This window comes from Ceratotherium simum, chromosome 5 (assembly GCF_057802395.1).
Source record: "Ceratotherium simum simum isolate JZ-2026a chromosome 5, ASM5780239v1, whole genome shotgun sequence".
NCBI lineage: Eukaryota > Metazoa > Chordata > Mammalia > Perissodactyla > Rhinocerotidae > Ceratotherium > Ceratotherium simum.
Window position 1 is genome coordinate 9,095,128 of NC_141904.1, and position 144,179 is coordinate 9,239,306.

At 35.6% G+C, this 144,179-nt stretch overlaps 2 long non-coding RNA genes across 5 annotated transcripts in view; one reads left to right on the plus strand and one right to left on the minus strand.

Moving 5' to 3' along the window:
• Window positions 1–3,055, plus strand: part of LOC147916958 (uncharacterized) — a 6,023-nt gene extending 2,968 nt beyond the window's left edge. Inside the window, exons 2-3 of the long non-coding RNA XR_015552347.1 lie at window positions 2,036–2,094; window positions 2,990–3,055. This is a non-coding gene — a long non-coding RNA (uncharacterized LOC147916958). The remainder of the gene's footprint in view (window positions 1–2,035; window positions 2,095–2,989) is intronic.
• A 31,038-nt stretch (window positions 3,056–34,093) lies between these two features.
• Window positions 34,094–111,637, minus strand: LOC147916959 (uncharacterized). 4 transcript variants are annotated; one of them, XR_015552145.1, is made up of 7 exons: window positions 111,478–111,637; window positions 109,580–109,765; window positions 79,982–80,121; window positions 77,570–77,968; window positions 70,694–70,742; window positions 48,807–48,986; window positions 34,094–34,762 (listed from the first exon to the last, which is right to left on the minus strand). It is a non-coding gene; the product is annotated as an uncharacterized LOC147916959 (long non-coding RNA). The 4 variants fall into 4 exon arrangements; XR_015552147.1 differs by lacking the exon at window positions 34,094–34,762 and adding an exon at window positions 45,875–46,067; XR_015552146.1 differs by lacking the exon at window positions 109,580–109,765.
• Between the last annotated feature and the right edge of the window lie 32,542 nt (window positions 111,638–144,179).

Sequence of the window (144,179 nt, forward strand, 5' to 3'; positions counted from 1 at the left end):
TATTACTTTTTTTTATGACTGCTTGATATATTGGCATGCATTATTTTAATGGTAGTTTTGCATTCCAGTTTGATTTTGTTTCATACAAGTAGTGTATTAAATTTTCAGATCAAATCTTAAGGATGAAACTCTATTTTAAATTACTTTTAGGGCCGGCCCTGTGGCTTAGTGGTTAAGTGCGCGAGCTTGGCAACTGGCGCCCGGGTTGGGATCCCCGGCGCGCACCAACACGCACCGCTTCTCCAGCCATGCTGAGGCCGCGTCCCACATACAGCAACTAAAAGGATGCGCAACTATGACATACAACTGTCTACTGGGGCTTTGGGGAAAAAAAAGGAGGAGGGTTGGCAATAGATATTAGCTCAGAGCCAGTCTTCCTCAGCAAAAAGAGGAGGATTAGCATGGATGTTAGCTCAGGGCTGATCTTCCTCACAAAAAATAAATAAATTTAATAAATAAATAAATAAATTACTTTTGTTACTGATACTGTGTCACTACACCACTGTTGTGTTATTTCTGTCTTTGGATTTTCATGATGATACTCTATTTTCTGTCTTTTGGTGTAGGGATAAGTATTGCTTTCTTAGTCTATTCCGCTAATTTGGAAGCTATTCGGTTTTAATCAAGTAGTGAAGTTATGTTTTTCACATCAAGAAAATATCAAAACAGATAATAAACATGTAAATTTCATATTTAGCCAATATTTTCTTTCCTTCCTTCCCAATTGTTATAGAGGTTTCTTTGTATTACATACATATTATTATATGATTAATTTTTATATTAGTTTCCATTTTGAACTCAGTTGTGAATCATATATTTTTTCTGTTAAACTTCAAATGCATTAAACTGAGTTAATCATCAGTCCTTGCAATGCGTCTCTCTTATTTCATTATTTTCCTTTTGCTCCCTATTATCATGTACCTCCATAGTTACTCACTTGTATTTGAAATATATTTTTGATATGTATGTATCTGGTAAAATATCAATTTAGGATAGAAGTGTTCTTAACTTGCAAAATAAGTAAATTTTTATTTTTTAACTTTTTTACTCAACTAGGTGTTTTTGTTCCACTCTTTTTTCTTGCTCTGTTCCTGTCTTCTTTTAGATTAATTGACTATATTATAGAATTTCATTTTAAATTACCTGTTGTTATTTTAGCTCTAACTCATATTTATTCAATTATTTATTTAGTGGTTGATCAGTATTCATCCTTAACTTTATACAGTCTACTTAGCTTTAATATACACACATTATAAATCAATATAATGTTATAATTTTTGCTTCAAAGTCATATGTAGTTCAAAGATATTGAGAAGAGAAAAATATATTTTATAGTTTCCCTCATGTTTATATTTCCAAGCACTCTTCGTTCCTTCATGAAAATGTGATTCATCACCCAGTATTATTTCCTTTCAGTCTGAAGGCCATCCTCAGCTTATCCAGCAGTGTAGCTTTTTGTCTGATGAGACAATCTTTTTCTGAAAATTACCTTTATTTCTGTTTCATTCAGCACTTCAAAGATGTTGTTGCAGCCCTCCACCCTTCACTGTTTCTGGCGAGATGGCAGTAGTCATTTAAATAAATACTCCTTTGTATGTAATATATTCTTTTCTTTAATTGCTTTCAAGAGTTTCTCTATATCCTTAGTTTCTTATCCGTTTCTATATGATGGATATAGATGTGGTTTTCTTCGTATTCTTCTTGTGTGCAGGCACAATGAATTATAGAAGTCTATAAACTTTTGTCTTTCACAAAATATTTGATATTTTAAATGATTATTCCTTCAAATATTTTCCTGACTCATTTTAACTCTTACTTCCTTCACTGTCTCCAATTACACGTTATGTTGTAACTTTTGACATTATTCCACAGGTCCCCGAGGTTTTATTCACTGTTTTTAATTTTTTTTTTTTTTGTCTGTCACAGTTGACAATTTCTATTGATCTATCTTCAAAATCACTGACTCTTTATTTTGGAATCACCAATACTCTGTTAAGCTCTTCCGGTGATTATTTATTTATTTTTTGCATTTCAGATATTGTGCTTCTCGACTCTGCAATTTACGTTTGGTATTTTTTGCAGTTTATTTCTCTGGTGAGTTTCCCATTGTTTAAATTTATTATGAACGTAATTTCCTTTATATCCTTTAGTGTAGTTGAGTTGTACTAGCTGCTTTAAAAACATTGTCTTCTAATTTCAACACCAGGATGATCTCAGAGTCAGTCTCAATTGACTGCCTTTTATCTTGACTATCAATCTCATTTTCCTATTTCTTTGTATTCCTAGTTATTTTGGATTAGATCTTTAACATTATAAATGATATATTGCAGAAACCCTGGATTCAGATTAAGTTATATTCCTTCCAAGAGCATTAGTCTTTTTGTTTTAGTAGTCAGTTAACATGGCTAATCTTATATTCCAGACTCTGAGTCTCAGTTCAGTTCCTTCAGCCTTAGCTCAGCTCCTCACATCTACCACATTCATTCTTAGTGGAGAGTCAGGCAGAGATTTAAGCAGCTTCTAAACAGAACATAGGACTATTTCTTGATGGTGTTCTCCTAGCTGGGATTTCCTCCCTCTCTTTCCAGTTGTATGGTCCCCCCAACTGGTTCTTTAAGCCAGTAAAACTGCAGGTGTTCTCTCCATGATTTTGCCACTTTTGCCTGCCTTTAAGCCAAAGAATGGGAAACTTGTCCAGTGCTGTTTCCTCCTTCCAAGTGTCAACTCCTTCTAGTATCTGCTAGCTATTTTGCACTTTCTAGTGACTTCAGATAGATTTATTTTCTCTGGAGTTTATAGTTGTTGTCCATGGGAAGGCTGGTTGATAAGAACTACTCAGTCATGCCTGGTGATGGAACTTCTTGATTTATCCATGTCTGTTTTGGGGATCTGTCCATATTGCTGTATGTGTATCTAATATTTTCCTTTTAAGCTCTGCATAGTGTTTCATAGCACGCATTTACCATTCTTTATTTATTTATTCCTCTAGGATTGAACCTCTACAGTGTCTGCAATTCTCTGGTCCACAAACAATTTGTCTAATAAAATATATTTATAGGTATCATATATGTCTCTATGTATTTCATTAGAAAAATATATTTTATACTCTATATAATTATATATATACATAAATTATATATAATTTTGAGCAACTAGACTATAGTTACTAGATCATACATATTTCACTAAATATTTCCAGATTGCTTTCAGGAATCTATAGTAATTTTACATGACCACAAGCAGTACTATGAATTCTCACTTATCAAAATCATTGCTATGTTTCTAATTTTTGCTCATCTTCTGGTTGTAAAGTGTAATCTCTTTGTTGTGATTTGCATTCTCCATTTGATTAGTAATTTTGAACATCTCTTCATATATATGTGTTACCCATTCAATTTGGCTTTCTATGAATTGTTTCTTTGTATGTTTACACACTTTTAATTGTTTCCTGTTTTTTGCTTTTGTTAATGTTGATTTTCAAGAGTTCCTTTTATGTAATTACGTGTTCAGAAATTACACAATATTTTCTCTCTGTCTGTCGTCTCTCTGGTAACCACATCCATGGTGTCCTTTACTGAAAAGAAATTCTTAATTTTGAAGCCTTAATATGCTCTTTTTTAAAAAATGTACTTTAAAAGTTTTATTTAAGAAAGTCATCTCCAGTTCTATTACAAAAAACATGACATAGTTTCACATTTTGGTCTTAAATATATCTGGAATTCAATTTGTATGGGCCATACTATTGTCAACATGGATTTCTTTTTTCAGCTTTATCAAACTCTGTATATGCCTGGATCTATTGCTTAGCTCTCTATTCTTTATTAATAGTCTATTTGTTCTCCATGGGGACTGTTTTGCATTTCTGCAGCATGTTTCAGTGTCTACAGTGATCCTTCTCTTTAATTCTTCTTCAAAGTTGACTTCTGTATTGGCCTATATTATTCCATAAATTTTAGAATAAGCATCCCAAGTTCCTTAACCAATTCATCCAAATATTTATTATGATTGTATTTAATTTGTAAATTAATTAATGGAGAATTGATCTTTTTATAATTTCAGTTATTCCATTCATAAAAACCATACAATTCTTTAAATATTCAGAACCTCTTTTCTGCCATTTTGTCATTAAAATTTTTCTTCATGATGGTCTTATAATTTGCTTTAAAATTACTAGATAATGTGTAATTTCAGTTTCTATGGTATATATTTTCTATTTACCATAGCTTTAGTTTTATTTCTGTCATAAATATTTAATCTAGTAAGTAGTACAATACTGAATTATTTTATTAATTCTTACAATTCATTATTATTGGGTTTCTAATTATAACAGTTTTATCTCAACCCTTTCATTCTCATGTCACATTTCTTTTCTTATCTATCTACAGAGTTGTTTTGCTTACTATCATTCATAAAACTAAGCAAATAATCTTTAACAAATATATTTAAATTTTATTTATAATTCTTTTAGACCAATTTTCTTAGAAAAATATGGGCTCTTTTAAAAGAATTTCTCTTATCACCAAAAATGAATTAAAAACTGAAAATTAAGTTTTCCCTTTTAGATGTCTGATGAAGAAAACTCCAAAATTACTACAATATCCATGATAAATCATCATAATTAAGAATATAAAGAGTGTGGAGAAAATTAGGCATGCAAAATCACATACCTATTTTGTTCTCATGAGTCAAACTTCAAAACCACAGAATTTATAAGAACGTTTTCAAAATAATCCTTTGTGATTTTGACTCTATGTAGGCTAAAAATTTTAACAAAAATCTTGGCAAAGTAATTACCAAATGATTGCCAAACATCGTCATTTGAAAATGACAAATTTCAAGCTTTTCCCAAATTATAAACCTTAGGTACAAAGTTTTTTCCTTACAATATGTTATGAAACACTTCTCCTTGAATTCTATTCTGTTGTTGCCTAATAATTTAGTGTTGTTATCAAGAATTTCCCTCTGTATTTTTAAAATCAGAAATTTGGAAATGAAGACATAACCAGAAGCCTCTTTCAACTTTGGCAATACAGTGGAATAATGATGATTTCAAATATTCTCACTTAAGAAATTTCTGCATCTCCCACAGCTAATGATATTTAGAAATATTTATAGAATGAAAAATCAGTAAAGTGAAATTAAATTGCACTGATAGTGAAAACAAATATGATGAAGGCTCTAAGTGATTTAAATGAATCACATAGCATATTTTGCTTTCACTCTTCAGTTGTATGGTTAGAATTTGAGGAGCCACAGTATGATGCAACGGAATTACTATCCATAAGCAGAAAGATAATGGGCGACTTTCATCATTCCTCTTCAGTCAAAGACAGACAATGATACAGAAAGGATTTTGGAACTGCTTTTTCATACACTCAGAGAAAACATTAAAAAAATTTTGCATTTAAGATAATACATCATAAAATGTTGCTTAAGCACAAGAAGGCCTTAACACCATACTTTGTCTATTACTAACACATACCTACTTAACAAATATGACTAACAATCATAGTTGTTTATAGAGAAAGTGGTTCAAATCCAAGGTTAAAGAACATTTTTTAAAGTAATTCCGTAAAGTTCCAAGGACACGCAGAAATATTAGAAAATAAATATATCTACATATATCAGCAATATAAATATATATACAAATGTATATGCATTTAATTTCTAATGTTTGTGGCTATAAACATATATACACATACATGAATACAAATCTATAAATACTGTAATCCGATATATTTAATATATGTGTGCATATATATATGCACATATATATAAGCAGGCAAAAACATACACACACACGTATGTCTGTGAGGGCAATAATCTTAAGAATGCTTTAGAAGTAGTTATAAATTATCTTGTTTAAGCATATCTGTTTATTTTAGTAATACATTATCACCCTTCATTTAAATACACCTTTTTTGTCTTAATATCTGATTTTTTAATATCCTCCTTTGAAACTATTTGTTCTACATCATTTTTTACTTACCACATCAATGTGACTTTCAATAGCATTCAGTATGATGAACATGGCTGTGAAAGTATAAATGCTGAACTTAATTTTTATATTTATAGATATATAAAATATATTTATGCTACTATATCTGAGTCTACCAGTTGGTGTTTTGAAAGTAAAATTCATGTTATTATCAGGTAGGTGCATGACTGTTTGCCATATATTTTCTATTAATTCCTTGGGTATTTTCAAAAAACATCTCTCTTTATTCATTAACTTTTTTCTTTTCCTGAGGTAACAGAAAAATAAAACATCTTTTAGAGTCACTATAATGATTATTGTACATTAGCAACTTTAAATCGACAAAATATATGATTTACTCTACTACAATATATGATTTATTTCCTGAGTTAAAGTTCTTATTATTTTTTATCTCACTTTATCAACTTGATATCTCATTGATATCACCTTAGTCAAATAATAGAATGCCATATTGATTGAACCTCAATGACTTTTCTTTCTTTATCCTCATATTTATGTTGTCAAAATATAATTAATCATTATCACTCAGAATTATCACCAGTCTTCAGACATATGTATTCCCTCTTAGTACCTATTTCAATATTTTTTCCCTTCCCAGAGTAGTGTAATCACAAACTTCTCTGGGAAAATTACCTTATAAACATATCTACTTTTATTTTAGCATCATAAAAAATAACTGAATTCATAACTAATCACAATGATCTATTTAGTTGTGCCCAAGATACTCATCTAAGGCGAGCCTATTCAGCCTCTGTGGGCACCCAGGCATTTCCCCTGGCTCTGAGTAAATGTAAAACCTAAGCCTTAAAATGCTGAAAAGAGCAAGTTTTCTGTTTAAAGTAAAATTCCAAAGAAATCTTTCTTAACCTTCCCCCAAAAAAGAAAATATTAGGGTGTTTTTGATTATTTTGCAAAAGCCTACTTATTAAGAAGGAAATTAGAAAATAGGCTTTGATTCCTATTTTAAATCAATGGGATAATCAACATAATAATATTTGCAAGATCCTCACAACTGAATAGTTTTTCAGTTATCATATAATGTATAATTTAGTTGTATTATACAATGGAATCTTTATTTCCACTCCTAGTATCACAACTTCTATAGAAAATCCTATAACTTAAATACAAAAAAGGCAAGTTATTTAATATATTTTGAGTTTATTTGTACACTGTGTGTTTGTACACTGAGGCCATGACCTTGGTCTTCTTTCTTTCCATCTATCAACTTCAAGTAATATACAATATCTAGAGAACTCTAAAAAGAGTATTCTAATATTTTTAATAAATTTCTGCTGAGAAAATAATAGCTTTTGACTCAAGAAGGAAAATTTAACAAAATACTTATATAATAATAAATAATAATTTCTTATACTTCATCATAAAGTCCCACAAAATATCTTCTTTGATCTCCACCTCAGTCCTCTGTGGTAAGATGATATACAAGTGTGTAATTTACTAGGTTAACACACAGAGATTCTGAGCCCAGGAATAGCGGGCTTGCTGAGATCCTGTTCTTCTGAACACTGCTAGCATGTTCCAAGAGGCTTACCTGCTGCTAGAGAAAGAGATGTGATTTCAAAATATACTCAAGGAAGTTACTTCAGTTACTTCACGCTGCCCCCTACAGATTTTCATCCTGAAGGTTTGGGAATGTCTTCCAAGAGTAGTGACAGCTTTGCTAACATAGATGAAGATGAAAGCTTTATTCTTTAATCCATTCAGAAAATCGTATTTCTGCAGAGTTGTGTAGGACGAGTCATCTAATCCACGCCCCCACCTCCAGGTGAGATGATGCTATGACTGGTCTTGTTTCCATCACCAGAAGAACGCATGCGTAATGAGATACCATATGTGTAGGCATTTGGGTTAGATGAGGCTTACTTTAATGGGCTCCAGAGAGCTCAACAAGAGTTCTGAAAACTTTTAGAAAAGGAATTGGTATGTCTAAGACAGAATAGAGTTCAATTTTTTTTTTTTTTTGTGGGGAAGATTAGCCCTGAGCTAACCGATGCCAATCCTCCTTTTGTTGTCAAGGAAGATTGGCCCTGGGCTAACATCTGTGCCCATCTTCCTCTACTTTATATGGGATGCCACCACAGCATGGCTTGACAAGTGGTGCACCGGTGCCTGCCCAAGATCCAAACGCGCAAACCTCAGGCAGCTGAAGCGGAGCATGTGCACTTAACCACTATGCCGCTGGGCCAGCCCCTAGAGTTCAATTTTTTTAAGTCAACAATTCTAGAGCATTAAAAACGAACAAACTAAAAATGTAAACAGTCGTCCTGGAGCTCAGATTAACCCTATATACTTTATACTCTTTCTAGTAATTAAGATGAATTTGCACTAATTTGCCTATTAGCACAGCCTTGGTCCCATTTGTTTTCAATTTAGCTGTCTGGGTTAGGAATCTGTGGTATCCTTGGTCTAATTGTTTTTTTTTTTTTTTATGTGATCAATTTAAAATTATAACAAAATATTTGTGACAATGAGTAATAGATGAATCATTCTATCCAGATCTCTGCTCTACTGTCATATTTTCAGAACCATTCATTCTAAATTAATATACCCTTTCACTCTTCAGCTCCATATAATTTTATTTAGTTCAAAGCACTTATCAGATATTATATACTTAATTTTTTTTTTTGGATAACATCTGTCTTCTCTACTAGAATGTAAATCCCATATGGACAATAACTTTGCCTGTTTTATTTGCTACTGTATTAGGAGCCCTTAAAGAGACACTGGTGAGAGAGTAGGAATTCAATAAATGTAGAATGAATAAATAAATAGAAATTTAGTTCTCTTCACATCTCTCTCTTTATGCAACCCCTTTATCAAACCAATGTTAACTATTTGGTGTGAACCCTGCTGCGGTTTCCTCCTTTGAATATATTTGCTGTTGGTTTATTTGTTTTTAATAGCATCATTCTACTACCTGCTTATTTCAATGTGGACATCCATTTAGTTAAATATATTCACCTTTATATTGGTATTTCTACGGGATAGACCTGCTAGATGACATTTCTGGACCAATGTGAAAGCTTAATTTGAATACATATTGAGAGATTACTTTTAAAAATGTGGCAATTCATATTTCCTAGAGAAATTTATGAGAATTAAGATTTCACTACACTCTCTAGGCCATGGTTCTTTAAAATTATCTGCCTAACCGATACATGATGAAGGTATGACAACAGGTTGTAAATGCCAATTCCCTGTCTACTGGTGAGAATAACATATTTACATGCGATCATTGGATAATTGCCAAAGTTATTTATCTCACACAGGGGGAGGAGCTATAACCTTGGTCCAATCATCACCTACTTAAACTCAAAGATTATATAAGGCTCATTAGTAAACCCTAGAAGGTTCTAATATGGCGGGCTTCCTGAGAAGGAAAAATGAATTACGTTGAAATGAATACATATTAAAATTAGAAATAATTTTCTCATGTAAAATTGGAAGGTAAATAGGTATGACTACATGAATATAATTATAATATGTTCTGCAATAAAGATTTTACATATGCATTTTCTTACTTGGATGAGTTAAAAATTAGTATTTACTTCCCATCCAGCATTATACTTTCAACTAACGTAAAATAGATGAGGAAAAGTATTAAATCCAACAGTGTTTTCAGTAGCTGATATAATCACAAGGTCATTTCCTGATTGATTAGTTGTTTTTGAAAACTTATGAAAGTAGGCTTATCAAATCCCTTTTCTGTTTTCTCTTTCTTAAGAATTTTTAAAATGCTTCAGCCTGATGAAAACGCTTTCCCTCACTTCAGTCAAGAGAAACTGCACTTTCATAAGAGTAGTGATTATATCTTACCTCCTAAATTGAGATATTTTTCTTTTTATCATTAACCTAATATATTGCAGTTTTTCCTTATAATAGTCTCATTCACAAATGCTTTAACCGTTCTTGACTTTTCAACTATAGTGGCTGCCAGGTGTTTCACATTTCAGATAATTTCGATAATACCTTTTGAGATAATTTTCAATCTATATCTTATTAGTTTTAGGAGTTTAGAATTAATTTCCTCTTTTTCCTTTTTCTGTGGTACTCTCATTGAACAATAATTTTCTTTAAGGTTTTCTAGGATGTGAAAGGCCACAAATATGTATTCCAGATTTGTCAGTCAGTTTTGTAAGTGGGGTCCTTGAGCAAGTAAACTAATCTCTGCGTTTCCATTTTCCACACTTAAAAAGCGCACAATGAGGTGCTACGTGATGATAAGGTGCTGTGCGATGATATACAAGTAGCTGGCACATTGCAAATGCTTTTCTGTGTAATTTGACTCCTTTAGTTTTCCTTTTCTGAGTGGATTTAACTAATTGATTATTGTAACAATTTTTAACTAATATTTTTGTTTTAAGAATATTTAAATCGTGTCATATTGTTCAGTTATTTCTCTTTACTATGATTATCTCTTTTAGCATGTTTGGATACTACTTATAAAAGTGTAAAACTGGTTTATTGTAATGCACTACTACTAAGGGCCTAAATATATGCTATTTTCCTTTCTAGGCGGATGCTCTACTGGAGAACTGTAGACAAGCCATATTCATACTTAACAGGCTTCAGTTCATTGACTTGAAGGCATTAGATCAGGTTCAACAGAGAATACATCAAAATGTATCTCTGGAAAATTTTTAATATTTATTTGACTCAATCATTTTGGAATGACTGTGTGTTAATATCACGGGCAGTGGTTATATTGATACTTGAAATCTTCAGTTCTGGATAAAATTCCTCACGCTAATATTACAGTGTTTCCCAGGCCTTTCACGTCAAGTCTACACTTCACCTGATTTTCAAGGGCCTACGATACCTGGTCACCATGTCCAGTCATTTGTTTCTCCCTCCTTTATCCCCACACCTAAGTATATATATGACTGAATCTCTCCCTCTCTTCTTCTGCTCGTGTTGTTTCTCCTGAAATGCAGATTACTCCACCTAATTTCCAAACCCTGAGAAATTTTCAAGGCTCAGTCTCTAACGTGCAGGTACCAAACTCTCATGTCCTTGCCTGGCCTACCATTGGAAGATTGTCTGTTGATAAATAACATTTTTTTCTTTTTACTCATGTCCTGTTATGAATTGGAACTTAACTGGTTTCCTGTGGGTATCCCATTTCTTGAGATTGTAAATTGTAGGGAGGGGAAACTGGGCAGGAACCAGGTTAGCAGCGTCCCTGATATCCGGCTGAAAGGAAACAACCTACGCCTCTGAGTCATTTAATTGCTCCTGCTCAATTGCTAGACTCGACACCTTAAAACTGTTTTGAAAAGTATTCTGGGGAAAGTATTATAAAAATACATTATTCGATGCAATTAAGTTAGATAAACCCAGAAGCAGGAACAATAAGGTGACCATTAATGGAGTTTGGACTATGCAGAAAACCAACATAAGCAATAGAAAAACCATTTTACTTAATTGCTTCTGGTAATAATAATAAATATTTTGAAAACTTAAAAAAAGTGGAATGCTCACCCTCACACACTCTTATTTTACTGCAAAATAAGAATTAGAGGATTCTCTGAATAAAACACTTTAAATTGCTTAAGAGAAATTGAGCAAACACATCCAGACATTTATTAAATGTATAATTATGCAAAATTCTCTCCAATTATAGTAAATGAAGTATTTCATTTTCTTTATACTCTAAAAGTTTACGATCTAATTGGTAAGTCTGGCATACACAAAAATGCTATGAAAATACCTTATATAAATGTGAATACTAAACTGAAAATTAAATTAATGGTAACATTTTTGTATTACATAATATTTTTAAATTAGAACTAATTTGCATAAGACAGAGTACAGGGTAGTAATACAGAAAAGATAGAGGTAAAATACACTACTTTTCAAAAAATGTTTGCTTTGTTTTTAAAACACAGGAAAATAATTGTTCTTGCTAAAAAATATATACTCTTGGTTCACTGTTTCTTTAGAATGTTGTATCCTATCTTTCATTATTGACTTCGTCATTGAGTAGTTCCTCTCTTCCACCCTCCCGTCCTCCCTGTCCCTCCGACGTTTTTTTGTATAGTTTGAATTCCTTATGTTTTTCTTGGTATTTCTTCTTGTTATTTGCTTGTTTAATTCTGCTTATGCTTATGTGGGGAATTATAACAGAATTCCTATTTGCACTGCTATAGAATGAATGAATTCTTCTAGACTTCCTTCCCTCATTGGTCTTCTCTCTGCTGGGTAAAGTGCACTACCCACTTCCCTAGGACAAAATATTCAAGGAGGTATTGGAGAAGACGGTGGGGATAAGTAGGGTAGTCTGGAGCTGACGCTTTTTGGCAAACTGAGCTTTGGACACTTTAGCAAAAAATTTTTTGTGTGAGGAAGATTAGCCCTGAGCTATCATCTGACGTCAAGCTTCCTCTTTTTTGCTGAGGAAGACTGGCCCTGGGCTAACATCCGTGCCCATATTCCTCTACTTTATATCGGATGCCGCCCCAGCATGGCTTGACAAGCGGTGCATCTGTGCACGCCAGGGATCCGAACCTGCGAACCCCGGACCGCGGCAGCAGAGCGCTCGCACTTAACCGCTGTGCCACCGTGACAGCCCCGCAAAATTTTATTAAACACCTTGTAAAAGAATCATGAAGGAATAGCATTCATACAGGTAGGATATCCACAAAATGCTGCTCTGTTTATATAGTTTGAGTCATGAGGCATTTTCTCCCTTCTTATTTGTCTGGTGCCCATATATATGTATATAGCCTTGTAGAATACATACTGAGAAGTATGGGGGAATATGTGTGTGTATATATATACGCTTTTATATATATATAAACATTATATATATATATATATATATATATATATATATAGCATATTTTTGCTCATTTCTTGTTGGAATAGGGAAAGGAGATTTTTCTGACTTGACTTCAGTCAACTATTTTTATCTAGAAGACAACTGAAGCTTTTCCAACTGCCAGATTCTAGCTATTGGCAACACAAAATTAAATCCTATCAGAAAAAAATAAGTATGTGGAATTTCTTTTTCTATGATTCTGTTTGTTGATATGATTTAGAGTCATCTGCTAGAGCTAATAGATTTAAAACGGCACAATTCTAATATAGAATAGATTTTTAAACAAATTGTTATGTAAACAAATTTTAGCTAGAATATTTGATATTCCAACAGTATGATAACAATCTAAATAGTTTAGATCCTGTATCTGAAAATAATAATAAGAAAACGTCTGTGCACTTTATACACATTACTTTAGTGGCAATCTTAATTTATAGTTTTTGTTAAAATTGCTTTGTTTCAATTATTATAGTTGGAAATATGGCTGGATCTCCATGAGCTGAGAGGAATCAAATGATCTGTAACTCACGTTTCTAATTGGTGGTAAGGTAGTGGTATTAGGTACTGGATATTCCAGATTTTCTATATTCAGAGTAGGTTTCAATTTGTCTACATTAAATTTCCCAATAATTTCCATTTTCCTCCAAAACATATGCATGGTTACACTCAGTTCAAAGCTATAATTAGCAACAATAAATGAGATTTTAGAAATACAAAGATTACTTGCAGTACAAACTGTCTCCAATATAATTATAGTTTAGTGTTTTGGTCACTAGTGTATCAAAAAAAAAAAATTTTGTAGCAAATCATAACATTTACTCATTTTAGCTAGAGCTGAACCATAGAATCAGATTTCCAGCTTCTAAATGAGAGGAACTTCCAGGAGAATAAAGCATATTGATTTATCATCGAAAATCCTCATTATTTTAATCACTGACATGTGACCGGTTTAGAAGTCTGGCCATGGCTTCAATCTGGTACAAATGTTGTTGATTAGATGCAAAGCAATGCCAGTTAAATAGAGCGGCAAGTTTTCGGCACTTCTCTCTGCTTCCCAGTACGTATTGTATAAGGCCCCACAGCTCCAATACGGCAATAATGCCACGGCATAATGACGATTTGAGTGAAGACACTCACTCTCACACTCAGGCTTAATTTACTGCTTGAGTCAGAATTAGTCCTTTTAGAATGTCTAGAACAGCAGGTTTCCACTAACACGTATAGGAATGAGTTTTATTTTTAAAGTCAATGCTTCTCAGCAAGCGATATGTTTTTCTAAAGATTCACAACTGGAAGCATTGTCCTGTGGATAAATCCTTCACACCTTGCTTTTGTATTAACTCACAAGTAAACTGAAGTGTTAGGTGCTAAAATAATAGGATTTTTTTCAAAATTTGCAACTATACAGTCATGCCCCAGATAACGACATTTAGCTCAAAGACAGAGAGTGGTCCCATAAGATTGGTACCATAGAGCCTAGGTGTGCAGTAGGCTATACTATCTAGGTTTGTGTAAGTACAATCTACGATGTTCGCACGAGGACGAAATTGCCTAACGACGCAGTTCTCAGAACGTATTCTTGTTAAGTGCCCCGTGACTGTACATTGAAAAGATCCTCTTAAAAAATAAGAATGCAAACTATGCTAACAAAATGAATAATTGGCTTGTTTTCCTGCTAGAGACAGCTTAAATATTTACTGATCCAATTAAGAGTGGAAACTCTTTAGTTGTACTGCATAAAGTTGTTGCATATATTCAGTGGATAGTAATAGACATTACCTTTTATAAATAATAGTCAGGACTTGTCCTTGCGGGAAAGTTTTCCATTATTAAACTTTCCATGCTTAAAAATTTCTCTCTGGCTTGATAATGGCGTATATCAAATTGCTAATGGAAGAAAGTTTTCATACAGTATACACACACACATGTACACACATACACACACACCACTATACAAACACATGTAACAACTGAAATGTAGAGATGAGTTAATCAACTCTGCAGTTCATGACAAGTTTCATTGCTCTGTGCTAGGAAAAATCTTGGTCCTATTTTGATTTTTCTTTATCATCACCAATTCATATTCTTATTCCCTTCATCTCTATATGCACCCACTTTAATCAGATTAATAAATGTCAGTGATTATGCATGTGTTATTGTAAACTACATAGGGCTGGTTTGGGTGCATGTATTTAATGTATATAAATTGTGGGGGTTTTCTTCAAGATCATCTTCTGTTTCTTAGCTTTTACAACACAATATTATATTCTAAAGATCTATCCATTTTGGTACAGCTCAAGGATAATACACTATATACTTAACAATTTATGGCATGGGCACCAAATAATCAAAATTGACAGTGGCAGTAAACAACAGGTGAAGCCGTCTATTTGGTGCCTACTGGCTGGATAGCAGGTATGTTGAATGAGCATCGTGTAGGTTCAATAAGGACTACCATGTTTCCTTACTAAGAAAGCTGGTGTTATATGCTGCAACTATCTTGACTCAATTTATAAATTATCTGTTCACTGTCTTAATGAACCCGTTGGTGAATAGAATTTCTTAATGGTTCTTAGTGATTCCTTACTATTTGTATTTTTGTGTCTCATTTAGAAAACCTTTTCCAACCCTGAGGTCAGAAACACAGGTCCCTTATTTTCCTCAAAAAAATTAGTAATTTTGCGTTTCATATTTAAAATGTAATTGATTATAAATTGATGTGTATGTATGGTGTGAGAAAAGGGTCTGATTCCAGTATTTTTTTCATCATTCATTGTAAAGTAAAAACTCACCTCAATGATCTTCGACGCTAGTTCTGCAATAAATACCAGTTCCCTTTATACGTTCCATCATCATGTTCTTCGAGAGGGAGCACGGCTGACATCTCACCGTGGGCATGATGCTGCTTGTTGTTGTTGCTGAAGCCATTGCTATTTAAGAGTAAGAATTCCATGTGGAAGTAAAAGTTCTCTCTATTCATAATTTGCTGAGAATTGTGGTTTTACCTTGACTGTTGAATTCAATCATATGTTTTTCCATCTCTATTGACATGATCACAGAAATTTTACCTTTAATGTCCTAATAAAGTGAACTTTATTGAATGCTTTTCTAATGTTAAACCAACCTCCATCTCTGGGAACAAACTCAATCCCAAGTTATCAAAATCCATTATCTCTTTTTCTATATTGCTGGACTAGTTTCCCTAATTTTGTGTTTAGTATTTTTCATCAATATAAATTAAGGAGATTTGCTTTTCAGGTGCAATCCTTATCAAATCTGGGTATCAAGTTTATAAGTTTATGTAAACTCCATAAAATGAGTTTTAGAAAATATTTTTTCTTTATTTTATACCCTGGATTAGTTTGGAGATCATTGGGATTATATTTTTGCTTCAGAATTTTATTGATCACGCTGGGGAAATGATCTAACTTGCAGTTTCCATGGTAAGGAGTTTAGAATACCTTAGATATTCTCACTTTACTGTTCCAGTTTCTTAATTAAACTTCCCTTCACACATTACATTTTCTTGCTGTGATTCTCTCTGGATAATTTTTCAATTCTATCTTCCATTTGATCATACTTGTGTTATATTTTCCTAGTCTGCTACTTAACCTCATTCCTTTAACATTTGATTTCAAACATTTTACTATCTTAACTCCTAGATTTTCTCCCAATTCTATTGTCTCTTTTTCATATTTTATGTCCCTATTGCATTTTTGAAATATCTTAGAAAGAATATATTTTGTTATATTCTGGTTCTGGTAATTGCAATATATAAAGATTTTACAAATCCACATCTGCTATCTTTTGCTTTTGAAGTTACTTGTTGGGAAGTAAAAAGAATATTTCCAGGTTTCTGTGCAGTTACAGGCTTTCTGGGCACAGAAAACTGGAACTTAGGTCATAGAACAATCCTTGGAAGTTAAAAGATGACTGAACAGATAGAGATCTCCAGAAAGATTTGCCTTGCCGAAGGTTTGTGTTTATACTTAAAAGGAGGATGGAACCCAGAGCCAATCGTTAACATACAGAGGATCTGTTTATATCAGGAAGATTCCTATTCTCTCCCTCTCTTAGTTGATAAGGAGGGCAGCTAGCCTTTATAAACTCCCAGATTCATAATTTGAGGAACCCTTTCTTATACCATCTTCTGTGCTGTGTCTTCAAGGTATAACCATCTGCCTCTCATCACGGCCCTGAGAGGAGAAAACGGGGAGTGAGCAATCTATGTTTTTATTGTTGCAAGCAATAATAGTTTGCCTTGATTCAGAAATCTTGTTTTTGCTTTTAAAATAAAAATAAATAAAACTTACTAATGACTTTTGGGATATTTTTACCGTGAGCTGCTAATTCTTGAAAATCTGTCAGTACAAATTCTTTGAGGCTTGAGTAAAGGTAAATTTCTACACATAAAATTTGTTTTTCCTTTTTACATATTCTCAAAGAATTGCTTCTGGTAGTGTAACTGTAGGCAAATGTTTAAACTTTCTCTGTTTCAGTTTTCTCAGCTGTCAAATTGAAATAAAAACATTTATATGATTTTTGCAAAAATAATAAAAGATAATATTAAAGATATAAATACAGTGCCTAAAAAATAATCCGTGATCTACTAATATGAGTTATTATAAATATTCTGCTATATTAAAATTTTATCAGCTAACTTTAAAACATCTAATTATGAGGACTATTTGGAAATGTTTACCAAATGTTTCAAATTATCTTCGTATCATTAAAAGTAAGAACAAGAAGATAATTAATTGTGACCTACCATTCACAAAACATTATTCAAGTTGCTAGGGATAACAAAAATATAAAATTAATCCTCACCCTGCATTATTCTGCAATCTAGATGGGAGGTAGGGAATATGCGTGTAAAGAGAATAAGCAACAATCTCAATAAATTATGGTACCTACCATGTTAAGAGAGATGTTATGAGGACTACAACTTTTCAGAGGAACAAGAAATGACTATCGACTGGAGTTGTTGAGGAAGGCTTTAAGGAGGATTTAGACTCTCAGAAACATTATTGTCGTACAGTTCTTACACTATTTGTAAAATAGTGTAATATTATTTGAAGGTAGAATGGGATAACTTAAAGGTAACTCTTCAATCTCTAGAGCAACCATTAAGATATAATAGTTATAGCTAAAATTTAATATAGGAGAAAAAGTGGAATGCCAAAAAAATACACAATACTGAAAAGAAGGCAAAAAAGAGGAGAGAAACAACAAACAAGTAGGATAAATATAAAACAAGTAGTAATGGCAGATGTATAGCCAACCATACCCACAATTGCATTGAATATAAAAGGTCTTAGTAACTCAAAGTCAGATATTATTAAACGGAATAATAAAACATTACTCAACTATATGTTGTTTAAACACACATATACGTACCCTTTACATATAAAAATGGACTTAAAATGAATTTCCAAGAACTTTGTGAAGAAATTTTAAACTCCAACAAAGGACACCAAAACACATAACCAAGTAGGAAGGCATACCGTGTTCTTAGAGAGAAAAGCTCAATATCAAAAAGGTCTCAGTCCTCATTAAATAGAGAAATTTAATTCTAACCCAGGTTGAGCGTAACTTTCCTGTGGAAATGGCTTTAATGTTTGAAGGACATAAAGAAGACTTTAGTTAATAAAAAGTATATCTGTTAAGAACCTCGAAGAGTCTGGGATTTTATGCTTCTTGCAAACTGACAAGTTAGCTCACCAGAGCTTCAATATGCTGGCAGAAGACACAAGAATCCTGGGGCAGAAACAAAGGACATTATCACACATAGTGATAGCAGTTTCTAGTTGTTTCTTTGTACCAGTTGTTTAAGCTCTGGTGCTCAGAGGGTGACATATGAGGGCCAGAAGACAAATGCATAAACAGCTGGTTTCAATACAGAAGAGAAATTCTGGCTTAAGGAAACAGGAATATTTTATAATGGGCATTAAACCCACCTATCCTTCCCTCTGGAGGGAAAAATTATCTTTATTTAACTGAGTGGCAAGCATGCCTACCCTTTCCTTCATAGAACCCTGTCTCCATCTTCCAAGCCTGTTCTATATAAACATCCAGAACGTATGGGCTATCTTTTACTCATATTTTAAACTTTTTTATTTTGAAGTAATTTCAAACTTACAGAAAACATTTACCAATTGTCAGATTCTTAGATTTACCTTTTCTCTTTCTCTTTCTCTCTGTCTCCCACCCTCTGCCCTTCTCCCTGGCCCTCTGTCTCTCTATCTCTGTTTCTTTTGTAACCATTTGAAGGTAACTTACAGACATAATGCTGTATTATCTCTTAATGCCTCAGCGTATATTTCTCAAAAATCACTGTATAACCATCAAATTCCAGGAATTAAATTAATGTTTATGCAATACTACCTTCTAATCCACAGACTCTATTTAATTCACCAAACATTACAATAAAGTATTTTATGGACCCGGGACCCAAACCAGTATCACACAAGACGTTTTGTTGTCCTGGTTCTATAATCTACTTCAAAACATGTACTGGATGTGACCATATTTCACAACATGACTCCCATTCTAGCACTCCGATCCTTGCACCATCATTTTCCTGTAATTTTTCTTTTTAATTTTAAATAGTTTGATTTCTGACACATAGAGGAAATTCCTAAAATAATATTTGTACTGAAATCTTTATAGAAATTTTAAGAGTTCTTATTTCTCTTGAGTTACTTTAATGTCACATAAATATTTTATACAATAATGTTACTGGTACATGCGCCAAAGAAGAATTGCTCATACTCTGGATCCACGCAAACACAAATAATGCCCTTTTAAATCTCCCCTAAAAAGACGCAGCAGAATATATTAGCACTGTTTAATAAAATTCGTTACTGAATGACTTTTACCTATGAAGTTTCAAAAGATTTGAATTATATCCAATATTAAATTATAGGTATAATAAAAATGAGAATTATACAGCCTTGCTGAGATAGCATCTGAAAAAGGCCACTTCTTAAATATACAATATTGTTTTTCATTTTGTAATAAAACACCACCCTATAATTTACCCATAATATAGCACATAGAGGAAAAGGAAATCTCTAACATGAAGATAAAAGGCAAAGTAAATGTGATTTAAATTGTTTGTAACATTCATAAGTTAAGTGAGTGTAAAATTCCCTTCACAAGTGGTTAAGAGCAACTGCTCTAAAATCCAGGGTAATATTAAAATAATTGTTCTTTGACACTTTCCCAGGATCACAGGAAAAATATACACACAAATAAAAATGAAAGATTTCTTTTTCTTGTAAGCATGTAAGTATAATATTTGGGGAAATTGAAGCAAATTCAATTTTTAGTGAAGCTTGGGGAAAATGAAGTGTCATTTAGATATTTCAAGACACCATTGGGAACATAGATTATTCTCTCTCAGGGACATGAAGCAGACTGAAAGAAATAATACTATGGTATGTTCTCAAGATGAACAGAGCAAAATGGAAACAGATATCTTCTCCTAAGACACTCCTCAGTTTTCCAACAATAGAGATGTTTTTATTCACAACTATATTCCCAAGGTGATTATGAGGCTTTAGGGGACAGGGAAGGTGTGGATTTTACCTTGTGACCTCAAAGGGCAAAAATGAAGCCTTGCTTTATAGGATAGACTATATTTAGTGACCTGACATCTTGAGCCCTTGAACTGATGTCCTGGAAAAATTAGAGCTCTAAAGTCATATTTAAGAGGCCAGGAAACACCTGGTTTCTGTAAGGCCAAAGCACACAACCTGTACAAGCTTCAGGTTCCTTAACTCTGAGGAACAATTTTGTGAGATACTTTAAATGATTAAATGAAATGATCCACGTAGAAATACTCTTAAAGTATTTATGATAATGTATGCTATTATGATTGCTCAAAATTACTTAGTGGTACCTAATTTTTTCAATAAATCCACACAGAGAAAACCTTCAAATATGGTGGAAATCTATAGTTATGAATGGGGAGAATATTGAAACAATGTACAGGAAAAAAAGTTGTCTCAATAATGAGAGATATGATAAATGGTTAGATAGATGAAAGAAAGAAATGCAGATGGATGGACAGAAAGGAGGGAGGAGTGAGATAGAGAGACAGAATAATCTGGAAGCATAAAGATGTTAAACAAATACTACATATTTAGAGTCCTATTTAGTTAAAGAAATTGGCAGTCAATACATTTCCACTATGCCCTCTAAAACCTACATCTATGTAATCTCCTACATGACAATTATACCAATCATTTTATTTTATTTATTTATTTATTTGGTGAGGAAGATCAGCCTTGAGCTAACATCTATTGCCAAGCCTCCTCCTTTTTTTCCCCTTTTTCTCCGCAAAGCCCCAGCAGATAGTTGTATGTCATAGTTGCACATCCTTCCAGTTGCTGTATGTGGGACGCCGTCTCGGGATCCGAACCCGGGCCGCCAGTAGCAGAGCGTGCCCACTTAACCGCTAAGCCACGGGGCCGGCCCCAACAATCATTTTAAAATAGAGAAATGTATGTGTCTGTGCCTGTGATCGTGTGTGTGTGTGTGTGTGTGTGTGTTTGCGCGCGTGTGTGCGCTTATATATCTTTCAGCTGTTTACCTGAAGCTTGGCATGGTGCCGTGCACCCAGTAGGGGCTCAAGAAATGCTTTTTGAGAAAATGTTAGGAAAATTCCCAAACAAATTTAATCTTTTTACTAAAATTTCCATCTTCCTTTCCCTTATGGCCTTCCTGGGAACATATTCCTTTACTGAGGAAAGAAACTTTCTCACATTTCCTAATACCCTACCTTTAACTTGATACTTTCAACCCTATGTAAAAATCAACTCTACTTTGTAGCAGATGATATGGAAAAAACAGGAAGTCCCACCATATCATATACCCAATCTGTTGTCATCATCCTCTGACCCTTTTATCACTGACGAACGCTACGCTGAAACCTTTCCCTCTACTCCAAGCATGCTCATAGCCTTTCAGAATGAACACACCACCCAGGATCAGACCCTCGAATTCTATCATTTCTCCAACCCCATGCCTGCTATACTTGTGGACTCATCCTGGCAAACATCATCATCCATTAGTTATCTACCTCTCTAATTTTATTCACCAGAATTGAACTCTGATCATGACCTCCCGTATTTTATTTTTCATTTTTTCAGTTTGCATTTCAATTTCACTTAGATATTTATTCTATGTTATTGCTTTTCCCCCCTAGTATATCAGCCCCTCCTGATCTCTGGTTAATCTCATACTAGCTCAGGTCCCATGGTTGGTTGTCAAATTGCTCTATCATAACCATCCTTTACTCTCTTATACGTCTATCCTTCAACCCGTCTATTTGCCAACATTTCAATTGTAAAACAATTTTACCATCTCTTCAATCAAACATTTTACATTCTCCACCCCCAATTTTATCCTTCTAAAGCTAGAACTGCTCTGGTTCTTTTGAAATATCACCAAGATATACTTCACCTTTGTGGTTTTTCTCATGGGTTCCACTTTTCTTAGCATACAGTTCCTACGCATTTTACCTCAATAAGTCCTGCTCATTTCTTCAGACTCAATCCAGCGTTCACATTGTCTAGAAAGTCTCCCATGATCATCTCTAGATGGAAAGCCTCTCTATCTATTCTCTCATAAATGTTTTTATTATGCGCTATCTTATACGGGTTCCCACAGAAGCAGACACTCAGACAAGGATTCAAGGGCAGATTGTTTCTTTGGCAGGCAATCTCAGGAAACATTGGTAGCAGACTGGGGTAGTGCGACAGAGAAGAAAAGGAGTCAGTAAAGGTCTATTATTTTAAAAGTTATCACTGTAGGCGACTGAAGCTTAACTCCACTTGGGAAGCCTGAGAGTCAACGCAGAACATGCCTATAGGGTTACCCACCTGCCATCAGTTATTGGCAGAGTGCTGCTGGGGGGAAACTGTTAATTCCCTGGCACTTCTGACCTGCCCTCCTCCAGGTGGAATAGGCTCCAGCAGCCAGAGAGACATATTCAGGAACAAATTGGAAGTAGCTAGTGGAAACCAGGCTGTCATGCAAGGACATTGTAGGCTCCAAAGGAAATATGAGTAAGGCACTGACATGTCTGCTACATGTATTTGCCATGATATATTATAATTATTTTTTGTGCACATCTCCTAATAGATTATGAAGTTCATTGAAGGAATGCATGTCTGTGTGTGTATATCTTTACCTTCTTATCACCTAGTTAGGTAGTTATGAAATAAATATTTTTCACACCATTAAAAAACAAATGTTCAACTCTTCAGGGCCTGCTAATGACTTTAGTACCAACAATACATTGGTTACATTGGGTCCTTATCCTAGAACTATTATTAATGAGAAACATCATTATATAATAAACACAAATATACCTAAGTAACAGTACAAAAATGACTTTTGGAGACATTGGGAAATTCACTCTTATATTTCAACAGGAAAAACGTGTAAGACTTTGGTACTTTTTATATTTTAAAAAGGATAAGATCTGATTATCCCTGAAACTTGTTTCCTTTTACTGGCTATTTCAAATGACTGATCAAGAATCACATGACCCTGTGCTGCACAATGTAGAATAGTTTATAGTTAAAGCAGATCCATCCTATATTATTTCAATGTCTAAAGACTATGGAGAAAGAAGCATGGAAATGTTTTTCTATTCAAATAAATGAAGAAAGAGTGTATTCTAACATAGATGTTGGTACGTTATATATTACAATTAAAATGAAAGGATGTCTTATTTTCAGAATGTAACTTTGGATCTCTTTAACAGCCAGAGTAAGGAGACCAAGGAAAAGTGTCCACGTGGAGCTCCAACAGTTAGGAGAAATGAGATTACCTCTACTGAGTTTGTCATGATCCATGTAGAGAGTCAGAAATATTACCTCACCATCATATCATTTAACAAAGTTTAGAACTTTTTACATTTATGTCAATTTTTAAAATAGGAGAAAAATGCTTCTATTCTAGTTTCTGGAGATTTCTGACATCCTGTCAGTCAGTTTGACATTTATGCAGCAAACCCTGGTCTCTAGTTCAGCAAAATACAATGCAAATCATAGAAAAAGAGTTTTTAGAATAAGTGAATGTATTGGGGGTGGGTGAGCAAAACGCCAAAGTGGCTTAGCTCTGTTGCGTGCATTAATTCATTTGCACCTATAAAAGTAAATGTATGCTGATTTAGTCTGGGACTGAAAGTACCTTGCATTTTGGACTGTTAGCTTATATTGGATCAGTGAATTATTTAAACAAATGAGTGAGGTGTCAAAATAAGCTACTAAAGAATGCCAGATGGCCCTGACTCATCTTCTTCTAGTTAATGCCTGTCAGTAACAAGAAAGATGATTTGAATAAAATAAATTATTCCCACTAAAAAGAAAACTGATCCAACATGAAAAATAAACATGGATTCAGTGTTTATTATGCCCAAACAGATTTCCTGGCAAAGAAACAATAATTTTATTCATGTACATAACCACGGCAGTAAGAGAGACATATGTTCTTATTTAGATGTGTTGGTGGAAGTTTTGCATTAAAATGTCTCTTTCATTAACACTGAATGTTAAAATATCCAAAAGAGAGGTTTGCTTTTTTTTTTTAATAAGAAATTTTATAAGATATCAAGTGAAAATCGTGATAGATTCCTAAAATCTCAGTTGGGTCCATTATTCCAGCTTGTGTCAATGCCATGAATACCTTAATAAAAGGCAGGGCAATAAAAATTATTCCTGACATAGCAAAATATGCTTCAAACAAGAGTGCCTTCATGGGTGTACAAGCAAGTGAAAAGTTGCTTATAGTGTTTAGAAACAATCTTTCCACTAAACTTCTAGCTCAAAAATTTAGTTTTTCAGATGGTGTGAATGTCCCTTTCTATTTCTATAGAAGGCAGTTCTGCAGAGTATGATATAAAGATCTCTCGAATAGGATGGATGAGACACGGCTTCTAGGCCTCACTTTGCAAGAGAAACTATATATCATTGGGCAAGACTTTAAATGTTCTGAAGTCTTTCTTTTAAGAAAATATATGATAATAATTTTGTCATATCTAAATCATTGGTTTGTTCTTATAATTAAATAAAGTGATTAATATGAAAGCACTTTGTATTTTAAACAAAGAATATGCAGTTTTTTAATGCAGACATTTTATAACCTCTGTTGAAGTACATGAAAAGAGAGCTGAATAATACATACCACATTCATTTATGGAATGACTAAATATTGTGAAGATGTCAGTTCTCCTAATGCTAAGCTATACATTCAAGGAAATCCCACGTTTAACTCATTTTTCTTTTTTGAGGAATCTGACAATCTTTCCAAAAATTGTTTCAAAGGCTAAAGATCCACTAACAGCTAAATCATTTTAAAGAAGAGGGTGCACCCTATGAGATATTCCTAGATCACTGGAACAGAAGAGAGAGTTCAAAAATAGACCTATCTATACACAGGAACTTTGACATGATAAAGGTGACTGTATAAGTCAATGGTACATGGTTTGGGGAAAACCGGCGAAGAAAAAGAAAGCTGAATTCCAGCTGATATATCCCTGATACATTAAAGACCTAAATGTAAGCAGCAAAACCATAAAGTCAAAGAATAAAATTAAGGCCAATATCATTGTGCGTTAGGGTGGGAAAAGAGTCTTTGAAAGGACGCTAAAAGCACTCACCATAAGGCAAAACACTGATGGACTTGACTACATCTGTTGAGAGTTTAGCTAAGCTACTCCATGGTATTGCTGCTTCAGTGTCCATTTTGTTTGCCCAAGCAGCCTGCAGAGACCTTAAAGTGACACTAGCCCCATCATACAAATTATGCCCAGATAGCCCACAAAGTCACAAACAAATGGAAGTGCCTGATATGATTTCTCCAACAGCCCTTTTGGTCAACAGCCTCTGTTGCCTCCCAGTGCCTTCCCCTAATGTGTCCCTTAGATGAGGTGCTGTGGGGCTTAACAAAACCCCTCACTTTTGGTTTGGTTTGGATTGACCAATCTGGCTTGAGCTCAGGAACCCCAAAGCACTCTACCCATGGACCCTAATGAAGACATGTGCCCCAGGTCCTGCCTCTCTCTGTCAGCCCTCTGCTGGACCTCCCCATGTGGCCCCTTGAGCTGTGCCATGTACTTCCCCCAGGACCTGTGAGCAATAGACTTCTCTATTTCAATGTCTCGTGCGGTCTGTTGTCGAACTGTGGCCCACTTCATCTACCACCCCCAGCTCCACTCAATAAGTATTAATTTGACAAATTCATAACAACATCAATTTTTTATTTAATGAAAGATACAACAGATGCAGGTAACAGATCTGATGGCAGTCTGGTAGAAGATATTTAAGATACTAAAACTAATAGAGCATTTATATCTAGAACACATAAGAAACTTCTGCAAATTAACAAGAACACGATAAGAAACTGATTTAAAATAGCAAAGGAATATAACTGGAATTTTCACAGAGGAGATAGCCCAAATTATTGTTCAACCTCATTAGAAATTAACAAAAATAAGATAAACTAAATTATCAATTAAACTAAATTAAAACTACAATAATATACTTGTATATACCTATTGGCATGCTGCAAAAAGTAAGAATGATAGCTAATAACAAGGTTGTTAAGGATGAGAGGGGACAGCCACTCATATCATACATTGTTGGTGCAAGTGAAACGTGTAGTCATTTGGGGGAAAATTACTCCTGATTATACTCTGTAACTCTGTAATCCAAGCTATATAACAGCATAAAACCAAGTGTAATATGGCGGGTAAAGTTATCTCTGAAGTCAGATGATTTGGGTTTACTCTTCACAGTCACTTACTACTGAGCAATTTACTTAAACTTTCTGTTCCTCAGTTTCTTCTTTTGAAAAATTAGAATAGGCATAGTATTTGTCTCATAAAATTATTTTAAGGATGAGGTGAGTTTATAGATGTAATAAATTTAGAATATATAACACTTTAAAACTACAAAAGGAAATATGAACTAGGAAACATTTATGATTATGTCCATTAGGCAACGGTTTGTCAGAGCAGGAAGTTGGAAGCATCCTAGGTATCCATCACTAGGGGAACAAAAAAGTAATATATGGCTGGTACATAGTACAAAATATCAGGCAGTTGGTAAGATTAATTTTCTTGAGCAACAAGAGTATATTTTAAATATTTAGAGCAGATTTATTTGAATTAAAAAATATACCAGACTTCCTGTTTCAAGTCAGACATGTAAAAACTTTAGAAATCATCATTCTTATCCCCAAAACAAGAAAAAAGTTGAACTGAAAATCAATAATTCTTCTTAGATCCATTAGAGAATTGAGGTCTTAAGGCAAATCTCTGTCCCCAAAACCAAAAACCATAGCATCCCAGGATCGGAAGTCTTCCATTGCAGTCAGTACTGGTAGGACAATTATACAAAATATATAAATAACTCTTAAAGCTCAAAAATAAGTAGATAACCCAATTAGAAAGTGGACAAAAGATCTGAACAAAAACTTCACCAAAGAAGATACACAAAAGGCAAATAAACATATAAAAAGATGCTTAACATCATATGTCTTTAGAGAACTGCAAATTAAAATAACATTGAGATACCACTACACACTTCCTAGAATGGCCAAAATCCAGAACACTGACAACACCAAGTGCTGGTGAGGATGTGGAGCAACAGTAACTCTCATTCATTGCTGATGGGAATGCAAAATGGTACAGCTACTCTGGAAGACCTCGTGGCAATTTCTTATAAAACTAAACATACTCTTATCATTTACTATTTACTATTTACCCAAGGAGTAGAAAACATGTCCGCACTAAAACCTACACATGAATGTTTACAGCAGATTTTTTCATAATTGCCAAAACTTGGTAGCAACCGAGATGTCCTTAATAGTTGCATGCGTAAACAAACTGTGATACATCCAGATAATGGAATATTATTCAGCTATAAAAAGAAATGAGATATCAAGCCAATAAAACACATGGAAGAACCTTAAATGCATATTACTAAGTGAAAGAAGCAGGTCCAAGAAAGCTACAAACAGTATGATTTAAACAATATAACAGTCTGGGAAAGGCAACTGCAAGACAGTAAAAAGTTTAATGACTAGTACCAATCTCTCTCAAACTATTCCAAAATATGGAAGAGGTAACACTTCCAAACTCATTTTATGATAACAAAACTAGACAAAGATACCACAAGAAAAGACAATTACAAGCCAATATCCCTATTGAACATAGACGTAAAAATCCTCAAGAAAATATTAGCAAACCAAATTCAACAATACATTAAAAGGACCATACGCCATGATCAAGTGGGATTTATTCCAAGGACGCAAGAAGGATTCAATATCCACAAATCAATCAATATGATATTCCACACTAACAAAATGAAGGATAAAAATCATATGATCATCTCAATAGATGCAGAAAAAACATTTGACGATATTCAACATCCATTTATGATAAAAACTCACAACAAAGTAAGTATAGAGGGAACATACCTCAACATAATAAAGGCCATATATGACAAACCCACAGCCAACATCATACTCAACTGTCAAAAGCTGAAAGCTTTTCCTCTAAGATCAGGAACAAGACAAGGATGCCCACTCTTGCCACTTTTATTCAACATGGTATTGGAAGTCCTAGACAGAGCAATTAGGCAAGAAAAAGAAAAAGTATCCAACTTAAAAAGGAAGAAGTAAAACTGTCACTATTTGCAGATGACATGATATTATACAGAGAAAACCCTAAAGACTCTGTGAAAGATGACACTAGTGAAACCATATTAAAATAAAGCCAGAGAAGCCGTTTCAAGGGAATTGCCTTGCACATCTTGTTAGCTTCCAAACTGGACCAAACCACCAACATTACAAGAAATCAGTAAGAACAACAATATCATTTGCAAGACTAATGAAACTAGGATTTGCTGATGACTAAATCATTAAACAATCAATGAAGTACAAATCTAGCCTTTTGCTTGATGACCAAATCTCAAGCCAACCTATGAAATCTAGCTTTATCTCATCTAGCACCAATGAATTCATCTTTAATAGAACTTACCTCATCTTCCTCCCTTTTTCCTGTAAAAACCCTGAGTCCCTCTCCTGTAGAGGGGACACTATTTGGGTTTATACCTGAATCTGTGATTGCAATTCTTTGATCCCAATTAAATGCCTTGCCTCTCAAACTGGTTTCAGTTTCTGTAGGTTGACAACTCCACCAAAAATCTTAGAACTAATAAATGAATTCAGTAAAGTTGTTGGATACAAAATCAATATAGAGAAATCTGTTATATTCCTACACACTAATAGTGAGCTATCAGAAAGAGAAATTAAGAAAACAATTCCATTTACAATTGCATCAAAAAGAATAAAATACCTAGGAATAAATTTAACCAAGAAGGGGAAAAACCTGTTCACTGAAAACTAGAAGACATCAATGAAAAAAATTGAAGAAGACATAAATAAATGGAAAGATATTCCATGCTCATGGATTGGAAGAATTAATATTGTTAAATGCCCAAGCTACCCAAAACAACCTACAGATTCAATGCAATCCCTATCAAAATTCCAATGGCGTTTTTCACAGAAATAGAACAAACAATCCCAAATTTTGTATGGAACCACAAAAGACCTCAAATAGTCGAAGCAATTTTGAGACAGAAGAACAAAGCTGGAGGCATTGCACTCCATGATTTCAGACTATATTACAAAGCTATGGTAATCAAAAAAGTATGATATTGGCATAAAAACAGACACTCAGATCAATGAAACAGAACAGAGAGACCAGAAATAAATGCATGCATATGTAGTCAATTAATTTATGACAAAGGAGCCAAAAGTACACAATTGGAAAGGACAATCTCTTCAATAAATTGTTTTGGAAAAACTGAACATCCACACACAGAAGAATGAACTGGACTGCTATCTTACACCATACGCAAAAGTTAACTCCAAATATATTAAGGAATTGAACATAAGACCTGAAACCATAAAACTCTTAGAAGAAAACATAGGTGGTAAGCTACTTGACAGTGGTCTTGGTGATGATATTTTGGATTTGACACCAAAAGCAAATGCAACAAAAGCAAAAATAAACAAATGGGACTACATCAAACTAAAATCTTCTGCACGGCAAAGGAAACCATCAACAAAATGAAAAGGCAACCTACTGAATGGGAGAAAATATTTGCAAATCATATACCTGATATAGGGTTAATATCCAAAATATATAAAGAACTCATACTACTCAACAGCAAAAAACAAAACATTCCTATTAAAAAATGGGCAGAGGATCTGAAGATGCATTTTTCCAAAGAAGACATACAGATGGCCAACAGGTACGTGAAAAGATGCTCAAGATCATTAATCATCAGGGAAATGCAAATCAAAATCACAACTAGGTATCACTTCACACATGTCAAATTGGCTATTATCAAACAGACAAGAGATAACAAATATAGGCAAGGAAGTGGATAAAAGGGAACCCTTTCACACTGATGGTGGAAATGTAAATTGGTGCAGCCACTATGAAAAACAGTAGGGATGTCCCCCAAAATATTAAAAATAGAACTACCATATAATCTGGCAATTCTACTTCTGGGTATTTACCACAAGAAAACAAAAAAGCTAACTCAAAAAGATATATGCATCTCTATGTTCATTGCAGCACTATTTATAATAGCCAAGAAATGGAAGTAACCTAAAAGTCCATTGATAGATAAATGGATAAAGAAGATATGATATATATATATACAATGGAATATTACTCAGCCATAAAGAAGAATGGGATCTTGCCATTTGTGACAACATGGAGAGAACTTGAGGGATTATACTAAGTGAAATAAGTCAGACAGAGAAAGACAAATACCATATGATTTCCCTCATATTTGGAACCTAAAAAACAAATTAACAAACAAAACTGAACAGAAATAGACTCATAGATACAGAGAACAAACTGGTGGTTCACAGAGGGGAGGGGCATGGGGTGATGGGCAAAATAGGTGAAGTGGATTAAGAGGTACAAACTTCCATTCATAAAATAAACATGTCACAGGGTTGTAATATACAGCATAGGGAATATAATCAATAATATTGTAATAACTTTGTATGGTGACAGATGGTAACTAGACATATCGTGATCATTTCATAATATATAACAATATCGAATCACTATATTGTACACCTGACACTAATATAATATTGTATGTCAATTATACTTCAATAAGAAAAAAAAATCGAACCAAGGGAAAAAAATGTTCTCAACACAAGAAAAAAAAATTCTGTAACTACATGGTGATGAATGTTAACTAGACGACTTGTGGCAATTATTTCATAATATATACAAATATCGAATCATTATGTTATACACCTGAAACTAATATAATGCTGTATGTCAATTGTACCTTAATAAAAAAACAAAAAGATCAGTGGTTGCCAGGTTGTTGAGGGGAAAAGGGGAAGGATGACTAGGAGGAGCACAGAGGATTTTTAGGGAAGTGAAACTATTCCACATGATAGTGCTATGGTGTATACCTAATATTATGCATTTGTTAAAACTCATAGAACTGTACATCCCAAAGAGTAAATCCTAAAGTAAATCATGGACTTCCATTAATAATAATGTGTCAATATTAGTTCCTCGATTGTAATAAATGTACCACACTAATGCAAGATATTAATAATGGGAGAAACTGGGAGCAGGTATGTGTAAATTCTGTACTTTGTGGTCAATTTTTCTGTAAAAGTAAAACAGCTCTAAAAAATAAAGTGTATTAATTTAAAAAAATACCGATGAAGCAACACTTATACTACATAAAGATATACAGTAGTCCCCCCTTATCCACAGTTTTGCTTTCCATGGTTTCAGTTACCCACAGTCAACTGTGGTCTGAAAATATTAAATGAAAAATTCCAGAAGTAAACAATTTCTAAGTTTTAAATTGCATGCCATTCTGAGCAGAGTGATGAAATCTTGCGCCATCCTGCCCAGTCCTGCCCAGCATGTGAATCAACCATTTGTTCAGTATATGCACACTGTGTATGCCACTCTCCCATTAGTCAATTAGTAGCCATCTTGGTTATCAGATTGATTGTACTTGTGTTCAAGTAACCCTTATTTTACCTAATAATGGCCCCAAAGTGCAAGAGTAGTGATGCTGGCAATTTGGATAAGCCAAAGAGAAGCCGTAAAGTGCTTCCTTTAAGTGAAAAGGTGAAAGTTCTGGACTTAATAAGTAAACAAAAAAAAAAATAATCGTATGCTGAGGTTGCTAAGATCTATGGTAACATTTATTACAGTATATTGTTATAATTGTTCTATTTTATTAGTAGTTATCTAGACTGGCTAGGAAGGAAACAGGAGTCAGGGACAAAGATCAGAAAGAAGATAATTAGAAGAGCTTTAGTGACAAAAACTAGTACAATTAACTGAGGAGTATATTAATAATATATTACCCTAAGAACTCACAAAACAAAAAGCACTAAGGAATTACTTTTGTACTTGTAGTATTGACAACTTGAGCATCAATCTTTTAAAAGAAAATTAACTATAGGATGGAAAGTGCTTAGTGATAAAGAACAAGACAAGAAGGTAGAGTGGGGCAGAAGGAGGAAATAGGCCAAGAGCTCCTCTATCTCTAAGGAAGGGCTTTATCTTTAATAAATTTAACTAATTTGCTGATATAGCTAAGCTAGTAAGAGCATTACTGGCTTCAGAAACTGACTGAGCAGTGGAATGGGTATGACACAACATTGCCAGTGGTTATCGCACTTGCAATTTCCTTTAAGTCACTTCAGGATTGATGGTGTGATACAACGCATGTCAGTTGTTTCATGTTTGACTTCTAGAGAGAATCAGCTGCTGTAATCAAGAATGCATAGTCCAGGAATGCTCGGCTGCCGTTATAGCAAGAATACACTTTCCAGGGAGGTCATTCAATATTGCATAGGGGAAGGTCATGCTCCAGAGGTGGCTTATGCAAGCCTTTCTGAAATCTCTATCTTGATCAACAACTGATACTATGAATATTAGCATATAATGATAAAAGTGACTCAATTATCATGATTAATGTAGGAAATGAGCTCTCAGCAAAATTAAAGGTGTTCAATACATGTGGATTAGCTGAAGTAATTTAGAGACTATCTCCACCTTTAATTAACTATGTAGAAGTACCCTACCGTTCTCCTTGTGGTTAACTTCATCCCCAGATCTTCCGGCATTACGGTGTTGTGTTGCACTAAGTCCTGGAATTGGTTTTCATTTCTGATTACAGGCCGCTGATGAAAAGCAGAGGATTGTGACTCTGGAATGTATGTGTCTGCCTTATAAAGGTATGATCAGAGCACCTGAAAGGACAGAGAGCTGGAACTTTTCTGTCACCAGGACAGGTGTATGAACGGCTTTGTGCCTGCTTTGCTCATAGATATTTGTTCAGTAAAAAGCTGTATGTGTGACAGAATTTGACCGGAGGCTTTGTTCATCACAACCTCACAGAGATTGTGGGGGCATATCAAATTGAGAGGGTTTAAGTGGACCACCGGGGTAAAATACCCCACAACAGCAAGTTTAATGTGAACTTAGTGATTTTTGGATTTAGCAACAGGAAAGGATGAGTGATGTGGTAAAAGGAGTTTCAGAGTTGTGGGGAGTTGAAAGCAAATGTAAGAAGGTGGCAACAGAAAACTGGTTATCTTGCAGGAGGTATAATGCAGGGAGTAGGTTTGTCCATCCTGGGTGTTCACTCTGTATTGCCTAGATAAAGAGCTGCCTGGAACACAGGGCTTCCTCCTACCTTTCTCCCAGTGGGAGAGGCTGTGTCCAAACTCAGCTTATCATAGAAGTAGTGATTCTCTACCCGAGACAGGGGAAGTCCCACATGCCCTCAAGGACTCCAGGTGCTGAGCAGCTGACATTCCCACACAACTCCTATTAATAGCCTAGCATCCAAATCTACATTTTCTGGTGCCAACGGTTTCTTTCTAAACTGACAAAGTATTTACTCCTATGTGATAAAGATCAAGGCAGGCCGAAACACACCTTCAACTGGTATTATGGGACAATGAGAGATCTATGCTTTCTCTTCTTGCAAACAGTGCAAAATTTTGCTTTCAAAATAAAAGCTATACTTCACCCCAGATCATGTTGTAGAATAGTCCCAGCAATCTAATGCTGAATGGGTGACAATGGGGAATGTTGAGGAAAATGTGTGTGAGAGTGTTATGAGCAGCATAAGATGAAAATTGAGTCAAAAGAGCTTTTATAGTTGAGAGTAGTTTATTACTTGTTTTATAGAATAATATAGACATGAAAATATTTGCATGCTAATGGGAGGTGACAGAGAGAGTGGAAGATATTGAAGATCATAAGAGGTAGAGCATAATCAACAGAGCAAAATCCCTAGAAAGACAGAAGGCACACTAACCGGGGCACAAGGCAGAAGATCCTCAGGGGTCATGTGGACAGACCTCCTACCGCATCAAGAGGTGAGACCAGCTACCGACACTGGTGCTTTGTAAGACTTCTTTATCTTCAATTCTCATACATTCTCAGACAATTTCTAGTGTTCTCTCTAATTGGGCCAGATCAGGCCATGTAATTCCCCCAGACCTAATTTTTGTGGTCAAGGAAAATGCCCCTCACGGCTTAACCTAGGCTTGATTTCCATATCTATCCCTAAAGCAATCCTGGTCTGGCAAGGGAAATGAAAGCACACTTGCATTAGTTAGGGCAACACTAGCTGCTATAACAAACACAGTTCACAACCAAATAGACATTCATTTCTAGGTACCAAAGAGTCCAAAATGAGTCCTCCATATGGTTGGGTTTCTTTCCTCTGAGTAATGATTTAAGGATTGTAGCACTTTTTATCTTGTGGCTCCAATATCTTCAAGAGATGGCTTGTAAGATTGCCTTGCACATATGAATCAAACTGGTGGAAAGAGAAAGAAAAATCAAAAACTGTAACAAGAGACAAAAAAGGTCATTATGTAAAGACATACAGATTAATTCATCAAAAGGATACAATTATCATTATATATGCACCAAACATCAGAGCACCAAAATATATAAAGCAAATATAACAGATCTGAAGGGAGAAATAGACTAAAATACAATAATAGTAGGGGACTTCAATACCCCATTTTCAACAATGGATAGATCTTCCAGACAATAAATCAATAAAGAGACATTAAACTTGAACTATGCTTTACACCAAATGGACTTAGCAGTGGTTCAACATAGGCAAATCAATAAATGTGATACACCATATTAACAGAATGAAAGACTAAAATTAATGATCATCCCAATAGATGTAGAAAAAAGCATTTGACAAAATTCAACATCTTTTCATGATAAAAACTCCTAACGAATTGGGTGTAGAAGGAACATACATCAAAATAATAAAGGTTGTATATAATGAGCCTACACTAACATCATGCTCAATGGCGAAAGGTGGAAAGTTTTACTACTAAGATGAGGAAAATGACAAGGGTGCCCACTCTCACCACCTTTATTCAACATACTACTGGATGTCCTAGCCAGAGAAATTAGGCAAGAAAAAGAAATAAAAGTCATCCAAATCAGAAAGGAAGGATTAAAATTGTCTCTGTTTGCAGATGATATGATCTTATATATAGAAAAATTCCATATACAATCACTAAAAAAATAATAAAATACTTGAGAATAAATTTAACCAAGAGGTGAAAGATCTATAAACTGGAAACTATGAGACATTAATGAAAGAAATCAAAAAAGACACAAATGAATGGAAAGACACCCCATATTCAAGGATTGGAAGAATTAATATTGTTAAAATGCCTGTACTACCCAAAGCCACTTATAGATTCAATGCAATCCCTACCAAGATTCCAATGGCATTGTTTACAGAAGTAGAAAAAAGAATCCTAAAATTTATATGGAACCACAAAATACCCCAAATAACCAAAGCAATCCCGAGAAAGAGCAGAGTGGGAAGCATCACACTTCCTGATTTCTAGCTATATTATAAAGCTATAGTAATCAAAACAGTATGGTGCTGGCATAAAAACAGATACATAGACTATTGGAACAGAATTGAGACCCCAGAAATTAACCCACATATATCTGGTCAACTAATATTTGACAAGGGAGACAAGAATACTCAATAGAGAAAAGACTACTCAATAAATGGTGCTGGGAAAATTGGATATTCCATGTAAAAGAATGAAACTAGATCCCTATCTTACACCACTCACAAAAATTAACTCAAAATGGATTAAAGACGTAAATGTAAGACCAAAAACTATAAAACTTCTAGAAGAAAACCTAGGAAGAAAGCTCCTTGGCATGGATCTTGGAAATGATTTTTAAAAAATATTTTTATACCTTAGATAGTTGTTAATCCTGAGTTGAGTAGGCTATTGCAGTAAATAGCTAAATTATTAAATCATGGATTCTTTTATGGATTTCCCTATCTTTCATGTGGAGGACATGAACAATTTAAACATGTAGCCTCAGTGAGAAGACACTTGGACTTGAACCTCAGTGTCATAGACTGGAGATATTTAAAAATGAGAAATAAAAAAACAGCTATAATCATCATCATCCTCCTCCTCCTCCTCATTATTATTAATAGGAAAGAATATTCCTGACTACTTTTAGCCTTGAAGAAAATATTCCTTCTACCTAACCCTAAAAAGCCTGTAGAATTCCTATCACCACAAGCCACTGACACAGCACTTTTCAAAAGGTTTCTAAAAAATGCAGTCTAATTCATAAAATTTACATCTACAATAAACTTGTGTTACACAGACTTTTACAAATTGAATTCTGGAATAATATGGCTAGAACAATATAAAAAGCAGCAAAGGGTTACTTTTGAGCAATTGCAAACATAAGTGTTGATGATTACAATGAGCACATCAGCCTTGATGTCAAGAATCAACCAACCCACTATGAGTAGACTGGCAAAATGTGGATGGCAATTGCTGGTGACCCAGAATTGAGAAAATAAAAGAGAAACAGAGCATGAATGAACAAGAAAACATTTTAGCAGCATCTGGTTAAAGGTTTGAAAATATTCCATGAATAGAAATTCATAGTTTCCGTGAGACCCAACTTTTATTTATCCTAAACATTTATCATAGCATGTATTTATATTTCCTTCCGTCTCTATCAAAATTAGCTGAACAATATAGCCTTACTAATTTGACTCCTAGAATTGCTGAAAAATTGTTATATATATTGTATTTTTTAATGTTCAATTATATTTTAATACAAATTCTCACATCATAAATTCTTTCTAATATTTAATATTGGTTTTCCTTTTCTGAGGAATTGAAACTTTTTTTCAGATAATGCCAGGTTCCTTCTTCACCCTGAGTTCTACAAAATGTGCAGAATCAAATATAATATATGGCACTTTATTTTTTTTCTTCAAATACATTTTTGTCTTTTCCAGTATTTTGTGTTTCCCCCTTTCTATTTTCAAAGGGGTTAATTTCCTCATTCTATTTTTTTATGTAAGCAACAAATAAATACCCTTCTACTAAGGTTAACTAGTAATTTGTACGCATTTAATTTATTATTGTTCAGTTTTTAAAAATAAATCTCTTTGTTTTTCTTCTGAAATCCTCCATTCAATCTTTCCCGTTTCAGTTAATGGGAATTCCATCCTACTAGTTACTTAAGTCAATAACCTTGCAGTTAGCCTTGACTTTTCCTTCTCATACTTTCTACAAAATCCAACAAATCTCGTAAGTTGTACCTTCAAAATATATCCAGTATCAAAATATATTCAGAATCTAAACATACCCTCCTTTACCACTCATCACCAACCCACCATCCTCTCCTTGGAACACGCAAAAGTCTCCTAAATGGTCTCTCTCTTTCAAACTCTTGGCCTCTATAGTCTATTAACAATAGGGTCTATTCTCAACATGAAAACCACAGTGATCCTGTTAAAAACTCTGATCATATTCCTCCTCTGCTCAAAACCCTTCAATGGCTTCCCATCTCAGTAAAAGTGAATGTCAGTATGCTTACAACAAATGGATTACAAGACCCTACAATGCCTGGCCCTCTTTTAAGCTCTCTGACTTCACCAACCATTCTCATGTTGCCATTCTGCCTCTAGGCTCACTGGATTCCTTGCTGCTCCTTGAACAAGGCATATCTGTTATATTTCCTTATCTTTTTGAGAAATGGACATACAATTGTGCAAAGTGGTTGTAAATTTCAACCTCTCATCAGCAGTATTTAAGGGTTTCAGTACCTTCACATCCTCACCCACATTTAGTATACCAGTCTTTTTAATTTCAACCATTCTAATAGGTATGAACTAGTATATTATTATGGTTTAATTTGGCTTTCCCTAATGGTTAATGTTAATGATGTCAGTCACCTTTTTTTATTTGCTTCACTGCTATCTATATATCATCTTTGGTGAAGTCTCTGTTCAAATATTTTGTCCATTTTTAATTGGTTGCTTTTTGTGTTTTAAAAGCTCTTCATATATTAGAGATACATGCTTTTTATCAGATATATGATTTGCAAATACTTTCTAGTCATTTGTGAAAAAAGACAGTCTTACTTTGTTCCAATCTGGATGGCTTTTATTTATTTTTTTCTTGCCTAATTGCACTTGCTGAGAGTCTTTGAGAGAAATGGATATTAGATTTTGTCACATGATTTTTCTGAGTCAATATGATAACTGTCCTTCATTGATGTTAATTGTCTTGAAAAACACTGGGTTTTTTTTTTCCTTGTTATTTGTTTGCTTGTTCAGGCAGGAGGGAAAATCTGGTCCTTGTTACTCCATCTTTCCTAGAAGGATACATCTTGTCTAATCTTTTTAATAACCTAAAAAATTCTGTGTCAGTTTTCTGCACAAAACCCTCTAATAACTTGTCATTGGTCTCAGAATAAATTTCAAACACCTCATCACAGCCTACAAGGCCCTGAATAGATAGTACATACCTACTTCTTCAACTTTATCTCTGCCTATCTTCTAGATCATTCTTTCTGGTCATTTTGTCTTCTTTCTGTCTCTGGGAGACACCAAAGCCTTTAAAGTGTTAACAGTTTTCAAATTTGTTCCCTCTGCCTAGAGAGTCTGGCTCTAAATTCTTTGTATGACCCCTAACTCTAATCCTTCAAGTTTAGCTCAAATGCCATCTCCTTTTAAGTGGCTCTTCTGAGTCACTATATCACATTACTCTGTATTTTTTTTTTCCTAATACTGTTTATCAGTATTTGAAGCTAACTTTTTTATTTGATTTATTAATTTTTGGTAAATTTCCTATGGAATTTAAACCTTAAGGGCAGGGGTCTTGTCCTGTGCACATCTATAAGCCTAGCACAAACAACCGTGCAGAGCACCTGCAAGAAGGTGAACAAATATTTATTAAATACATAACACAGAACCAATTTTTTTTTTGAGGACGATTGGCCCTAAGCTAACATCTGTTGACAATATTCCTCCTTTGTTCCTTTTTTCTCCCCAAAACCCCAGTAGATAGTTCTATGTCATAGTTGTACATCCTTCTAGGTTGCTGTATGTGGGACACTGCCTCAGCATGGCTTGATAAGCGGTGCGTAGGTCCGCACCCAGGATCCGAACCTGTGAACCCCGGGCCACCGAAGTGGAGCGCAGACCTTAACTGCTACACCACCAGGTTGGCCCCGTGAACCAATATTTTTAATTAGAGTCCTGAAGCTGATTACTTCCATATTTTAACATCACTCTAGTGAGAAACTTAATTATTCTATTATTTCATATATTATTTGTAAATAGTCTGCCTCTCTGAAAGTCTATAGACTATAGCTCTTCTGAGGAGATACATATATTTATTCTTTCATCAGTTTCTTAATATTCATTCAATATTATGTCATATGTATTGTCTTAGAAAGAACACAGGCACTGGGGCCAGACACCTTCCCCATTTCCTAGATGTGTATTCTTTGCATAAGTTAGTTGACATTTTGGCACCCCATTTTCCCAGTTTATTACAGAGGAGTAATAATACATCACCTACCAGAGTTGTCGTAAAATTAATTGAGATTTTATACATAAGAGACCTAGCACATAAGGGTGTAGAATTTGTTCTTAATTTGTCTTTTATTTTAATCTAATTTACAGATTTTATTTGTTTTATCTTAGGGCTGGTGTGATTATTCAGACAGGTTTAGCTTAGTCTCTGCATAGAAAAGCAAATAGGAACAACAAACTACAGTATAGAAAAGAGTTGTGGAGAGAATGGAGAGAAGGGCAGCTATCATAGGCAAAACTGTCACTATTAATTCAATAATTTGGCATGAGATATGAGTGTAGAAAATTGTGTTTGCATTCATAAAGCTTGTGTGATAATAATTATAAACACAAGGAATATCTGAGTTTAGACGAAGATACTTGATTCATGAAGATTAGTACTCAAATGATGCCAGCAAGGAAATATTCATTCAATATGAAAAGAGGAACTACGAATTGATTGTAGAACTAAGTGTAAATAGAAATCTATACCTATTTCCTCCAGAGTTAGGACACAGAATTGCATTCTAGGCTATAAACAGAGCAAGCCACCACTTCAAACTCTTAGCATCTACAGTGCCTCACGCCTATGTTTTTTTTAAAGCTGATTCTGGTTGGGGATTATCGACTTTTACTACAAGAATAGCCATAATAACAAGTTAATGTGATATTTTCCATGACACTCCAGGCCTTTGCACATCTCTTAGACATTTAATTACATATTACCAATGAGCGATGCATGTTCTGGAGTTACCTGGACAAATCTGGAAGAAAAAAGAGACTAATGTGCTCTGTCCCTACAGTGAAATGCTGGGAGCTCTTTGTTTTTTTTTTTAATTTATTTTTTATTTTTATTGAGCAAGACTGGCCCTGAGCTAATATCTGTTGCCAATCCTCCTCTTTTTCCTTTTTCTCCCCGAAGCCCCAGTACATAGTTGTATATCCTAGTTGTAGGTCCTTCTAGTTCCTCTATGCAGGATGCCACCTCAGCATGGCTTGATGAGTGGTGGGTAGGTCTACTCCCAGGATCCAAACTAGCAAACCCTGGGCCATCAAAGCAGAACGCGTGAACTTAACTGCTGGCCCCCACTAACGTCTTTTTTATAGAATCACCTCTACTGAATTTATATGAAGTATTCAATTGACATTTCATAATTCCAGACCCAAATACTTGTATAGAAGATTAATTTATTATTAATTAATTAATTAATTTGTTTTGTGAGGAAGAGTAGCCCTGAGCTAACATCCGTTGCCAAACCTCCTCTTTTTGCTGAGGAAACATCCATGCCCATATTCCTCTACTTTATATGAGATGCCACCACACTACGGCTTGATAAGCAATGCATGGGTCCACGAAGGAGATCCGAACCTGTGAACCCCCAGCCACCGAAGCAGAGTGTGTGAACTTAACCTCTATGCCACTGGGCCAGATGGTATTATTAATTTATATTTTTAAATGATATCTAAGTTACTTTATCTAGACTTTGGATGAAAGGCCATAGTGCTGGGTATGATGCCTCACACATAAAAAATATGCACTGAATGAACCAAGATAAACAAGTGCAATCAGGTACATAGAAGGCTTCATTTAATGCAGAGGGCTTATTCTAAAATGTAATTCATGTCATGATTTATTTATTGGTTTTGGTGATTTTTTTTGTAGATAGTATATGCCTTATCTTTATTTATTTATTTATTTATTTATTTATTTTTATAATTTTATTTATTTTCCCCCCAAAGTCCCAGTAGATAGTTGTATGTCATAGCTGCACATCCTTCTAGTTGCTGTATGTGGGACGCGGCCTCAGCATGGCCGGGGAAGCGGTGCGTCAGTGCGCGCCCGGGATCCGAACCTGGGCCGCCAGCAGCGGAGCATGCGCAATTAACCGCTAAGCCACGGGGCGGCCCTGCCTTATCTTTATTTATGCTTTTCCCTTAAATTTTTCTATTTCATTTTAATTAGTACCTCTCAATCAAATAGTGTTTTCTAGACACACAAGAACAATTTGTATTTTAAAAGCAAGCTATAGATAATATATTTTAAAATAAAAAATAAGCATTTAATAATTCAAATGACCACAATCTCATTTATTATCCATGTTTGTATTTTTGTGTGTGTGTGTGAGGAAGATTAGCCCTGAGCTAACATCTGTACATCTGTTGCCAATCCTCCTCTTTTTGCTGAGGAAGATTGGCGCTGGGCTAACATCCGTGCCCATCTTCCTCTACTTTATGTGGGAAGCCACCACAGCATGGCTTAACAATTGGTGTGTAGGTCTGCGCCTGGGATCCAGGCCTGTGAACCCCAGGCCAAGCAAACTTAACTAATACACTACCGGGCTGGCCCCCATGTTTGTATTTTTATTTATAGCTTTTCTGTTTATCAAATTATCAAATCTATAAATATTTAGAAGGTAAGACTGTCCTGACTATAGATACGATAAATGTTCCCGGCATCATTCACTCACTCACTAGGAATTAATATTAAAAATCAATATTAACTTATATATATATATTCTCTTTTGGAATTAAATAACATTTTTACTACTTTTATATTTTATTTGCTGTTTTCTATATAAATAAAAACTTTCCCAGTTGGAGCAGATGAAGCACTTTAAGTGCTCAAGGGAAAGGATGTTTAGCATATTGCTAGGAGAACACATTCACATCCTCCATAATAACAGCAGTAATTACGTGCTTCCTGGTGCAGGGCAGCAGAAACACTGCCAGTTATGTCTCAGCAAGCCACAGAATTAACTCATACAATCTTGATTATCTATTTCAAGCAGCTCATCTGCCAAGCTGACCTATACTGTAATCAGACTAAATTGTATGCTTTTGCTACATTTGCATTTTATTTCCAATTTTCATACATACACTTATTCATTCTCTGAAATAGCCTTGCTGTAAGTAAGACTCAGTAAATGAATTTTCTCCCTTCAATTTCCAGTTCAATAAAAAAAGCATAAAATTTCTGAAAGTTAAAACCCTCAGTGTATTTAATATATTTCATGTTTTTTTAGATTCCAGTGAAATATCATATCTTCATAATATACTTCCTAGAGTAAATACAGAGTCATCTAAACTATTCCCTTAGCATTTACATCGTTTCATGGAACCAGTACATTTTTCCCAATTGAGGTCAAGTTCTCAAATTCTTTTTAATAATACATTTAATGTTAGAAAGTACTCCATTTAGAATTTTGAGGCATTAAATGTCCTTTCAACACATGGGTAAAGCTGTTGTCTTGGAGGCATAACATTCTCATTTCACTTCAAGAAAGTATTCAAACCCTCTTTATCTTACTGCCTTTATTTGTAAAATGAACATAATATTTCCTTCTCACGGTTGTTAAAGGTGATAATTTGATAAACGTATGTGAAGCACTTAGCACAGTGTCTAGCAATATGTAGGTCATCAATAAATGGCCATTACTACAATCCGTTTTTTTTTCTGTTAAGAAACATAATACATATTTTATCTCTCCAACTCTTATCAGCTAGTGGATGTAAAATAAAATCTTGTCCTTTGAAAGTTTGTGTGTATGAGTATGCATGTGTGAAAATTATGTGTATGTGTGGAATTTCATAATAAAAGTTTACTGCTTATTCATAGCCATATATGTCCTATAACTGACATGGTGTTGAGTTTTTTTAAGTATATCCTTTAAAATTTGTAAGTTTTTAGAACAGCTCTGGCTTTCATGCTTGAAATAAGCCTCCTCACTGTTGCTGACTTGAATCACTCTAAATAGCAAAGGAGGCTCTCTTACTAGGGAGGCTAATAGAATGGCAGAAATGTTTCTTTTGATCCTGTGATCAGGTCCTTTGAGGTGAAATGCCCTAAATAAATAATATGGCTGCACCGGAGATTGTGTTTTTACCCTCAACGTGTTGTTGCAGAGGCTGCTTGTTGCCTACCTCAGTATTTGTTCTTCTTTCTGGTGTTAGAATATCCGGTTTTTAGCTTTAACTGAAAATCCTAGCTTTCTTTCAAGTTAGGGTGGCCTGGTTACTAAGTTCTTGCCGTTGGCGTGTTAATGAATGTGGTATGTACAGCTTCTAGGAGATCTCACAAAAGATCTTTTCACCGTTCCCCCTCTTCTTACTCCCTCTCACCTGGAAGGAAGAACTGAGGAATGGAGCTTCCTCTACCGTCTTGGACTTTGAACCATTATGCTTCGGAGATCAGAACAGAGATGAAAGAAGCAAAAAAACAAAGAAGACTACCAAATTCCTGGGTCTTGTAGAACTACCATATACTCTTAGTTTACTTCTACCTTGACTTCTCTTTTGTCACTCAAAAACAAGCTTTCTTCTTGCTTGAGCACCCCTACGTTGAGTTTTCCACAGCATGGAGGCAAACTTGACATACTTTCTATTACAAAGTATCTTTATTTTTCTGTAACTTGTTTTCCCCAGGGAATTCCAATGACTTTTTCATTTCAATTCCATAGTATTCATTTTACTATTGGATGGGCAAGTTCTAAAACTTGTTTCTACTATAAATTTTTCATAAGAGGATACAACTTACTTTTTTGGTAAGTTGTAAAATAAACAATATTTTAACTCAGTGTTGAAAAACTTGAAGGCATCCCTTTCCTACCAGAATCTGATTATTGATACATCACTACTGATAATTAATGGTAGAAAATTAAATTTTACTCTTGCCATATTCTCTACAAAACAGTGAGTTGTTTATCTTATATTATTGATATACTTATTGATAGTTTTCAAAAATATTTTAAACATTATTACTTGGTTGCATTTGTTGGATACCAGAAATATAGAACTTTAGATTACTTGGTATGGTTTCAAACATAGAAAAAGATAAAGGAATAACACATACTTTAATTTTTTCATTCCCTGTTATTTTTATTTAATTATTTTATAGTGTAGCTATGGATAGGATTAACATCAGATTAAAAATTGCAAAAGAGGGGCCAGCCCAGTGGTGTAGTGGTTAAGTTTGCGCGCTCTGCTTTGGTGGCCTGGGGTTCGTGGGTTTGGATCCTGGGCTCAGACTTATGCACCGCTTATCAAGCCATGCTGTGGCAGGCATCCCACATATAAAGTAGAGGAAGGTGAGTATGGATGTTGGCCCAGGGCCAATCTTCCTCAACAAAAAGAGGAGGATTGGCAATAGATGTTAGCTTAGGGCTAATCCTCCTCACAAAAAACAAAAAAGAAAAGAAAAACCTACAAAAGAAGAAACCAAAGCCGTAGAAATCTAAACTATTCAAAATGAAACACAGAGACAAAAAGACTGAAACAAATTGAACTTAACAATAGTGAGCTGTGAGAAAAATTAAAGTAGGTAAATCTATGTATAATTGGAGTCCCCAAAGGAGAAGAGAGAAAGCAGGGACAAAAATTTGAAGAAATAATGGCCATAATTTTCCAAATTTGATGAAAAATTTAAAATTACATTTATGAAGCTTAAGAAACATGACAAAAAAAATACATTAAGACACATCATAATCAGACTTAGAAGCACTGATAAAGAAGACATCTTAAAAGAAGCCGGAGGAAAAAAGCACATTACATGTGGAAGAAAAAAGGGTGAGAATGACAGCATACACTTTATCAGAAACAGTGCAACCAAAAATAAATTGGAGTGGCATGTGAAAAGCCCCAGAAAAACAAACAAAGAAACAAAATCAGTTAACATAGTACACTATAGCAAGTGTGAAAACTATATCTCTCTTAAAGAATTGAACTTGTAATTAAAAATACCTTAAGAAAAAAACACTCCAGAACCAGATGACTTTAATAGTAGTATTTTGATAGGCTGTTTCTAAAATTCATTGGTAAATGAAACTCACTAGAATAGTGAAGGAACAGTGAGGACATTTTACAAATTTGTAGTAACTCCAAACTGAAAACAACTCAAGTATCCATCATCTGGTGAACAGATAAACAAATTTTGGTATACACATGAAATGGAATACTACTCAGTGATATAAAGGAACAAACTATTGATATGAACAACAACATAGGTGAATCTCAAAATAATCATGCTGAAGAAGAAAAAGATAGGCACAGAATAATTTAATTTATATGAACTTCTAGAAAATTCAAACTAATGTATAGTGACAGAAAACAGCTGAATCATTTCCTGGGTCAGATGTGGGGACGTGGAAGACAGGGGTTCTAAAGGGGCATGAGTCACTTTTTTGGTTGATGAATCTGTTCACTATCTTGATTTCAAGGATGATTTCACGAGTACCTGCGGATCAAGTTGCACACTTTAAATATGTATTATATGTCAATCATAGCTCAATTTACTGCGAAAAGTAATTATTCATTAGTGCATCCCTCTATTCCAGTAACATTGATGATCATATGATGACATTCATTACATAAAAATAAATACACTGTTTGTGAAAAATATCTAATGTTTTACCTCCATCTAAAATTGTTCCTCTTCTGCATTTTTTAGGCTTTGAGAGAGTACTAGTTATTCTTTTAACTTAGGACTAGTACCCTCTCATGACAACAGCAATTAATTCTCTGCTATTTCTCCAATCCTTTTATATTTTATAGGGAGGGGGAAAGGCAACAATATAAACTCTGTTATTCTGTCATTTTTCCAGATGTTTAATACTCTGATCAGTGTTTTCACTATATTGAAAAAAGAAAATTCTGAGAATCCAACAGTACGCAAAACCTGTGTGAAACCCAAGCTCTAATGTTCATGTAAAGCTATCACATGGAGAGACCACGGCCACTTTCAGACCTGTATTGTGGAGGTACCCACATGTGTCCTGTCAGGTAAAAATTCCATGTTATGCATAAGAGTTACTGGCTAAGAGAAAGCCATCTGCTAGCAAGGCAGTTTGTACTGATTATCTCATGTAATCCTTATGGCAATACTATGAAATAGGAATTCTTTTTCCTAATTTATAGATTATAACATTTAATTAACTTGCCCGGTTTGAAACCACTTACCTACATCATATAGCCTTTAAGGAAAAAAAAAATCTTTCTGTGGAAGAAACAAGGCTAGGAAGTTGGTAAGGGAGATTTTAGTAGAATTATGCCTCCAGTAGTCACTTGGAACACGGACTAAAATCATGGAAAATGCCAAAACTGTGGACTAACTGTGTAGCCTGTGGAAGGTAACGCTACCTCTTTGGAACCCTGTTTCATCATTGAAAAGTGCAAGAACAGGCTAAAAGATCCCACATTTTCTTTTAGTTCTAGAATTACATGATTCTGTGAGTGAGGAACAAAGTGGACATTGGGCATGGTCGTGAAATACAATGAAACATAGACAGTCTATGTAGGGAAGATGTGCTGTCTCAGTCAAAGCAAAAACTTAAGCCTCCTGAATGAGTGAACTGACAAATGCTTGATCTCTGCTCTACAATGAGGACTCCATTAGAAGGCACTAATATCTCCTGGGCTTGTCTTCTGTGAGTCAATGATTGCGCTGTAGGAGTTTTTCCTCAATCATATTACACGTTATTAAGTTATTCATTAAGGGATATAATTATTCACACAAAAATGGGTTCACTTTGTAGCAGCTTTTAAATGTACTTTATAGTATAATTTATTTTTAATTAGAGGTCATCTGTTATAACTCTGTTAATACATTAGCACTTTATGGATGGAAATTGGCTCTAAATTAGCAGTCTACAAGCCTAGAATCCTCTTCACCATAATATAATCTACTGTAAATATATTTAACAAAAATTGAACATAGTTGTTGGGTAAAAAGAACATTTATATTCCTACTTCACAGACCATCATTTGTGAACAATTCATATTTTCTTTATAAAATAAAAAGATAAATTACTTTGTTTCTGTAATCTAAATATATAGTCAGAATTACACTACTATGGGCCGGCCCCGTGGCTTAGTGGTTAAGTGTGCATGCTCCGCTACTGGCGGCCCAGGTTCTGACTCCTGGCTCGCACCGACGCACCGCTTCTCTGGTCATGCTGAGGCTGCGTCCCACATACAGCAACTAGCAGGATGTGCAACTATGACATACAACTATCTACAGGGGCTTTGGGGAAAAAAAAGCAGGAGGATTGGCAATAGATGTTAGCTCAGAGCCGGTCTTCCTCAGCAAAAAGAGGAGGATTAGCATGGATGTTAGCTCAGGGCTATCTTCCTTACAAAAAAAAAAAAAAATTACACTACTAATAAATATTTTTGCTACAATTTTGTTATAAAGAAGTTAATTAAAACTGATATTGAATTTAATTATGCACTTTTATTGCATTTAACTATAAGGGAGTTCTCTTGAAAAAATATTTAAATTTCATCATGAAATTTGAAAGGTTTTTAAAAAATTGCCAAAAAATCCTTTAATACTTTCCTGGGCAGCATGGCTCAGTGACTCACAGAGATTGAAATTTGGAATTCTAATCTCAGCTTTTAATTCACCTACTGGGTGATGCTGGGCAAGGCACTTAATCTCTCTGATCCTTCATCTGTAAAATTGGATTAGTGGGAACAAGACAGTAAAGACCTGTAAATAAATATAAGTAGCTATTAGAGAATGAATTCCAACCTTTACTCCATAAAAATCAAAAGATCGAATTGCTATTGTTTAGCATGAAACATCAACCCTGAAGCAAGTAGTTAATAGAAGTATTATGAGTCATGGATCCTTTGTGAGACTTGGAAACTCATTAATCTGATGCAAAGCTGATGAATTAAATAAAAAATTGCATTGATTAAAAACAGATCATAAAGATCAAGTTGAATTCAATATTAAGACAGAATATAAGTTCCCAAAACGTCAAGAACATTGCAATCCATAATCCATATCAGTGCTTATGCTGATTGCTATAGATATGGTTTGATGCGTCTTGCAATTAGCTGGGTTGAGACAGGATAATTAAGTACATGTAATACATGGGGCCATTAGCAATATACGCCAACATTAGGGAAAAATGAATTTTAATACCTTTGCCTCCACAAAATAAGCTAATAAGGGAAAAATATCCATTACCTCAGGACCACCGTTCCTGATGAGGGTTCCAGTGCAGGTATGGTGAGAGTCTGGGGGAAAGAGAGGTGTAGCCCAGGGTGCTTCTCAATAAAAAGGCGTGGCGCGTCCCCTGGTCATAAGCTTCTTCTCATTCGTCGCAGGTTGTGTTGGTTGTGAAGAATCCGGAATCTGAATTAGGTACTTTTTAGTGAGTTTCAAAATATGAAAAAAATTGTCCCAGAAGAGAAAATGACTATGTTTTCTTAGTGGTTTAATTCATGACTTCTTATTTATTACTATTAGTATGTAGCATTATAATGTACTCATAAAACACAAGAAAACCACAGTATTTAGTTGTAAAAAGCTGACTGCAAGCAGAATAGGAGGAGCAGTCCATCAGTGCCTTCTTCCTGTCTGTACTCTTTTCCAAAATTTTTCAGTAAGATATTGACCTATACCAGAAAAAACCTCTCTTCCCATAACTAAACATGTCAGGATTTGCACTGGTGACAAATCCAACATTTTCTCAGTTTGCAAGTGGTAAAATACCTAACTCTCCATATTTGCCTATTATTCCCTACAACACATGCCTTGATCTGCTCATTTTGTAAGGGATAGGTTTTAGCTACACTGTTGCTGGTTATGAGTTAACAAGTGAGAGAGACAGCATGCACGGATCAGTAAAATTCCATCACGATGTGAGCTTCTGGCATGAACATCCAAACAGAATTTCTCTATTGCCATCCTCAGCAATAGATATCGTGAAGCATGTCATCTCAAAGAGTATTTATATCCTCTTTATTAGATTTCCCTTGAATTCTAGACATTTAAGGGAATTCAAAATTATTAACCAAATTAAGAATGTCAGTTGAGATTATTTCTCCAATGAGTAAAAAATAAGAAACTACTTCTGCAATATAAAATAAACCAAAACAAAACATTATTTCATCTCAAATTCCATATAAGAAAGTTGTGAAGTACAATTTTTGATACAACAGATACTATTTTCTTTCTTGTATTGTGTTTTAGGTTATAAAAATATGTTCATACTACTCATATCTTTGTATCTTACATGTTTTGCTTTGTATTTATTAAACTTCTATGTATTTTCTTCCACAGATATTTTTACTTGATATTTAGAAAAGCACACTTTTGTCATTAATCAAAATGGTAGCTAAAAATATCATAAACATACAGCTTACTGATAAGTGAGTCTTAAAAAATTATCCTCCCCTGAAATTATAATCACCATATTGATATACTTCAGTTTTAAAATCACTTTAAAAATCTGAAATATCATAACTTCTCTGATATACTTGCTAAAGAAAAAAATCAGCATAAACTTGGTTTCAGCAAAACTTAATTATTTTCTTGATATTAATACACATCTGTGTACTTTCTTTCAAAAGTAGCTTAAAATTCAACGTTTCTGTGGATAAGAAGTTAATGATAAAATTAGCCTAGTGAATTATTTAAAGCAAGCCATAAACCCAATAAACACTAAACTATATCTATTAGATGACGTAGAAAGAGATATGGGCTTTGGAGTAGCATAGAAGTGGGTTCAATCCTCAGCCCCTCCCTGACTCTTTATTTCCTTATTAGTAAAGTAGGACATAATGCTTAACCTTCAGGGTTTTTGTGAAAATTAGAGATAAAAATATAAATCATCTAGCCCAAAATTGGTCACGTAGAGGGAGCTGAATAGATAGTAACTCATGTTCTTACAATTAATACATAACTAGATGCTCATTTAATGAGTTGCTTAAGTTCTTTGGTGGGCTGCCAAGGCAGAGAGGAAGTGTACACAGGCAGGTGTGCACTTTCGATGCCTCTAGGGGGTCAAGACACAGGTAGTTAACTAAGAAGATTCTGAGAGAACCTAGGACCGAAGCCCATTCTCAAGGGCAGCCTGGTTGTTGCTATTTTCCCACCATATGGAGAAAGTCTTCAATGAAAGAGAATGAAGCCACCGTGCAGAAAAAAGCAGATGCCTCTGTGTGTGCGTGTGTGCGTGTGTGTGTGTGTGTGTGAGAATGAAGGAGAAAAACGTCAATTATCCTGAGTGTTTGAGTCACTTTCAGATTTATTTCTGTACTTCTCACAGTTTAATAATTTTTCATCTCCAACAATCTGTGAGCCAATAAAAGCCTCAATTTTTAACCTAATTTGAGGAATTTGAGTTTGCGCCACTTGCAAAGAAAAAAAATTAAATTTTTCCGTTTTGTCTACAACATACAAACTCGGAGAAAACCTACACTTAAAGTACTGACTCAGTTTTTACCAGGTGTCTGAGATAGGGAAGGTCACAACCTCTTGAAATCTCATGTTCTGCATCTATAAATTGGGAATAATTATATCTGCCTTACAGCACTGTGCGTTGTCAAAATTAGGCACTTTTATTGTCATGATTTCTACTAATAGTAACATTTACTCACTTTTCCTTAGTTACTCACGTGCAAGTAGTCAGGAAACTATTGTTTTTATGTGGGGAAAAGACGGCAAATACTGACTTAAAAAAGCAAAACCCACTGAACTAACTCAAGGTTATGACTCCTCAAGGTTATTTTCCCCTTAAAATAATATAAAATGTTTCCTTCTGGTTTATCAGGGGTTTTTTCTCCTTTAATATTCTTGAGTTTTCTTATTGGAATGAATGAATATCTAAACTTGTCAGTAATTCAAGATGAAATTAGATTATTTTATAACACAGTATCACTTTTCCATGTAAACACACAAACCAAACTCTGGATTCATTTAGGTATTTCTATTGTCTCTCAAAATAAGTATAGAATATTTTCAGCCCTCCTTTCCTAATGTAATCCCGATAGTTGGTGGCTACCAGGTAATTAGTAGGAAGCTATTCTATGTAGGATATCAAAAAAGAAACACATATTTGACAGCTTGAATTTTCCAGTTCAGCTACTAATTAAAAAAAAAAAAGAAAAAGAAAATCTCAGCATTTCTTTGAGAATAAATGTCACTTTGTAATATCTGTACAATGTGCAAGATAAATATAGTCATTCCTAGTACCAAAAATGAAATATAGGGTGACATATGCACTGTATAACCTCACCATCATCTACTTACTTAAGGATTAAGATTTTATGATAATATGGCTATTCTGAAAACAGAGTTTGGTGCAGGGAAAAGGTAGTGAATCATGATGCCAACCCCTAGTGGTAACTTTGTAATTAGCAACTTCTAAAAGATAGGAGCTGTCACTTTACTTATTTGGACATGATTTTCCTGATCTTTAAACCAAGGATTTTTGGGGAAATTATTTTTAGTATCCCTTTAAGCAATACATTTTTAGAATCATAATTTTAGTTATCTTGATTACATTATACAAGATGTACATGTTTCCAAATATCAAATAGAACAAAATATAGTTAGCACAACTTTCAGAGCATAATATAATCTTTCAAGAGTCAGAACTCCCCAGGGGGTTTAGCCGTTATTCTAAAGAGCATTCTGAAGATCACTGATCATAAGACTATGGAAAAGGACAAGCATGTATACAAAGGGTAAAGACCAAGATAGAGTTCGCTTCTGAGAATTGAGAAAATGCAATTAATGAGGGAGGGGTTTAGAAGGTGGTTTCACTTTATCTGGCATAGTTTAAATTTTAAGCTTTGCGGTGGCTACTGTAGTCTTCATTATACTGCTAGTTACCCGTTTTATGTGCCTGAAATATTCGATAATATTAGAAAAATAATTTAATAATAGTTATATTTGTTAGATATTAAGTTGGTAAGATATAAAACATATGTAAGTATAAATACATATACACATATATACTAATGACTAATAAAAACATACAATGGGAATTGTTTCACTTTAAAATATAAACAATATCTAAGAATGACACTAGAGTATGTACACCTATATGAAGAAAACAACACTGAGCCAAATGCATGAAATACAAAATATACCAATGAAGAGATGTGACTGAGATGAGAACATTCAATACTGTAAAGGTATCATTATCTGAAAATTGTTTTCCATATTAATACACTTATAACTCAAACCACAAGGGAATTTTATTAAACAAAAATTATTTAAAATTCACCTAATGATAAAACAAGAAAATCTGAAAAAATAGAAGCTGTGAACAGGTTTCCACTCTGTATACGGTGTGAGATTAGCCAGACAGCATAACAGCATAGAATAGAAAACTCAGTAATAAATTCAAATATATTTAAAAATTTACTACTTATAAAATGGTACAAGGACAAACTTTTTATCTATTCAGAAAATAAAATAAAGTTTAATCCCCTATCTCCCAACATGCATGATATTAAATGTTAATGTGTAATAAACTAATAATTACCTCAGGAGTCTATTGATTATTAATTCTTCTTCTAACAATTTATGAGCAAAATACAGAAAGTTTTGTGGCATATTTATAGAAAATTAATGCTACTAATTGATAAATAATACAAAAATTAATTGAAGAATTACAAATCACTCAAATATGTGAAAAATTGTTCAATCTAATTTTCACAAGCATATTATATATGAGATCTTTTTCCTTACATCAAATAGAAAAGAATCAACATTGAATTTTTTATGGATGTAAATGAATTCTCTATTAGGTATTTACTGGTGGCAACTTAATCAATAAAGCATTGCTTAAGGAATGTTTTACTCAAAACTGTTTATATCCTAGAAATACAATCTTAGGAAATTTTCTTAAGGTAAATTCAGATTTGTCACAAAGATTTACCGAAAAGGATAATGATCGTTGAATCATTATGAAATAAGACAAAAATTTACAAAGGTGTACACTGAAGAAATACTTTTTCTCCCCCACACATCCCGTTTGTCTCCTTAAGAGGCTACTACTTATTTACTTTTTGTCTGTCACTTAAGATATTATCTGCCTACCTATCTTACAGCATATTTTCTATTCTTACAAATAAGATCATATCATTTATACTGTATTGCAATTTTTACATATCACATACACAATCAAAATTTACTTCAATAATCCTAATGATTTTATAAAATCTCACTGTTGATTTAACAACTCCCAATGGCATGCATTTTGAAGTTTCCAGTTTGATGATGTTATAAGCAATGCTTCAATTACTTTCTTGAGGATATACCTATATGAAATGTTTTCAAACACTTATTATATATTATACTTCAGAGTGCATACGAAAAATCACAATTGATAATTTTGAATTATTAGCCACTTGTAGTGTTTTTCCCATTTCCATTCCTGAACTCACCTTGAAAATAATGTCATTATTACTTAGTAAATGGAATAATATTTTGTTTACAGTAAGATAAAAACTTAATTTTAATAAGGTTACCTTAAAGACTAATGGATGAGAAAAAAATTTTCCTTAAATTATTATTATATCATCGAATCCACATTCTAAATATGAATATAAGCAAATCATTCACAAGCTTTTTAAGTCAATTACTATTAGTTATTATTTATGTATTATATATAGCATACCTCACAATCAAACAAAACACTCTAATATACTGTGACACGTCCCAGCACAAATGTACAAATTCCAGAACAAATACTTGAACCGGAATACAGGTATACTAATTCCTAGGCCAGGGTTTACACTGCGTTATCTCTTCAATGCTTTTCTTCCTGTACTCATCAAGGTTTCTTGCATTGGAGAGCAGTGTCCAGATTCCCCTGCAGGTGAAATCAGTAAGTAGATATCCAGGACAGTGGCGCTCGGTTGTAGCTCTTGGGCCAACAGTATCAGCATCACCTGGGCACTTGGTAGAAATGTAAATGTTTGGGCCCCAGTCCAGACCTACTGAATCTGAACTCTGGGGGTGGGGTCCAGCAATCTGCTTCTGAACAAATCCTCCAGGTGATTCTGATGCACACTTTAGTTTGAGAGCCAATGGGTATCAAGGCATTGTTGGCCAAAAAACCTCCAGATCTGGCAAAAAGTGCTTGTGAATGCTCAGCTGCTAGGTCAACCTCCAGACCTCAGTATCCTCACAAATAGGAAGGACATGGCTTCCACCAGAGCAGCAAGGAGAACCTCACCAACCTCCGGTCAGGAACGACCACAGACAAAAATAGAGAAGGAAGATATCTCTCTCAGGATTAAAACAAACAAAAAAACAAAAAACAAAAAATAAAATAAAACAACAAATGAGTCAGCCAAATCGACTGACAAGGAATGCACTCCGTTGCTAGAAAAGTGAGTCAACAAGAACTTCACATGTTTAGTGACACATTTCCCCTAAATCCAACAATTTTGAGAGACAATATTTGGAAGCAATATAATAAACTAAGTGGTTTTTTAGAAATTTTTTCTTAAGTTACACAAATGAGTTTCCTTGATTTGTAAAGTCCTATAAAACGAATAGTATTGTCATTTCCTGTGCTGTCTGATATGATAGCCGTTGGCCACATTTAAATTTTTAAATTACTTAAAATTAAATAAAATTAAAAATTTAGTTTCTCACTTGCAGTGGCAACATTCCAAGTACTTAATAGCCATATGTGGCTAGTGGATACCATATTGGACAATCCATGCATGGAACATTTCCATCATCACTGAAAATTTTGCTGAATAACACTGATTCAGACAAATAAATGTCATGATTCATACTTGGTGTAAATGCTTCAGATGATAGGCACTTTGTTCATTTATTTATTTCTTGGCCTAATTATTCAATTAGTTATTTCTACTCTGCTTTATCCCATAAATAATTTAATGCAACACAGATAAAATATGAATAAGCACCTGAAGTAAGTGATGAAAAGACCATGTAATTGCAAAAAAGATAAGAAAATAAATGATGAAGTTATTAGATAACATGCCTCCTGTACATTTTCTTCAGGTAAAATAAGAATTTATGATTTCCAGCAGCTACTTCAAGGAGAAGGCAGAAAAAAAATGTTAAAAGATTTGGGAAGCTCCCAAAAGAGAAATTAATAAGTACTTCATGCCCCTAGCAGAAGCACAGTTATTCAAGTCTGAGACCTACCAGATATTTATTTTGTGGTTTCTCATAAAAAGAACATGTATTAAGTAGAAAAAGATGGTCTTACTATCAGCTATATATTAGAATGATGAATTTCATCAAACTATTTCATATAATGTCCTTCCATGGAATCATACCAATGCTCATTTAGGATGATAAATCCCATGGGATAACAAATTAATGGTAGCACTTAGCAAACTGATGGAGGGTCTAAATTCAGAGAACTATTTTAGAATAACTAGTCTTATAGAGCTTCTTTATGTTATTTGATGCACATATGGTTTCGAAAATCTTATTATAGATATGGTTACTCTGCTCAAAAATGAATATTCATATAAATTTGCATACAATCTAGGGGTTTCATATAACTTATACTTATGTGTTGAAAACTCCAAGTGTTTATTACTTAAGTAATGGGGGCCAGTAAGAATTATATGTTGTTTAGGATATATTCCACAAAGATTAATTCACTTAATATTATGATACATCAATTTATCAATGATCTCAAGATCATGTTCTTTGAAAAGGCCCAGAACATTGCATTCCTATTTGGTTAAAAATGAGGTTATATGCTTTACATGTCAACCAGGAGAGATGTTGTGTTGACCTCTTGTTTTGAAACTTGATGAGATTGAAAAATCTATGTACCTGGACAGAAAATCAGCCACCCTCTCAATATAAACAAGCTGAGGAAGCCATCATGGACTGGGACCTTTGCAAACACTCAACAAATACTTGTTTAGTAGCATCAGTGACATCACTAGCAACCAGTGGTCTGGTTGACAACTAGCGTTTAAAGATAATTGATTGATGGTCCAATGTCAGGCTGGAAGGAGGTGACAGGGCATGCCAAAGAACTCTGATTTGGCCCTGTCTTTTTCAATGGAAAATAATTTCAACACATTCGCAGATGACACAAATATAGGAGAGATAGTGGCTAAGTGGCTGACAAAATCTGAATTTTTAAAAAATTGTATAAGATAAAAACATTCAAATATGATAATATGTTAATATTTAATATATATAAAGGTGTTAATATGTATCTAGATATTAAACTTAATTAACTAAATGCATAAGGGAGAACTGTTGTCTTTATAGCAACTCCTGTATGGATTTTGAATGAATGCAAATTCATTATGAGCCATAAATGACATGTGCTGCTACAAAGTCTAATAGCGTTTTTTGCTATAGTAATAGAAGTCTAATGTAAAGTTCACAGAGGTAGTGAGAAATTACCACTGGGGGTTTGCACTGATATTTTGTTTGGTTCTGAGCAGCACATTTTAAAACAAACACTGACAAGTTATTATGTCTGAAAACATATGCTAAGATTGATGAAAATTCTGTGAACTGTGTTATCAGAGTAGCACTTGAAATAACAATGAGATTGAGATCATAATCAGAACTGCTGGAGGACATTCAATCCGGCAAGCTAGGCATGTGATTTGGGAATGGTGAAATGCAAAGTAAAGACCCAGGGTCAGTCAGGTAAGTAGTCCTCACAGTAGAAGGCCATCATCATAGAGAAGGGCAATTGTCTTCAAGCTAAGGATAGAGGAATGTCAAGAAAAGGCAAGATCCCATTCCTATAGAGATGTGTCTTCAGAATGGGCAGTAGTTTTCTGAGGCAGATGCTCAGGCAAACAAGGACTGTGGAACAAATTGGATATTTAAGACTAGGTCGAAGCCTACAATTTTTAACTGAGGTGCCAAGACAGAGGTAGACTAATACTATCAAAGATAAATACATGAACAACTTAAATTATTTCTGTTTAAGTTTAGATAATGATTTATGTCTGTTATACTAATTGACAACTGAACCACAATTCTACCCTCCTGCATCCTCGGCACAAATTGCTATATATTCATGACATGCTTACTGACTGAAGAGGCACATGGCCTCAATACCACTTTTATTTTTAAAACAGGACTTCAGGTCAACACCACATTCAGAAGAATTAGCAGGCAAGATGAAAGATTGGGACTGGGTAGATTTGGATCAAAGAAGGCTGCAAAGATTGGAAACAAGATAGAGCGTGAACAGGTAGAAAATCCACGTCACATATTCCCATTCTTGAGGGGAGCTTTCACCTGGCATCCATAAAAATGAGAGTCAGAGTAAATATGATGGTTAAGAGCCTGGACTCTGGAACCAGTTTGAATCCTGGCGCCATCAGTCACTACCTGTATTAACTTAGCAAGTTCTGCAGCCTCTCTATACCATTGATTATCTGTAAAACAACCCAGGGAACTTGTGAGAAGTAATGAGTTTACACATTTGAATCAGTGATAGCAGTACCAAGCACAAAGTAAAAGCTCTAGCAATATCAGCTATTATCATTATAAATGTTTAAGTATAATTTTAAAACAGTCTCATGCAAGGCGAGGTAGTGAAGTCTCATAGCCTATGTATGGAGTGAGATTGAGCTGGATTTGAATTCTGGCTCTGCCACATACTAGTGGAGTGATTTTAGCTAATTTAAGCATAGTCTCCTCACTTATAGAGGGGAAATAATACTACCTACCTCTTAATTTATTGTGAGGTTTAAGCACAACAAACACACACACATCCATACATAAAGAATTTAGAATACAGAATTTGAAACAGAGCAGAATCTTGAAAAATGAAAGGGAGGGGCTGGCCCCATGGCTTAGTGGTTAAGCGCGCGCACTCCGCTACTGGCGGCCGGGTTCGGATCCCGGTGCGCACCGACGCACTGCTTCTCCGACCATGCTGAGGCCGCGTCCCACATACAGCAACTAGAAGGATGTGCAACTATGACATACAACTATCTACTGGGGCTATGGGGAAAAAAAGGAGGAGGATTGGCAGTAGATGTTAGCTCAGAGCCAGTCTTCCTCAGCAAAAAGAGGAGGATTAGCACAGATGTTAGCTCAAGGCTGATCTTCCCCACAAAAAAAAAAAAAAAAAATGAAAGGGAGGATCATTGCTGTTAATACGAGTTATGAACTTCAGTCAGCCCTCTGTTTCATTGTTACAGAATGAATCAACTATCATATTTGTAAAATAAAGTAAAAATCAAGTTTCATGTGAAATGAACTTCATTTCAAGTTGAATTCCTTGCCACATTTGCGAGGATATAAAATTTCTGACTTTGTCAACAGTAATTTTCACGTACTTTGCCTTCCTTTCCAGAAAGAAGAAAGGCAAGTCCAAACAATGGTAACATGAAAAATAGATATATATATTTAGTGACAATCAGCGATAATTGCACTTCAAAATATCCAAACAGCAATTTTAAAGAAATAACTGTAGGAGGTTTATTATTATTATTTAGGAATATCTCCTCAAACTTATCTAAAATCTTTGGCTTTTTAAAATTTTCCACTGTAATATCCAAAGCTAAAAATAAGTGAATAATGCAAGATCAAAGGAGTGCTTTTAATTGCAATGCTTTGACTTTAATAACTTGAAGCACGGAATTTAATAACCCTGCACGCTGGAGGAGTCTATCAAAATGTCAATGAAATGCCTATTAAAACAGAGATAAACAAAGCACAGATACCACACCATGCGTAGCCCGATCTTGATAAGTGGTAATAAAATTTAACTGGGTGCATTTATATTGAATTTTATCTAAAAATCTCAATGACTTTTAGAAATGTTAATTTAGTCCCAGGTCATTATTTTCAGGATGCTTGGAAAGAATCAGGGTACTTTTTATTCTAAAACAGAAGCTCAGAGCAAAAAAAAAAAAAATCTGCTTATACATCAAACACATTGGCTGGAAAAAAAATAAAGGCTAGACAAATAAACCCAGAAATTATCAAAGGGAAAAATAGAATTTTGCCTGGACATTTGTGGAACAGGTCCTGAAATGTACACCAATCTGCTTAGAAGTTTGATATATTATTTTACTTATAATAGCTATGAAATAATTGAAAAAAAGGTTGTGACTCACGTGAGATACGATCTTGAGGACTGTATAGCCCCTTTGAGACCCTTTGGAACAAAAGCTGGATGACTTACATATAAAAAATGCAAGGATTTGCTCCAAAAGTGTTGTGACATAGAGTTTGCTCTATCGTTTTCCTTTTCTGTAACTCTTCCTCCTCTATCTCCAAATACACTCTTCAGAAGTTCTTACCGCCCAACACACTCTCTCCTGTACAAAGTTCCCAGCTGCCCTCAGCAAGCACAGCTAGATGGTGATATGGAGGGAATGTGGTGTAAGTAATGGAACCATGACCTGGTTTTCAGAAAACTTGGGTTTTTATCATGCGTTTTTATTATTGTGGGTAACTTTGGGCAAATCTCTTAACTTCAGTTAATTTTGTGAAATAAAGAGCTTGGGTTAAATTTTTTCTGAATTTAGCCCAATTCTTGGTATTTCAATAAGCTGATATTAATGCACATAAATATGCAAATGCCTACCACACTGACTTCAAGATCATTCAAGAAAAAGTTGCGTGATTTTCAGAGTGTAAAATATTAGTGTGACAAATTTTAACCAGTAAAGAGACAGTTTCTTTTTTATGGAGGAAAAAATATTTTCTTATATTCCTTACATAACACCTACACAATAATTATGTGCATATCCGTCTCCACTTTTCTATTTATATTAGCCAGGATAGGTTGTTACGCTGCTATAAGATTTGGGCCCAGTAGCTTCAAAAAAATAAGGTTTATTTCTTATTTACCCTACATGCCTAGCGTGGGTTGACAGTGGGGTCCTCAGCTCATTGCTATAACTCACAAAATCAGGCTGTTTGGAGGCTTCGTTCTGACACATACTTCACAATTCTGTAGTGTGAGAGGAGAGGGCAAGAAAATTGACCATCAAAAATGAAATCCCTGGTTCAGAAGTGACACACATTTCCTCTCCTCACACATCACTGGCCAGAAATAATCACATGGCTATGTACAACCTCAGTGGATGGGAAAGTGTATTCTTAACACTCAATAGTGGCTGAAATCAGCAAGTTGACTATCTACATAAAATGTATCCAATTGTGCATCAATCTAGCCATCTCTCTTTGCACAGCGCATTGCATTGGATATCTTTTTCTTTGAATATCTATGGCAATTTTGATAGTATTCTCTAAACCTAGACTCAATCAACACTTGAGAGACTGAAACATCAAAATGCATTACAGGGATCGTTGAACAAAGGAGAGTTTTGAATATGAAGCTGGTGTTTCATTTTGGAAACATCAGAACTTGCCAGCAGAGTAAGGACCCTGGAGTACTATAACTCATATCCATGCCCTAGAATTTCATGCCTATTGAACCAGAACTCAACAATAAAAAGAGATCTAATTGCTCACACTAGAGATGTTTTCTAATTCTTTAAGATCAATCATTCACGAGCTGAGATTTCTTTAAACACAACCTCGGCATGAAAGAGTCCATGGTACTTCCTAAACAGAAGATGCTATATTTCAAAAACAGAGATTGAAATGGGACACTCTCTCCCTCTTCAAAGTTAACTTACAAATAAAATAGAAAGAAAGTTCATGCTTCTACTTTGTAATTATATTTCACATTCATCAGATTAAATCTGAAGAGGTTATTAAAAATTGTGCTTCCTTTTCTCATTTAAATATTATTTTAAGGCAGATTATAATGAACAGACATTCATTTTATACAGTATGGCTGAGTCATAGCTACAAAGCAAACCCATGGCCTTGCTACCACAGTTTTAAACACCAGGACATTCAGATGTCATTTATTTTGCCACAATAGCAACCCACACTAAACATGTTACCCTGAGAGAAGAAACTCTCATAATACTTCAGGGGATCTGTAAGGCTTCACAACATAAATTGAAACATTTCAGAAATATAAAGAAAATGTTTAAAAGAGTCATCTCTTGCTTTCAATATTTATTTTAGTTAGGTGAAAAACTCCTACTTTATAGACATGTTTTGTTATAAAATTTTATTTATAGATCTGTTAGTTGAGATTCTAAACATGTTTTCTCAAAGGTGCAATACAATGTTATGTCTATTAGTTGCTTTCCACAAAATTCCATTTAACCCATGTTGTTTCTGAGCTAAATTACTGATATAGATCCTCTGAATCCTGGATCTAATATAATACTTACCAAAAGATGCATGAGGGAGAAAAGAGAGAAATGGAGTCTCTTAACTATAGAAATAAGAAATGTTTGTCTTTAGCCTCTTCCTACATAATTTCTTCTGCCCCTCTCCAACCTCCATGTACTCCTAGCCCCTGCCCCAGCCACTCATGTCATACCCCTGTATCACCTTAGTCTTCCAGAATAGATCATGGTGTTTCAGAATTAGTACATTAAACAGAAATATGAAAGTTAATCCAGATAACTTTCCACATTTCTGCTGATCTTAGATTTTATAGAGATAAAAATATATTGAAAATAATTTGTATTAACATATTTATGACCAATAAATATAACATCTCAACAAAAGGCTTTATAAGCAGTTCTAAAATGAGAATTCCAGGCTGTGTTAGAGACAAATTTGTGTTAATAGCTTTACCACATATGGCATTTTTTGGAGTCTGTACTTTCCCTCAGTTCTACTAATTCATCAGAGTTTTTAATAGCTTTATTGCTTCATCTACATATTAATCTATAGATTCTCTAAAAGCAGTATGCATTTCATAGTTATAAATTTATTTTGAGAGTTACATTTATAGCCTATATATAACATAATTTAATAATCTAGAAGTAAAGCATTGTTTTGATGAATACCTCCCAAAATTATAATTAGATGTGTATGGATTCATATAAATTTCAACATTCAATTTATTTTTATGATTTATTTTGTATTCAGATTGACATAGATAATTAAATCAAATGGCAAAATGTTATTTTTTTAAGATTTCATTTTGTATACTCAAGAAACTCTCTAATTAAAATCATTCATACACTTGATAAAAAATAGGAAATTTGAATTTACAAATTGAACCATGCAAAAGATCTAATAGTGTCTACAAATCCATGTCATATTTAAATTTTCATAACAGAAGTACCTCAAATTTCCAATAAGTACTAAAAATCTATGTAGTGTGATATAATGGGGTGACATGTATTGCACCTTTCTGCTGAGCAATAAGCCAGGACATGAGTATGTGTCCAGCACAGGCTCCCAAACAAAATGAGATTAAAAGACAAAAATCTGAGAAAAGATATTAACAACACATATAGACGACAAGGGATTAGTCTTCAAAATTAATAAAGGACTATAAATAAATAAAGGACAATAAGAAAAAAATACAAAGAAGTACTATGAACCAATATAGAAAAATCAAATACCATAGGGAATGCTAGATAATTATCTTAGTTTTTACAATAGCCTGGGAACTTCCTTAGACTTTGAACCTTAAAAATGAAATCACTTCCCCCATTACTTTAGTCTATTCCCATTTGGCAAGCATTGTTTTTCCACAAAGGAGAGTTCCCAGGTAGCGTCCTGATCTCTCAGGCCTGAGCGCTGCTCACTGTCTGATGCACTAATGTAGACAGTAAATGTCATGGGTGTAAGATTGAAGAAGCAGGAGTAGGGAGGGAGAGTTTTCACATCCCACGGCAGGTCTGACATGTGCAAAGGAGCAGGAGGGAAGGAGGGGTGGGTAGGAAGCCTCTCAGACTGTAGCACAGTACTAAGAAAGCACTGGCTAGATCAGCAGGGCATCCTCTAGTCAAAGCCCCCTGTGGCAGGACTCCTGCATCCCACAGAAATGGGTCTCCACAGTGGAGCTGGGAGCTACCCAGGAAAGTGTGGCCTTGGGTGATCATGATGGCAGATCAAAGGAGGTGGCAGGGGTTGCTGTCAGCAGACTGTGCTCCCTGGAGCAGGAAATCTGAAGAGTACATTTTCAAGGTTGCCACAACCTGTATCATGAGTTAATGATTATCAATAAGCTGAATATGTATCTAAAATAACTACCGGGCCGCCCCGTGGCTTAGGGGTTAGGTGCACGCGCTCCGCTGCTGGCGGCCCAGGTTCAGATCCCAGGCGTGCACCGACGCACTGCTTCTCCGGCCATGCTGAGGCTGCGTCCCACATACAGCAACTAGAAGGATGTGCAACTATGACATACAACTATCTACTGGGGCTTTTGGGGGAAAAAATAAATAAATAAATAAAATCTTTAAAATAACTACCTGAGCTGTTTTATTCAATTGACTATTAACATACAATTCTTTTATGATGTTTTTGATGAAGGGAAGATATATTTGTTACAGAACTGGATGATTATTTTAAATAAGGAAAATAGAATAAATAAAATAAATCACAAGTAACATAACAATTCCAAATAAAATTTAAAGTTTCTGACAAATTAGAAAATGAAATATAATCCAGTTAAAATTCAAGGACGTGATATTGCAGAGGGCGGGGCAAGAACTTGCCATAGGATAGACAAGGATTAGTCAGAATTTTAAAATGTCTTTGTGATTTGTCAGAATTATAGCATAATCAGGACCATGGGGAAATTTAAAATGGTATTTAAGGAAGTTTATTCTATGTAGACATATTTCAATGGGTAACAATAAAGATCTTGACTTAATTATAAATCACAAATTATTAAAATATGAAGCAGTAAATCAAGCCTGCTTTCTCCAAGTCAAACTCACAGGAGGATATTTAAGATTCTTGTTCAGCAAACCTTAACAGGAGCATTATGTTTGAGTTTCTGAAGTTTTAGAGATGGAAGGAGGATTAGCAGTTGCCTTAGGCACTCCAGGTTTGTGTGGAAGTGTTCAAGCCTCTTCTCCAACCTATTTTTCCCAGATAAGTTATGTTTCAGCACTAGGAGTCTTTTGAAAACCACCAAAGTCGTTTGGAAACAGAATTGGCAATGACTGAATAAATGAATATAATAGGAAAGTAACAAGAAAATGTTACCATAGAAATATAGGCCAAGACACTCTTTACTGCATCCAAAGTCTTTAACTGCCTGAAAACATAGTAAACATACCCTCAAGTACCAAAGTCTTCATCCCTTTAATAATATTTTTCCCATAAACAGTGGCATCCCAAGGAGGACTTAGGCCATAATTTGGCCAACTATCACAGATTGGGTTCCTGGAAAGCGCATTCGGCAACAAAGATTAACACACAGGAAGTTTATGAGGGCATGCTCTTCTTATCAACATTTATGAGAGAGTAGGGAAATAAAAATGATTGGGCACAGAGAGAAGTTGGGCTTCAATGCATTCTCTAACAAAGTTCTTAGCCACAGCCTCAGGGAAATTGAGTCAATAGGGCACTTCAGAGTTACCCTGTGTGGGGCAAAGGGTCTGCCTTATTATTCCCACAGTGCCAATCATTTATTGGATGTGGGCTGCCTCGGGAAGGGCTCATACCCTTGTGCAAAGCCACTCACTTCAGCCAAGGCTCAACATCATACGTCATCAGGGAAATGCAAATTAAAACAACAATGAGATACAACTATATGTCTATTAGACTGGCCAAAACCCAAAACATGACAACATCAAATGCTGACAAGGATGTGGAGCAACAGGAACTCTCAATCAACTCTGGAGGAAATGCAAAATCATACAGTCACTTTGGAAGACAGTTTGGCAGTTTCTTACAAAACTTTTTTAGTTTTACCATACGATTACTCTTTTACTTTTACTGTATGATTCAGCAGTTGAGCTCCTTGCTATGTACGCAAATGAGTTAAAAACTTATGTCCACACAAATACCTACACACAGATGTTTATAGCAGCTTTATTCATAATTGCCAAAACTTGGAAGCAATCAAGATGTCCTTCAGTTGGTAAATGAATAAATAAACTATGGTACATCCAGAGAGTAGAATATTATTCATTGTTAAAAAGAAATGAGTTATCAAGTCATGAAAAAGCATGGAGGAAACTTAAAGGCATATACGTAAGTGAAAGACATCAATCTGATAAGACTACTGTATGATTCTAACTATACAACATTCTGGAAAAGGCAAAACTATGGAAGGAGTAAAAGGATCAGTGGTTGACAGGAGTTAGGGGGAGGGAGGGATGAACAGGTAGGAGACAGAGGATTTTTAGGGCAGTGAAACTATTCATTGTAGTAGAACACTATAATGGAAGATGCATGTCATTATACATATGTCAAAACCCGTAAAATGTACAACACCAAGAATGAACCCTAATATAACCTATGGACTTTGGGTGGTAATGATGTGTCAATGTAGTTTCATTGATTGTAACAAATGTGTCATTATGGTACAGGATGTTGATAGCAGGGGAGGCTGTGTGTATGCAGGGGCAAGGTGCATGTGGAAAATCTCTGCACCTTCTGCTCAATTTTGCTGTGAACATAAAATTGCTCTAAAAAATAAAATCTGTTTTAAAAAAAGAAAAAGAAATACACAGAAGCAGATGGAGTATTCTTTAGGTGGAGGTCAGAGGTAGGGGAGGGGTGGTCATTCAGGAAGTCCGGCTATTGTCTAGTCAGATCCACACCAGACGATATTTATTTTGGTGAAATGATCTTTTTCTAGGATCTATTTCTCAGATTTATAGTCCGAAACTCAATCTTATCTCTGTCCAGAATTAATGGAATGTTATAAATCATTTATGAGCCTGATATACAGATATCTGTAAATGGATATTTCATGAAGACCAAAATCTTGCATTGATCTGAAGAGGGCATTGTCTACATGTAGGCAAATTGTCCAAGAAGTCAATTTATCCAAACAATTCTTGATGATCATGGATTCAAACAAAAAAAAGTGGAATGATTTCTATGCTCTTCCTCACAATGTGAAACACTAAGGCAATACATGCTCATGTTTGCTGGACAGGATATCTACATACTGTCTGGACAGGTGCTGGTAGGGCTTTCTTTGGTGATGTCATGTCTTCCATTCTTCTAAGGCTGACCTGCCAGACTTCCAAATGACTCTATGTTGCAGTTCCCACGTTAACATCTGCAATCAATTTACTGTAAAGCATTTTATAAGACTAGACCATTCTGTCTATTCCATTTCTGATCAATTACATGCTGAGATTTTACATTTTATTTGTCTTGGTAAGAATAGTTCACTCCTGAGAGAACTTTGTTACTGCCTGCATGTATCACATATGCTTCTTAACATACCAGATATTTATGCTGTTATACATATGTATGTATAGGTATATATATATATATATATATATATATATATATATATATATATATATATATATGTATGTATGTATGTGTGTACACACATGCACACACATATACATACCTAGTGGCTTTTAGTTACCTCATCATGGTAATTGATTAGTATGTTCCATGGAAGAATAATAAATGTGGATGAAGCAAGGTAGTTTTATTTGATCATTGTTTTGATTACCAGGTCTGTTCACTAATTCAATGTATTTTTATTGAGCACTTACTCAGTGTCCAAAACTTTGCTAGGCCCTAGGGAAAAAACAGTGATCCATGAGTGATGTGATTTCCCATAGAGAGCACTTCCTGGTGAGCTGTTTATCATTAATTCTGTTACAGAAGGATATCAACTGTGTATGACAGTTTCTTCTTCTTTATAAAAACAAGCTAGTTTCACTCAGGCTTTATTAGCTATTTTTAATTGATTTTTTAACTATCTAAATAATTTGCCCTGGGGCATCAAGAGCAGGATCCATCTCTTTCAACTTCATTTATTTCAAAGATGAATAATTATATATGTTAGCTTAATTGGTGCTTTAATTTGTGTTATAATTTTAATTTAGTTCTTATAGGTGGAGCAAATTAATTAGTATTTATGTCAAGAAGTCTAGCCTGTTCTTTTTCTACTTTACTTGTCAAAACAAAAAGGATTCTAGTCATACTCATAACTGGTCTAATAGATGATTTTCCTGTCACTCTGTCTGTATCTTAACTATTTGTCTGCAACACAACTTATTACTTGGTACTGTGTAAGATATAAGATTTTATGATAAAATTTTAAAATTCAAAATACTATACTATTAGGATCTTTGATCTGAGGACATTGCTTAGCCTTATATAAGTTATGTGAGCTTTAACTAAATCATGGCCATTATTACATGGTCCAAATTGTGTACTTGAAATATTAGCAAGAGACTAAAGAATTATTGGAAAATATTCACGGACTTAAGTCAGCATTTACCATTCAGTATATCAGTTGGGACACCACTAAGCAGATTTATGCAATAACAGATTATTTGTCAGACAAATTTAGAAAATCTTGTGTTCACCTAAAGTGAACAGATTTCTTTGCTGAACAATTTCTCTGAAATTTTATTATGCTAATGTGCAATTTAAATTTTTTAGACAAGACTTTAATCCATAGCTTTTCTCTATTATTATTATTCTTTTTTCCCAAGATGTTAATAAAAGCCATGGGATGCATTTTAGAAGCAAAATTCTTTAAATAAAGCCTAACAATGTAATACATTTAATTTGTTCTGGCTTACACTTACAACACTTTCAAAATTAAAAATCTGACTCCATAATTATATTTAAATAATGGAAGATATAGGTATGAAGTTTGTTTCTAACTTATTGTTCTCATTATTTTGGACACAATCAAGATAAAATTGGGTTTAGCACCAAGGAGAGAATCCATGGTGTATATGTATATGGTGTTTTATGTATAATCAAGAACCATGAAAAATATCTGGGCTACCTCAGGTTTGAGAAAAGAAACAAACAAAAAACCAAGTGTGAATAAATCGAAAGAGAGCAGAAGTATAGAAATAAGTAAAGTTAGGGAGGAAATGGTTACAATGAGTATGTGTGGCAAAATCAATGGGAAAGAGGCAAAAGCATATAAAAAATCCTGGATATAATAGATAGTAAATAAATAGAAATGATTGGGGTATGGAGAGACAGGGACTGAATTTTGTCAATGCTGAGAGCTGAGTGCTACAGGTAAGATTGGTGATCTAATGCAAACAATTAACTAAACAACTAAATCTTTGTGACCATCCAGGTTTTACGGTGATAATTGTTGCAGGGTGTAAAAAGAGCTCCAGTAAAACTTGAATTTCTTTACCATCTCAAAATATACAAAAAAAATTTTAAATTATAATAAATTTCAATAAGATGCAGTAGGCAATCATTTCCTGAAAAATGTTCCCCTTGTTGTGGAATTATTGAAATATTTATCAAGTTGGAAGTTATAGTTATTTGCATATATGAACATGCTTAATTGCATTTGCATATGTGTCATTATAATTATTCAACTTGCATATAAATTGAATGATTGGATTATATTATTTGAACACTTCAGAGGAATTGCAAAATTATTGCATCATTTTGCAAAAAGACACATTTTAACACTCAAATACATGACTAAACGTTCTTTTAAATTTTATTTTATTATGAAATATATCATACACACTAACCTGTGTATTTAGGGAACATTTTGGGTTTAAAAGAAGAATAATAAAATAAACACACAGATTGGAAATTGAAATGTTTCTAGTAGTTTTTTTTTTGGTGAGGAAGATTGGCCCTGAGCTAACATCTGTTGCCAATCCTCCTCTTTTTGCTGAGGAAGATTGCCTCTCAGCTAACAGCTGTGCCCATCCTCCTCTGTTTTGTATGTGGGATGCCACCCCAGCATGGCTTAATGAGCGGTGTGTCAGTCTGTGCCCAGGATTTGAACCTGCGAACCCTGGGCCACCGAAGCGGAGCGAGCAAAGTTAATCACTATGCCACCGGGCTGGCCCTGTTAACTGTATTTTTGATGAGCTCAGAGTAGCTTTATCCAACTTCATGCCTATTCTTCCCCAAAATGCCAACCACTAACTTGATTTTCTTATCCATTATAATTGTAAAAGAATTACACAGAGAGGAAAGTGAATAGAACAAAAATGCAAATCTCAATAATTTATCACAAAGCAAAACCCATGTCACCTCCAACCAAGAAAAGAAAATATTATGAGCACCATCAAAGCCCATCTTGCAGTGGGGGGTGTGGTGGCTACTCAATCATTGCACCCCCCCCCCCACCAAAGTTAACAGCATGCTGACATTTATGGTAATGATGTCCACGCATTTCACTAGAGTTTTACCATCTCAACAGGCATCCGTTAAGACTTTTGTTCAGTTTTGGTGACTTTTGAACTTCATCTAAATGGAATCAACATAATATATGCTCTTTTGGGCCTGGATTTTTTGGTTCAATATTATCCTCCTTAAACTGATCCGTATTATTGTGTGTAGCTGTATTTCGTTCATTGCAGTAGAGAATGCCCCTGTATCATTGTATCACACTGTATCCATTCTAAGTGTACATTTGGAATGTTACAAGTTTTGGCTTATTACTAAGTGACTCAGATATGGCTATTCTTGTACAAATTATTTAGTGTACATAGGTAATAGTTTTTTTGTCTATATCTAGGTGTGAAGTTGCAAGGTCACATCGCATATGTATCAGTATTAGCAGATAGTAGAAATCTGCTTTTGAAAGTAGTTGCACAAATTATCTCTAACCAGGGAAAAGAGCCATCAGGAGCATGAGATTTCCTACCCACATCCTCACTAACACTTGGTGTTTTCAAATTATTTTTAAATTTAATAAACCTTGTGGTAATATGGTAATATGTCAAGTTTTAAATTATATTTTTCATTTAAAATTTTTTTACTGTGGTTTATTTAAAGTGAAAATTTTAAATGTCCTATGCAACAAATAGGTATACAGCTCAATAAATTTTCACAAACTAACACACCTATGAAAACAAAAGTCTGATCACGGAACAGAATATTACCAACATCCCAAAAGCAGTCTGTATCCCTTCCAGTCATTCCCACGGGTAACAGTTATATGGATATCTAACTCTGCAGGTTAACTTTGCCTGAAGGCACCCATGTTTCACTTCTCCCTGTATCCATGCTCTTACCTGGTAATTTTTTAGTGCCCTTCCACTCTAACTCTGGCTTGACTATGAGACCACTATGGGATGGTAGCAAAAATGATTTAAGCAGAGACTTGAATGCACTTGCCTGATTGTGCTTACCTTTGTTTTTGCTCTCAGCCATTGACATGAGAATCATCCACAGGTTAACCTGCAGGAGAATGAGAAGCACATGAAGGGCAGAGTCACTCAGTGTTCTCAGCTGAGGCCATCTATTTCACTGACATCTGGCCTCACTTTGTTACTTCCTTTCTTCTACTATTTTTGAGTTTCATTTGTCTTCTTTTTCAAGGTTCTCGAAGTGGATGCTTACATCAATGTTTTTCAGACATTCTTCTTCACTAATGTATGCACTTTAGGGAGCAAATCTTTCTCTAAATACTGCTGAGGTGCATCCCTCAAGTGTTGACATATCATAACTTAATATTAATTAACTCAAAATGGGTTTTCATTTCCCTCGTGACATTTTTCTTTACCCATAAGTTATTTAGAAATGTATTCCTTAATTTCCCATCAGTTAGGAGCTTTCTATTTGTCATTTTATTATTGATTGTACCTTATTCCACTCTAGTCAAAGAAAATACTTTGGATAATTTAAGTTTAATGGAATTAAGATGAGGTTTATTTTATGACTGTCTATATAGGACAATTTTTTTTAAGCTTTGCATTTATCTGAAAAAAATATTATATTCTATCATTGTTCAAAACAATGTTTTATAATTTCTAGTAGATTGCTTTATTAAGTGATATTTTTCATAAAATCTGTCTATTCCATTTAATTTTTTTCTGCTTGTCATTTATTGAGTGAAATATACTAATGTTTCTTCCTATGATTATGGATCTTTTTATTTTACATTTCAGTTCAGTAAATTTTTACTTTACATTTTGAATGTATATTATTGTATGCATACATAGTTAAAACTGTGATATTATCCCAGTAAATTGATCTTATTTCATTGACATTAATTCAAATGTTCTTTTATGTGTCTCTATTAACTATTTTTGCCTTAAACTTTATCATTAGCATAGTTACACCAGATGGGTTTATCTACATTTTCTACATTTTTGAATCCATTTTGTGTCTACTGTACTCTTAAATTTTTTAATTGGGGAATGTACATTTAATGAAATCATAAGCATATGGTGGAATTTCACATTTCTTTTTTTTTTTTTTTGGTGAGAAAGATCGGCCCTGAGCTAACATCCATGCCAATCCTCCTCTTTTTGCTGAGGAAGACTGGCCCTGGGCTAACATCTGTGCCATCTTCCTCTACTTTATATGGGATGCCGCCACAGCATGGCCTGACAAGTGGTGCATCAGTGCACGCCCAGGATCCAAACCCAGGCCACCAGCAGGGGAGCACTCACACTTAACTGCTACGCCATGAGAGCGGTCCCTGGAATTTCACATTTCTGAATCCAAGAATTAAGATATAGTCCTTTGTCTTGCTGGGGAATGAAATGAGTGAACATAATAGAGGTTTTTTTCAGATGGAAGCACCAAATTTCCAGTTAAGATATTACAGAGCTCTCTTCCCCTGGCACACCCATCACAGAAGTGCGGAGTTAGAGCCTCCATAAGCCTCGATCTTTAGGGGAGGACGATGTAGCTCAGAACCTCCAACCCAACAAGCCATGAGGGGCAGGTACCATGAGCAGGAAGTGATTATTTCTTCTTTTAAATCCCTCAGATTTTGAGTAATTTGAGCCTAGCCTACTTTTAGTCATACAGAAAGTTTTTAATTATGGATTCAGTTATAGAATTATTCGTATTTTCTTTTTTATCTTATGTCAGTTTTTGTTGTTTTATTTTTCTAGGGTCTTTCCCTTCTATTTTTAAAAAATTTTTGGCACAAAACTATTTAGAATATACTCTCATGATTTTTGTAATATTATCTGTAGTGATGACCCTTTTGTATTCATGACAATGTTTCTATGTTTTCTCTTTTTTTCTAATTGATCAGTCTTGCAAGGTATTGTCCAAGTTAATTCTCTCTGTTGTTTGTGATATACATCATTAATTTCTGCTGTTATATTTAATATTTCCTTCAATTTACATTCTCTGGGTTTAGACTTTTTCTTTGATAACTGCTTGAAGTAACTCATTGATTTTACAGCCTTTCTCTTTTTCTAATATGTGCATTTATAATGGTATATTTTCTTTGAATATGATCTTATCTGTGTGCTGGATATGGATATTGTCATTATGCTTCAGTCCGATATATTTTCTAATTTCAATATAGATTTCCTTTCTGATGCATATTTGTAGAAGTATTTATCTTGATATCCAAATTTCTAAACATGAAGGTGCTTTTTATTCTTGTTATTGTTTTCCTACTAGATTTCATTGTGATCAGAGGACATAATATAGACGATTGCAATCCTTTGAGATTTGGAATCTCCCGTGAGAAATCACAGCTCAAAGTATGCTCTTGTGGGATTTTATGCCTAAATTCGTGCTACTTTTGAGGTCTAAGACACCCTGAATGGAGAATTTGATTTAAACTGGCTCGACGTTGGTAGTGCCCCTGCACGTCTGGCAGAAACAGATGTGGATCCTCTCTGGTGATAAAGTAGTCCCAATGAAAATATTTCAAGGAAAATGAGCAGACAACAGACAACCTAACAAATTATTTGGAAAAACTAGGTACCTGGGGTAAGACACAGCAGCAGATATAATAAAAAGCAGAAACAGACCCTCTAAGACATCATATTCTATAATTTTCAGATGCGCAATATCAAATAACTGTGTTGATGTGTTCAAAGCAATGAACAAAAACTTTAAAAAATAGGACAAAAGAGTATAAATAAATGTGAAATCTTTAAAAAATTTTTAGAATAACCAAAGCTGAACAAAATTTAATAAACTGTAATATAGACCTCAGTAAATTCATTCATAATCCAGTTCAGAGAGACAAATAGAAAAGGAGAGGATAGAGGACACGAAGGATAGCGTGGGAAGATCTAAAGTACGTCTACTTACATCTAGAGAGATAAAATAGAATATAGAAGGGGCAACGTGTGAAGATTTAATAAAGACAATAAGCATCAAATCAAATTTGTGGCTAAAACAGGCTCAAATTAAAAAAATACTGGACAATATAAATAAGGGTTGATTACAATTCCTCATTTTGAGCAGGGGAAGACTATAGAATGTATGTTAAAATAACTAGAGTTCTACTAAAAGTTTAGACAGAGAGTATATTACATTCAAACGACCAGAAGGTAGAGAAAAGCCAATTTATTTAACACAGAAAGAAAAGACATGACTAGCGCTCAAGAAGTGACTAACCATCAAGAAATGTGATCAGCATATGAAAATGCCCCACAAGGAAAGTCTCAGGATTAGATAAGTTTACCAGTGTACTCCAACAAAGACCCTATAAAGTCTTCCTAATATTAAATTTAAAAAAGAGAGAGAAATCCTCAAAACCATTAGATGAGGCTTGCATGACTGTAGCACCAAAACCCAGACAACCCCAATGACACGACTGAGTACAGATCCAAAAATAATGAATCAATTATTGGCAAATCAAACTTGAAATTTTTTATTAACGGCTGTGTTATGATTAACTTAAATCCCAAATTTGGAAGTATGGATAATGTCAAAAAACCTAACAGTGTAATTCAATGTATTAATTATCTGAAGGGGAAAAATCATACGAGTATCTAATAGCTGAAGGAAAAGTTTTTATAAGGATTAAAATCTTTTGATTATATTAATTAAAAAGAAAACACTTCTCAGAGTATAATAGAAGAAACTTCCTTAACTTAGTAGTGATTGTATGCCAAAATCCTAAAGCAAATATAATTATTGAAGAAACTTTAGGTGATTGTCTTTTGAAACTGAATAAGAAAGGATGACAACTATTACCCTACTATTTAACAGAGTCCTGGCATACCTGGCAAATAGATGCAAGAAACAAAAATAAAAAAGGTGTAATCATTATAATTTAAGAAATAAGGCTATCATTATTTAATATAATTACTAATGTGGAGAAAAACAAAAAAATAACAAATTATTTGATATCATACAAAGTTGTCAATTACAAACATTTCTGTATATCAATGATATCTATCTAGATAATGTAATAAAACATAAGATATCATTCACATACGAGCAAAACTTAAGAAAGTGTTTAGACATGAACTAACATCACGTTAAGTCCACTCTGGAATGAAAAAAAAGAAGAATTTTAAAGACTAATTAAAAGACAAAGTCATTTATCTAAATTAAAATAATAATATTCTATACTCTTTGATAGGGTATTTTAGAATTATAAAGATAAAATTAGCCAATAAAGTATTTTTTTATGAGTCCATTCATACAATTTAGAATGGCTAAAACAAAGAGGAAAAAGAAAGAAAGATTAACAATACCAAGTATTGCTGAGAATGCAGAACATATGGAATCCTCATAAACTCTTATAAAGCTATAATATATTTACCCTATTACCCAGAAATTTTACTCCTATGTATTTAACCAAGAAAATACTTGAATAAGAATGTTTTTAATATTCTTTCTCCATAATAGCCCCAAACTGAAACAACCCAAATATCTTTTAAAAGGAAAGTGGATGAACAAATGTTTATGTATTTTTATAATAAAATATTACTCTGCTTTAGAAAGGAACACACTGTTGATAAGCGTAATGACATGCGTGAATCTTAAGAGCTCTATGTGGACACAAATTAAGTGCATAGTTCTTTAAATGAAATATTAGGACATGCAAACTAATCGATGCTGTTAGAAATCAGAACAGAAGTTGCCTGTTTTCCTCTGGGAGGGGACCGGCTAGCTCACAAAGACTGACTGAGAAAGGACACAGATGAATCTTTTGTATTGATGGAAATATTTTATATTTTGATAGAGGAATATTTACAAGGGTATATGCATTTGTCAAAACTCACTGAACTGTACACTTAAGAATTTTCCATTTCACTCTTTTAAATTATACCTTAATTCAAAAATACTTGCATTTAAAACGTTGTAGGAACATACACAAATAAAGGCATACATTAAACTCGTTAGAATGGTTTACTATGGACATTCAGTGGAAAGGAAATGGAGAATAAAGAGAAAATCAATGGAAGGAAGGAAAGAAAAAGAAAAACGAGAGAAGGTACAGAATAGTAACAGTGATGATAATATGTTATTTAATGAATATGATTCTGAAACCTAAAATACCTGACGTCCCAAAAAAGGAATGAAAAAGAAAAGGATATTTTCTGGGAGTCAATATTTCATGGATATTTTCACATATCTGCAAGGCCAGGGCTTTCTGATCAAAATTACTGGCAAGTGGTGTTAAAGGATGATTGAATGATAATCATGTCTTGAAAGTTGGAGATGGTGAATTTCTCAGGAGAGATTTTCAGATTCATCATCTCTAGAGCCATTTACACTCCAGAAGGTAATGGACTTAGAAAACTAGATATTTTGTTGTTGTCATTGTTTTTCATTAGAACAATAAAGTCTCTCTGCTTCTCTAGAAAGGTGGACAGGCAGCTGTGCAGGCTGCTCAATACAAGCTTTGGGGTTCACAATTCTGAGGTTCCTCTCCTGTAGTACAGATCTCCCGGGACGTGTAGAGTAACAGCTGTCATTTTGACACTAGAAATGAGACATGGAAAACTAATGCCAAGATATTCTGAAAGTAAATAAACAAATAAGTGTGTGTGTGCGTATTCATCATATATTAGGAATGTCGGAAAGCAAATTATGTAAGTATTAGAAAAAAGAGCAGAACAACGTTAAAAAGTAGATGAATTTTCTCCCTAAACAAACTATAGTTGTGGACCAGCAGCGTCTCCATCACCTGGGAGCTTGTTAAAAATGCAGAATCACAGGTTACTCTCTGGACACTAAAGCCATATCTGCAGGATATCCATGTTATTTGTATGTACACTAAAGTCTGAGAGGCATAAAATTAGAGAAGAAACTAGACCCAGGTGAAAAATATTAAAGTAAAAAAAATAGATACAACCAACAAACTAAATTGGAGGAAAATTGTATCCCATGGGTATTTAATGCAAAATGAGAGATCTCAGAAAGCAAACTGGAATTAATGCTTTAAGAGAAATTCAGATCAAGGATCGTATTGAAAGTTGCCCCCTGGAAGCTGGAGATAAAGAGTTGATAATAAGACTAATGTGGAATCCTTCTCTTGACGAATAGAGCCACATGGTACCTGCAGGTATTAGAGATTCAACCAGAAAGGTCTAATAAAATACATCAGGAATTCATCATTTTTAAGTAGACTCAGTGACTACAGGAGGAAAAGTGGTGTTGACAGTTCCTTTGAGAGAGCAGGTGTATAAAGTTTTATGGTATTTGTAATTTTAAAAAAATACTTCATAAAGTACTTAGCTATTGTACTTTAGCTATAGCTAATGTACAAGCTAAAGTACTTCACTTGATAAAGCATTAGTGAGATACACTAATGGAGTACCAGGCAGGATTATAATTAGTTGACTTCAGACTTGCTTAGTTACTAGACTGATGTCTGGAAGATATGCTCTCAATGGAGGTCAAAGTGGGTGATATTTGTTCAAAAAGTTGATGCTTTAAAGAGCCATAATTAACTTAGCTCTTATCTTTCATTGCAGTGTATGCCACAAAACAAAATATAGAGTAATATATTAAGAAACTAAATGTATGATGAAGAATAAAAGCATTCAGAAATTTAGGTTTTATGAAGGTGCTCAATAATAAAATATTTTATAATAAAAATAGAAACATAGACGATATTGTCATCATCATCATCATCATCATTAACCCCAGGATGCACATTTAGCAGGATTCTCCCTGGTACACACTTGTCTACCTTCCATGAAATAAAGTATCACATCAGGACTCTCCTCACGTGCACTCTTTCCCCCCAGCTCTGTATCCCCAGCCCTATCAGTTTCCTGTGGCTGCCGTGACAAGCTATCACAAACTTGGTGACTTAAAACAACAGGAGTTTATTCTCTCACCATTCTGGAGCCCAGAATTCCAAAATCAAGGTCTCAGCAGAGCTGCATTCCCTCTGGAGGCTCTAGGAAAGAGCCCTCCCTCTCCTCTTCCGCCTTCCGATGGCTGTCGGCGTTCCTTGGCTTCCCTGGCTTGTAGTCGCACTACTCCATTCTGTCTCCGTCTTCGCACTGCCTTCTCTGTGTGTCTTCTCCTTTTCTGTCTTGTACAAGGACACTTGTCATTGGATTTAAGGCACACCTGGCTAATCCAGGATGATCTCAAGATCTTTAATTACATTTGCAAAGACCTTTTTTCAAAAAAAGGTAACATTCACAGGTTCTGGGGATTAGGACATGGACGTATCTTTTTGGAGACCTCCATTTAATCCATTACATCACCTTTCTTCCATGCATTGAATTCTATATAGGGATGGAGAAGTACAGGGAGTTAGGAAAACCTTAAAATAAAATAGAAAGTGCCTTTCTTTTATCTATTAACTCAGCATCAGTAGACATACAATGAAGGATGAACCAATAAATCATCTCAAAATATTACTACATAGTATACCATTTACAATTAGTCTGTGTCCTTCTATGCAGTCCCCATACCCATCAGTTTACTGATCTTCCAGACTGGCAGGGCTTCTCTGATTCATGAGACAGAGTGTCAGGAGAGCATGATTTTTTTGAAAATTAACTGTCAACTATAAATTAGGAAAAATTGCTCCCAGATTCTTAAAAGACATTGTCTATGACTCTGAGTTTTGAGTTGTGAGTTTTTATCTTTGATACTTCCTTCATTGGTACTTTAGTGGAAAATTACAAGCCACACCAGGAGCTGTCAGCTAAAAGCTGCTTTAAATGAGATAACTGAATCAAACTTTCATAACTAGAAAAATGGGTGATTTTTAGTTATTATTATTGCTTTCTTTTATATCGTTAGTAATTTTGGATAACGAATGCATTATTGATGAATTCAGAAAAAGTAATAATTAACAATGAAAAGAAACCAGAAAAATTTAAGCAACTCTTTGAGGTTAGTTTCTCTGCCTTTTTATAAGTTTAAATGCAAAATTTAAATTATTCTAGTTTTTTTTTCCTACAGGAGATCATAAATATACAATAGTGTTCTTATTTCATTAAGCAATTTTCCTAGAAACCATGAATTATATCTAAATATAAATGCATCAACAGTGCAAGAGTTTGATTCAGTTATCATTAAACATTTGTCTACTTTCCAGTACAGCCTGTGTAATTTCTTTGCCGTGAAGTACAATGCTTAACAAAGTAAAACAGACCACATTTTTCTTTTCTTTTCTAATTTGGAAATATACATGGTTAATGTCCCTGGGTTTTGAATACATTCATCTTGTTCTAATGCTTTCTCTAGGTCATAAAGTTGATTAAGATAGATCATACTATCAAAAGAAAGCAGGCATATAGTCATGCAGAATTAAATACTGCCCATCTTTAATGCTTTGATACCATTTTATATCTACATCTTTATTAATATTTTAGACATATTATACTGAAAATGCAATTGCATATCCCAATATATCAAGTTTATGATCAGCCCAGCTCTATCAAACTGTTTCTATGGTTGATGGTATTAGATATTCATTCTGTGTTTCCAAACTGCCTAAGAGAGGACTATTAAGTAAATAATATAGTTTTCCAAAATTATTTTTGTGCACATTTAGAGCATAATCTGAAATCGTTCTTTGAGACTTTACTTATTATATTATTCACGGCTGCCATGGGAGTGTTTCTGATAGCTATTATGCCACCATAAAAATACAAAGAGAATTTGACTCAAACTGCATACAAATGAATTAAGCTACCTGATTTATTTCCACAGAAGAAAAAAGAAAAAGTAGTTTAGGTTGTAGTGTCTCACTACTGACAATACACACCAACAAAGTCTTAATATATCGTGAGTAAACAAGAGAAGAAAATGACGTTTCCACAAAATGCATGGCTTCAGAGACGCCAAGAGAAGATCCAAGCACACGAGGAGATTCCTGAGAAAGTGCAGAGGGTACCATAAATTCGATCCTCATTGTTCCCCATAGCACACATCACCACAGTTTGACATTCCCAGTTCTGCTGCCTCATCACCACTGACTGGGAAGCCAGGTCTCTCTGGCCATCAATGGGTCCCTGGGAGCAAGTTAGGTACTTTGAGTTTCTAATATTATACAATTCAAGAAATGAAACTCTCAGGTCATTAAACAGCCAGTGCATCCCTGAGCAGTCTCAAACTTACTCCCCAAAGAGTCTTTGATGTTCTGGAAAAGTCTAGCCTAATATTCATCAAATACCATGAACTATCTTAACTTTTGCTATGTGTCATAAAGACTTCATTAAAGGATATTAATACTGCCTTTGCTGTCACCAAGCTTTAAGCAATGAAATGGCTTTATGAGTACATACCTTTCTATTCCAAAATCTCAGCCCCTCTTCTGCTTCTCCCTCGTTATGTCACCTCTGCACTTCCAAGTTGTCCATATCATTGTGCAAGGTTGATCAGGCTGTGCCTTTACAAGATCACACTGTAGATGGGCCTCTGAGAGCTAAAGTCAATCTGAGAAGCTTAGTAAGGGATTACAACAGCCTGGAATAAATGCATGTGTTATATATGCCAAAAACATATGCATATCAAAAGAATTTCTGACGGTATATATTAATATATATTATTAATAATATATGTGTTATTTTAAAATTTTGTGTCTACATTATGAAAACATGCTTATAATGTTAATCTTTACTGAATATATGGTCCCATGTCACTCAGTAATATCAACTGATTTTTTTTTTTTTTGGGTGAGGAAGATTGGCCCTGAGCTAACATCCATGCCCATTGTCCTCCATTTTATATGTGGGATGCTTGCCACAGCATGGCGTGATAAGTGGTGTGTATGTCTGTGCCCAGGATCTGAACTTGTGAACCCCGGGCCACTGAAGCGGAGCACACAAACTTAACCACTACACCACCAGGCTGGCCTCTTGACTGATTTTTTTTGATAAATGAATAAAATATTGCATACCAAATATGTGTTTCAACATACGGTAAATTCTGACGGAAATGTAAAGGAAGTCATGAAAAATTTCCTCCCCTCAAGAAGCTGGAGAATGCATTTTAGAAGTGGTCTTGACCTCCTATTTCACTGGAATTGGCTTAAAATATCACCAAGCTTCCTGTTTTACAGCTAATTATTACATTTAAAAGAGACGGCACACACAGGCTAAGTCACTGTTTTAGTCTGAGTAAGAAAACTGTTTGGAGGGGTCCCCTTAACATCCCAGTGGCGTAACAACCACAGTTTGATGTGATGGATGGCAGCCTCTGCTCCATCATCTTCTGGGGCCCCTGGTCCTTCTGTCTTGAGCTTTTCACCCTCCTTTAGCTCTTTGCAATCCTTTGCCTCTTCTCATGGTGACGCAGGCTAAATGTTTGATTACTGTCCTTGACATCTCTCTGGTTTTTATTTCCCTCATTCATCTGTTGTTTTCTTTTTATGGGAACCATTCAAGGACAATCTGCACGTTTTGACCCTCTCAAGCCTTCTTACCTCAACAGCAGTTCATTTCATAGTAATGGTGAAACTTTTATTTTAAATATGAAATTATATTTTAATTTTATATAAACACATTATTCTAAAAATTTTAGTACAATGACCTTGCAAATCTCGTCTGGTATATATTTTGATGTGTTTATTTTTTGAGTTTACATCACCTCCAGTATTTTATACATAGATTCTTTTCCAGGTTCTACCTTTCTACAAAATCAAAAATATTTTCAAAGTGATTTTTAATTTTTTTTTGAATAGGCTATACACTTAAATGGTCAAGAACAAAAAAATACTTAAAGAGTACACAGTCAAAAGGTTTCCTCTCCTCTCTGTCCCTTACTCACCCATTTCTAACCCCAATCATTTGCTGGAGACATAAGAATCACTGTTATTTTCTTATCTGTGGTTCCTCTTTCTTTAAGCACAAGCAAACAAATATAAATATATATTCATATTTCCCCTAATTTACACAAAATTTAGTATATTATATACATTGTAATGTGTTTTTATTCACTAACCATCTATCTCAGAAGTATTTCCATATTAGTACATACAGAGTTGCCTCGTTCTTTTGACAGCCGTATGGCATTCCACTGAAGGGTGTACCTTCCTTTTTAAGGAGTTCCTGATTGATGGGCATTTAGAATGCTTCCAATCTTTTGCTATTATATACAATTCTGGATATCTTTCTTCAAGCACACAATTTTATTTATTATCCTCAAGCAGGATAAATATCTGGATTTCTATGGGTAGGTACATCATTATTTTGCTAGACAATACCTAATTTCTCTGTGGAGAGGTTGTATTAATTTACACTCCCTCCAGTAACATGAGAATTCCTGATTCCTGTCAACCTCATGAACAGAGGGTGCTATTAAACTTTTGGACTTGTCAAATCATCAAGGTGGAAAAGAGTATCTTCGTATGCCTCCCTCATTACAAATGCAGTGGCCCATCTTCAAATGTAGTGTTAGAGCTGTTTGTATTTTCTTTTCTGAGAGTTATGCATGCACATCCTTTGTCCATTTTTTCTGTTGTGTCAAATGGTAACAAATGGTTACCATTTGTTATGGACTGAATGTTTGTGTCTTTCCAAAATTCATATGTTGAAGCTCAAAGCCCTAAACCGCATTGTTATGGTATTTGGAGATGGGGCCTTTGGGAGGTAAGTAGAGGTAGATGAGGTCATGAGGGTGGGGCCTTCGTGATGAGATTAATGCCCTTATCAGAAAGACGTGAGAGAGCTGGCTCCCCCTCTCTATGCCCATCACCAAGAAAAGGTCATGTGACCACAGAGGGAAAGTGGCCATCTGCCAGCCAGGAAGAGAACTCTCACCAGAAACTGAACCCTCTGGATCTTGATTTTGGACTCCTCAGCCTCTAGAACTGTGAGAAAATAAATTTCTGTTGTTTAGGCAACCAGTCTATGATATTTTGTTATGGTAGCCGGAGCTGACTAACACAGATTTTGGTACTGAGAAGTGGAGTGCTACTGTAATAAATATCTAAAAAATTGAAGGCCGTTTTGGAATTGGGTGATGGGAGAGGCTGAAAGAGTGTTGAGGAGCATGCTAGAAATATGAAAGTTAAAGACAATTCTGGTGAAGACTCAGAAAGAAAAGAGGAGAGCTGGACAGAAAGCTTCCATTTTCTTGGAGAATACATTAATACTCATGAATAAAATGTTGGTAGAAATATGGCCATTCTGGTTTGGTCCCAGATAAAAATGAGGAACATGTCATTGGAAACTAGAGGAAAGACAAAGCTTGCTATAAAGTGGCAAAGAACTTGGCTGAATTGTGTTCATGTTCTATCGTTTTGTGGAAGGTAGAACTTGCAAACAATGAAATTGGACATTTAGCTGAGGAGATTTCTAGGCAAAGTGTTGAGAGAGTGGCTTGGTTCCTCCTGACTGCTTATGGTAAAATGCAAGAAGAGAGAAATGAACTGAAGAAGGAGCTGTTAAGCAAAAAGGAAGCAGCACTGAAAGATCTGGAAAATTCGCAGCTTGTTTGAATTGCAAAAAATAAGAAAACATGTTCAGAAAAGAGGACTAAGTGTGTGGCTGGGCTATAGATTGATTAAGAGATTATGAGTTTATACAAGTAGAAACATTGCCAGTTTGAAGTGAAGCAGATGGAGATGATGGCTCTCAAAATGAAAGATGACTGTTGGACTTCTTAGATCTTACAGGACCTGATCATAGAGCTATTTAACTGCAAAAATGCATTATTCTTAAAGACAAGGGAAGAATGAGCCCAAAAGTGATTCAGAGATCATCAGGGCTGCCCGCTCAGTTTCAAAGTGTGGGTGGGCTTCACCTCGGTTTCAAAACACCAGAAGGGGCTGCCTGGAGCCTTGGGGGCAGGGCGCCCTCCCAACAAAGCTGCAGAGGCCACCCCACTGCCCCACTGGGTCCAGAAGGCAGAGCATAAAACCAGAGTATTATTCTTGAGCCTTAAGATCGAATGCAATTTGCCTTGCTACGTTTTGGGCTTGCTTGGGATCCATCAACCCTTCCTTCTTTCCTATTTTTCCCTTTTAGAATGAGAATGTCTATTATATGCCTGTCCCAGCATTGTGTTTTAGCAGCATATAACCTGTCTGCTGCCACAGGTTTGCAGCTGGAGAGGAATTTTGCCTCAGGATGAATCATAGCTTGAATCTCACCCGTATCTGATTTAGATGATGTTTAGAAGAGATTTTGAACTTGAGACTTTAGTGTTGATGCTATAATGAGTTAAGACTTTGGGGGCTGTTGGGATGGAATGAATCTATTTTGCATATGAGAAGGACATGAATCTGGGGGAGACGGGGCAGCCCAAGCTAACTAATATACCACTCTCTGGAAGTTGTTTGTACATTAAAATATTAGTCCTTCATCTACGACACATTATAAACATATCATTTTCTTTTTGTTTTGCTCATGATGTTTTCTTTTTATTTGCATTTAATCTTTGTATGTGCAGAGTGTTGATGCTTATAATTGAATTTGTTAATCTTTCTTCAATGGCTTCAGGATTTTGAGTCATAGTTAGAAAAGTCTTCCCTCTTCAAAATTTATAAAGAAATTCATCCATTTATTTACCTAATTTTTTATTAAGTGATATATCAAATGTACACTTTAACCTATTTAAAATTCATCCTGATGTAAGTTATAAGGTGTATATCTAAAGTTATTTATATTTGTTAGATGCTGACCCGTTGCCTCATTATGTCATAGTCTGTTTTTTGCCTACTTGTTTGAGACAGTCTGTCTTCATTAACTATAATAATGTTAACTTTAATGTTAACATCACTAACATTTAATAATTTGCATTTGTATCTGGTCCTTTTTCTGGATCTTTTATTCTATTCATTTGGTCTATATGACTATTCATGCATTAGGACCATACTGATTAATTACTAAGGTTTCAAAATTGTTTAATACTTAGTAATTTTAATCCCCATTCATTTCTCTTCTTTTTCCAACTTCTCCTTGCTATTCTTGGTGGTTGACTTTCCATAAATTCTCTCAGATAAAACTATATAGTTACATAAAAATAATATTTTATTAAAATTTATTTAATTTTACAACATTTTAGAGACAGACATCTTTATGATAAGAATTTTCTTATCTAAGTACACGATAGATCTATCCATTTGTTGAAAACTTCTTTGAAGACCAAGTGTTTTGAAAAACAGAAATTGATGTTAATTTAGTCTTCCAGTTTGAATCTTTGGGAAACCATCTGATAACATAGTAACAATATTAGGAATAAAATAATTAAATCATAATCACCACCAACTCATGAATTTGAAAATATTGAAGTAGCATATATTTTCATATTTCTAGCTCTCTGACTTGATTTTAGAGCTATGTATGAAGTCTTTAATAAGTAATATAAGGCTGTGTGTATGTGTGTGCATCTGTGTGTATCTGTATGTGAGTGAGAGAGACGAAATTCTTTCATTGCTAAATTGAGTTCACCTGGATCTCTGCTTTGTCTTAATTCTTCTCGCATAGAATATTATCCACCAAAGCATACTTGGTTCTTCCTCTGAGCTGTATAAATATCTGTGAAACATACATCTTGTACTTTTCAAGATAGTCTTGATTTTAAAATAGTCTGTCTTATCATTGAACAGGTTTTCAGACATGTACTTCATATTCTATACAAAAATATAGTTTCTGTATTTTTAAATCCTGTAGGACAATTAAAATTGGTTCTAACACTGTAGGCATAACTGATGAGGGTCTTTAAGTACTTTTATTTAAGAGAAAATATCAGTGTGCTCAAATTACAAATCCAATATTATCAGCACAAAAAACTCTTTACTTTCTTTTACTGATATTTGTAGCTTTTACTTTATCAGTCCACTTGTTCAGCAATGTTTGAGGGGTTTCCAATGGCATATTGTTATTACTTTTCCTCAGAAAAATAGAAAGGGAAGCCTAGAGTTTGTTCCACTTTAGAATATTGTTCTAAGGAAATAGATTGGTGACAGTTTTATACTGATGACCAAGGTTTGGCTGCCAAATTAATTTGATGCTTACACTAAGATGCTAGGAGAATGCAAAATGTCACATAATGATTGGCAGTTGGCTCCAGTCCTCTGTCTAATCAACATTCTCAAGAGAAGATAAACAGGTTAAAGTTTCTCCCTTATTGTGGGGAGGGAATCTGTTAGGAGGTGAATGCCTCGTGGTCATTTAGGACTTCTTGGTTCAGAGTTCATTTACCTGTGTGCAGTATAATATTCTTACCTTTTGTGACAATCAAAAATGACTAAAAAATGTTATTTGTTATTAATTTTCTCAATAGTGTAATTCCAATTTTACCTGATTGAATTTGTGGACCCCACTTATTGTGTTTTAATGGGCACTTACTGGATTAATTAAATCTTGTCTCTATCTCCTTCTAACAACCAAACAAAATACCACTTGGAAATTAACACAGAACACTGCTCTGTAAGCTGTTGTTTCTGATGGAATAATCACAGGAGAAAAGCTTTCTTGTCCATAGAAGCATAGTGTGGAAGGAAGGGGAATGCTGTAGGACAACTGAGGGCTGATTATTGGGTGGAGATGGTGCCCCAGGACTTTTGTAGGGACACAGTACAGCCAACCAAGGTCCAGTACCAACAATTATCACATCATTCATCATCAACCACTTCCATCCTGAGTGACCCTGAGGACATCCCCGCCTCCGGGATTACAAGTGAGAAAAAAGTGGAGAATGGAATATCAAACCTCATCTTTACCTTCCCACATCAATGTCATGCTCACTTTCACCATATGAATCTCTTCCATAATTTTATCATATTGCTTTTGTCACCTAAAATGCCCTCCCTCTTGTCTTTCCTTTTTTTAAGTCCCTGGTAATGAGTGGTCTTAATTGGACTATAGGAATGGATTAGGGAGTTTTAAATATTTTTTCTAAATCTTGATCTTCCTTTTACAATGATTTACCAGTCATATATTTGCTTCTTTTACTTGAGGAAGCCACAGAGGCAGGGAGTTTTAGTTGCTTCCTACAATCTACCCTTCCATCTTGGTTACTGAACCCTCAGTATAATCCTCTTCCCAGACCATTCCATCATTTCTGCCTTTTCTCAAGCTTTCCTTTTTCTCTTTTCACAATAAAACTTAAAGCAGTCAGAGAGCTGAGGTCACAGGGCAATCACTAATTAGAAACCAAAGGAAAGACAAGGAGACAGGAACTTGAGTCCTCACTTGTCTGGGGAAGACACTTGATGATGCCATGCAAACTGGTAAGAATAATTTAGCTAAGATTTTTAGCAAATTGTTAATGGCCACATGCGGGCTAGCTTGAAAATGTAAAACAATTAAGAATTGCAAATACAAGGGAGTCGGCAGCCCCTTATAGGTTCTTCTCCCAAACCTCACTAACTGCTCATACAAGGACTGTGGGAAAAGAAAGACTAGAGAAAACTTCCTGGTCACGCAGGGTTGGGGCAGAGGACAACAGCCACTGTGGAAAAGGCACAAAAACCTCATCTGGATGTTTCTCCCTTATTTCTCCTACTGAACAAAAGCCTTAAGCCTCTGGACAGAGGGCGGAAAACTCTATCACCCTCAGGGCATAGTGTGAATTGCTCTTATGGGAAGGAAAGAGAAAAAGAAGTTTTCTCTGTGGGATTTCCAAGAAAATATCCTGGGACTATTATAGACTCCTTAGCATGAGAGGGTGACAAGATCTCTGAGAGGGTCCCTCCTGTGAGACCCAGCAACACGGCACCTTCCTAAGATGGAGCAGAACAAGAACAAGAGATAACACCCCTTCCCAGCCCTCTGCCCCACCCCAGCACAGCAAGTGTTGAGAAACAAGTGCCACCAGTTTATTCCTGGTGCCAAACAGGAGTGTGGAACGCCAACCTCTCTGAGGTGCAGGCACAAAGACAAGACCTAAAACTGAGAGTGAAGCAGATATTGAGGAAAAACTCTCCAGCAAACCAGCTCACACACTAATGCTATTTGAGGAACTTCAAATATGTGGTCTAAGGGAAATTAAACACAGCAATGACAAAACCTAAAGCCAGGTCAATTCCTAACGAGACTGACTCAACCCCTCACATTGAAGCCAAGCAAAAGAAGAGATGTGCCCATTTTCAGGTATAAATAATATAGACCTCAGTCTCTACCATACTACATAACATGTCTAGGTTTTAACCAAAAATTATGAGATACAAAAAGAATCACTAAGAGATAAAATAATCAATAGAATGAGGTTCAGATATAATTCGTGATTATAGCTATCAAATAGAGAATTTAAAATAATTATAACTAATATGTTAAAGTATAAGGGGAAAAGGTCAACACTATGCATAAACAGATGGGGAATTTCAGCTGAGAGATAGAAACTCAAAGAAAGAATCAGATTAAAATGCTAGAAATCAAAAACATGGTAATAAAGAATGCTATCAATGATCGCATAGGTAGATTTGATAAAACCAAAGAAAGAGTCAGTGCTCTTAAAGGTAAAACAATAGAAATTATCCAATCTAAAGGAAACAGAAAAAACTTTAAACAAAACAAAAAACAGTGCATTCAGGAGCTGTGGGAAAATATCAAACAATTATATATATAAATATATATATTTGAAATGCAAGAAAAGAAGAGAAAGAGAATGGCAGAGGAAAAATTTTAAAGACATAATGGTTGAGAATTTTCTAAAGTCAATGTAGGAGAACAAATCAAAGATCCAAGAAGTTTAGAGAAAATCAAACAGGATAAATACAAAACACAAAAAGCACACACACATAAACCCCTAGACACACAATGTCCAAGCTGATAAAAACCACATATTAAAACAAAATTTTTGAGGACAAATAGAAAAAAGACATAGAACATAAGGAGGAACAAAGTTAAGAATTACAGACAGAAGATGCCTCAGCAGAAGCTATGCAAGCCAGAAGACAATAGATTGACAGAAGACAATGGAGTGTATACTACAAAGGGAGACTTTCGCTATACATAAATTATACCTTTTTAAAAATGAATGACACTGACACCCCCTAAAATAAACTTCTCTTACCAAATATAATAATTTTGAATGTTCCAACCAAATTAGTAGTAATATTCATCAGTGTTAATTAGAATATAATAACTAGTTACTACATAAAGCAAAATAACAGCATAAAAACATATGGGAATGAATAGCAGGAATTTATAAAATTCAAAGCATCGTTCTCCATGCTAATGTAATGCATATTTCATTTTTCTTCTTTCCATTTTCCTGAAAATTAAGGAGTCAATAAGAATGAGCACATTGCAGTTATAAAACCTGTTATTCTAGCACTCTATTAGAGTTCATATGGGCTAAGAAAAACTGCATTTCCTTTAATCAGTAATTCTAGTCTTGAAATGCAATTATCATGTCAAATCTGTATTTTTTTCCACTGTTACTTTCAATAAGGTATTCTTAAAATATCTTGATATTGCATTCATGTTTAGACTTTCAAAGTAAGAATATTTTGAAACTGATATCACCTTTTATGTTTTTAAAGATATTCTCTTAGATTTTGTAATGCAACTTGTAGCTCAGCTTCAGATCTGTACAAAGCCAACTGGGATTTTATAGAAAATAATTCTGGCTAAGTTAAAGAGAAAAGAAATTTATTGAAAGTAGGTCACTTAATTCACAAAACAGAAGGAAATATTGGAGAACTAGAATAAAGCAGGTTAGGATTAGAGCAGGAATTGCACCCATGGGTATTGCAAGAAATAGATCAGCCAGGATGTCCTATACCATTGACACTAGGCAGCTTTGAAATTGCTGCCAATAGGCATGGTTGCTTCCACTGCTGGATTTATTTACCAGCTGCTCTGGGTTTCTCTGTGCCTCTTCCTCAAAATTCAATGTCCTGGACAAGAGTGATTAGGCTATTGCCTTCACCCTATATTCTAAAGTCTTTCTGTCTTCTGTTCATCCTTGGTCCAGTCCACCAGACATGAAGTGACCTCTCTTAAGTAAAATTGATTGTGAGAGTCCTCTACTTATAATATTTATTAATTATGAACTTCCTACTGAATGGATTACAACACTCTTTTCATTGCATTCAAGTACCTCCATGATCTGGACACTGCCCACGTTCTCCTGCTGAGTGCTCCCTCACATTTCATCTCAAGTTATACTGAACTCCTTGCAATTCCTCTAAAATGCCTGAGCATTCATGTCTCTGTATTTTCATGTCTCTGTATTTTCACTCATGCTGTCTATATGAAATGTCACCCTTTGACTCTCCAACCCCACCGATTGCTTTCACACCAATTCAAATGTCAACTCAAGATGGAAATTGGAATTTCTTTCAATCCATTTGCAGCAAAATGACTCACCATTTCCTTTTGTTATCTCTGTAGGTTGCATATATTACTATTACTGCACTCATCTCACACTGTTTTAATTACTTATTTACATATCACTCTTGGCTTATCTTGAATTCCATAAGAGCAAGTCTTTGTTTTATTCAAATTTGCATTCTTTGTACCTAACAAATTATTTGACACGTAGTAATGCTTGCAAAAAGACCCAACATTTAAAAGTAGAGTAGGAGAGAAAAACATATATACATAGATAACTTTAGGTTGATTGGAAAATGTTTACACTATGATAGAGGTACAGATAAAATTTTAAGGGATTTCAGAGACAGAAGAGATTATTTCTGGCTTGGGGGAGAAATCTTCAAACAGATGTTCAAACTAGTAAACACAACATCAAGTGTATGTGGAGATATTTTGAAAGAAGTATAAAAAACACAAAGTTATAGTGGTCTCTGATGGATTTAGATAAATAAAATATATCTAGAGGGCAGGATAAAATCATTCACTATAACTTCACAAAAGTGAAAAACAAATTCTTGGGAGTCAAGCTGAATGAATATTGATTTAGAATCAAGGAAGGGTGACTGAGTAAGAGATGAGGCAATGGGAAAGCAATGACAGATAAATGTTATTGCTTTTTAAAATGACAGATGTTAAAATTAGAACTTAAATTTCTGTAAGTATGCTGGAAATAAACACTTGACATAATCTAATAGGTTATTAAATAGATAGGGCATCAATGTCTCTAGAGTAAGTTAATGGTTTGATAGAACTGAGGGAGCATGTTGTGATCAAGAATAAATTTCACTAAATTTGTTATGTAAATTTTATCTCATTTTGTTTTCAAGACTGAAAGGTTTTCTGATCAAGCAGAATTGTAGAGATATTTAATTTTATTATTTATCTCTTCCCAGCTATAACCTCCCAAATCATATTACTTAGATAATGAGCTGGTTATTAAGCAAACTACATTTCTCTTTCCTGAGCTGGCATCCTCTGAGTTTCTGACAATATGGGTCATGAGAGGAGGGAGAAGGAATGTACTCTTTCGGATTTCATCACTATTCCTGTCAGCATCTCTCCTGCAGCAGCAGAGACAATTGCAGTTTCCAATCTCTGATCCCGTTTTCATGTATCTCCTCAAAGGGACCAGCACAGCAACCCCTCCTCAGTCTCTGCACCCACTCTCTAAGCTTCCAGAGTTAAATTAGCCGAACTGCTTTCCTGTGTGTCTCACAGCTCAAGCACCAGTACCTTCGGTAGTTACTCTGTGTGTTATTTTTCCTTTTTTTTGTGTGAGGGAGATCAGCCCTGAGCTAACATCCGTGCTAACCCTCCTCTTTTTTTTTTTTGCTGAGGAAGACCGGCTCTGAGCTAACATCTATTGCCAATCCTCCTCCTTTTTTTTCTTCCCCAAAGCCCCAGTAGATAGTTGTATGTCATAGCTGCACATCCTTCTAGCTGCTGTATGCGGGACGCAGCCTCAGCATGGTGGGAGAAGCGGGGCATCAGTGCGCGCCCCAGACCCAACCCCCGGCCGCCAGTAGCGAAGCGCGCACTCAACCGCTAAGCCACGGCCAGCCCTATTTTTCCATTTTTGTCCTTTTAACTTTCCAATATTTCTTTAACCAAAGGCTTTCACTAAATACTCTCTGTCCAAATAACTGATATGGTTCCTATTTTCCTGAATGGTTCCTAACTGCTAAAGGTATCTTGTGTCTTGACTTAATCAATAAACTTGATGAAATGATTCAGAGTTTTCATTACACAAAACGAGACATGACTAGTTAGCAACTGACTGAACAACTTTGCCAAGAGCTGTAAATTAATGGATCTTTAGGGGATTTAAATGAAATCTTCAGAGTCATGATCTATGACTTTCTATTTAGTTTTTGTCGTTTTTGATGTCATTCCATATGATGTCATTCCAACATCGTATCGTTATTGACCATTTTTCTTGTTATCACTAGCAAATCAATAAATAAAACTGGCAGTGATTTCACAATTACTGTTAATGTTAAGTAGAAGCTGAATGATGGTTGGCCCAAGATGCTGAAAAGGAGTTTCTTTCTAGAGCAGACAGTTGGTCTGCATCTCCCATCAAGTGCATTTAAACCTCTGCATCTAATAAACAATATAAGTCTGAATTTGTTTCTGTCTTTTAGAGACTAAGTAGATAATTATTTGTTCAATTTATATTTAACATGCAGTTTATAATCTTACAAGATTCAGCCCACTGGTTTCAGATAATCTTGGAAAATTGTTGATAAAAACTTTAATATTATGACTAAAATCACATAAAATACATACATATAGACAAAAGCTGGTAAGTAATATATTAAAATTAGTGTTAGAGTGGTGTGATCATGTGTGGTTTTTATCCCCCAGTGTCCAAAACATGAACCTGAGCAGAAGTCCCCCACTAAATTTATCTAAATATTAAGCCCTCTCCCCTTTCTGGGACTTTGGCCTAGAAAGGAAAAATCCAGGTACCTATCTGCTTTCCTATTTTCAAATAGAGTCTATTTCCCACCATCTGTAAGAGCCAAATTAGCTTATAATAAAAAGACCTAAATTTTCATTCAGAAATATTGTAACTATTATAAACCTTTTTTTTTTTTTTTTTGGTCTTTCTTTCTTAATATCAATGTAATGTACTGCAGTGGAACTCTTTCCGTCTTCATCTAATCTTAGTCTTGTGATATGGGTCTTATTCTGGGCCCTGTAATTCCTGACTAGACATAGAAAGGAAGGATGTGATGAATGGCAGGTATGAAAGTGATGGTGTGTTTTTTTCTTGTTTAGAGCAGCTGCTATAAGCCAGGATTACAGAGAGTGATGGAGCTTTTTGCATTTTACAGTCAACCATAGTGTCCTCATTAGGGGTGCAGTGTATGAATAAGCATCACTGATGTTGCATTTATTAATTGCATCTCATTTCTAGAATGCAAATGTGACAGAGACAGCAAACTGTCCAACAAAATTCATGGTCCCCCACCTTAATCACAGCATTGTGACTGGCAAGGGGCTGAGTCGTCTGCAACTACATGTGCCAGCCTCCTTGGCATCTGGGTGTGGCCACATGACCAGGTCTTGCCAAGAGAATATGAGGTGAAGTGAGATATATATATATATATCTTTCTGGCCAAGGTGATTAAGAAGAGGAAGTGCATTTTCCATCTTTTTCTTTCCGCTGCATTGTTGCAAAGGAGCACAGCTCCTCACTTTGAAAGCATTGTGTTGAACGTGGCAGAGCCACAAGATGGAGGGAGTCAGAGACACCCATTGCTGGAGGAAGGGGAGCCTGCCAATCAGGAACTTCTGTTTTGGGCTCTACAAAAGTAAAAATTAACTTTGGTTGTTCATGAGACATTACACTTTTTAGACTTGGTTTGTTAAAGTAGAGTTATACCAACAGTATTGAACTTATAACCTTACTTTGCAACAGTACTTTTGGCAGATTTTATATAATTTCATTTTAAAAATATATCATCATTATTTTATGTATCTTCAGGAACTTCAAAATAGGAAGTTTAGAGAGTCCATGAGGAGAACTATAATGTTTCTTTTACATTAATTTGGACCTAGTCTAGGTATAAGTCCACTATCCCATAGTCACATTTCTGAAACCCAAAAATCTCTGACACTATAATTTTTTTGTTTTGTTTTGTTATTTTTTGGCAACTCCTTTGGTGGGGAAACTTGACCTGAACTCAATTAGTATCTGACCTGAACTGACGTGAAGCTATATAACAGTGTCAATGTTCACAAATTTTGCTACAGTAAGTAAACGTGTCTAATTGCTGGATGCATCCCCAGACCATGCTGAGAGTGTTATATAATAAAGAGTATTTGCACCTTATTCTTTTCAGTTATTCTGGATTCCAAAGCAATTCTAAGCCCAGGTATTTCAGATAAGAGTTCGTGGGCCTTCACTTTCTAGTTGCCTCAGAATGGCATGTGCCCAACACAAAAATAATGAATGAACGATAGATTAGATAGATAGACAGATAGATAGATAGATAGATAGATAGATAGATAGATAGATAGATAGATAATGTCCATGTCCTAATTCCCAGAACTTGTGAATGTGTCCTTAATTGGAAAGCAGGATCTTTGCAGATGTGATGAATTTAAGGATCTTGAGATGAGGAGGTCATCCTGGATTATTTAGGTGGGCCCTAAATCCAATGACAAGTATCTTTGTAAGATACACAGAGAAGACAGACACAGAGGGGAAGGTGATGTAAAACAGAGGTAGAGATTGGAGAGATACGGCTACAAGTCGATGAATGTCAAGGAATGCCAACAGCTACCAAAGCTGGAAGAGTCAAGGAACGGATTCCCCCTAGAGCCTTCAGAGGGAGTATGGCCCTACTGACAACTTGAATTCAGACTTCTGGCCTACATAAGTGTGAGAGAATATATTTCTCTCATTTTAAATCTCCAAATTGTGGTAATTTGTTACAGCAGCCACAGGAAACTAATAAAGATAGATAATAGATAGATAGATAGATAGATAGATAGATAGATAGATAGATAGATAGATAGATAGATAGACAGATAATAAAGAGATTAAACATTATTTCGTAAACTGGTACAGCCAAAAGTGTATAGCTTTCTCTTCTGTTCCCCATACCGGCTTTATAGCACTTAGCATAAACCAAATCTTCTATCTTCTGAAATGATTTCTTAAGGTAAGAGGCTTTGTTTCCGTTATGAAGATTTATGACAAGTTAATTTAGAAGGCAGCTTTTCAGCCTTTCTTAGAAATTTCTGCGATTATTCTAAGGCTTCCAGCTTTACTTGTGAAGTGACGATTACTTGAAAGTTCTTTTTAACCTGCAAAGGTGGGATAATATTTTCAATAGACCATCTCCAGCTCTGTCACCTAGTAATTAGGGAGCAATTTTAATGTAAACTGGAGCTTCAGGACAAGTGTTTTCATGACATCATCTTTAAAACAAGGCATCTGAGGCTTCCCTTGGATATTTCCCAACTGCATGAATTCTTCATAATTCCATATAAAATGCTCTCTTCTGTTTATTTTAAATTTGAATTGGAGTCCAAGTTTACAATTTGGTATTACAAATTAAATATTATTCCCTAAATAAAGGTAGGCTTATTGCATTAAAGTGGGTCTCTATAGTCTGTTTGGTTCCCATAGATTGTTTGTAACGATAATGTCTTATAGCTGTCATTTTTATGTCACATATGGGGTATAATTTGAAGATAAGTAGTTGGTATGTAATAGAGCCAGCACGATTTGTTTGGGAAGAGAACAGAGTACATACATATAAATTATTTGGTATATAGTGACTCATAGTAACAAAATCTACTCTTGAAATTTTTATTCAAGTTCCCTTTTTATCTGAACTTCTAACTTCCTAGACAGTCTTAATGAAGTCAAATTTCTGTCTATTTTCAACTTGAGCTTGAATAGTTCATGATTTTCTCTGAATGAACAATAAGTTCCTCTAAGTCCACTTCCCTTGTACATGACTACTCGGATGAGTCCAGACTGTCTTGAGATCTCAACTGAAAAAAGTTGTGAAGTGTGCTTAATCTTAACAAAAACAACGGCCTTAATTACCCAGCTCCTGAGTTATTTAGAACCAGCAGCTGATCCAACGAGTTGTATTCAATTAAATTTGATATTTACCCAGAAGAGTATTCTAGCATATTGTAGCTAAATGTTATTCAACTAAAGACTCCTAAGAAACATTCAACTAACATTAGTACGATCACAATTTAAACGTGTATTGATCCTTCTTGAATTGTATATCTGTAGCAATAAAACAGAATTAAGGCTGGCAAAGAAAGTGTCTAATGGAAATATCAGTTATATTTTGTGTACTCAGTAATTGTGTAATGGTCAAGGAAGTTAAACAAACACAAAATGGGCCACAGATAAAGTTACTTTATCTTTCAAGTTGTTCAAAGCACATTTTGGACTAACCATAAGAAGTCAACAGGTATCTCTCTGGTTTATTCTGTACTCCTCAGTCCTTTCTTGCCTTCACTAGAGTAGAAGAGAGAGGTCTCTAAATGACACAAATACCGTTAAGTGAACATTCCTGACACTAGTCTTAAGCATCTTGGAAGCAATACACTTCTTTTGAATTACAGGGAAACACATTCTAAAGCTGTAAGAATGTATAACTTCCTATGCTATACTATATTAGGCAAATGCAAAGTAGTCAACACACAGGTAGGAAACCTGGAACAACACAATTTTTTGTTCAACTTTGACTTAGACAAAAGAACTGTTCTTGCAGACAAATCTAACTCTATTCTAGGATTGTAACTGTTTGGGGACATGAGTATATTCATCTGAAGATACCAGGAGACACTCACCTCTGAATAATCTCCTATTTGAGCATATTCTCTATATACTATGCACTATAGTCTATAAATACATAATTTCCTACTGGTATGATACATATTGATCAAGTTATTTCTTAAGTGCTTGTGATGGAGAGACAGTTTTCCAGATATTCTGCCTTTGTGATGTTGATTTTAAGTTTTTTTATCTTGTTCAGCAGGCATATGAATTCATTACTCTCCTCAGGAACTCTCTTTTGCAGTGTAACTAGTATATAATTTATTATAACCACCATTTTTAATGATAAAAATCTGATTTATGTTACAACCTTTTGTTTAAAGAAAATTTCTAACGGCATTTATATGTACATAAAGATAAACTTTTCTAGTACATAAGGGTTTGAATCAGACAGCCTGATTTTGAATCTCAAGTCTCCCACTTACAACCTATGTGACCATGGCAAAGTTTCTGGACATCTCTGTAACTCATATTCTTTAAAGTAAGGATAATCTTTTAGATTTTTTATGGATTAAAATAAATCATATGAAGTCCCTAAGATACTTGGTACATAGTAAGAACTCAATAAATGCTGGATATTGTTATTAGAGTAACAAAGAGATATTTTTATTTATCAGAGATCTAGGAAGAAATGAAAAATCAGTGTTGATCTGACAGAGCCACTTGCCAACAAGCCACGTAGTTAGAATAAAGCAGTGGTTCTCAAAGTGGATGAGTAGTGTCAGCATCATCTTGTAACTTGTTAGAAAGGAAAATTCTTGGGCCTTGACCAGACCTACTGAATCAGAACTTCTGGGCATAAGGCCCAGAAATCTGTGTTTTAACAAGGCTTCCATGTGATATTAAGGTGTAGAAGCTTTGGAGTAACAAGACCAGACTCAACCTCCCAGGGAGTTGTGTGCATTGGGAAAAGTCATGAGCCAGCAGCACAGGATTAGGGTGCTGAACTGTGAGTTATATGGCTTTGAAAGGATGATGGGACATATGGTTGGGACTGACAGCCCAGCTTCCCCAGGACCTCAGAAGATTTCACAAAAACTTGTGAGATCTAGTGAGGAACAGAGTACACCTCAAGCTATTGATGTGGACAAAGTTGGAACACTGAAGAGATGATAGGGACTAGTGAGGCTGTAAAATCTGGTTGAAGACTCTGGAAAACAAGGCAGAAGTCAGGTACCAGAATTAAAATTGAGGGAGGCAGGAGCCAAATTCTAATACCTTGGACATAAGATCAGATGTATGGGCACTGCTCCATCCAATGCTTAATCATCTGCACATTTCATCAGAGTAGTATGAGTTCACCTATGGTCTAGAGTCTAGGGCAGGTGGTAAGATGGAGGCAGTGAGTCCCACTAAAGAGAGAGAATGATGCACTGGCAGGGATGCAGACTACAGTGATATACCAAAACCTTAATTTTCCCTTCTGGGTTTTGCAGAGTATCTCTAAAATGTCTTCTGAGGTTAGTATTCTAAGAACCGAAATTTTATTACTAGTGTAAATCCATAGACCAGTGAGCAAGAGTGTGAGAGCGAGAGCGAGTGAGAGACAGAGAGGGAGAACATAAGCAGCAATGACAAGATTTCATTCATGCAACATTAATTTTTTTTTTTGGTGAGGAATATTGGCCCTGAGCTAACATCTGTTGCCAATCTTCCTCTTTTTGCCTGAAGAAGATGGTCCCTGAGCTTACATCTGTGCCCATCTTCCTCTACTTTTTGTATATGGGACGGCACCACAGCACGGCTTGACGAGTAGTGTGTAGGTCCATGCCCAGGTTCCGAACCCGCAAACCCTGGGCTGCAGAAGCAGAGCAGACGAGCCCAACTACTATGCCACCAGGCCAGCCCCACATCATTAATTTCTATGTTATTTATTTTGAACAAAAAAAAATATTCAGAACATGTCCATGCAACATCAAAAGGATAGTCAAAGACACCAAAATAGAGCAATTCAATTTACTTAAGAACAAGATGATGCTATTTACCAAGTTTCAGCCCTTTGCCAGGATGGTGCTGGTCATCAAAACTCAAATGCAATAGCCACCAAAAACAATTAAGCTACAACCATAACAAAGGCATTATTTCCTATTTCTTTTTATAAATGTGATATACAATATTATTTTCACAATTCAGTATTTTCGCAAATCACTTCCATGTCTCCCTTAGATGTGTGCCTTCTACATGCCAAATAATGTGCTAGGAACTTAACACACAAAATAAATAGGCTATTGCCCCTGTCCACAAAGATCAATGTCACTTTTTATTAATTGATTAGCATTCCAATTTTGTCTTTCATTGCTTGAGTGCAGAACACAATCTTCAGTGACAAAGACTTCTGTTGCTCAGAAAATCTCTGGCAAGTGCTCTAGACCCTAGAGTGCTCACAGGTATACCTAGTAAATACAAAATTCATTTTTTAGGGTTCCTATGGATAAAGCTGGAATTTTACACAATTTTTTAGAAAAAATTGAGAAATAACCTCAGGCAACACAAATATGTCTGGAATAAAGAAGGAAAAAGTCTGAATATGTGGTCAGTCATCTACATTCATATATTATATCAATGCCTAGACATGTGCAAAACACACGCTTTTGACCACTAACCCTGGCTTCTACGCCACAGCACCTTTGCACAAAGATCCTTTTGTACGTCACTATGGATACTATTTATACTGAGAAATGACTGATATGTGAGTTTTTCTGTTGTGTAGATTTAGCAATTCAGCATCATTTTTGTTTGCTCCTAGCAAAACTCTACTTTTTTACAAGGCTTTTCTCACTTCTTCTGAGCTTGTTTCCAAATATTTGCAGTGTATTCCTAAAATGTTACTTATTTATTTAAATTGATCATAGCATTCCAAAAATGGTCCTGTAAAATGTTCCTTTTGGCTAAGAAAACACACACACACACTGGCTACGTAAAGAAGAGGAACCTGTTTTAATTGAAAACTATTCCAAGAATATGCACTGGGTTGGATCATTCAATGTTTATCATTCCAAAGCATATTAAGAACATAAATGTCTTATATATAGTACATGGATTTTGCTTCTTTCTGCATTTTTGTTTGGAAAGAATACTTCCATAGGAAACTACTAAATACTGGAAATCAATTAACGAAACCATGAACATCAAATACACCTTATTTCAAATGCATTCTATTTCCAATGCCTTGTGAATGTTTAAGAAATATGTAGCACAAGGGGGGAAATATAAAAGAAAAATCAGTCATCCCCACTCAATAAAGAAATCCACCTGATAAATGTTTATCTCCTATTGATTTTTCATATATTATATTGTCCTCTGGAAGGCAAATGAATATCAGTTCCTGAGTTCCTAGCTTGCGCATTGTACCACTGCTTCAAAATTAATTGCATGTTCACATATCATATTCACATAAACACAATGGATCTTGTAGTCCCCACAACAAACAAAACTTGGTGTTAGAGATTTTATCTCTGCAGTGGTAGCCTGGAACAGGATTTTCCTCTTCTTAAAACAATTACTAAAATTGATTTCCATGTGAAAGTATTTCCAACATTCCATAAAATTTCTAGGTTACATTGATTATTTAATAAAACTATTTGATAAGGTTCTGAGAAGATTATTTCAAAGCGTTTAGCTTTATGTGGGCTATTCAGTTTGCAATGAGGTGCAGTAAGAAGCTGAAATGACCGTGACAGGAGTTCTGGTACTGCTTCGTGGACTAGTTATTCCCATTTGCTGGCCAGCACTGCAGGTCTCACACTGAAAAAGAGTTTACTAAGCATTTTCATGAATGCACTAAATTTAGTTTAAAATAGATATGCCTAAATACTCATTATAACATAAAGGATTTTAGAAGCTTCTTTAATTTACCCTTAAAGTTATCAAAAATCTTTTCTTTTAGAAAAACATTTTTCAGTATCACTTTTGGTTTCTATATCATCCTCATATAAGTAGTATATGGAATAATATATATTTCTCTTGATTGACTTTTTTAATGGTAAATACTTATCAGTCAGAACTGGAATACATGTAGACTAATAAAGCAATATATAAAAGAACCATAACAGTAGTGAAATCAAAGCATCTTTTCAGAACCAGAAAGAAACCATAATTTTAAGTCCAGAATGTCTCCCCCTCTGTGTTACTAAGACCTGCAGGAATAGTGCCAATAGCCTACTATGCACTTGCATGATCATGCTCTAATTTAGTCAAAACCTATATGTCTTTAAAGTGGGGAAAAACACATCATTAACTTATAATCCTGACAGCAATTAACAGGATACCAGAATGTGCTCACTATGGAGTAAAACAAGTAAGATAAACCTAGCTTTAAATTTTTGTCTTTCTCTATTATGCAAAAGAGTATAGTGGATTTCAGGAAAGTGAGAATAAATTTATTGCATAGGAATAGCTTTTTAAAAAATTTATTAAAATGAGCTAGTCATTTTATTTTCAAATGTTGGTATACATATTAAGATATATTAGTGATATATCACTGTCATAAAAATATTACTGAGAGCCACTGATACTCAAACTCGGTATACAAAACCAACGTTTTTGAGCATCTAATTTGGTTTAGGCATCTTGTATGTGTTAAGACACTTCATTGTCACAAGAAACCCTTGGAGGTTATGTCTGGTTGACTCTTCTGCATCCATTCCCTTTCTATTAGATGACCATACAACATTTCCTTTGAGAAACCATCCCTCAGCTATTATTAGTCATGTGGTTTTTGAAAGATTGACCCTAATTCCAACTCTAGGGATGAGTCTGGAGTTGTTTAATCTAATCAGCTTATCCCACTTCCTGGACATAATAATTTGTTCAGAGAGAGGATTAAAAGGAATTGGAGCTAAGAAATGTGAGAATATCAATACTAGGACTTAAGGAACAGTGAAGCTTGCTCTCTTCTTCAGGACTTGTGGCAAAATTGTGTAAGGCTCGGTGCTATTCCGTTCTTGCTACCATCAAGGGAACCAGTTTGAAGATAAAGTTAAAGAAAGCCAAAAAGTGTAGACAAACAGAGCTTGATTTTGATATTATTTGCATTTATTGGATCAAAGCATGCTGGAAAGGCAAGTCTATGTATAGACTATGAGTTCCATAAGAAGTAGACTGTCCTTCCTCCCTCTCTTGCTCCTTACTGCCTTTCTTTCTTTTCTTTCTTCCTTCCTTCCTTTTTTTTTAGATTAAATGTAGTTTAAATTGAGTACTCTGTCTCTCACAGGTGAAAGATTTCTCACGATTATGAAATCTTTAAGGTACATATCTTTATCTCCGTACTGAAGTTCACAAAGTTTATGTAGCTTCGTGAAAGTTGGGCAGCTAATGGTAGAACTGATTTCAAATTCTGCTCCAAATGGCTCCAAAATCAACGTTCATTTCCTTACACCACATAGACCTTCTGTTAACAGAGCCTCACAATGCAGACCAGCAGTTTAAACCTAAGTCTTCTCATGACTAATCCAAGTATTTTTACAATAGCAAGCTTGATTAACAGATTTAACATAATAAAATTAATAGATAAGAGCCTCTTATGTAGCCAATCCAAAAGATGCTTATCTTTTATCTCTTTTCTCTATACATTTTGCATCTTTACTCTTTTATGTACATGCCCTGAAGATATCCCAAGGTCGTTTGATAGAATATCATTTCGTAAAATAAAAATACGCTCAGATTTAGCAGGTTAAAATAGTAAAGTAGATACTCAGGGCAATTGAGTCCCTATTGCCTTTTAAATAAAACATGCTATTAAAAAAATTCAATCTCATTTCCCTCTTCTAATTATATAGAATTAAAATAAGACATAGTGTTCATGTTTGGCAGAGTATAATACCCTAAATCACAAACATCCATGATAATAATAAAAAAAATGATTTTTTAAAGTTTGAGATACTAAGGAAGCAATTTGCCAGGGCCTGTAATAATTTAGCGACTTTGACTTCTTAAAATATACCTTAGTTTTGTAAATATACTCTGAAGATTAAATTTCTGCTAATATTAAAGGAAGTCATTCCTTAAAAAAACGTAGTGCATTGTTTCCCAGTAATTTTTATTATGGCAAGTGTAGAATATACAGAATATTTCAGAAGAATTGGCCTATTTCCTAAATTAGCCATAACATTTTTCTGCAAGCATTGATAGTTCAACAGCCACTCAGGGATCTTTTATTTTATTTTGTTAATCAGTATATTTAGCTGGCAAATTGTGCATCATGTATTGTAAAGAGCAATTAAAACTACCTTCCTAGGGGCCAGTCCGGTGGTGCAAGCAGTGAAGTGTGTGCGCTCTAATGCAGTGGCCCGGGGCTTGCTGGTTCGGATCCCGGGTGTGCACCGACACATCACTTGTCAGGCCATGCTGTGGTACGCATCCCATATAAAATGGAGGAAGATGGGCATGGATGTTAGCCCAGGGCCAGTCTTCCTCAGCAAAAAAAAACGAGGAGGATTGGCAGATGTTAGCTCAGGGCTGATCTTCCTCACACACACAAAAAAAACTATCTTCCTAAAAAATAAATAACTAACTAAAGGAAGTGAGAACAAATAGAAAGCATGGCAACAAAAAATTCCAGAAGAGAACTATACTTGTAAAATTTAACTAAATTACAAAGTCATTAGTATATATAAAACAGTAAACTCTGGGAGATTTGGACCAAAAACAGGAAAAAAATAAATCTTGCATTCATGGCCAGAATTTGAACATATTCTTATAATTTTATTTATTCATTTATTTTTCCCCCAAAGCCCCAGTACATAGTTGTATGTCATAGCTGTATGTCCTTCTAGTTGCTGTATGTGGGACGTGGCCTCAGCATGGCCAGAAAAGCGGCCCGTAGGTGCACACCCGGGATCCAAACCCAGGCCGCCAGCATCGGAGCACGCGCACTTAACCACTAAGCCACGGGGCTGGCCCTGAACATATTCTTAAAAAAAAAATCCAAAACAAAAATACCCTATCTCTTCAGTTATTTTATGATTGACAAAAAGACAGTTCTTTCTCCCTGAATCTCAGAAGGCTCTTAAAATACCTTGACATACGGTACATTTATAGCTTAAAGAATTGTCTGTCCCTTATCCTCCAAAATACCTAAAATAGAACTATTAAAATAAGAACACAGGGAAAAGCTAAATATATTTCTTACATAAAACACAGTTTATTTTCTATTATGAGAACATTTGACGTATGCTTCTAGAATCTAGATCATTAGATATAAAAAAGAATGTTTACAAGTAATTACACATGTATGGATTTAATTTTTAATATTAAAATATCCAGAAAAATAAATATTTTTAATTGTTTCATTTGATGCCTGAACATATAAAAGTGTCTTTTTAACAGAGAAATGAAAAACACGTATAATATTAAACACATGATTATTTTTTTCTTCCTATTAGGTTAATTTTACAGTGTTGAGAAAATAAAAAATTTGATTCGAGGTTGGACTATTATATCTTAGTAGATAAGAGAATCAAATAAATGAGGATTTTAGCATTTGAATTTGGAAATAATAGCAATAATGATAATAACTGACATTGTTTATTTTTCACAATTTTAAAAAGTATTTTCATATGGCGTTATAGTGGCATAGTGTATCCATAATTGAATATCTTAAATTTTAAACAATTGGAATAAAGCCTATGACTCAAATAAAAATGAAAAGTTATAGATAGACAATAATAATTCATATTTAAATTTATTCTAAGAAGATATTGACTGCCTTTTCAAATTTTTGGTCTGCCTTTTCTTCAAAACTGTTTTTACTATTTTATTACAGTAGGTAATTAGAGTACTCTTTGTTTATAAGCAACATCTATCTCCACTAAAAAAAAAAAAAGACTGCCTAAAGTAAACGTAAAGATTGTGCATCTATGAAGATCTCATATTAAGGAATAAAATGAATAAAATACAATTCTTTTTTGCAGAGCTGCTGCCATTTCTTCACTCCAAGTTAAACACCAAACTTTTGGTTAAGAAGTTGCAACAAAATGCAAATCAAACTTAACAGGTCTAAATCTAAACTCTGATCTTGCCTCCAAGCCTGCTCCATCCACAGCCTTCTCAGGTCATAACGACTTCATATCTTCTAGTTGCTTTAAGTCCAAATATTTTTCTCTCACGCTCCAAATGTAATTCTTCAGGAAACACTGCTTCTCTCCTATCAAAAACACACCTAAATTCTGGTGACTTCTTACCATCTCTGTGGATACCACACAGGTCCAAGCATGGGTTGTTGCAATAGCCACCTAAGTGGTCTTCCTGTTCCCACCTAAACCCCTGTACGCGTTCTCAAGACAGCAGGCAGAGCAATCCGTTTAAGTTAAATATCAGATAACGTCGTTGCTTTAATCAGATTCTTTCATGGTTCCCCATTTTATTCAATTGGAAAGTCAAAGTCCTTTTTATGATCCACAAGTTCCCACAAAGTTTTATTTCCCCTCACTCCCTTTCAACCACAGTGGCTTATTGTAGATTATAGAACTCTCTAGAAAAACTTCTGTTTGAGAACTTTTGCTCTGGTGGATTCCTCTGACTCAAAAGCTCTTTCCAAAATTATCCTGGATTATACTCTTATAAAAAATTATCTTGTAGGTGCTGGCCTGGTGGTGTAGAGGTTAAGTTGGCACGCTCCACTTCAGTGGCCCAGGGTTCGCAGATTCGGATTCCAGTCCTGGGCCTATGCACCGCTTATCGAGCCATGCTGTGGTGGTGTCCCATATAAAGTAGAGGAAGATGGGCACGGATGTTAGCCCAGGGCCAATCTTCCTCAGCAAAAATAGGAGGATTGGCAACAGATGTTAGCTTAGAGTTAATCTTCCTCACTGAAAAAAAAAATTACCATGGAGGGGCTGGCCCAGTGGCACAGTGGTTAAGCTTGCGAGCTCCACTTCAGTGGCCCAGGGTTCGCAGGTTCGAATCCCAGGTGTGGACTGATGCACCACACATCAAGCCATGCTGTGGCGGCATCCCACATACAAAATAGGGGAAGATGGGCACAGATGTTAGTTCCGGGCCAATTTTCCCCACCAAAAAAAAAAAAAAATCTTAAATTTATAAATAAGGCAAAAAAAAACCCCCAAAATGTGGGTTTTATGTCCTTTCAATATCATTTGGAAGCAATATTTAACAGGCTCACCCAAGGATTATTTAAAGGAATGTACTTTGTTTGATTCAATGTTTACTATTGATTATTGACTATAGATTAATAAAGATTTAGTGAACTTGCATATTGATTTGCAGATCTTTGACCAGTAAAGATGTGCATAATTTCTCTCCAGTAGAAAAAGAAGCCCCATAGCCTACAGTTTATCGTGCAGAAGACATTAGTCAGTTTTGTACCTAACCTAGCGCCCATCTCGAGCACCTCTTGAATCTCCTTTCCTTGTTATTTTCTTTCAAAGCACTTCTCAGCATTTGACATCCTATATAATTCACTGTTATATTGTGTTTATTTTCTTTCTCCTTCTGTTAGAAAATAAACTCTATAAGAGTATAAGCTTTTCCTCCTTTTTGCTCACTGATGGACAGTTAGTTCTGCTCTAACACAGCATATGTGTTCCTAAAAATCACCACACTATGCAAAATTGCACAATAAAAACCACGGGGTTTGTGGGAAAAATGGGGTTAAGGGCACAAAACTCAAAAACTTTGTCAGTGACACATTTAAAAATGATAACACAGATTTACAAATGGCAAATGGTCAAGACATAAACACTACAATAAATATGGCACTTTGAAGATAACTGAAGCTTGCTTGTAGAAGCGACATTTAGAAGGGCTGCAGCTGTGTGTTATTGTGGAGCAGTGGAGAAAGGTTTATCTGAATCAGATGGTAAGTTATCACGCCAGATGTGGCTGGGTGTGGCTCATAACACACGTGGTGAACTGAGGTAGCAGGTAGATGTTTGAGGTGTGTGTGTGCAGACATGCGTGTGTGTGCATGTGCTGTGTGTTCCTATGAGATCTGGTTCAGCTGGGTGTAGTTTTCTGTATTTATGAAGTGTTTCTCCCTAAGGAAACCATACATAAGCAAATACAATGTTGACATTATGCTCAAATTTTTCCCTAAAATAACAATTGCATTAAAACACATACATATTTTCAAAACAAGCACAATAGAGGTGACTATATCCCACATCCCAGAACAGTGCCTTATACATAGTATGCAGTCAATATATATATGTTAATAAAGGACCAAACACGTGAATCAGTAAATATATTTCCTTGTATCACAGCTTAGATTCCCCAGAAAAGGAAGAACAGACAGAAACTACTCACAGAAATTTCAGTTTCCATTCAGCTAACGTGGGTATTATGAGCATACAAAATAAAATGAAAATGAATTGGAAGTTTTTTACTTCAATGAATCATTGACTATACGGGCTAGAGCTATTCCAGCCTGGTGATTAGTACCCGGCTGGGAGACATAGGGCACTGAGACATCCACAACAGGGCGTATTAGTTTAAACAGCATATTCCATGTTTTATTAAAATTTTACATTTTTAAAACAACAGCCAAAAACAATTATGGTTACTTTAAAATAAACTATAAAAAGTAAAACTTTTTTTTAATTTGTGTTGATGTGTACATGACGAACTCTTCTCCGTTTCCACTAGGGCTGCTTATTATTCCAGATGAAAAGATTTTTAAATTTATCACAAAGGGCATGGGTTTTGAAAGAATAAAAATGACTCTTCTTAGTGTAGTATATGAAGCACCACATTAATTAGTACTGGCTTCCTGTACCTGAGTGATTGCAGCCCAAGTAGTTAACAAGTATAAAAATACATTATTGTGAAATAAGTATGATTAAAACAATCACTTGTCTGAAAGCTGTGTTGGACAGAGGCTTATTCACTACCCTGATTAGATCCTGGTAGAGAGCAAGGAAACTTTCCTTTAAGAGATTTTTATTCTCAAGGAAAATAAACACATTAGCAAGATTATTTTCTCAAGTATTTGTCATATGCTGCCTGTCAATAAATCAGTATAAAAATTCTTATTAACATCCTCCAAACTCAGGACTACTCCCCCCAGCATGAAACACACAATACAGACATTCAATTCTCTTCTCTTTACATTTTTTCTGGGTAGCAGAAGGAAATGCTTGAACAGTAATCCAATATACAGTTTAGAGAAAACAAAATGTCCACAGAGAATGTACGTTCTTTGTTTAATCCTACATAGTTAAAATTTAATCAGTGGTATTCAGAGGATGGCTTTTGAAGATTACAACATGCTTAACCATTCACCTCCATTCCAACAGAAAACACATATTGCCATTCCCACAAGCCACGCTAAATAAACATACACTTTAAACAAGAACAGAATGCTTATTAATAAATGCAGCCTAGCCCCTCCTTTCATCAGCATGCCAATTTTAAGACCATCCTTATTCGGAGTCCTGGAGGAGCCACGGACACAACATATTGTGGTCTGAATTGGATGTAGTTGCCTTTTATAATCGGTTGGTAGAGATACTTGAATTTATGTAGTCAGAAGTAAAATATACAATGTCTTCTAGTAATGGAATTTATATTCTTAATTACTTCTAATTTGTGTGCGCTGTCTGTACTCCTTTTAAAATATCTTATTTTCTCAGTTTCAAACTTTCTAGACCTAATCAGTCTAATTCTTTCTGTAGTAAATACACAGTGGTTGTCTTGCTGATAATTGTAGACAGGGTTATGGAAAGGTGGACCAAAATAAAATCATGCATGTATAAGGAAAGTGTTCCACTTAAGCTGCATTTGCCTAGCAGATATCAGAAACGACTATTGAGTTTCCTCACAATTGGCTTGAAAAAGCTGCAGCTAATAAAGGACCACACACTTTGGTGATTCTGGGATACCAGATGTGAACTGGATCTAATGAACTGAAGACCCTATCCTGACCAATGAATAATGGAACATATTTCATCCAACTGTGTTTGCATTCATCTCATACTACTGAGAGCGCTAGTTTCCCATTCTTAACCAGTATTACCACCATGAACACTACACTATTTTCAGCAATTAAAATTTCTCTAGTTTTCCCCTTAGCAAACTACACAGTAAATTTCTTTACTGACCAGTTCTCCCTTGCCTGATAAATTAATAGATTCATTGTAAAGTTGTTTTTAGTTCCAGTGGTATTTATTTTATTTATTTTTGAAATATACAAGCTATAAATTCCATGATAAATTAACCACTTTAAAAGTAATTTTAGGGCCGGCCCCGTGGCTTAGCGGTTAAGTGCGTGCGCTCCGCTGCCGGCGGCCCGGGTTCGGATCCCGGGTGCGCACCGAGGCACCACTCCTCCAGCCATGCTGAGGCCGCGTCCCACATACAGCAACTAGAAGGATGTGCAGCTATGACAGACAACTATGTACTGGGGCTTTGGGGGAAAAATAAATAAATAAAATCTTTAAAAAAAAAAAAAAAAGTAATTTTATTTTTACATTGAGAATTATTTTTCTTGCCCTTTTCAGGCATTTTATTCCCATAAAATTAAACTATTATTGAAAACCCAATATAGTCTATCTTACTGCTAGCATCTGATATTGTGCTGATTTCTACTATTTTGTAAAGTACTACGCTACATAATTTCTATGCACTGTACAATTAATACCTTGTAGCTAGAGATAGGTTTATCCTTACTAATTCAAATAGTGTAAAATCAATGACACATTTACCATTGGTTTTAATTATTTGACAGATATTTCTAACTGCTAATTTCAAGCCGCTAAAACCAGATTTAAAAAAAAAAAAAGAGAGAGCAAATAATAAAAGCCAAAATAAAGAATGTTTTGCTAAAAGAACAGTGCTGTTTTTTTTGTTTGTAATGAAAGCAATAGTGTTATTAAATTTCTCCATTTCTTTTTAATATGTCAAAGAAATTTGAAGAATGGATATTAAAGTGGGTTTTTTTTTTTGTATTGTTCGCATAGGAAATATCAAAAAAAGAAATGAGGTTAACTTTAAACATGAAGTCGTAGTCTCAATATATTATTATATTATGTCATTTAACGTTCTCTAAGATTTATCCTATTTGTTTATTTTCCTTATTGTTAAGGCATTGTATGCTCATTTATAGAAATTTAGAAAAACAAAAAATATGTATAAGCAGAGAGTTTGGCTTCTGCCTAGAATATAAAAAGCTTGAAAGAATGTCACTCCCATGCTAACAACAAGAAAAAATAAACAAAACACAAAATCATAAATTTCCTTGATGCTATCTGAGAGTTAAGGGTCACAGGAAAGCAAGTATCTTGAAATCCAGCACAAGAGGCTCCTCAAAAATGGATTGGCTCCAAGCACTGGCTTACCTGTGACAGGGCACTGCAGGAAGAGGGACTGGGGCCATACAAGCAGGTGAGAAGAAATCAGACCAAAGTGGTAACAAATTGCAAATGGTCAAGTCTGGGCTATGTTACAGTGTAGATCCCCGAGGAGCTGCAGAGGAGAGAGCAGTTCGCACCCTCTACAGGCTCTTCATGGTCCTCCACTGGGTGCTAAAGAGAGCAATGGGACAGGAAGAGAGATTAAATAGAGATAGCCTCACTTACTGGTGCAGATGCGGACTTTCCAAATATTTGAAGATTAGTAACTTCACCAAAAAGATATATGGATGGAAAATAAGCCCATGAAAAGATGCTCAACGTCAGTATTCATTGGGGAAAAGCCAGTTAACAGCACTGGAATACCACTAAGCAGATCTTAGTCTGTACAAACTTAAAAAAATAATATACCCATGCCTGACAAATATCAAAGGAACTAGAGCTTGCATGCTTTGCTTGTGGGGATGCTAAATAATACAACCATCTAAGAAAACAGTTTGACAGTTTCTTATAAAGATAAAAATTCACATCACGTGACCAGAATTCCCACTCTTAGATATTTGCCCTAGACAAATGAAAACTTAGGTTCACACAAAAACTTTTACAGTAATGTCTTCAGAAGTTTTATTCAAAAATCACAAAACACTGGACGCCACCTAAATGTTCTTGCCCTTGTGAACGTGTAGAGACTCTGTGGTACATTCACGTGACAGATTACTACTCAGAAATAAAGGGAATGAGCAACTGATACAGACTACGTCATTGATGAATCTCAACTTTATTATGGTAAGTGAAAGAAGCCATACTCAGATGGCTGCGTACTTATTATTCACTCATATGACATATAATTTCATTTATATGCTATTCTGGAAAAAACAAAACTATAAGGACAGAAAACAGATCAGTGGTTACCAATGGCGGGGAGTGAAGAAGAAGATAGACTAAAAAGGGGCATGAGAGAACTTATCGGGTAATAAAATATTCCATATCTGGATTGTCGTGATGGTTGTATAATGATACGCCTTTGTCAAAACTCATAAAACTCTACATTAAAAAGGATGAATTGGGGCTGGGCTGGTGGCATAGCAGTTAAACTCCTGCGCTCCACTTTGGCAGCCCGGGATTTGCAGGTTTGGATCCCGGGCGCACACCAACACACCGCTGGTCAAGCCATGCTGTGGCGGCGTCCCATATAAAGTGGAGGAAGATGGGCACGGAGGTTAGCCCAGGGCCAGTCTTCCTCAGCAAAAAGAGGAGGATTGGCAACAGATGTTAGCTCAGGGCTCATCTTCCTCACACACACACAAAAAAGGGTGAATTTTACTGGATGTAACTTATACCTCAATAAACCTGACTTTAAAAAATAATTATCTGAGAGGGGTGGAGTCAAGATGGCAGCGTAGGCAGACTCTGAACTCACCTCCTCCCGTGGACACAGCCAATTTACAACTACTCGTGGAAAAATTACCCTTGAGACAGAACTGAAAACTGGATAAGAGGAACTCCTGCAACAACGGACAATCCTAACTGAGGTGGAGGAGGCAGAGACTCCCTTCTGGAGAGAAAAAACGCCGCCTTCACAAGCCGCCAGCTTCACGGCCGCCGGGAGCAGCTCACAGGTACGCAGCCTCCCTGGAGGAGTGGCGCCCTGAGCCAGGGAGCACCCCTGCTGTGGGCATTTTGTGGACCCAGCACAACCGAGACCAGCGGCATAATATCTGACTGTGCCTGCTACTAAAGCATTGGGGAGCACCCCCAGAAAACCCGGTTCACAAAGAAACTAAAACTGGCTCTTAAAGGGCCCGCGCACAAACTCACCCGTTCAGAAAGCATCCTAAAATCACCAGAAAGAAAGGTGCACACTGCTTTGGTGACAAGAGACTCACCTAATAGGCCCTGAGTGCATCTCGGTGAAGGGTGAGACCTCTCCAGGGACTGGGACATTGGCGGCGGCCACTGTTGTGGCCTGGTGTGGGCCTGCTGACACAGACGCCATTGGAGTTTTCCCTGAGACCTGCTAGCCCAGGGTCTGCTCCACCCGCTAGAGCACCGATTTAATCCAGCTCAGCCAGGGCAGGCAGCCCACCCTAGAGACTGGCCCCACCTAACAACAAGCCCTCAGGCAACATGTGGGCCTGCATAGATTGGTGACTGGATTTTCTGCAGCCTGGCAACTGAGCTGACTTGAGCAGGGCAGGGTGTGCACAAGGAGCAGGTGGAGAGTGTGGGGTGGTGGCAGAGTGTGTGGGGCTCCCGCCGTGGAGAGACTGGGTCCGCTTGGGGAGGTCGGGGAGCTCACACGGGGCAGGACTGTGTTGACTGTGTGTGTGGACCTCTGGGCGGCAGGGCTTGTCAGCTGCAGAAGACTTGTGCTTCTCAAAGATCCACATAGGAGGTTTGCCCCACCTTCCAAAGCCTGAAACAATTGGGTGCTCCTGTGCCTGAGGCCAGCCCCACCCAGCTGCAATCCTCAGAGAGCTGACAAGAGACCTAATAGGCTAGAGGTTTACAGCAATTCTAAGGCCCTGAGCCTAACAACCTGCCACACTGGGGGCCTACTCACTTAAAAGAAATACTGCAACACAAATGTGGTATTAGAACTTACAGCCAACTGTGCTGGGGCTCCCCACACCTGATAAAGAGACTGAAGGGCCCACAACAACTACAAGCAGCTGAGCATTACAACAGCTGGCCAGGAGCATAACTCAGCCTCCCTGGGCGCCTATAGGGAGAGCTAACAGGCCACAATAGAAGGACACACGTAGCCCACATAGGGGCCACCCCTGGAACATTGAGAACTGAGGGAAGCACACTGGAAGCCTCCTAGGCATCACTTACTTAAGGTCACCTATCCAAGAGCAGGAGACGTAGCTGACCTACCTAATACGTAGACACAAGCACAGGGAAAGAGGCAAAATGAGGAGGCAAAAGAATACATTCCAAGTAAGGGAACAGGACAAAACCCCAGGAAAGGAACTAAGTGAAACAGAAATGAGCAACCTACCTGACAGAGAGTTCAAACTAAGAGTGTTAAGGATGCTCACTGATCTGGGGAGAAGAATAGATGAACTCAGTGAGAACGTCAACAAAGAAATGGAAGATATAAAAAAGAACCAATCAGAAATGAAGAATACAATACTGGAAATGAAAAACTCATTAGAGGGACTCAAAAGCAGAGTAGAGGATACAGAAGAACGATCAGTGAGCTGGAAGAAAGACTAGAAGAAATTACCCAAGGTGAACAGGTAAAAGAGAAAAGAATTAAAAAGAGTGAGGACAGTCTAAGGGACCTCTGGGACAACATCAAGCGCACTAACATCCGTGTTATAGGTGTCCCGGAAGGAGAAGAGTGAGACAAGGGGGCAGAGAATCTATTTCAAGAAATAATAGATGAAAACTTCCCTAACCTAAGGAAGGAAACAGACATCCAGGTACAGGAGGCACAGAGAGCCCCAAACAAGATAAACCCAAAAAGGCCCACACCAAGACACATCATAATCAAAATGTCCAGAATTAAAAATAAAGAGAGAATCCTAAAAGCTGCAAGAGAATGTCAAGTTACATACAAAGGAAACCCCATAAGGCTATCAGCTGACTTCTCAGCAGAAACCTTACAGGCTAGAAGAGAATGGCACGATATATTTAAAGTGCTAAAAGGAAAAAACTTACAACCAAGAATACTCCACCCAGCAAGGTTATCATTCAAAATGGAAGGAGAGATCAAAATTTTCCCAGATAAGCAAAAATTAAAGGAGTTTGTCACCAGGAAACCAGTGTTACAAGAAATGTTAAAGGGACTGATTTAAGGGGAAAAGAGAAGATCACAAATAGGAAAAATTATCTATTTCCATGATTAGAACGTAATGGATACAAATGCACAAAAAAGAGGTTAGATATGATATCAAAAACATAAAAGGAGGGAGGAGGGTAGTTAAAGAGTACAGCTTTCAGACAGAGGTCAAACTAAAGTGACCATCAATTCTGTATAGAAGAAGTAAGGAACAGAGAAGGACTACTTAAACACTGAGGGAAAAAAAAAAAAAGTTAAAAAATGGCAGTAAGTACATACTTATCAATAGCTACTTTAAACGTCAATGGACTAAATGCCCCAATTAAAAGGCATAGGGTGGCTGACTGGATAAAAAAACAAGACCCATATATATGCTGCATACAAGAGACACACTTCAGACCTAAAGACACTCACAAACTGAAAGTGAAGGGATGGAAAAAGATACTCCACGCAAATGGCAATGAAAAGAAAGCTGGGGTAGCAGTACTCATATCAGACAAAATAGACTTTAAAACAAAAACTGTAAAAAGAGACAAAGAAGGGCATTACATAATGATCAAGGGAACAATCCAACAAGAGGATATAACACTTGTAAATATCTACGCACCCAATGTAGGTGCACCTAAATATATAAAGCAATTATTAACAGACATAAAAACAGAAATAGACAGTAACACAATAATAGTAGGGGACTTTAACACTCCACTTACACCAACAGATAGATCATCCAAACAGAAGATCAATAAGGAAACATTGGTCTTAAACGACACCTTAGAACAGATGGACCTAGTAGATATATACAGAGCATTCCATCCAAAAACCGAAGAATACACGTTCTTTTCAAATGCACATGGAACATTCTCCAAGATTGATCACATATTAGGCCACAAAACAAGTCTCCATAAATTTAAGAAGATTGAAATAATACCAAGCATCTTTTCTGACCACAACGGTATGAAACTAGAAATCAACTATAGGAAGAAAATCAGAAAAGCCACAAATACATGGAGATTAAACAAAATGCTACTGAACAACGACTGGGTTAACGAAGAAATCAAAGAAGAAATCAAAAAATACCTGGAGACAAATGAAAATGAAAAGACGACATGCCAGAATTTATGGGATACAGCAAAAGCGGTTCTAAGAGGGAAGTTTATAGCGATACAGACCTATCTCAACAAACAAGAAAAATCTCAAATAAACAATCTAAAAATGCACCTAAAGGAACTGGAAAAAGAAGAACAAACAAAGCCCAAAATCAGTAGAAGAAGGGAAATAATAAAAATCAGAGCAGAAATAAATGAAATAGAGACCCAAAAAACAATAGAAAAAATTAATAAAACCAAGAGCTGGTTCTTTGAAAAGATCAACAAAATAGACAAACCTTTAGCTAGACTCACCAAGAAAAAAAGAGAGAAGGCACAAATAAGTAAAATCAGAAATGAAAGAGGAGAGGTTACAACAGACACCTCAGAAATACAAAAGATTATAAGAGAATACTATGAAAAACTATATGCCAACCAATTCGACAATCTGGAAGAAATGGATAAATTCTTAGAATCATACAACCTTCCAAAACTGGATCAAGAAGAAGTGGAGAATTTGAATAGACCAATCACCAGTAAGGAGATCGAAACAGAAATCAAAAACCTCCCCAAAAATAAAAGTCCAGGACCAGACGGCTTCCCTGGTGAATTCTACCAAACAATCAAAGAAGACTTAATACCTATCCTTCTCAAACTCTTCCAAAAAATTGAGGAGGGGGGGAAGCTCCCTAACTCATTCTACGAAACTGACATTACCCTGATACCAAAACCAGACAAGGACAACACAAAAAAAGAAAATTACAGGCCAATATCACTGATGAACATCGATGCGAAAATCCTCAACAAAATACTAGCAAATCGCATACAACAATACGTTAAAAAGATTATACACCATGATCAAGTGGGATTTATTCCAGGTATGCAGGGATGGTTTAACATTCACAAATCAATCAACGTAATACACCACATTAATAAAATGAAGAACAAAAATCACATGATCATCTCAATAGATGCAGAGAAAGCATTTGACAAGATCCAGCATCCATTTATGATAAAAACTCTGAATAAAATGGGTATAGAAGGAAAGTACCTCAACATAATAAAGACCATATATGAGAAACCCACAGCTAATATCATCCTCAATGGTGAAAAACTGAAAGCTATCCCTCTAAGAACAGGAACCAGACAAGGATGCCCACTGTCACCACTCCTATTTAACATAGTATTGGAAGTCCTAGCAAGAGCAATCAGGCAAGAGAAAGAAATAAAAGGGATCCAAATTGGAAAGGAAGAAGTGAAACTGTCACTATTTGCAGATGACATGATTTTATATATAGAAAACCCTAAAGAATCCACCAGAAAACTTTTAGAAGTAATAAACGAATATGGTAAAGTTGCAGGATACAAAATCAACATACAAAAATCAGTTGCATTTCTGTACACTAACAACGAAGTAGCAGAAAGAGAAATTAAGAATACCATCCCATTTACAATTGCAACAAAAAGAATAAAATACCTAGGAATAAATTTAACCAGAGGTGAAAGATCTGTACACCGAAAACTATAAAACATTTCTGAAAGAAATTGAAGAAGACACAAAGAAATGGAAAGATATTCCGTACTCTTGGATTGGAAGAATTAACATAGTTAAGATGTCCATACTTCCTAAAGCCATCTATAGATTCAATGCAATCCCTATCAAAGTCCCAACAACATTTTTCACAGAAATAGAACAAAGAATCCTAAAATTCATATGGAACAACAAAAGACCCCGAATAGCTAAAGGAATCCTGAGAAAAAAGAACAAAGCTGGAGGTATCACACTCCCTGATATCAAAATATACTACAAAGCCATAGTAACCAAAACAGCATGGTACTGGCACAAAAACAGACACACAGATCAATGGAATAGAATCGAAAGCCCAGAAATACACCCACACATCTATGGACAGCTAATCTTTGACAAAGGAGCCAAGAACATACAATGGGGAAAAGAAAGTCTCTTCAACAAATGGTGTTGGGAAAACTGGATAGCCATATGCAAAAAAATGAAAGTAGACCCTTACCTTACACCATACACAAAAATTAACTCCAAATGGATTACAGACTTGAATGTAAGACCTGAAACTGTGAAAGTTCTAGAAGAAAACCTAGGCAGTACGCTCTTCGACATCGGTCTTAGCAACATACTTTCAAACACCACATCTGACCGGGCAAGAGAAACAATAGAAAAAATAAACAAATGGGACTACATCAAACTAAAAAGTTTCTGTACAGCAAAGGAAACCATCAACAAAACGAAAAGACAACCTAACAATTGGGAGAAGATATTTGCAAACCATACTTCTGATAAGGGCTTAATCTCCAAAATATATAAAGAACTCATGCATCTCAACAACAAAAAAACTACCAACCCAATTAAAAAATGGGCAAAAGACCTGAACAGACATTTCTCCAAAGAAGATATACAGATGGCCAACAGACACATGAAAAGATATTCAAAATCACTAACTATCAGGGAAATGCAAATCAAAACTACAATGAGATATCACCTCACGCCCGTCAGAATGGCTATAATTAACAAGACAGGAAACAACATGTGTTGGAGAGGATGTGGAGAGAAGGGAACTCTCATACACTGCTGGTGAGAGTGCAAACTGGTGCAGCCACTATGGAAAACAGTATGGAGATTCCTCAAAAAATCAAGGATAGAACTACCATATGATCCAGCTATTCCACTGTTGGGTATTTATCCAAAGAACTTGAAAACACCAATTTGCAAAGGTACATGCACCCCTGTGTTCATTGCAGCCTTATTCACAATAGCCAAGACTTGGAAGCAACGTAAGTGCCCATCAAGGGACGAATGGATAAAGAAGATGTGGTATATATACACCATGGAATACTACTCAGCCATAAGAAACGACGAAATCCAGCCATTTGTGACAACATGGATGGACATTGAGGGTATAATGCAAAGTGAAATAAGTCAGAGGGAGAAGGCCAAATACCGTCTGATTTCCTTCATTAAGTAGTAGATAATAACAACAATAAACAAACACATAGGGACAGAGATTGGATTGGTGGTTACCACAGGGGAAGGGGGGAGGGTGGAGGGTGAAAGGGATAATTTGGTACATGTGTGTGGTGATGGGTTGTAATTAGTATTTGGGTGGTGAACATGATGTAATCTATGCAGAAATAGAAGTACAATGATGTACACCTGAAATTTTTGCAATGTTATAAACCAATGTTACTGCAATAAACAAATAAGCTAAAAAATAAATAAATAAATAAAAATAAAATAAAATAAAATAAAAAATAATTATCTCTTGCGGGCCAGCCCCGTGGCGTAATGGTTAAGTGTGCGCACACTGCTGCTGGTGGCCCGGGTTCGGTTCCCGGGCATGCACCAATGCCCCGCTTGTCAGGCCATGCTGTGGAGGCGTCCCATATAAAGTGGAGGAAAATGGGCACGGATGTTAGCCCAGGGCCAGTCTTCCTCAGCAAAAAGAGGAGGATTGGCGTGGATGTTAGCTCAGGGCAGATCTTCCTCACAAAAAAATAAATAAAAAAAATTAAAATAAAAATAATTGTCTCTTCTTATGATGGATGGCAATTAGTCTTTAGGTGGTGAACAGGATGTAGTCTATACAGAAATCGAAATATAATGATGTATACCTTAAATTTAATTTATATAATGTTATGAGCCAATGTTACCTCAATAAAAAATAAAATAAAATAATTTTCATTTATTAATTCATAACAGCTTAATAGCTAATATGAATTAGGGGTTCATATATATGTATATATCAACTAATAGCCAACAATTTATTTGCCCCTTATGTTCAATGTATTCATCAAATTAATATGCAAGCATTAACTTACTTAATCTTCAAAATAACCTTCTTAGAAAGATACTACTATCGTCACCATTTATACTTAGGCAAACTGAGGCTCAAGAGGTTATGTAATTCACCCAAGATCATTGAGTCTGTCAATGGCAATGAGAGGTTTGAACACCGACTATCTGGAGCCAGAGATCAAGCCTATAATCTCATTACATAGTTCTATAGTTATATGTGTTTATATATAAGTAATATGTAGTTATATATGTAGTCATATATAGTTATATATGTAAATTTATATATTTTTATGCTATTGCCATATACCAAACAATAATTTTAGAAACGAGGATGCTCACATTATAACATAATACTAAGAGATCAAGGGAAAGGCATACACAGAGAAAAATAATATATATATAGTTGATTCTCATTATTTGCAGTAAAGTTATGTTCTAATAAAGCCTCCACAAAAATTGAATTAACAAATACTGAGTCATTGTCCCTAGGAGAAATACAGGGTTAGGTGTCTGCGAACCACTGGTCACAACATTTCCATCAACTGATCAATGTATAACCTTGCTTTTTGTGTGTTTCTGTTTAAAAATGCTTTATTTCATATATTTTGTTGATTCATTAACATTGAACGCACAGCCTGCAGCACTATAAGTCATGCTCAAACAACGCTTATCTAACACACAAATTTTTTCCACAAGGCACATCCCAGCCTTCTTGCACTTAGAAACACTAGACAGCACTTCGGCACTATGATTGGGGGCCGTTTATTATTTTTTTTTTGCTGCAAGGAAAGAGTTTTATAGAAAGGTAGCCAGAAGAGGAGATGGGAGTTAGAACTCAGATCTGTCTCCCTGAAGGAAAAAAGGTAGGGGTTTTTAGCTAGGTGTTAGGTAGGGGAGGGGAAACTGTGGCTTTGCAGGTCGGCACCTTCCCACCAGCCTGCATTTAGCCTTGTGAGGCTGCTTGCAGGGAGGAGAATGGCACGATAAGAGAATCTGCTGGTGGGTGTCTTGCTTGTCTGCCTCTGTGGTGGATGGTGGATTCTGGCGCCAGGAAGCCAAAGAGTTGGGGTCCGGGATGCTTCAGCTTCTTGATAGTCTCTGGATATCAGTTTCCCTATAATAAAACTTCAAAAGACCCATAACTAGCCAAAATGTTAGCAAGAGGCCACCTGGGCTCTAACAATTTGTAACTTCTATTTGCCTTGTGAAGTTCAGGGATACAAAGTTTTATTTTTTTATTTTATTTATTTCTTTTTTTTTTTATTGCAGTAACGTTGGTTGGTAACATTGTATAAATTTCAGGTGTACATCATTATACTTCTATTTCTGCATAGATTACATCATGTTCACCACCCAAATACTAATTACAACCCATCACCACACACATATGCCTAATTATCCCTTTCACCCTCCCCCCTCCCCCCTTCCCCTCTGGTAACCACCAATCCAATCTCTGTCTCTATGTGTTTGTTATTATTTTTATCTACTAATTAATGAGTGAGATCACACAGTATTTGACCTTCTCCCTCTGACATATTTCACTTAGCGTAAGACCCTCAATGTCCATCCACGTTGTCACAAATGGCTGGATTTCATCGTTTCTTATGGCTGAGTAGTATTCCATTGTGTATATATACCACATCTTCTTTATCCATTCGTCCGTTGATGGGCACTTAGGTTGCTTCCAAGTCTTGGCTATTGTGAATAACGCTGCAATGAACACAGGGGTGCGTGTATCTTCACGCATTGATGTTTTCATGGTCTTTGGATAAATACCCAGGGGTGGAATAGCTGGATCATACGGTAGTTCTATCCTTCATTTTTTGAGGAATCTCCATACTGTTTTCCATAGTGGCTGCACCAGTTTGCACTCTCACCAGCAGTGTATGAGAGTTCCCTTCTCTCCACATCCTCTCCAACACTTACTGTTTCCTGTCTTAATTATAGCCATTCTGACTGGTGTGAGAGGAGATCTCATTGTAGTTTTGATTTGCAATTTTCTGATAGTAAATGATGTTGAACATCTTTTCATGCGCCTGTTGGCCATCTGTATATATTCTTTGGAGAAATGTCTGTTCAAGTCTTTTGCCCATTTTTTAATTGGGTTGTTAGTTTTTTTATCATTGAGATGTATGAGTTCTTTATATATTTTGGAGATCAACCCCTTATCAGATATATGGTTTGCAAATATGTGGTCCCAATTGTTAGGTTGTCTTTTCATTTGTTGATGGTTTCCTTTGCTGTGCAGAAGCTTTTTAGCTTGATGTAGTCCCGTTTGTTTATTTTGTCTATTGTTTCTCTTGCCTGGTCAGACATGGTGCTTGAAAATATGTTGCTAAGACTGATGTCGAAGAGGATACTGCCTATGTTTTCTTCTAGAAGTTTCATGGTTTGAGGTCTTACATTCAAGTCTTTAATCCATTTGGAGTTAATTTTCGTGTATCGTGTAAGATAATGTTCTACTTTAATTTTTTTCCAAGTGGCTGTCCAGTTTTCCCGGCATCACTTGTTGAAGAGACTTTTCTTTCTCCTTTGTAAGTTCTTGTCTCCTTTGTCAAAGATTAGCTGTCCAGAGATGTGTAGGTTTATTTCTGGGCTTTTGATTCTATTCCATGGATCTGTGTGTCTGTTTTCGGTGCCAGTACCATGCTGTTTTGGTTACTATAGCTTTGTAGTGTATTTTGGAATCAGGGAGTGTGATACCTCCAGCTTTGTTCTTTTTTCTCAGGATTCCTTTAGCTATTCGGGGTCTTTTGTTGTTCCATATAAATTTTAGGATTCTTTGTTCTATTTCTGTGAAAAATGTTGTTGGGACTTTGATAGGGATTGCATTGAATCTATAGGAAGTGTGGACATCTTAATTATGTTAATTCTTCCAATCCAAGAGCTCAGAATATCTTTCCATTTGTGTCTTCAATTTCTTTCAGCAATGTTTTATAGTTTTCGGTGTACAGATCTTTCACCTCTGGTGAAGTTTATTCCAAGGTATTTTATTCTTTTTGTTGCAATTGTAAATGGGATTATCTTCTTAATTTCTCTTTCTGCCACTTCATTGTTAGTGTATAGAAATATCACTGATTTTTGTATGTTGATTTTGTATCCTGCAACTTTACCGTATTCATTTATTACCTCTAAAAGTTTTTTGGTGGATTCTTTAGGGTTTTCTATATATAAAATCATGTCATCTGCAAATAGTGACAGTTTCACCTCTCCCTTTCCAATTTGGATCCCTTTTGTTTCTTTTTCTTGCCTGATTGCTCTGGCTAGGACTTCCAATACTATGTTAAATAGGAGTGGTGACAGTGGGAATACTTGTCTGCTTCCTGTTCTTAGAGGGATAGCTTTCAGTTTTTCACCATTGAGGATGATGTTAGCTGTGGGTTTCTCATATATAGTCTTTATTATGTTGAGGTACTTTCCTTCTATACCCATTTTATTCAGAGTTTTTATCATAAATGGATGCTGTATCTTGTCAAATGCTTTCTCTGCATCTATTGAGATGATCATGTGATTTTTATTCCTCATTTTATTAATGTGGTGTATCATATTGATTGATTTGTGAAAGTTGAACCATTCCTGCATCCCTGGAATAAATCCCACCTGATCATGGTGTATAATCTTTTTTTTTTTTTTCTTTTTTTGTGAGGAGGACCAGCCCTGAGCTAACATCCAATGCCAATCCTCCTCTTTTTTGCTGAGGAAGACTGGCCCTGGGCTAACATCCATGCCCATCTTCCTCCACTTTATATGGGACGCCGCCACAGCATGGCTTAACAAGCGGTGCGTCGGTGCGCACCCGGGATCCGAATCGGCGAACCCCGGGCCGCCGCAGCGGAACGTGCACACTTAACTGCTTGAGCCACCGGGCTGGCCCCTATAATCTTTTTAATGTTTTGGTGTATGTGATTTGCTAGTATTTTGTTGAGGATTTTTGCATTGATGTTCGTCAGTGATACTGGCCTGTAATTTTATTTTTTTGTGTTGTCCTTGTCTGGTTTTGGTATCAGGGTAATGTTGGCTTCATAGAAGGAGTTAGGGAGCATCCCCTCCTCTTCAATTTTTCGGAAGAGTTTGAGAAGGATAGGTATTAAGTCTTCTTTGAATGTTTGGTAGAATTCACCAGGGAAGCCTTTTGGTCCTGGAATTTTATTTTTTGGGGAGTTTTTTGATTACTGCTTCTATCTCCTTACTGGTGATTGGTCTATTCAAATTCTCTATTTCTTCTTGATTCAGTTCTGGAAGGTTGTATGATTTTAAGAATTTATCCATTTCTTCCAGATTGCCCAATTTGTTGGCATATAGCTTTTCATAGTATTCTCTTATAATCTTTTGTATTTCTGAGATATCCATTGTAATTTCTCCTCTTTCATTTCTGATTTTACTTATTTGAATCTCCTTTCTTTTTTTCTTGGTGAGTCTAGCTAAAGGTTTTCCAATTTTGTTTATCTTTTCAAAGAACCACCTGTTGGTTTTATTAATTTTTTCTATTGTTTTTTAAGTCTCTATTTCATTTGTTTCTGCTCTGAGTTTTATTATTTCTCTTTTTCTACTGATTTGGGGCTTTGTTCTTCTTTTTCCAGTTCCTTTAGGTGCCTTATTAGATTGTTTATTTGAGATTTTTCTTGTTTGTTGAGGTAGGCCCGTATGGCTATTAACTTTCCTCTTAGAATCTCTTTTGCTGTATGCCATAAAGTCTGGCATGTTGTATTTTCATTTTCATTTCTCCCCTTTGATTTCTTCATTGACCCAATCATTGTTCAGTAGCATTTTGTTTAATCTCCACATATTTGTGGATTTTCTGATTTTCTTCCTATAGTCTATTTCTAGTTTCATACCATGTGGTCAGAAAAGATGCTTGGTATTATTTGAATCTTCTTGAATTTATGGAGACTTGTCTTGTGGCCTAATATGTGATCAATCCTGGAGAATGTTCCATGTGCATTTCAAAAGAATGTGCATTCTTCGGTGTTTGGATGGAATGTTCTGTATATATCTACTAGGTCCATCTGTTCTAGTGTGTCATTTAAGGCCAATGTTTCCTCATTGATCTTCTGTTTGGATGATCTATACGCTGGTGTAAGTGGAGTGTTAAAGTCCCCTACTATTATTGTGTAACTGTCTATTTCTCTTTTTATGTCTGTTAATAATTTCTTTATATATTTAGGTGATCCTACTTTGGGTGCATAGATATTTACATCCCCTTGATCATTATGTAGTGTCCTTTTTTGTCTCTTGTTACAGTTTTTGTTTCAAAGGCTCTTTTATCTAAGTATTGCTACCCCAGCTTTCTTTTCATTGCCATTTGCATGGAGTATCTTTTTCCACCCCTTCACTTTCAGTTTGTGAGTGTCTTTAGGTCTGAAGTGTGTCTCTTGTATGCAGCAGGTATATGGGTCTTGTTTTTTTATCCAATTAGCCACCCTATGCTTTTTAATTGAAGCATTTAGTCCACTGACATTTAAAGTAGCTATTGATAAGTATGTACTTATTGCCATTTTTTTTACTTTTCTTCTGGGGGTTTTAGTAGTTCTTCTCTGTTCCTTTCTTCTTCTCTTGCTCTCTTCCCTTGTGGTTTGATGGTTTTCTTTAGTATCATGTTTGGGTTCCTTTCTCTTAGTTTTTTGTGTATTTATTATAGGTTTCTGGTTTGCGATTACCATGGGGTTCATATACTGTAACCCAAGTATATAGCAATCTATATTAAGTTGATAGTCTCTTTAGTTTGGCCTCTATCTGAAAGCTCTACTCTTCAACTCCTCTTCTCCCACATTTTATTTTTTGATATTGTATCTAACCTCTTTTTTGTGTGTTTGTATCCATTACCCTCTTATCATGGAAATAGATATTTTTTCCTATTTGTGTTCCTCTCTTTTCCCCTTAAATAAGTCCTTTTAGCATTTCTTGTAGTACTGGTTTCTTGGTGACAAACTCCTTTAATTTTTGCTTGTCTTGTCTGGGAAACTTTTTATCTCTCCTTCCATTTGGAATGATAACCTTGCCAGGTACAGTATTCTTGGCTGTAAGTTTTTTCCTTTTAGCACTTTAAATATATCACGCCATTCTCTTCTAGCCTGTAATGTTTCTGCTGAGAAGTCAGCTGATAGCCTTATGGAGTTTCCTTTGTATGTAACTTGTCTTTCTCTTGTGGCTTTTAGGGTTCTCTCTTTATCTTTAATTCTGGACATTGTAATTATGATGTCTTGGTGTGGGCTTCTTGGGGTTTATCTTATTTGGTGTTCTCTGTGCTTCAAGTACCTGGATGTCTGTTTCCTTGCTTAGGTTAGGTAAGTTTTCAGCTATTATTTCTTCAAATAGATGCTCTGCCACTTTGTCTGGCTCTTCTCCTTCTGGGACACCTATAACATGGATGTTAGTGCACTTGATGTTGTCCCAGATGTCCCTTAGACTGTCCTCACTCTTTTTAATTCTTTTTTCTTTTATCTGTTCAGCTTGGGTGATTTCTTCTAGTCTTTTATCCAGCTCGCTGATGTGTTCTTCTGTATCCTCTACTCTGCTTTTGAGTCCCTCTAGTGAATTTTTCATTTCCAGTATTGTATTCTTCATTTATGATTGGTTCCTTTTTATATCTTCCATTTCTTTGTTGACGTTCTCACTGAGTTCATCCATTCTTCTCCCAAGATCAGTGAGCATCCTTAACACTCTTTGTTTGAACTCTCTGTTGGGTAGATTGCTCATTTCCGCTTCACTTAGTTCCTTTTCTGGGGTTTTGTCCTGTTCTCTTACTTGGAATGTATTCCTTTGCCTCCTCATTTTGCATCTTTCCTTGTACTTGTGTCTATGTATTAGGTAGGTCACCTACATCTCCTGATCTTGGAGACGTGACCTTATATAAGTGATGCCTTATGAGGCCCAGCAGTGTGCTTCCCTCAGTTCTGAATGTTCCAGGAGTGACCCCTATGAGGGCTACGTGTGTCCTTCTGTTGTGGCGTGGTTGCACTTCCCGTAGGTGCCCAGGGAGGCTGAACTGTCCCCCTGGCCAGCTGTTGTAATGCTCAGCTGCTTGTAGTTGTTGTGGGCCCTTCAGACTCTTTATCGGGTGTGGGGAGCCCCAGCACAGTTGGTTTCGATGTCTAATAACACATTCCTCTTGCAGTATTTCTATTAAGTTAGTAGGCCCCCAGCATGTCAAGTTGTTAGGCTCAGGGGCTTACAATTGCTATGAGCCTCCAGTCTTTAAGTCTCTTGTCAGCTCTTGTTTGGGGGCCATTTTAAACATCAAAATCACCAACCAAAAGCACAAAAATGTGAAAAATGTGACTCTAAATATACAACAAAAAGGATGCTTGTTTACAGAATGAAAACTAAAACGAGAAATCAGAGCTTCACCTTGATCCACCTCAGCTGGGAACTTTCGACGGGGTCAGCTCAAACTTTCTCACCTCTCTGCAGATGCACGTGTCAGGGAAGGACCAAGAAACACTTCAAGCATTGATTTTACATTACGAATACATTTAACAAGTAGCCGAACTGGCACATAAGGAATCAGCTAACGATGAGGATCAAATCTATGTGTGTGTGTGCGTGTATAAAATCTCTATATAAGTTTGTATTTTTCTTTGTTTCTTAGTATTATATCATGAGTATTCTCATTTCCAAAATATTTAAATTCATGCTTTGAAATTGCTATATTTGGTATATGATACTAGAATATTTTATATGATCAATCAATCAGATATTTTTAAGTATCAAGATTTTTACACTCCTTTCATATTATAACTAATTTTTTTCAGTGAAGGATCTCTGTTTTTTTTTCTAATCTATCTTCCTCTAGGAGAATATAAGCTTCATACAGTCATGGATATTTTGCTGTTTTGTTCACTGATAGATCCTCTTTCCTAGGACCATTCCTAGAACATGGTAGATGTTCAGTTATTATTTGAATGAATAAATGAATATACCTAAACCCCTATGTGATGAGGTGATCTGGATCCGCTGACATACTCTCAGGAGGATAAGAAAAAAAATTATTCCATACTTGCAAGATATGTGTTAGTCTTAACAGTGAAAAAAGGAGAATCCCACGATTAAAATAAATCTTTAAGCTTACTATCCATCTCAGAACATATCTATCCATATCAGAGCAAAATAACAAACAGTTTCTAATTTTAGATACTTGAAAGGGACTAAATTTCCTGTCTATGAAATAATATTTTTTCAGAAATGATTGAAAATAATACCTACCACATTTGAAGTTATGTATATTTTAATGTCAATATGACAACATAATCCATTTACATATCGTAGTAAAAACAATTTGAGAAAGGCTTCTATGTATATACAGAAGGAATCTATAACTAATGTGAACATTCTATGTATTCTGTCATATATACTATATAATTTAGTACTGTATATGGTAATGCTAAATGTAATTGCTTGAAATTTAGATAAAAATAAAGGATCTTACCAGGTGAACCAGAAAAATTCACTAAATGCATTTTTTGAGTAAGATGAACGTCCCTTATGACCAACCCAGCTTGAGTTCAACAGCTCCTTAGCAAGGGAAGTTCCCAAATTGATAGAATCTGCTATTGCTGCTTCCTCTCAAAGGATTAGTTCTGTGAATTTCCTAAGAAAGTAGGTCAGTATGGTCAAGAATACTTGAGTGAAACAGAAAAATACAGTGGTGCTTATTGATTAAATGAACGGTCTCTGTTTTGCTTTGGAGAAAATGCAAATCCTTGTTGCTTCTTTAACAACTCATTGAGTTCCAATTCATATATCGCAACCTCTAGAAACAGAATTGAAAGTATTACTTGTTAGAATCAATAGTCTACATGGAACTGACCATAATTCAACTTGTAATTTGTATAAATATTTTGAATCTTTTCTTCCACCTTCCATAAAGATGTCTATAAGAAAAATTGTTCAGCCATTCAGTTGGATTTTTTGATACACATAGAAAATATGTAAAAAAGAATCATGTTTCTGGTTGTCTACTAGATTTAGCACAAGAATATGTTAGGTGTCCTTGACACAGAATAGCCTCCATGGATTGGTGGGCATGGGGTGAAAAAGGAAAATGAATGAGAAGTGGAGAAATGGATATAATCTGTGAAAAAATCTTCAATAAGTTTATGAATCAAAATGATGGGAAAAAGGAGTAATGGTGGAAAGGTTTTGTTTGTGTGTTTGTTTTAAGCTTTGGAGACAGAGTCTGTCTGTGTGCTGATGGGGATGACCTATGGAAGGGAGAGAAAAGGATATATAGGCATTCATTCAAACCAACTGCAGAAGAAAAGTAGTCACTGTTAACTCTACTTCACTTAAATAATATAATAAAGTGCTGTAAGGAGTATTAATTTCAGATGATGGTGTGCTAAAAATAAAACCAAAGAAAAGTAATATAAATCATTTTTAGTTTAAAGAAATATCACCATGTGGCTACACCAGTACTAAATTAAGAAAAGAAATATATGTAAGTAATTTTATGTTAGCATTTAATATTGTATTTTTTATAGTTTCAAAAATAATGATAAAATAATTGAATAACTCTGAAATGTTGAACTTTTTTACTTATTTAATAAACTTTTATTATTTATTAAATAAATTTGATAATTTACTAATTTATTATATTTTATTTATTTATTCCTCAAAATAGAAATTAAAGGATTCAAATTTTTAGATAGAGGGCTCTAACACTATACTGTTAAGCTTTGGTTAGATGAGAATTCAGGTGAAAAGAAAGATCTTAGGTAGATTGCTGTAGACAGAGAGTGGAAGCTATTTAAATATAGGCACAGTCCACAATCTCTCTCTGAAATATCTTCTGCACTGATAGGATAAACCTAATAAACTAAACTTTATGTCCCTTTCGATTGCAGTATTAGCACGGGTGATGTGCATCTGTTACTAGCAAAGGACATCTTGGAAAGAAAGTTGGTTTTAAACAACTGTGATTTAGAAGGTTTCAATTGACATGATGAATAACTAAGAAATTTCACATCTTAGATTTGGTCTTGGGATGTGCTGAGAGACAATTACCCATGAAGATTTTCACATTTCTGTACATAGTCCAGACTTTATGAGCAAGGGGAAAAGGTTAAAGAATGATTGAATAGCAAATGTGCCTTGAAAGTTAGCGATAGTGAATTACTCTTCAGAGATTTAGAGACGTTCGCAGAGCCACCTGGTTATGTTCCAGGATGCTGAAGCCAGAGAGCTTCCCCTCCCCCTCCTCTTCCCATCCCCAGACATTTGACATTTGTCATATCCCAGAGGAAACTTCTCCTCCTCTCTTTTTCTCTTTCTCTCTCTCTCTCTCATTCTCCACCTCTCCTCAAACCTCAAAGAGAAGGGGCAGATGTGCCACCAAACCCAATATCATCTCCGAGTCTCATAACTGCTCTTCTGGGTTGCACCCCTATTGCACATGTGGGGTAACATGAGACGCTCACATCCCAGGAGGATGATTTTGACAAAGCTCTCTTTAAAATAGTTGTAACCTATCAGATGGAGAGATTGTTTTGGGTAGCGAACATCAAGAAAAAATATACATAGCACAGAGGAAGATATTATAATGTATGACATTTAAAAGTAAACTTAGTAATATTCGGTCCATACCCAATTATAACAATATATATTTTCATAATTACAACAATTAAATTGAAATATTTTAATCATTTCAAATAGGTGAAATTATTTTTATAGATTTAATCTTTATTTTAAATATTTAAATTTATAAACACAAATTACCACTTAATTTTTCATTTGATAAAATTGACTGCAACACTTTAGAACTTGTTAGCACAGACCTCACATATCATAGCTTCCTTAAATATTGGTGGCATGAATAAAACTGACAGATCCTGTTCTTAATATTCATAAACACTGTTACTGTGTCAGCAAAGTAGTTCGGCAACCCTAAAAGGACGGGTGGTTTCTGGATACAATATCTCTCTTAATATTACCATAGCACTTTCACAGGTCGTATTACAAATCTCTGCCCCAAATGAGTCAACATTTTTTATTATGCTGTTTAGGTCTGGTCTGATCACCCTGCGTTCTTCACACAAGTTGACCCTTGGGACAAAGATGCCTGCAACTTTGCTTAGAGCACAAATCATGACTTTGCAAGTCTAACCTCTGGACCCAACACTACAGATATAATAGAGGTAAATTATTTAATCTTATTTATGAAACGCAGGAGGGAAGACAGAGAAGCGAAGTACAAGTAAGATTGATGTTAGATGTAAACATGGCAGGGCATGTTCTGGGATTTGGGTTCCCATGGTTGCAAACATTCATTCCACCCATGGAGAAAACAGCTTCTTTCCATCCCAAAGTATCATCCCTTATTGCCCTTTGGTATCCATATACCATAATATCCCGAAGGTTTTATATTTAAAGGGAAAAGGTAAGATAGTAGGAACAGCAGCTATCCCATTACAGAATTTGGAAGCAGCTGCCTACTCTGTGCCAATCTTGAGACCCAGGCTCTGGTCATTCTGGTGAAACTCCTGTCTTGACAGGCTCAGGTGTTTAGTGTGAAAGACAATAAAATAACTATTATAAGCCAAACCTTTCAAAATTTCCATTATTAAAAGAAAAGTTTGCATTTGTCACTTAAAAAAACTATTTCAAGAATATTTACATACATTAACTCATTTTATCCTCTTATTTTTTTCCTGCCAGTTTTGTAGGGCAGATATTATTTGTATTATATGAATGAATGTATTATACGAATGAAGATCAGTGAGAATATTGCAGGATCATTAATGACAGGGCTGGAGCCATCACTAGGACTACTTTTGTGGCCTTTACATTACTAATGCAGGCTGAGCACTTAGAGGCAGAGTCTGTGAACACCTGCAGTCTTGTACCCTATATAGCAGGAAAAAAAAAGGTTGCTGTACTACGTTATAAAGAACAAGGAACAAAGACAAGGACACAAAGATGAACAAGGATATACACATATGCACTGTTCTCCTGCAGGTTAGCAGGGTTTTATTGCGTATTATGGTTAAAGGTGAAGAGTGCAAGCATTAAAGCAAGAGAGGCTGATCCGGGTGATCATATCCATATATATTATAAGGGCTTACCTGGAGGACATAAGGACGAACTAACTGTTAAATGGAAACTCCAGATCACAGTGAAGTTTATCTCCTCTTTCCTTTAATGTCTTATAAGGGCAATGTGCCAGATACTGATGTTGGCCATTTAAAGATTCTTAAACTTTCTTGAATTGATCTTATTCCTTTTCTTCTCTATTGAGATTGATTGCTGTATCTGCCGTGCCAATTGAGAACAATATCTTAAATTCTTGGTCCTTCTGAATTAATACTTCTGCTTTACATGGTGAATGTGATCCAATTTGCTGTATTTCTTCTTAAGACAATCACCTTCTTCAGTTATTGTAACCATGAGTTCCTTTTTTCCAGGGATATACCTACTCAGGCTGGTACTTTTTACTGGAGGAGGGCTAAAAGCCTCATTCTCTGAATTTAAGTAGAGGAAGGAGAGCCCCAGGCCCCACAGAGACGCTAGACAGCACTCCTGCTTGCTGATTCTCCTCTGGTCAAGAGCTCAGCCTTAAGAACCTAAGGCATAGAGGATTCAATATTACAACCTATTTGACAATTAACAAGCCCTGGAAGGGAGGGAGATTGGAGGAAGAGGAGTGAATATCGAGGGCATCAACTTCTCTTTCATTTGAGCTATGCTGATAGTTGTCTATGAACTCCAGTACCATGAGCTGGCCAGGACTGTTGCCATGATAGTTCAGCCTGAAGGTGCAAGCGATGATGGTCTCAAGGCAATGTAGAATAAAAGCAATCACTTTTTTAAAGAAAGGTTATTCCAGTCTATCCAGCTCTTTCACTCAGGAGTTCAAGGCAGCCTTCAATCACCTTAGGGTTTTCTAATGTTTGTATTTTCTTCAGAGAGCTAGCAGCAATTCTAAGGTCAATATCCTAAACCTTGACGTCTCCCTGAAGTATATGATTTCTTCAAAGACTTGCCCCAAGCCATGCTGGTGGAGAGAGATTTGTGATCAGCCTCAGAACCTACAATCAATTCAATCTTCCCAAGAAAAATTCTTTGTAACCAAGATTACTCACAGAATTCCAAAACTGTAAACCTTTTGTAAAAAGACAGAGTGCCTCAAACCTCCTATTACGCAGGAGGAAATGAAGAGTTTAGAAAGGTCACATCAGTGATTTCTTAGTGGAATCAGAACTATGACCTAACGCTTGACTACTAGTCAAGAATTTTTTTCCCCCAAACCTGCTCTAAAATTTAATTTCCTTGTAAAATCAATTCTGTGATAAATATTTCTGAAATGAAAAAGTTGTTTATGACAAAAAAATATGTTCTTGTACAAAGAACATAATCATTTCTATCATTTCTCCCTCTTCTCTCTAAGAAGACAGTGTAATCTTGTACTTCTCTACAAGCATGTTATAGTTTGGTGGTATGAATAGATAATATGAAGACTAACACTACATAATCTAATGCCAACCCTCAATAAGGGAATGATTTTCAGAAAAAATACTCATTCAATTTTTAATGTTTGTGTGATTTTCTTCTTCATTCTGTAAAAAGTACTTGCCGTTACAAGACAAGACAGATAATCAGATACATTTTGAAGGTTGTCTTCTGGGTCCACACATGACACCAACGCTCTTTGCAGGGAGCAGGTGGTACACTCAAAGGGGTAATTTTTTAAATGTAATGAACGTAACAAAGGGACTATTTGCAGTGGTGAGGTCGAGGTTAAAGGAACTACAGTAGAGATGATGAATCACCCAGGTCCAGCAAAAGCAGAAAGTCATTACCACTCCTTTGCCTGATGTGACAAAAGGAGGGGGATGATGCGGAACTTGACAAGAAGCAAGAGCTGGGATCACAGCAAAGAGGTCACTCAATAGGACCTGAGGTTACAGGCAGAAGGACATAGCCACTGCCGGGGCCTAGCAGGAAGTAAACGGAAAAATACATGCTGTGACCACTCTCTCCTTTCAAATACCAATTTCTTGCCAGTACCTCCAATTGGCTGACCCAACCAGCCTCTAGAGGGGAAAGGAGGTGGGGTGAAGCGGGCTTTAAGGTCAGCCTTCCTGGGCACAGAGCAGGGAGGAAAAGGGAGGAGAAAAGACCTAGACGAGTAAACAGAAAATAACCAGTAGAGTCACTGTTATCAAGGCTGTGTTTTCAAGCAGCTGAAAGCAATTCTGATACCTCCTGACGAACACAGTGGGACAAACACCATGCTAAAGGTATGATCAAATTGCTCAGAGGGCAAAGGAAGCAGTAATTTACTCTGCGAATTTGAGTTGGAGAGGTTTTAGACCGTGTTACAAAAACTGGATGCTGAAAGGAGAAAAATAACTTGAGCAGAGAGACAATCAGGGCATTATTAATGAGTAGCTTAGTTTGCCTTGAACATATAATTAGTAGAGTAAAGTGGTGTTTAGGAAGTGAGGAAGTTGCAGGCTATGTGGCCAAAAGGGTATGTTGAAATTAGATTTCTAAAGCTTTTGGATTAATTCTGTTAATAATAAGGGGAATAAACAAGTGGATAGACCAGACATTAAGAGATATTGTGATAGTATGAGATGTGTGAGCATGACCTCCTGCAAATGGAAGATTCTGATGTCTTAAAGAAATTATATAGAATTAAATTCATTTCATTTATTCTTATATTTGTGCAGATGTGGTGTAGTCTCTTTCACATGGAGGCACTTAAAATCTGATTAGAACAGGGATGAATCCAGACTTTGTGAGGCATGTATATAATTTGGGAAACTATGTTTAAGAAAAAGAGTAAAAATTATGGAAAAAAGTCAGATACATGGCTTTAGAAGTGGCCAGGCAATTAAGTGGCCCTGAAGCCTAAATCTCATTAACTTTACAGTAAATCGGCCTCTGCTCTGGATTGGATAATTGGATGCTGCATATAATTATATGACAATTACAATAAAAGTAAATTTTATATTAGAGAAAAATACTGTGTAAGCAAAAGGAGCATCTGTTACTTTTTCTCGTTGTTGAAGTAGGGGGAGGAGTGGGAAATGATTGTTGAAAATTTTAGTCCAATGGTAGGCTGTTCAGTAGTTAATCGATTCCAAAAATACTTATGAGTGTATATAATGTACCAGAAATTAGGCTAGAAAATTTACAGGGAAAAGATATAGTCAATGCCTTCTAGATGCATTCTAATGGGAGAAACAGGGAATGCTGTTACATGCCGTGGTCAATATATGAAAATGGTGCTAGGAGGATATAGAGAATTATCCGCATTAGTCTTGGTTCTCAATAGTTGAAATTATGATGAGATATCAAATGAGGGATGTAAGCAGAGCTCTCTCATCAGGGAACTGATGTGATCACAGTTTCATTTTGGACAACTTTTTGTTAGCTGCACAGTGGAGGATGGATTGGTGACAGTATCAGTAGGGAGCTACTGCAGAAAAAGGGTTGTGGGGTTGAGGTGGGAAAGGACATAATTAATGATAGACAGAACTATGACATGTGCAATGTGTACTGCAAGAGGGAAAATTTTAATAGACAGAATCAACAGAGCTTGATTCTGGTCAGTTGGACAATTATATGAATGGAAGAGAGAAAAGGAGGAACACCTAATTTTGAATTAGCTGGGTGTTTCATGATGCCTTTAACCAAGTACAGAATATAAAAACAGTATCAGATTGTGGCGAAATGTTAGTTTGGGTTGAGATATACACGTTGCATCTGATCTTCCTGTGAGGTATGAAGGCAAGACCACCAGTAGGCCAGAGAGCATACGAATCTGGAGCACATGGGCAAGTTCTGGGCTTGAGTCAGAGATCTGGGGAACGGATCTACACATGGCAGTTGGAGCTATGAGCATGAGGGAGAGCACAAGTAAAAGTTGGGTTACCTTCAACTATAGATAAGAGAAAAAAACACCTGAATAAGAGTGGCCAACACATGATAATATTCACTTATTTTCACATCAAGTTTCCAGGTCATATATGGCAGCACTAATACACAAAATCTGAACTAATCTGGTGTTCCAATTTATCTAGCTCTGTAACAGAATTATCCAAAAATTTAGTGACATGAAACAAACATTTCTTATGCTCAGGTTGTGTGGGTGAGGAATTTGGGGGGGTCACAGTGGGGTTGATGTGTCCTTGCTTTAGTGTCGAGAGCGTCAGCCAGAAGATTCAAAGGCTGGGAGCTGGATTCACCTGAAACCTTGCTTAGTCATAAATCCGGTGGTTGTGGGTCTCCATGTTGTCTTTCAACATGTGCTTCCTCACGGTATGCGGGCTGGGTCCTAAGGGTAAGTGTCCCCTGAGGGAAGAGATTTGGTAAAAGCTGTATTTCCTTTTGTGACCTACCCTCAGATGTTTGGCAATGTCACTTCTACCACATTCTATTCTTTGAGACCATCCCAGTCTCACCCAGGTTCCAGTGGAAAGGAAATAACTCTGCCTCGGTGTGGTGGCAGTAACAGGTTCTAGAACAGTATCTGAGATCTGAAATATTGCTGCTCTCCTTTTTAATAAAAACCATCTACTACACTCTGGACTCTTCCAATTTATTCATTGGCCATCTCCATAGTGTGACCTTTATCCTCAGGTTGCAAAGTTCATTACAGGCATCAGGATACAGGAAGGATGTATCCAGGGCTCTCCTAAGGAAATTCCTAAAAGCTGGCATAGAAAACATCCATTTATATCCCATTGGCCCATGAGATAGTAACATCTTCACATCTAGCTGCAAGAAAAGTAGGGAAATGCATTATTCTGGGTGGCCATTTTCCCCACCTAAAAATTAAAACATATGGGAAAACAATCAATTAGCAATCTCTACTATGAGAGAGTGAAATTAACTGTATGAAATTTTCTTTGTTTCTATTTGGAATTTCAAATAAAATTACTACACCTCCAAGATAGTTACATTGAAAAATAGTTCTAACCGCTATTTTGGTAAAAAAATCAATTCTTTACAGATGCATAGCTTCTATTGTAATGTGTAAACTCATGAAAATTATGATATTCACCATTCTAGAACAAATTATTCTTCAAGAGTGTCAACTTACTGTCTGCTAACTTGACTTCCCCTGTTTCAGAACCCTGCTTTTTTGGTTTGTTTGACATTGAGTCAAGTCAGTATTAAAGTGAGGATTGTTGACAGCTACATAGGTCAATTTTGAAAAATCAATTTGAAATGAACGGATTGAAGAAAGAAGTTAACTGTCAAATATATTTTGCTCAGGCTTGGCCGTGCCATCATTGACTCTGATCAGGGCTAAAAGCCACTATGATCTTTTTCCATATAAAAACATTTAAAGTGCAGTTTTCCGAACACTGTAAAAAGGTGTAATATAAAAGAATAATAAAACGGACTCCCACTACCACAGCACTGAAAATGACAGACGAAATAATAGTGAGAGACATTGCTGGCTCTGTTTTCACCTATACACTCTCATTCAACTCGTATTCATCAGAATTCTATTTCCTCAACATGTTAGTATGCAATGCTCTAAAATGGAGAAATAAAATTATACATTTTTGATACTGCATGGTTTCTTAGAACCTTTAATATTCCAATGCATTAAAAAATCTCCAATAAGAGATGCATACTGCGTATTTTCTAAACCTATTTCTTCACAGAATTTCTTTCTCATAAAGCATCTTGAAAGACGTAAAAGTCTGTAGATCCCTCTGCCTTGGGAAAGAGAAAACTTTTTCCCTATCCTTGCCTCTCCCTGTTTTAGTTATAAGTATAATCCCAATCACATACAGTTAGGCTCAGCCTCATAACAAAATCACTCAAAAATGTATGAATGTATTAATTAGTAGATGCTAGCTAGGTGTGGGGAATATACAAATTTAATTGATATGGATATTTTCAGCTTGTACGAAGGAACTCAAGGAGCGGTAGGGGAGACACAGGGACACAGACAATTATATGTAATGAAGAGAGTATTATGATAAGGGACTGTGCAGGGAGCTATGAGGTCACAGAGGAATGGCACCTTGCCCAAAACAGGACAGTGGAGTGGCGTGGGAAAGACACTGAAGGCTGCCTGGAGGAGACCATGCTTGATTTAAGTTTTGGAAGATCAGCATGAACTTAGTGATCAGATGAGGGGGAGGAAATTTTAGATAGAATCGGGAGCAAGAGTCTTGGAGGTGTGAAACTTCACGTGGAATACATAATGAGAAAGAATAGAAACCAAGGCCGGAGTGGTGTTGTGGAGGAGCTCGTATATAATGCAAAGGCAGGACTTCACCCCGCTGTGTGCCAGTGAAGGAACTCAACAGTGACGAGGTTTGGCAGTGGAATTCGATTTTCACTTTTAAAGATCATTCCAGTCATAATGTAGAACATAAATATAATTCTGTATATTTATGGCTAATTAACCAGCACAAGAATTTGCTAAAGGATATTAGCCCATAAGAACTTTAAGATGTCTAGAGAAACAGACTGGAGATTAAATTTACCGGAGAAATACTCAGAACTACACCACAAACTAGGCTGGTTACGGAGCCTCCCCTGCTCATACTAATACACCTCAGGCTCTGCAAAAGAATGACTGACATTGAAACCTGTGCCATCACTTCCGTCACCACCCCTTACCACATAACAGACACCTCACTGCTCACTTCAGAACTAGATTCTTGTCCATGAGTGTCTGAGTGGTGGAATCTAGGTTACATGTCTGCATACTAACTGCATGGAGACAGGAAACAGTGGCTTTGGGATTCCACTTTTTGAAGGAGGAACATACAATGTGAGATCCTCTCAAACGTAAAAAGAGAAAAGCGTCAAAAGATGGAGGCAGGCAAGAATGAAAACTACTGCAAATAGGAAACACTACAAGAAAAACATCTAGAAAAAAATGATTTACAAGTTGGATACTCTAGAGCATTCAGGGATAAGAGAATAGATTAAAAAGCATAAATGTGTGGGTGGAAGTTAAAACCCTAAAAATGAATGTGAAAGCCCAATGAATGTGAACCAACCTGTAATAATCAAAACTTCATAAGTAAGAAAATTACAGATCCCGAGTTTTTTGTATTTACGTGGTTAGCCCAACCACCAGCTCAGATGGACATGTGGGTTTATAGGCTCCAGGGTGGTATGTTAGTTTCATGTTGCTGCTTTAACAAATTACCACGAATTTGATGGCTTAAAACAACACAAATTTCTTTTCTTACAGTTCTGGAGGTCAGAAGTCCAACATAGATCTCACTACAATAAAAGCCAACTTCAAACTTCAAAGCCAGCAGAGTGGCATCTTCACATCTCTCCACTCTAATTCTTCTGCCTCCCTCTTCCACTTATAAAGACCAAATTAATTACATTCTGCCCACCTGGATAATCCAAGGTCCTCGCCTTACTTTTAGTTCAGCTGATTAGTATTTTTAATTCCATCTGCAATCTTAATTCCCCCTTCCATAGTCACATAACATATTCACAGTTTCCAGGGATTAGGACATGGACATCTTTGGGGGTTTGGGAGCAGTATCCTGCCTAACACAGGTGGCAACAGGTTTTAATCTTTGGGGAATACCCTACCTTTCATTTTGTTCTGTTAGCCTTCCATCTCTTCTGTGACCACATGCTTGCATTGATTCTCTCTCAGTTTGAGTCATCTAGAGGAGTTTCTGTATTCATGACTGGGCACAGACTGAAATAAGGAAGTGAGCCCTGGATTTATCTGACCAACATCAGAACTTTCCAGGCAGAGGAAACAGTCAGGACAAAGTCTCTGAGGCTTGAGAAAATGCGTTGTGTTCAAAGACATACATGAAGGCCGGTGTGGCTAGAACACAGAAAGGGGAAAGAGCAGAAGAAGGGGCCTGCAGATGAAGGCCAAGGGAAGGACCTGGATTTATTCTGAATGAGACGGGAAGCCATTGGAGGGTTTTCAGCTGAGCACACAAGTGACTTCAGTTGGCTCAGAATTTGAAAGGGATAGTTCAGACACATGGAGACTAAACTACAGGTGTGAGTTTAAACATCAAGATTCCTGCACAAAAATCTTAATACAGTTACAGCACTGTATCATATTTAATGCACTCACTCTGACCTCAACAGCTTTTTCAGTCCTTGTTAGCATCAAAATCCTTTAAATATTTTATACGATTTGATTTTTTAAATGTTCTGGCCATTGAACTTCATTCGAATTGAAGGCACAGCATGCCTCATACTGGTCATGTTCCTTTTCCTTTCCTTTTATGTGCAGCTAAGTCATGTACTAAAAAACACCCTCCGGTTATCATTTCTGTCCTAAAGCTATTTCACTCTCTAAAGACTTAAAGAAAAAGAGAAAAACAACACACAAGAGAAACATAAACCTGTTTCTCTTGGGTCTTTCCTAACATAAACCTCTTAAGAGAGGGAGTGATGAGTATCTTAGCTTCTTAAGTATTGCAATTTCTTTCTTAGGCATCTATAATGTAGAATGGGAATGATCAATTCAGATTAATTATAGAAAAGTTTCATATATTTTTAAAATGTATTTTTGCTAGCATGTCTTACTCGGGACAAAGTTTCTATCACCACAATTTTAGAATGGTGGATTTTTTTCTTCCAGAAACATTGCTTGCATGGTTAGTAAAATTCCACTAAGTTTCTAAAAAAAAAGTTAAAAAATTCAGATTTATCTTAGGATAAGAAAAGAAATGATCACTCACCTAAAAATAAATTTATTAGATGGTTAGATTTTATCTCTTTTCATCATCTCTGTGTTATTCCATTTTATCTATTGTGTAAAAATTCCATTAAATGACATTCTATGATTTTTGTCTTCCTTATAAGGCCGTTGCAAAAATCCATTAGTTTTCACACTGTATTTGAAAGTGGAAATTAAAGTTAAATAGCAACGATGAGTCATTTTTAGAATGATGATACCGATGCAACCATTAATAGATGTCAATTTGAAAGATTATAAGAGCATTTCAAATGTTATGTATTTTTGCTATTAATTTTACAACAGTATTTAACATATATTTGCCACTCAATACTGAAAATGAATTCCAAAGAGTTACTTATAGATTTCCCCAAAAGACACATAAGTCAAGAAAAGGTAAATATAGTAGGTCTCCTCTTTTACAGGGGGGAAAACTATTAGAAATACTTCTCCCAAAGGGAAAATGAACTTGCATCTAGAAATTAGTTTGCTGATATGCTATTTCCTGTCAGTTTATGTCCTTACCTTACAAATTCAGTGTATATTCAACTATCATATTTGAACTACAATAATGATTTGAACTGCATTAACAACCTCAAAAGTGTAGATTTCTGTATACTATTAATTAAAAACTAAACAAATAGTATCAGTCTTCTGCATTGTGTAAAGAATACATTGTGAAATATGATGTGACAGTGAGCATATTTAAAACTCTTCATCACAAGCCATGTTACATGATGTGGGTCATTTTCCTCATCTGTCAACTGGGGATAATAGAGTACTTATCCTTTAAGTTATTTTGAATATAATTGATTAAAGAGACATAGAGGCAGAGAATATTGAAATGAAAAGTTACAAGAAGACAATTTATTTAACATATCCTTGATTACCAGCATCATTTAAATATATACTTACTTCTTTACATATATAATGTATCATAAAAATCAGTGTCAGTTTCCACTCAGTGTGAAAAATCACAATTCCCACACTAATGAGTTATATCATTTGCATTACACTGATTAAAAGTTATAAAAGCAACATTCCCTTTCCTTCCTTTAAGAACTAGTGCTATATAATTTGGTCAGTTATTAGTACTTCGTGGTTAAATATTGTCTTTGTTTCTTTTTTTTCCTTTCTCAGCTATCTTTATTACTATTTTTATTATTGTTGTTATTTTTGACCTAGAATTTTAAGCCTGGGTAATATAAACAATTAGATATTAAATGACAAAACAAGATTGAAAGTCCCTTTAACTGTTTATAGAACACATCAATGTTTTCATAGAATAAATATCAAACAACAATCTTTCATAACAGAAAGTTTTATTACATTTAATCCAAGAGCATATCAAGACTTTCTCAGAAAGGAGTATTTTAAGGTATATTTAAAAGCATAGTTGAAGTAATACTATGAAAATTAGAGCATGTGAATAAAATTAAGTAATATTTTGGGAGGTTTAGAAAATAAATCGTCACCTCGATATATAAGCTTTCTTGTTAGTGGTGCCTATAAAACCTTCTGCTCTCATGTTTTTTAATGGCTGTTGCAAACAGAGAGCCTAGTGTTCCTGGTGATTGAATCAGCACAATGCAGGGACAGCATTTAGTCTAAGGCGAGAAGGGCCCTTTCATAAACTTTAGAGAACCCTGTCCCAACAGGAAGAGGAGTTCCAGGACCAAGGGTATGTGCCCACTCTGAGGCTGGGCTCCCCTTCTAAGCCACAGTCCAGGTACCCAAGATGCTAGGCTTCGATGCTCCAACAATTCCAAGCCTTCATCCAAGGCCTGCAAGTATCCCTTCCACAGGTCCTTGCTAATAAGGAGGATCTGGATCATCGATCCAGTGGCAGGCATACTCCTCAGCCAAGAGACGGCCAATGGGCAGCTTTTTATTGGTGAGGATTTGTGTGTGAAGAGAACTGGAATATGCAGCCTGGGATGTCAAAACACCATGTGTGGAGCCCTCATGATGCTGACTGGGGAGGGATGAGTCTATGGATTCTAAACTTGAATTTGATCCGTCACCCACACCTTATATTGAGAAATGTAAAAAGACAATGCAGATGGGGTGACTGCTAGGGGCCACTAATGGAGGAGGAGAATACTTGCAAAAAAAATGGATTTGGGTGCCCAGGTCTTTAGTTTTTAGGGGCAGGCGCAGTGTGGAAAACAACCAAAACAGAACTTCATGTTCATTTCCTATTGTTGTCTTAAAATTAATTAAATGAGAGTGTTCTTCCATTGCCCCAGGATAAATTTACTATCTCAGGAAGGCCTCACAGGTCAATGATGCACTTTTTGATATAAATAAATTTTTACAATGCAAAATATAGCCTCAATTTTATAATTAATTGTATTTTTGAACATCTTATTCCATCCATTAATCTTCACACTTCTCTCTGCTCTTCTATATTAAGTAATAAAGTAACTTGATATTTCTATAATTTGATTATTTTAGACTAGTTTCTACAATATTTACAACTTATTTAAAAATACTTTATCATATACAGTGTGGTATTATGGTGGTGTTATTTTGGTTAAGATGTGATCCTGTACAGCTAGCGTGCTAATGAAGAATGCATAGTCCATACATAGCCATCCAGCCCTATTTCATAACAGCTGCATGTCAGAGGTGGCCCCTGTAAGCGTTTTTTATCTGAATTCAATCAATAACCTACACTTATAAAATTAACATAGTGAATGTCAGAAGTGGGTTTTTATTCGTGAAAATAACGTTCCATCAACCAGCATGATAAATATTTCAAATAAGCTCTCTTCGATAAATTTAAATGTATTCTAGCTGTGTGGAATGGCTAAAATATTTTGAAACACTTCCCACACCTGGATAAGCAGGCTATAAAAATCCAATGAGACAGGACAGCCCTCAGGGATGGTACTAGAGGCTTGATTCTTGCAATGTTCTGTATCCAGCCACTGATCTAGGTGGATTTGTGGTGCCAACTCTAGCAGTTATAAAATCCTGCTTGGCTATGAAAAGCTGAGGGTCTGTCTTATAGGAACCTTTCAAGATGTGGTCAAGACACCTAAAAGGACAGAACTACTTATTCAAGCTGACAGATGAACTGTCTGAACTGTTGTGTGCTTGCTTGCTAATAAACACAGGAATAATAAAGGTCTGCATGGTGGCAGAGAATTTATTTTAGAACTTGCTTTTATTATAATCTGTTGAGCAGTTTGTGGGAGAGTAGTTAATTTCCACCCACATCAAACTTTTTTTGAGGCTACAGTGCAATACTCAGTCAGCTTTGAAACACAAGTAAATCCTACAACATTCAACTCTTACTCCTTCAGATGCAGCAGAATGACAACCAGTATGAAAGGATCTGTAGCAACAGTAAAGGTTGACTGGGTTAGGGAATATGACTTTGAAAGTGTCAGAGGGCATGATTTGAAAAAAAAATTTCCATAAAGATTTATCAGAATGTGAGAATAGCAAATTCCTCTTGAGCAGCCATTTCCAAAGGAGTTTAAATGTCAAACCCTGCCTCCACCTCGTTTCTCTTGTCAAGTAATTCAAGGTTGCCTCAATTTCTGTGTTCCCCAGAGATCCTAATCCAGAAACAGGGCTTCCATGGGCTGCCCAAGCTCTTTGCCCCATGAGGAGCTCAAACACAGTTTCAGAACCAGGTGCACTGGAACTCACCTTCTGGTCTAAGGGTGTTTCTATTGCTCTTTCTATGCAAGGCAAGCCATCTGCTTCTTTCTAGAAGCCTGAGAGAGTGAGGAGACTGGCCTGACTCCCCCATTAAAGCCCAGGAACAATGACCCCAGCCCCTTACTTTATATGGTCCATCAAGTTCTGTTTCCTGTCTTGTAGGGTGTGTAAAGTCCCTCTATCTTCCCCCAGGATTTAAAGTGCCAGCTACTCCTGTCTTTTTAGGGGAAGTCTCAGCACCAATGGGCTTATTATTCATTCTCCTTCCCCTCACACAAACCCTACAATGTGTCTCCCATTCCTGTCTGCTCCTTTTTACCATGCCGTACAGAATCCCCTTTGCCTCTGTCATCTTCCCAAGATTCTATATCCAAATCTGAGGATGTTAGAAACTGTTGCATTGGGGCTGGCCCCATGGCATAGCGGTTAAGTCCAACACACTCTATTTCCGTGGTCCGGGTTCGTGGGTTCAGATCCCGGGCACGGACCTACACCACTTGTCAAGCCATGTTGTGTTGGCGACCCACATACAAAATAGAGGAAGATTGGCACAGACGTTAGCTCAGGGACAATCTTCTTCAAGCAATAAAAGAGGAAGATTGGCAACAGATATTAGCTCAGTGCGAATCTTCCTCACCAAAGGAAAAAAAAAAATCATTGCATTTATTCCCAACTCTCACTCTTTAGAAGCACATCATTTGCTGCAAGCTTTTCTGATAGAATTTGAGATAGATTATAAAATGCATCGATCAATGTTAATAAGGAATTCAGTGTTTACTTGAATGTTACTGGGAAATAAAGAATTAACAATGATATATTCATTCGTGGTAAAATGTGTTGGATGTCTTAAGTAGATCTGTTTAGATTTTACTCCCCAATGACTTAAAACACCTTGGTTCAAAAAATGCATAAGCTGTGTTTTTCTAAACCTTCATAGAAAAGAACAAAGCTTAAGCACTTTCCCGCAAACTGCGACTGTAAATATAAAGTTGTTGTAATTAAGAGAGTGTAGAGTTGGTGTAGGGATAGAAAAGCAGGCCAAGGGACTTAATCGAGTGAAGAAATAGATCCAGCTATACGTGGTGACTATCGTGTATGACACAGGTAACAACGCAGTGAAAGGAGGAGAATCATATTTTAAGTTAATCATCCTACATCAAGTGGGTACTTACAAAAATCAGCTTCAGGTGGCTTGTCAATCTAAATGTAAAAAGTAAAATGGGGCCAGTCCCAGTGGCCTAGCAGTTAAGTTCAGAGAGCTCTACTTTGGCAGCCTAGGTTCAGTTCTCGGGCGCGGACCTAACACCACTCACCTACACCACAGTGGTCATGCTGTGGAGGTGGCTCACATACAAAAAGAGGAAGACTGTCAGTGGATGTTAGCTCAGGGTGAATCTTCTTCAGCAAAAAAAAAAAAAAGAGAGTAAAATAATAACCTATAAGACTATGTAGGAAAATATTTTTCTATACTGGTAGCAAATATTTCTTCATCATTAGACCCAAAGGAAAAAAATAATAAATTGAGCTGGATTACACTTAAAACTTCTGTTACTCAAAATATA